The sequence below is a fragment of the Podarcis filfolensis genome, assembly GCF_964270895.1.
Source record: "Podarcis filfolensis genome assembly, chromosome: 8".
In the NCBI taxonomy this organism is placed as follows: domain Eukaryota; kingdom Metazoa; phylum Chordata; class Lepidosauria; order Squamata; family Lacertidae; genus Podarcis; species Podarcis filfolensis.
In genome coordinates this window covers 68596747-68739275 of record NC_139611.1, presented here as the reverse complement: position 1 = coordinate 68739275, position 142529 = coordinate 68596747, and the positions used below count along the sequence as shown (strand labels likewise).

The window sequence follows — 142529 nt, the reverse complement described above, 5'->3', positions numbered from 1 at the left end:
TCTCAAACCCGAAAATATTTACATATATGCACACATTAGGTAAAAGTGTGCATAAAAATGAATATATGTGTAAGAGCAACATACCAAAATGCTTTCTTATTTGTTGCAAAAATGTGCAAGAGTATACAAAAATGTGATTTTTAGGAGTAATCTACACCAAAACACTAGAGGATTGGGGGGGGGGTATTTTAAAAAAATAATAATCACAAGTTGCAGTGGAAATGTGGAGAGCTGAATGTAAGACTGGGGGGGGGGGGAATCATAAACTGAGAGGACTGAAATTGACAGATCCATCCATCTCAAGCAGCAATTTCCATCTGTTGGATTTTAAACATGGAAAACAGATGGCTTGAATGCTAGGAGGTGGGTTTAAAACACACACACACACACACACACACACACACACACACAGCGTCATATTGGCCCTGAGATCCCCATGCAAGGTCTAACTATTAAACACCTGGCTTCACATTCAGTTCTTCTATATTTTAAAAATAAAAATAAGTTCAGGTACATTTCCCAGTTATCAGTGTCCAACCCTTCTGATTGCAATGCATCTCTTTTCATTTTACAGATTGATAAATACTTAACCTGAGGTAAGGAGAACCTTTTTTTCCCAACATTTGCTATTGGCATGCACTAATACTGCATCTTCTAGCACTGCCAGTCACAGCTGACCAATAAGACAGCATAATGAATTTCTATCCAACTATCCTTTCTTCATTGTGACTTGCATGGAAGAGATGCCCTTTTTAGCTCATTTCAAGAAAGCGTTTATTACGCTGCCTCTTCTTGCAGTGAAATACAGCAAGTATGTTGCCATTATATAAATCCGTGTCCAGCCAAATTTAGAATGCTGTGTTCGGTTCCAGTTTCCCCATCTCAAAAACAGTATTGCATAGCTGAAGAAGGTAAACAAAAGGGAGAAGTGAGGTTACAGGGAACCAGGCAGAGGGCCTTCTCGGTAGGGGCGCCCTCCCATCAGATGTCAAGGAAATAAACAACTAACTGACTTTTAGAAGACATCTGAAGGCAGCCCTGTTTAGGGAAGTTTTTTATGTCAGATCTTTTATCATGTTTTTAATATTCTGTTGGGAGCCGCCCAGAGTGGTGGGGGAAACCCAGACAGATGGGCAGAGTATAAATAATAAATTATTATTATTAAATTATTAAAGCAGCTTTTAAAAGAATGATCAGAGGATTAGACCACTTTCCACTCCGTCAACTCTAAAGCACCAATCAGGGCCAGCTTTGGGGGTGGGTGCTCACCCTGGGCACCAAACTGGCAGAGGTGGCAAGCTGAGCTCATTGCTGGTTGAGTGTACTCTTTGCAAAGAGACAGAGTGAAGAAAGTAGGGTATTCAAAACCAGAACCAAAACACACACACAAAAATCATCTACAGCAGGGGTGGGAAAACTGTAGCCCTCCTGATGTTGTTGCCTTCTTACCCTGATCACACCTGGTCAACATAGCCAATGGTCAGGGACGATAATCCAACTTCTCCACTCCTCATCTGCAAGTTGTCTGGATACTAATCTCCAATATGAACTTCAACAGGACAAGGAAAGAACCACAAAGTCCAAATCCTGGACAGGTGATCACCAACGAGGGAGGTGGGGTGGCTTTTTAACTTTTTCTGCTTTCTTGGGTGGTATTATCTCTCTTCTATTTGTTCTAGTGGAAGGGGAAATCAGTAAACCAGTTGCAAGGCTGATCTTCTGGAATGGTGCAGGAGGAAATCCAGAAAAGGTAAATGTCTTGCATCGCCTGGCTCTAAATGTTCCCCTGCTACATCCCCAGAAGCATCAAAGAACAGACAAAAACAAAAATACATTACGGAAATAGTTATCATAAAATAATCTCAGTACTTAAAACTTTGATGCTATGACCTGTTGGCTATGCAAATAAAGTCTATTCTTCTCTACATCTCCAGAAGTAACAATGGCCAAAGGTCAACAGTGGCAGAGCTCTCTGCCAGAAATATAGAAAAGCATCCAAGAAGAGACTTCCCTCTTTGCCCCAGAGATCCACAGCATCATACAGCCCCTAAGACACCCTCCATAAGTGTATATATACTCTCTCTCTCTCTCTCTCTCTCTCTCTCTCTCACACACACACACACACACACACACACACACACACTGTATATATTTAATAGAAAATTTCTGTTTTGTTTTTGTCAAAAATTAGCGGAACATGGGTTGACTGAATTGACATGACCAAGCAGCAATAATGAGATAGAGCTCTAAGAGACCAATTTAAAAATTATTTCCTTTATAATTTTTATTTATTATTTTCAAAGATAAAAATGCAACCACCTTGTCCACATTATGAAGATAAATAATGTAACAAATCCAAAATACCCTCCTGAAGTGATGGGGAATGTTTATTTCATTGCAAAAACAAATTTTGTCAAGGCTGTCAATCTACCTTGCCTAAAATGATAAACAGCAGCTAACTAACACTTCAATATAACTCAGCAGGGAAGGCATGAAAATGGGATAACGTTAAAATAAATTGTAGATGAAAATGTTACTATCTCGGGTGATGGATTTCCTGAAATAAAGAACGCTTCCAAAAACTGATTGCTACAAAACTAAGCAAAAGTACGGTAAAACCTGCAATCGTTCCATCGTCTTGCTTAGTGCAGATGTGGAGACCCTTTGACCCTTCAGATGTTGATGAACTACAACTCCAATCATCCCTGAACATTGACTATGCTTGCCGGGGCCGATGGGAGTTTTAGTTCAGCAGCATCTAACATGCCAAAGCTTTCCCCCACCGCTGCCCTAGTGCAATAACCCCATGCAGAAAGTGAACCTGTAAAGCTTTGGTTTGTGCAAACTGCAGCTGAGTGGCTGAGGAAAAACAGGTTTCAGGAGCTGTCAGTCAGAATGGATTGGCTAGCCTGTGATGCGAGCCTCTCACCCGCCATAACAGATAACCAGTACATTTTGATGCGCTTCAAGTTTGAGGAAGCACCTTCACCACTGACAGCTGTATCTGGAAATGTCAGGAGAGTCCGTAGTGCTGCCCAGACATTTGGGAAGACGCTGTTCAACTTTGGTATCATCTATGTATTGCAGGGCATCTCGTGAGACCAGTAGGGCCTCTCTTTTACACTGCTAGGTTTTGCAATCTGCAGAAGTCACACAACTTGGGAATACTGCAAAAGTGACCGGGGTGAGGTTACTCCCAGTCCAGAGTGCTATTTCACCCAGGGTCAACTCTGGTCACAATCCCACACATACTTTTCTGGGATTTGGGCTTACAGTGGTACCTCGGGTTACATACGCTTCAGGTTACATACGCTTCAGGTTACAGACTCCGCTAACCCAGAAATAGTATCTCGGGTTAAGAACTTTGCTTCAGGATGAGAACAGAAATCGTGCTTCGGCGGCGCGGCAGCAGCAGGAGGCCCCATTAGCTAAAGTGGCGCTTCAGGTTAAAAACAGTTTCAGGTTAAGAACAGACCTCTGGAACGAATTAAGTACTTAACCCAAGGTACCACTGTACTAGAATATATGAAGGTGCTGGATACCAAGTCAAACCACTGGTCAATCAAATCTTTAGTAGGAGTGTAAGACTCTGTGAATTCTGGTTCTCTCAATTTCTATTCCCACCCCCATCTTAAATTCAGTTCTCCACATTTCTGCAGCAATTTGTGATTTTCGCTCCCCCCCCCCCCAAAGAAAACCCTAATGAAGTTTCTTTGGTATTTTAGCACAATTTTTTTCTAATAACCCTTTTTTGTGTGTGCATACATTTTTAAAAGCAATTTCTCCTAATACCATGCATTTCTGTAAGCCATTTTCACTAAACTTTCATTTCCACCCCTACTTTTTACCTAGCATTTCTGTAAGAACTGTTTGGCTCCAGAGCTGCATCGCAAAATTTGTTCCAGTGCAAATTTCGAAGGACAGCTGTGTTTCAGTTCTCCTACTGTTTTGAAAAGTGCAGCTTTGATATATTTGCCTTTCAGCATGAACAGAATCAAATGTCTCTTCCCACCCCCCATCCCCAGTCCCCAATATTGTTGACAATGATCGACAGCAACTCCTCAAGATTTTGGGCAGGGGATATTCCCGGGAATCCCCTACTCCAGGGTTTGAGTCTTGAGACCTTTTGCATGCAAAACATGTGATCTACCACTAACCTGCGGCCCTCCTGCAATGAACTCAGTGGGACTAAGTAGATACATATCAGATGACACTGCAAAGGCTGTAGTGTGTGTGGGGTTTTAGTCCCTCCTCACTTTCTGATGCATTGGGGGGGGTGTATTTTATTCTTATCTCCTGATATTGTCACCTTCCATTCGTGTATCTGATTGATGGTTGATCTACTGTATTATTACTGTTTAAAGTGAAAGAAAGAGTCAGGGTAGTTTGATAGTTAAGAGTGCTAGACTAGGACCTAGCAGAACACAGTTCAAATCCCCCCTCAGCCATAAAAGCTCATTGGGTGACATTGGGCCAGTCGCCATCTACCTCACAGGGCTGTTGTAAGGATAAAATGGAAAGGGGGAGAAACTCCCAACTTGAAGGAAAAGGGGGGATATAAATGTAATACATAGATATATTTATAATATCATGCTTTTACTGTAATTCAGCCTTTCTCAACCTGTGGGTCCCCAGATGTTGTTGAACTACAACTCCCATCACCCCTAGCTAGCAAGGCCAGAGCTCAGGGATGATGGGAGTTGTAGTCCAACATCATCTGGGGACCCACAGGTTGGGAACCGCTGCTGTAATTTAATATATATTTTCACAGCTTTGGGGGTCCTTTTGGCCAAACAACGCCAAATAATAATTAATCATAACAATAATGTATAGATACAACAGGGAGGAAAACAAAACCGAGGTATTATGTAGGTTTATAAGGCTATGGCTAGCCCTCAGACAGCACAGAGAGAATTTTTCCTCCTTCTCTCAACACAACATAGCTCTCAGTCACTCAATTAAGTTAATTGACAACACATTCAGGATTGACAAAAGAGTACTACTTCAGACAGTGAATAATTAACTTACAGCGATGGCATTACGTTAGATGGCTTTTTTAAAGGACCGGACAGATTCGTGGACAGGTCTCTCAAAAAGACTATCCACCTCAACAGTTTATATAGAGCCTCCATATTCACAGGGAGTCTATCTCCAGTGACCAGGTGAAAAGGACAAAGGCCAGGGAGTAGGCACTGGCTCGAAGTCTGCATTGTGAATTCCCATAGGCACTTGACTGGCTGCTGTTGGAAGCAGAAAGCTTGAGCTTCAGAGCCCAGGTCTTTGCCAGGGACTATTAAGAACATGGCATAAGAAGAGCACTGCTGAATCAGACCAAAGGCCTATCTAGTCACCGAATCTAGTTCTCACAGTGGCCAACAGTGTGCTCCTAGAGAATTTGTATGCAACATTCAGCTACTCCTGCAGTTAAATATGGGGCTGGGTTAAGCACGTATAAAGACTTGCAAAGTGTATTTGCATCCCTTTGGTTGATTAAACATCTGGCCTTTAAAAACCCAGGGGAGAGGGTCTCAGTTCTGTAATTAGTTGGCTTAGCTGGGTAAGGCCCTCTGGTGTCACCGAGAATCTAAACGCCATGCTCTAGTTTGGTCACAGTCTTATACTAAAGCTTTAGATCTGTTTAAGGTGCTTAGGAAACTCTAAGCCATTTTATTGGTACAAGCTGTTTAGCTGATCTGGGGGTTTAAGGTTGGCTTAAGCAGCTTAAAACAGCTTCAGCGCTTAGTCGTGATTTTAAAATGCTAAAATGTGGTCGTGGGACCCTCCGGAAGTGGTTGCCATTGTATGAGGGCTACAGCGTCCTTAATGCATAGGTCCCAATAGCAAACTCAAGTCTCCAAACACTGACCCTTCTGTAGCCAAAAATCGCACAAGAGGGGAGTGCCAGAAGATTTGAAAGAATCCCAAGATTTGCAAAAGTAACCCTTCCAAAAGAAACTAAAAACAAAACGGGGGGGGGGGAGATCCTAAAAAAAGCTTGTGGCTAATACTATGTGTCCACTGCAGGGAGGGGAAACAGAAATGGAGTATCCTGGAAAGGGCATCTCTCCTTACCCCAAGTTGGCAAATGTGGTACCCTGTGCAAAATTACGAGCTTGTGTAGGGCAGTAAGGGACTTTGACTGCACAATTATTATTTTCAAGCTTTTAGGATCATTTTTCAGGTGTGCTCCTCTGAAGGGCAGGTATGTCATTTTTTCCCCATACAGTTTTAGAAGGTGCATGGATGGATCTTCTGCGGTGATCAAATGTGGTAGCCGCATCCAGCAGCAGAATTCAGGCACAAAGACAGCATGAGAAATGAGAAATTTGATTTTTACTTTGTGGGTTAACTCCATCATTTGGATATTGCAACCCTGGCAACAAAATGGGTTTCTTTCTTCCCATTCCTTGCTTTATTGCAGTATTTATATAGTGCTTGTCACAAGCTTATCAAAGCAGTGCACAAGTTTGAACGCAAAAATGTGCTCTATGTGGGGTTTCCTTTGTGCTGCCTTGCCTACAAGTTTCAAATGGGAAAAGGAAAGCAAGCTATATCCACGCTTAGATTCCACATTATACTCACGGTGGAAATGAAACAGAGCTTGGATTTAGCAGACCAGATGAGGACCGAAGTAAAGAATTGAACTGGAATGACACAGAGTGGATCCAAAACAGATCGGGCTGCTTCCAAAGGCTACAGAGGCAAAGCAAATCTTGCAGTAACTGCACACTTCTGGCCGGCACTTGTCACATTCCTACCGGAAGCAAGGCAATTTCATTTCACCCATGCCCCACCGCCGCAGTTTTTTATCACTCCTAGTGGCTCTTGCAATAGCGATGAGTAGTCCAAGAAATAATCACACCCAAGCAACAAGGAGCAGGGAATCCAACACTCAATAATTGAAGGCAAAACAAGTTTAGCAAAGCATCTCTAGATAGATCCATATCTCAGGCTGGAGACAGAGGAAGGCAAAAGTCCACCAGAGTCTCCTGCACATGAATATGCATGATTGTGGGAGGGTGGGGATAAAACATTGAAGAAGCCAAGCAGCCTTTAGTAAAGGTAAAGGGACCTCTGACCATTAGGTCCAGTCGCAGATGACTCTGGGGTTGCGGCACTCATCTCGCTTTACTGGCCAAGGGAGCTGGCGTACAGCTTCTGGGTGATGTGGCCAGCATGACTAAGCCGCTTCTGGCAAACCAGAGCAGTGCACAGAAATGCCGTTTACCTTCCCGCCAGAGTGGTACCTATTTATCTACTTGCATTTTGACATGCTTTTGAACTGCTACGTTGGCAGGAGCAGGGACAGAGCAACGGGAGCTCACCCCATCACGGGGATTCGAACTGCCAACCTTCTGATCGACAAGCCCTAGGCTCTGTGGGTTAGACCACAGCGCCACCCACCACCAGCCTTTAACCCAAAGCAATTGCTATTACAGAGGACATGATATTTTCTCACCTCCAACTCTTATCATTAACAAAGTGCAGAGCAGCAGGAGTTTCAAATTTTCATTTCAGGTACCAAAAGAAGTATATCAATATCTAAGAATGATGGAGAAATGACAGGATATTTTTGTGGTGAGAGTTTTCTTTGAAGAGAGTGTGTCTCGCCATGCATGTTACTAGCCCAACACAAATCTACACCAATTGTGCTCTTTAAAAAATAAAGCCTCAGCCTCTAATCCTAAAGTGTCCCCAATCTTTGAGCACCTGGGGGCAACTCTCACTTGCCCAGGCAACCAGAGGAGTGGCAATTTGTAAGCCTAGGAGTGAACCCTGTCAACTCACAAGTATCAATGCCCCTACTGTTCCAGGTACAGTCATAGCGTAGGATGCAGACAGCTGCTGCCCTGCCCTCTCTCTTCCTTGCTTCTAAATAAAATAGGCCATGAGGCCATGCAACCTCATTGGCCCCTGGAAGGAGAAGTCTGAAGGTTGCACAGAATGGAACCACCTGGTTGAAGCTAAGCAAGTGAGAGTATCAGAAAGCACCTGGATACCAAAATACACCACCTTGAGCACCTGGCAGAAAGGTGGGGTATAAATGCAGCTAAAACAAACATCAATATAACCTTTGCAGGCAACTCAGAGAGAAAACATGATGGGCATGCAGGTATAACAAGAGAAATTTGATTTAGGAAAAATATGTATACTGCTACCTTCTAAATTCACACCTTTCAGAATTCCACAGTGCAGTTCTCCAAGTGTATAAAAATGCAGATATGTGTGCATAAAAGTGCATATATTGGAGAAAATAGCACACGGAACTGCATTACATTAGGGGAAACAGCATACAGAATTGCATTATATTAGGGGGAATTGCATAGTAAAAAGTGTGGCTGAATTTGTATGACTTCTTTTAAGAAAATATATTCCAAACTTATATGGGTATGTACCAAACTGAATTTAAGATTGTGTTGGGGGGGCGAATAAAGATTCACCCATACCTAGTGACAAGTACACCAACAAAATCCCTAAGGATCCAACGAAAGCAACATGGAAGAACCCAAGGACTGAAGTAAGAAGATGCCATATACCAGGTCAGCCTATTTATGCATCTAGCCTAGTCCACTTTGACAGATGGTAGCTCTCCAAGGTCTGAGGCAGAGGTCTTTCTCTGTCTCATCACTGGTTACCAGAGCCTTTCTCAAAATTGGAAATACTAGAGCTTGAACATATGACTCTCAACCTGCAAATCATGTGCAGATCTGCCACTGATCTCTTTTCCACCCCTATAGTGTCCATAGGTCATGTTGCCTTTAAAAATCACGGGAGGTCTAACCATATTTGCCTTTTTCAAATGTTTATAAAATAAGACTTGTCTCCCAATATAAGTTTTCAAGGGTTGTGGACAAGTTGGTTGATGGTGTCTCTGCAGCTTCTGCTGAACACCATAGACAGTGGTGGTGAGCAGGCTCTATGCTAATTCTCTAGTGATGGGCAAAGAGAAGTCCATATCATGGACAGTCAAGGTCAACTCAGCGCTTACAAGCATTCCCTCTTCTAGATGCCACACAGTCAACTTTGTCCTCGGACCCTTAGGAGAGGCTTCTTGAAATGCAGAGGGAAAGAGAAGACCCCATCCAGGAGACCAACATTTCCCACTCCCTCCTGTTTTCTGACAGTATTACCCCCTAGGAAAACGGCAATCAATTTTCTGCTGTTTTGCTTGGAATTTCTCCAGTCTTCCAAAGGAGGTCACCACTTATCTCTTTGGGTCTCACTAGTAAGCGTGGATGATGGGAAACTGCAGAGAGAATCTTGTGCTCCTTCCCACCAACCACACTTCCTGGACTGCCTTGAGAACACAAGGTAATGTAGTGTGGTTTCCAACACATTTCAGCTGGGAAGAGATTCCCAGTGCATTCCAATTGCCAGCAGGGCAGAAACTGCCTTCCACCACTGAAAGCAGCAGGGGGTAAGAAAAACTGGGAAACTCTTGGCTACCTCATATTAGCCCCCCACCAACAGCCCGACCACACACAAAAAAGAATTAGAGAAATTTATTCTCCTCCTTTACCCCAATGATTTTCAAAGGAGTTTCGTTTCCTCTTAATGGTTGAAAAGGGTGTTCTTAACAGAGCTTCTACTTCTGCCACCTTCCTTCTGCAAACAGTGCTTAAGATCCAACCCTGTATTACCAGCTTTCTTATTAGACCATCATGATTAGATATTAGATTAATATTATCTGCTCTTTGCAGAGTTAATATCAGTTTCAAAATCTGGGACTTTGGTAGGCAGCCAGTGTTTACAGAACCTAGGAAGATATTCAGACTTCGGAATTAAAAAAGTGTTTCCTTCCCATCACGCTTCTGTTATGTAACACGGTAATAAATACTCAAGATGTACAAAATCACAGCTAGCACTTCCACTCGGCATTGTCAGGGCATGCTTTCACTTTTATGTTAGCGAGTTGCATTCCAACCGAATGAGTTGGAATTTAGTTTCCCACCCCCCACAGTGTCCCCTATAAAAACTGACTTTCCGGGAGATTCCTGAATTGCAGCACCATCCATAACTTTTTCTGTTTTACACATTTGTCCTAACGCACCCCTACCACCCTCAGAAGAAAAAGATTATGGGTAACACTGACAATGGAGCATCCATTTGAAATAGGGGTAGAGAGCTGCTCAGGATTATAATTGGATTATTAATTACACATATTCTACCTTCCTCCAAGGAGCCCAAGGAGAAATACATAAAGTTAAGAGCCAACCAGATGCCCATGAGGAACGTGATGTGAGTGGAACAGCGCTGTTCACACTTGCTTTACCCAGCAATTCAGAGGCATATTGTCTCTGGCAATAGAAATAGAAAACTGGTCCGCTCACCATATTACCCTCCTTTCTCCTAGGAAATGAGCAGAACCTAACTGTTGATAGGGCCATTGTATACATGACCCATACAGAAACTGAGAGGAGGCTGCTTGCAGTGTGATCTAGTGTGAGGAGAAAGGAGAGCCCATCAATTGTCTAAAGGGGCCCGTCCTACCATTCATCAGAGTAAGGAAACAGAAGTGTCTGCTGGAGCAGCATCCAGAATCAGGGATGAACTTTTAATTCTAACCACCCGGAGCAGTTTAGATAGATAAAACTTTATTCGCATTAGCCAATGGCCATAGCAACAGTAAAACATTACAGTATACGCAGAAAAGGAAATTTGATATAAGAGCACAATTTAAAGTCCTGAATCAGCAGTCAGTTAGTGGCCCTCATTCTGACTGCCCCTGCTATGAACCCGGAGCAGTTTTCTTTTGATGGACCAGAACTTAGGCAGTCATGAGCCATTTGACATCACGCGGTCTCTTCTGGCTAAAGGATGTGACACTTGGCATGCAAGGCTTCCAGTTTAGGCTCTCAGGTTTTGTGGAGCAATAAGACACTTGCAGACTTTCTGACCCAGCAGCGCCGTTGCCAGAAGATGACGGTTGTTTTGCCAAACTCGAAGCCACACAAAAGGCAGCTTGTCACTTCGTCAAAGAGTCAGAAAGCAAAATTGCACAACCATGTTCCAAGTTAATGTTTTCCTAATACTTTAGGGAACATGGATGCCTAAGGAGCATCATCAAGCAAAGTCACTGTTATTCTACGAGAGAAAAAAGAAGAAACTGGGGCCCAATCTTCTGCCAGCTGAAATCAATTGCAAAACCACCGTTGTTCGGTGCTAGACAGAACGCAGAGACTTTGGATAGAACTTAGCTCTGTGGTAGAGCACATGCAGAAGATTCCCGCTTTAATCCCTGGCATCACTAGGTAGGACTGGAAAAGATTCCATGTCTGGAATGCTGGAGAGCTGCTGCCAGTCCGTGTTGACAATACTGAACTAGATGGTCTGACTTAGCATAAGGCAGCTTCCTATATTTCTATGTACCTAAGCCTACAATATATTTGAGAAGAAATATTCAGCAATTACACTGAATCACAGGTAAACCTCCCTTAGCTGGAATGCACAATGTGCTGTTTCACCTGTGATTCAGTGTAATCACTGTACACTGAACCACAAGCAAACCTCCACTTTGTTAGGTTAGACCAGGGTTTCCCAAACTCAGGTCGCCAGCTGTTTAGGGAAATAATGGAAACAATAAAGAAACAAGGAGTGGCTACTCACTCAAGGCTGCACAGATTCTTCCATCATGCTACATAATCACAGCGTTATAAACAGCAAAACACAGCATCCTGTGAAGTTTTCATTATTGTTGTTATTTTTGTTTGCTACCAGTTTCTGGCCCTTAAGGATGTTGAGTTAGGTTCACCATATGTGGAGTGTTTTTGTGGAAATTGCAGAAGCTAAAGATGCCACTAGCTTTTAGTGGCAAGGACTTCATAGCTAGATTGTACCTTCCCAGAGCTATTGAAACAAAATAAATTATGTAAAATAAATACAAGCCAATGCACGAATTGTACATGTCACAACAATTTGTGAGACAGAATTTGAGTTACTTTGGAAAGGAATTTATTTGCTTTACTATGGATTACATTTTACATCCTTACAACAAATTCTGTGAGGTGGGTTCAGCAAGGGAGGAGACCAACTGACCCAAGGTCACCCACTTCATTGCTGACTTGGTATTTGAACTTGGGTCTCTCTGGTCCTAGGTCCTCATCAGACACTCTAAGCACTACTACTCCAGCCTTCTGCAAACTGCTGCCCTCCAAATATTTTGGACTACAATTCGCATTAGCACCAGCTGGCTGGTGCTGATGGGAGCTCACAGCAACCAAAATGGTGGCCATGCTCTCACAGTTAAAAGAATGGGAAGCTGGTCTCCCATATTTTGGTTTCAAAGTGTTGGAGGGTATGATACCATTTTACAAACCCCGGGGCATAGCAGTGATAAAATAACACCCATGCATACAAGAGGACGGTGCAGTTACCTTTTGCAGATAACTGAAACTTTGTGGCACCAAGTGTAGCAAAAACAGTGTACTGTCCCCAATTCCATCCTCTCCTGGTGGACCAAGACAGTCCCCTGGAACACTAGGCCAATGGCAAAAGAGCCACCATGTCTTCCATTGCCATGGTAATGATGGGCCTCAGCCAAGTCAGCAGAAGGAACAGCACAGCCATGTTACCATGGCAATGCCAGCCATGTTCCTACAGGAAACTGGAGAGGAGGACAGGAAGTGGGAGGATGCAAGGTTCGTCTGCAGGTATTTAAAGGCGGGCAAGTCAAGATGGAACACAACTCCTATATGGCTCCTGGTGGGCTCTGCAGCACAGAGCTCATATGATACAATACACCTAAAGCACTATTATATATATTTAACAGCCACGGTTTTCCCCAAAGAATCCTGGGAACTGTAGTTAGTTAAAGGTTCCGAGAGTTGTTAGGAGATTCCCAATTTCCCTCGCAGAGCTACAATTCTCAGAGTGGTCTAACAACCAGTCCTCTTTCCTGGGGAGCTCTGGGAACAGGAGCTCTGTGAGGGGAATAGGGGTCTCCTGACAACTTTCAGCACCCTTAACAAATTACAGTTCCCGGGATTCTGTGTGGGAAGCCATGACTCTTTTAAGCGTATGGTGTGGATGGATGGAGAGAGAGAGAGAGAGAGAGAGAGAGAGAGAGAGAGAGAGGAAGAAATGGGTGACTCAACCCCCGCATATCTAGGGGCCGAAACTAAGAAACACAAAGCTGTGACTCAAACATATTAATGTGTGTAGAGCAATTAATTGTCCCATCTTAAGAATGGGGACATACAGTGGTACCTCGGGTTACATATGCTTCAGGTTACACATGCTTCAGGTTACAGACTCCGCTAACCCAGAAATAGTACCTCGGGTTAAGAACTTTGCTTCAGGTAGAGAACAGAAATCGTGCTCTGGCGGTGCGGCGGCAGCAGGAGACCCCATTAGCTAAAGTGGTGCTTCAGGTTAAGAACAGTTTCAGGTTAAGAATGGACCTCCAGAACAAATTAAGTACTTAACCCAAGGTACCACTGTATTCAGTTCCTTTTGGCGAAACTAAGAAGTTATTTTAAAATGATAATATTCCCCTGAAGTAGTACAGTTGTGGTTCAGAATTCAGGCATGGGACTCACTGAACACAGCTGACATCAGAACAATTTCATGGACCTTATTACCTCATGACCTGAATGGTTAGCAACCTGCCCTTCAACTCATGGAATGACAGCAGTAGCAATTACACAACTATTGGCTACAAAAATGCAAGGGGGCAGCTTATCCTGGATGCAGGAGTCCTCCACTTATGCGTTCATAATATGCATATACCATATTTTTCCGTCTATAAGACACCCCCATGTATAAGATGCCCCCTATTTTGGGGACTCAGATTTAAGAAAATGGGGGAAGATGGCCCCGTGTATAAGATGCCCCCTAATTTTTGATATTAATTTTTAGGGGGGGAATCTAGTCTTATACATGGAAAAATACAGTAGTTGCTATCACTGTGGCTAGTAACCATTGTGATGTTGTTGTTGTTTTGCTATGCTATTATGAAACTGTTACTATGCTATTATTTTGCTATGTTGTTATGAAATTGACTTTGTTGTGTTTATTTGAAATACATCCCTGTTTCTTTGTTGCAAGCCGCTTTGAGCATGGTTCTTTAGGGTGGGGGGAGTGGAAAATCGGCACACAAATAAATTATGTAAATGTCCCTGGCCAAAGGTCTGCACCATCCAGTGCACACATTACAATGGATCAGAAAATCTACAAATACCAATAACTGCAGAGGCAGGTTGCATTACAAGAGGTCCAATGGGTTTCATGCTGTATCCAACTCCTTGGGAGGGTTTATGCTCAACAAAAGGAACAAGGCAATCATTTAAACTATGCAATACAAACTTTTTTTAAAGGCATCTTTAATGACACAGGTGCTAACCAACATCAAATGTTTCCCCTGATGAAGACCCAAATGCTAGCAGCCAGACTGTGACCTTCTACCAAATGTGGTTTTACACTCTGTTACTAAGCATGTGATAAATTTGCCTAGATTAGGGATGGGGGAACTTGGTGTCTAACAACACCTGCAAGGCCAAAACTCCCATCAGGCTCAGCCAGAAGGGCCAATGGCAAGGGGTGGCACAACTCGCAGTCCAAAACCTGGAGGGTCACATGATCCACATCCCTGGCCTACTCCTTGTTTACCAAGCGTAATGAACACCTCGGCGGAGACAATAGGCTCAGGTGACTTTTATATGAAGGTTAGGACAACAATAAGCCTATATTTGTTTTGTTAAAAGCGCCTTTGGGGACGTTCGTTTTGCCAGCAGAATACAGTGGTACCTCGGGTTAAGTACTTAATTCATTCCGGAGGTCCGTTCTTAACCTGAATCTGTTCTTAACCTGAAGCACCACTTTAGCTAATGGGGCCTCCTGCTGCCGCCGCACCACCAAAGCACTATTTCTGTTCTCATCCTGAAGCAAAGTTCTTAACCCGAGGTACTATTTCTGGGTTAGCAGAGTCTGTAACCTGAAGCGTCTGTAACCTGAAGTGTATGTAACCAGAGGTACCACTGTATATCCCCTGTCGTTCACAGTCATGTGAATGGTAAACCCCAACAGGAAATGGTTAACTGATTAGAAAAAAAAACAAGCCCCTTTTTCTCTTATATGGAGTTCTCATTAGTCCAATACAGTATAAGGTAGCACTTTGCTTACATTGCATCTGCCTCTCTGTTGTTATGTAATAACTGGGCCAATTACCACCCAACAATCGACTTGCCAGATTGTGCACTCGGGTGCCCTTTTTTTTTTACCTCCAACTGAGAACAGCCCTCTGCAGTCACTGCTGCAATCACAGCTTTGCAGTTCCCTTGAAACCCAGCAGGGAAAAGGAAGGTGGGGGGGGGAGGAATCTCATGCATGGGTAAAGATAGGCAGTCAAGCAGGTACTGCATGAGGTTGGTGGATAAAGGTTGCCATCTCCTTCTGCAGGGCTTTTAGGAGCATCTTCCCACAGGGCAAGATCCTGGAAATCGACCCCCGGTGAATGCAAAGCCCAAATGTCTGAATGCTGCTTAGATGTCTCTTGGATAAGATCATATCCAGCAGCTTTGGTGGTGGGCCAATTGGGGGGGGGGGAGACACAGGGGTCCCCGGACAGAGATAGGGCATGAAGTACAAGAGTCAGAAGCCACCACCGGGTGCAATACACTGAAGCCAAGGCCGCACATCTGCGCTCAGCAACCCAAATACAACCAGCAGGAGGGAAACACTTCCTCTGTGGTCAGTCATTTGCACTCAACTCATGGGGGGCTGCAGGGAGAGGAGTTTACAGCGCCATCCTACCCATGCCTACCCAGAAGTAAACCCCAATGCATTCATTCAGTGAGATTTGCCCCCAGGTAAACCTTAGCCTTCCCCCACCGAACTAGCAGCTGCCCACCCTTCCTGACACCAAGAGACACAACCACATAACTCAGAGACCTCCTTCGGACCCACCAGCAAAATAAACGAAGCCTGGCTACACCAAGCAGAGGAGCAGCGCATCCACAACAAGGCTCCTTGATCAGATAGATCACTGCAGCAGCGGAGGGCAGCAGGCTCCTGGCAACATTTCCCCAACAAGCACAGGGCGAAAGGCACCGCCAGCCTCTCTGCACGCAAGCGGTATGCAAGGGGAAAAACTGCACATATTTGCAAGTGAAGCTGCATAGGGAGGCCTGGTCACTTTGCAACTTGGTGTGCCTCACTTCTCTGCCTCCTTCTCTCTCTCTCCCTCCCCCCCCCCTTTTTTTTTTTTTTTTTGCAAGATCATTCGCCCACCTGAGACTGTTTTTGGCCCTCCTGTGGCCAGCAGGCCTCCTCAAACATTCCCTCAACACACACACACCCCGCTGCCCTCCCCGGCGCACGCTCCAGCCCCCTATAGACCACCGACATCAACACCACCTTTGCGCAGGCCTTCCTGGGCGCAAGGCGCGGAGAGGGTTAACAGCCGCCGATTGACACCGCAAGAGGTTACTTCAGGCACCCAGGCACCAGCCCTGCAAGAGGAGCCACCTCGCAGGCTCAAACCCACCCAGGGGAGACACACACACAAACACACACTTGACAACAGTCCCGAAAGGCAGCGAGGAGCGTCCTGTTAAAATAAATAAATATAAAGGAAGAAAAGCAACCTGACACCTCTTCAGAAGCCCAGGCAAAATGGAATCTGCTGCTGCTGCGGCTGCCTCCCTCCACCAGCGAGGAACAGCGGCTGCGGCAGCAACAGCAATAGTCAAAACACACACAACGGCACGAGGGGGCAGCGAGATAAATGGGCGAAACATCATCGCCTTACCTTGGCTGTCTGGCTGTAAGCAGAGCCCGATCCCCTCCACTTTTGCTATTCTCACGATGCTGGCAATTTCCTGAGAGGCTCTGCAGCCTCGCTCTCCCCTCCTGGAGGAAGCGTTCCGCTGAGCTGCCGGGTAGCTTATTTCCTATTCTTTTTAATAACACCTGTTTCAAAAAGAGGTGGTGGAGGGGGAGAGGGAGGGAGGGAGGGAGGATCGGGGATGGGGATTATTATGTCATATTGCTGGGAGAAGAAGGCGCGCGATGTTTTCCTTCTCCGAGGGAGGAAGGGGGAAGGCAGGTCGTCCCCCCCAACCCTGCCCTGATGGTTTGTAGCTCAGCTTCAAAACAAAATCAATGTGGGAAAGAGAGAGGAGGGAAGGGGGGGAGAGGAGAAGAAGAAGAAGAAGGGGGGGATCACAACACCCTAGGCAAGCTTAATCATGGGAGATCGTGCAGTTTGTGAGCATGCTCCAGCCGGAACCAATCCTCCTCTGTTATTCTTCGGAATAAAAATAATCCACGCTGGAGAAGAAGGAGAAGGAGCCCACGCGGAAGCTTCTTCCTGCCGCCTCTGGACAGCGAGGAATAAATTCCGCCCGGAGAAGCCGCATCACAATCGGAATTGCTGCTTGCTTTCCTTTGCCTCCCCTGCTTCTAAGAGGCAAAACAGCCGAGCTTCTCCGTCTATCTCCGCGGCGGTGGCTTTTTCATTTTTTTTTCTCCTTCCCCCACCCCCCGGCTATCTCTAGGCCTTTTGGAAAGAGGTTTGAACCTTTTAAAGATACAGTACACCGATTAGCCTTTTAAGGGAGGCCGGCGGAGGTGGAGGGTGTCGGGTCTTTTAGTGGAGAGGGAGGGGGGCCTGCCTGGCTGGCTGGCCTAAAATACCCAAGCAAGTGCCACGCCACTCAGCGCCAGAAGCGGGCACCGTGGGTGGCGAGGGGAGGAGCCGGGGAAGCGAATGCGTTACTTTCTCCTTCTTTTGCAGCCGTCTCGAAGACTTTCCACTCAAGTTCTACTTGGAAGTAAGCTCCCTTTGCATTTGATGCAACTTCCTTATTATTATTGAAAACAAAACACCAAACCCTCAGCAGTCGAGCCCTCTGGATATTTATCAATGGAAGTGTACTGTACTTCAAAGCAGAAGGAGGCGACATCCGCTTCCTTGGGAGCAAACCCCGCTCAACTCAATGGGGCTTGGTTCCAAAGTAGGCATGCACACGATTGCCCTGGTGGTAGCGGACTTCCTCCAGTGCAAGGCTCAGGCTACGATGCCTCATTGTGTCCATTTACAAAACAAAAGCAAAAGGCCGATCCCCACGCCTGATCTCTCGGAAGGAAGCCCCGCTGTATTCAAAGGGTCCAATCCAACTTCATGGCGCAACCACGCTGCGCATTGACTGAAGAATAATGTCCATTGAGCAAACTAGTGGGGATTTGCTTATGCATAAGCGCGCATAGAATTGCGCTTGTATCTCTTTTGGCTTGGCCACAGAATTTTTTCATGCTTTTACACGTATTACGCTTAACTATGGGGTAAGTTTTCCTGAACACAGTGGAGCTTGCTTGCGAGTAAATATACATAGCCTTGCACTACAAGGCTGAAATCCTATGCGCATTTACCTGGTAGTTAAGTGCAATGGGGTTTACGATCCGAGTAACCACGCAGAGGATTGCTTCGCAATTGAGTTGCCTTGCAGCAGAGTTCAACGGGGCTTACTCCCTCCAAAGTAACCGTGCATCGGATTGCCGTTTTACTCCTGAGTGAATTCAATAGGACTTTGTATGAGTAGGCATGACTAGGCTTGCGCTGTTTAAGAACTGTATCACCCAGCTGCTGGTGTTATCCTCAGTCGCCTCCTATTGGTATGCGGCCCTACAACACAATCCTGTACGTGTAACAAGAGCCTATACATGTCCACGCAGAAGTAAATCCTAATGCCTTTAATGGAACTTGCTCTCTGCTAAGTGTGCGTAAAATTGCAGCATTAATCGGCACTCACACGAAAAGAACTATACCCACCGCACATTTAATGCCTAGTTTAGAGAACTACACTTCGGGCACCATTAACAAACTACAGTTCCCAATATCCTTCTTTAAGTATGTGGTGTGTACGCAGTCAAAACCAACACACAGGATTACTTCCGTCGTGTCCACACACCCATTTTCATTGTGTGGGGGACAATTAAAATGACCGCTGCTATCCCCACCCACCCACTTGGTTTAGGTTCATTTCTTGTTGCAAACCAACCATCCTACTCAAGGACAACTTACCCTGTCAAAAGGAGGCTGAGGTGCTTTTTGAGGGGATTTCCCCCTTTCTCTTTCCCCCGCCTCTCCAAATTTGGCCACCAGAACCAACATCAGCCGCCACGCCACCCGTCGCGATCCAAACCGATGCGCCAGCTCCGTCCACTTTTTATTGCTAGGATAGTTAGTGGAGCAGCGCGCGCTTTGCGCTCGGATCTCCGCCTCTGTACTGTTCAGCAACCCTAACGACGTCCCGGGAAGAAGCCACGAAGCCCCTGTGCCGCCCGAGGCGCCTTAAGGAACGGACGAAGACCTGAGCTGCTCTCTGGGCACGTGCTCCGACGCCTCCCTAGGGCCGCTCCATCTTTCTCTTCCGGCGCCACACGTCGAGCGGCCGAGCCACCACCGGACTGGACTCACCCCACAAACGCCCAATCTTTCTGGGTAGCTGGGTGGGTGTATCCCTCAATCCCAGGCCTCCCCAGCAATCCTTAGGCTTCGAACCTAGTTTCGAGCCCAAAGCTCAGCCCCAGAAGACAGGGAGGGGATGGGCCCCCGGAGCGCGTGCAGAGTGCATCGGCCACGCCAAAGCTTTCTCGGAGCCCTTCGAGGGGCACTAAGCGGTGGTTTGGGGGACAGCTTTCCAACAGCACCAAAACTCAGCCCTGGAGAGTGACCACATCTAATTGGGGTTGGTGGGCGTCTGCTGAGCCCGTTGACCGCAGTAGGTGGGCGAGAGCGCCATAGAGAACTTGGAGACCTGTTCAGAATCTGTTTTCAAATTCGAGGTAGCTTCCGGGCATGTGCAGAATGCATTATACAGCCGCGGGGAGCGTTTTTTCCAAGGCCATCTTCATAGGAGTTGAGCCCTGGGTGTCCTCTCTCTCTTCTTGCTTCCCTCCTCCCTCCCTCCCTGCTTGCCCGTCTCTCTCTCTCTCTTTCAGCAGGACGAAATTCTCATATTCCGTGTCTCGCTGCTCCGGCGATCGCCAATTGGCTGCGGGATTGCAACCGGAAATGTCAACAGCCTCTGCTCGGCTGGCTACAGCGGCAGCGCGCCTGAGCTCAGCAAAATCTTGGCACCGACGGCTGTCGTTCCTCCTCTTTCCCCTGGGTTCGCGCGCGCCCTCGCTCTCGTCCACCCAGTGCCAGGTCACTGTGTCAATCCAGGCGAGAGAACCTTCATCAAAAAGGGGTTTAGGGTTGGCCAACGCCTCGGGGAGAAAGGGAAAGTGCAACCAAGGCTCTCCCTAACCAGCTCCAGACTCTGGTTGGGAATCTGCTGCTCTGATCGTCCAAGCGAGGAAGGAAGAGAAGAACACAAGGCCGCTGGTCCCCAAGGAAGGAGAGACGTTTCAGTGATAAGATTTCTTACCCGCCCTTTGCTATAAAGGCCCTGGCTGTGAGAAAACATAATATGAACAGTGGGTTTTAATTTTAATTTTTTTAAAAAAGATATTTATTGAAGTTTCACAAAAACATAAGTTTACAAAATGAAAAAAGGTCATATAATAAGAAAAGGATACAAAAAAAAGAACATAGAGAAATACATGAAAAAGAAAAAAGATGAATAAAGATGAATAAAAATACAAAAGACAAAAGACAAATAGCTAAAAAAAGAATTAAAAACAAATCCGTTTTTTGTAACTTTGAACTCATTAGCTTATTTCCTTGGCCTCCTCACACCTCCCCTTTTTATATTCCCATTTAAATAATCAAATCAGCAAATCCTTACCCTCTTTCATTTATCTTAACTCTGTATCTTAACATATTATAACTCTATATTTTCATCCATTATCAATTCATTTTTGCATATTCTTATTAACTTTGTTGCTAATGCCACTTATTTTCAATGCAACATCATTTTAACATTCATTAATTTTACAGTATTTCTGAAGATAGTCTTTAAATTTCTTCCAGTCTTCTTCCACCAACTCTTCTCCCAGGTCTCGGATTCTGCCAGTCATTTCCGCTTCAATGTTCCTCTAGGGGGACACTGTAGCAGTCATTAGAGTTACAATAAAAAATCTTTTCCAACTTTCTTAAGTCCCCTCAAAAAAAAAACAAGCAACAGTTTCAAGTCCAGAGAAGACCTTCAACAAGTATCTCCTTTGCAGAGTTAACCATTAAAAAGTTACAATGTCTATAAATAGTGCAACTCTCAATGCAACAGTTCTAGTGAACCTGGCAGTCCGTTCCCAGGAGTTCAATAATTGTCTCTATTTTTCCCAGAAGAAATAAAGTCACTTTTCCCTCTTCCCCCCCCCTCCACTAACCTGGGGGGGGGGAGTTCTTTCACTTTAATGTTCGGATTTAGAGCTTTAAAAACACCGCTCTCCAGGTCTTAGCTTAGAAGCGTCTTTGCTTTGATCTGTGTACAGAAATGGAAGGCGGACTTCCTGTTTACGCCTTCCGGCTTCAGTGCCAAATTAATCCCTTTTTTCTTCCTTTAGTCCCAATTTCTTAAGCTTCACCTACTCATGGGTAGTTGTTTAGCAGCCGAATTGTCACAGGAAAAAGGTCAGCGCTCTCAGGCAACAGCTGTGCGGCTTCACCCCACGGAAGGAGCAATTGACTCTCAGCACCGTGCCTCCCGTTACACTCCGGAGCCCCTTGCGGGGTTCCTTCGCCAATTTGGGGGGTGCTAAGGGTGCCCGCCGAGTCCCACGTTCACAGGCTTCTCCTGCCTGTGATTTCCAAAAGGGTCTCCGCTTCGCCGTAGCGGACAGACCCCCCTTCCGCGGAGCTTCTCCCTCCAGATCAGAAGGAGGCCGCCATTGCCGTTGGCGCCGCCTCCGGAAGCCTTAATTTTAATTTTTTTGAACTATTGAGCAGTTTATAAATTGTAGAAGTTTTTTATTTAAAAAATACAATGATGATGTTGTTGTTGTTGTTTAGTCGTGTCCGACTCTTCATGACCCCATGGACCAGAGCACGCCAGACACTCCTGTCTTCCACTGCCTCCTGCAGTTTGGTCAAACTCATGCTGGTAGCTTCGACAACACTGTCCAACCATCTCGTCCTCTGTCGTCCCCTTCTCCTTGTGCCCTCCATCTTTCCCAACATCAGGGTCTTTTCTAGGGAGTCTTCTCTTCTCATGAGGTGGCCAAAGTATTGGAGTCTCAGCTTCAGGATCTGTCCTTCCAGTGAGCACTCAGGGCTGATTTCCTTCAGAATAGATAGGTTTGATCTTCTTGCAGTCCATGGGACTCTCAAGAGTCTCCTCCAGCACCATAATTCAAAAGCATCAATTCTTCGGCGATCAGCCTTCTTTATGGTCCAGCTCTCACTTCCATACATCACTACTGGGAAAACCATGGCTATAACTATACGGACCTTTGTTGGCAAGGTGATGTCAGTTTATAAATCATAGAAATGTGGAGTTGGATTGGACCCCCAGGGGTCATCTAGTCCAGCCCCCCCCCCCCAATGTGGGAATCATGGCTAAAGAATCCCTGAAAGATGAGCATCCAACCTCTGTTTAAAAACCTTCAGTGAAGAAGAGTCCACCACCTTTTGATGGAGTTCGTTCCAGTCAAAAAGCTCTTTCTCTTAAAATGCAAAGAATTTTAGAATGATTTAAATCATTTTTTTAAAAAATAACAACAGAGAAGCATACAAGAATAAAAAGCAAAATCATTCCAAATGGAACAGAAGAATATAAACTCAGCAATAGAGGTGGGGGGTCTCACAAAAGAACATAGCTTAAACTATAGCTCAGTCAGTAGAGCATGAGACTCTTAATCTCAGGGTCATCCATGGGTTCAAGACTCACACTGGGCAAAAGTATACCTGCATTGCAGGGGGTTGGAATAGATGACCCTTGTAGTCCCTTCCAGCTCTACGCTTCTCTGATTCTATGAAACTGTGAAAGGCCAGGGTAAAGTGGGGTGTCTTCAGCATAGGCAGAAGCTATGGAATGAAGGTACCGGATGCATCCCTGTGCAGGAGGGAATTCTACACTTTAGGGGCTGCCACAGAGAAAGCCCTTTCATGAGCTATTTTGAGGGTGGCAGAATAGCCAAGAGAGGCCCCTTTGCCAATCTTAACACTTGAGAAGGTCCATAGAGAGGGAGAGTGACTCAGATATTTGAGGTTTAACTTATTTATGCATATGAGCAGGACAAGCAATTGACCTTCCTGGATGAACTGTAATCTCCAGGTTCCCAGGTTCCATTTGGGGTGGGAAGCGATAGGTTTCTTGCCTTGATAGAACCTGAGATATCATAGAATTGTGGAATTATAGATTTGGAAGGGACCACCAGGGTCATCTAGTCCAACGCCCTGCAATGCAGGAATCATTTGCCTAACGTGGGGCTTAAACCCACAACCTTGAGATTCAGAGTCTCATGCTCCATCAACTGAGCTGTGAGACAAAATGTGTAGGCACTGATTGATTGTTTGTTCATGAAAAATCGTTGTCTAAAAAACCCCCTGAAAGAGCTATCCAGGACTTTAAAATATTTAGAGCAGAGGTCAGGAATAGCCTGGATTTTCTCTTTCCTGCCAGACCAGCTTGCTTTTATCAGATTTCACAAAAACACAACAATTTAGGCTATGTCAGACTATCTCTACTCAGGGTGAATCTGCAGGATCTTCTGCCTTGCTGCATGAGACCTTTCACTAAAGATCCCAGGGCTTCAACCTGGAGGCCTCTGCTGCAGAGATGAGGCTTTTATTTGTTTGTTTCCATCTTTTAGGGCAGGAGTGGAGAACCCTTTTTTGGCTCAGCAGGCCAGATCCTTATTGGGTCAACTTTCATAGGCCGAATTTGATGGGTGGGTGAGACCGCCCACCTGTCAATCTATCACCTGACATCACAATGACACTAAGTGACTGGGAACTTGGAAGTTATTACTACCAGTTCTCCAGACTGAACTCAGCTGAGTCTGTAGAGCACGTCACTCTTAATCTCAGGGTCGTGGGTTTGAGCCCCATGTTGGGCAAAAGATTCCTGCATTGCAGGGGGTTGGACTAGATGACCCTCGTGATCCCTTCCAACCCTACAGTTCTATGATTCTATGACCTTTCAATCCCTAAAACCACCCTGAATCTATGGGATACCATATGAACCATCTTCTGGCATCTTCACATTATGAATTAAGGTGATCTTGAATGCATTTGGCCAGTACCTTTTATCTATTTTATGCAACACAAATTTGGCCAGTAGGTACATTTTGAATTTTGAGAGGGGGGCACCAGTCCCAAAATAGCTACCTAGTGGTATGGGATGTCATGATATAAAATTAGAGAGACAGCCATCTTCAACAACCTGATGCTTACCATAGAAAGCCAGCTAAGTCCTGCTGATTGTGGAGATCACACAATATTTATTGTGTGTGCACGCACACACACACACACAGAGAGAGAGAGAGAGAGAGAGAGAGAGAGAGAGAGAGAGAGAGAGAGAGACCGTTGCTGTCTAATAGCAACAGGCAGCATTCCTTAGTACCAGGAAAAATATACAAGGTGGCCACATCATGCAGCGCTCGTGTGACATCACAGGTACGCAGCGCACCGCTGCCCCCAAATATTTGGCCCAAGGCAGTGACTCCGATACAGAGGACTGCACGACAAAGATTTTTCCTGAACACTCTGTACTATTCAGTGTCAGGGTTAAGCCCTTGTGTGCTTAAATCCCTAACAGCCTCACCATCTAGAAAGCTGAAATTTGGTACACTGTATGGACTTTCAGTTTCTTTCAGTTCAGTGGCAGAGCTTCATGCTCCGGCACCAGGGAGCGGAGAGGGGGCGGGGGGGCTGGCGTGCATCCCGGGGGTGTGGTGCGCTCCTGGGGGCGTGGCGCCCAGTGCGAGCGGGGGGGGGACAGCAGCGATGGCACCCCACCAGGATCGCGCTGCCCCCGCACTCCTCTTCCTCTGCCAGTGTCTCATTTTCTCATTTTTTCCACCCCGAGGTTCATATTTCCACATCAGTTTGCAAAGTGTCCTCGTGCAAATGCACTAGCATTTTAGTGCAAATTTCTCCTGGGCTACACATTTTTGTGTGCAATTTTGCATAAGATACACATTTTTGCAAAGCAGTTTCCCCTATATATGACACATTCTGATATATAATCTCATTTATATATGCATCTCTGTGCACACTTTGCCCCAGTTTGTTTGTTTGTTTGTTTGTTTGTTTGTTTGTTTGTTTATTGTACACATTACTTAGCTGTAGAGCTTCGTTCCTAAATTCGGAGAAGTGCACATTTCAAAGGGGAGCTATGTCTTGGTTTGCGTATCCTTTTGGAAACTGAAGATTTGCGAGAGCCACCTTTCATTGTGAGCTGAGTCCCTGCCATCGCTAAGTCCAAGGCACTAGAATGACTGACAAAAGTCTGCAAATGAGATGTGGAAGAGTGCATCTTTCCCTCAGAAGGGCTGAATTATAAAAATAACTCAAAATACCGAGTGCACTTTGACATTGCCGAGAAAGATGAAATAGGGTACATGCGTTGCCCCAGTTATTAGTGAAGTCTGGAAGATGAGACATTTAAAAATATCTAGTAACTAAACCTCCGGACATGACAGTCCAGCAGGAGTCCAGCAAAGAACACAGAAAGCTTCCACACATGCGGGGGTGTGAGACAGAGACAAGTTCCCTTTCTCCTTTAAGCACTTGAATCACCCTTGAGGGGAATTCCAGCATCAGCTGTCAACATGGCGCTATGTTTGCAGGGTGGACAACGTTAAGTTTACTAGGAGTATAGACTAGCACAGATGCCAAATAATATTAATAATAATAATAATCACCAAACTGATTCCACTGGATGACTAAAGGAAGCTTGGGTTGTGTGCATGGTTTATTTTTTTGGAGGTGGTATGTTACCTGTTGCTCACCAGCCCCCTTGCAATACAGTTGACTGAAAAACAGGGCATCAATCTTCCAAATAAATCAATGAGGAAGCTATTGTGGGTGGGTGGAATGCGACTCACTGGTGATGCTAAATATCTCTCCTGAGCTGATGGCTGCTGTTTTGAATTCCTGAGAATGCCTGGAATGATGTCTCATCGTGACAAATTATCTTTCCATGGGATGTTGCGTGTGGGAGAGGGAGAGAGAATGCCGTCAGCATAGGTCATCATTTCCCAGCAGAACGTCCCTTGGAGCGAAACTACATTGTGGTTGGGCCGGCCCACCCATGAGGCAACAGGAGGCAACTGCTTCAGGCAGCAGGATCCACAGGGACAGCAGATATGGCCTTCAAGGAATGCTGTTGCTACTGCAGCAGCGGTAACAACTGTGGTGTGTCATCTGCTTGGCATCCCCCCACATGCTGCCTCCACAATGGCCCCTTGGCAACGAGGGGGAGCTGCTAGTCTCCTCCCACCCTTGTTCCCAATGTAGATCTTTATACCCACCTTGTTCCTGATGTAGATCTTCACTCAAGTCTTCTTTCCTGGTGGGGCGGGGTCCACCATTTTGTGGTTCGCCTCACATGCCAAAATGTCTTGAACCAGCCCTGATCATGGCTTAGCCCATAGAAATACAGTGGTACAGTGGGTTACAGACGCTTCAGGTTACAGACGCTTCAGGTTACAGACTCTGCTAACCCAGAAATAGTACCTCGGGTTAAGAACTTTGCTTCAGGATGAGAACAGAAATCGTGCTCTGGCGGCGTGGCGGCAGCAGGAGGCCCCATTAGCTAAAGTGGTGCTTCAGGTTAAGAACAGTTTCAGGTTAAGAACGGACCTCCAGAACGAATTAAGTTCTTAACCTAAGGTACCACTGTACAGTTGAGAACTTCCAGTCCAGCACTGGCTTGAAGTGTGGGGTTTGGTTTTTGGATTACAGTGGGCCCACAATGGGTTATCATTTAGCAGAACTAATTCTCTCCCTCCAATGTGGGTGCCCTATTAGATGGAGGTAGATGAGCCTTTTCTGGGCATGGTCCCCTGCCTCAGTGAATGCAGTGGCTTGTCTGTAGTCTCCCTTACATTGATGTACCAAGGACCAATCTGCCCACATCCCGTAGGAAGATAGGAAGTTGCCTTATTTTGAGTCAGACCATTGCTCCATCAAACTCAGCACTGTCTACTCTGAATGGCAGCAGCCAGTGGCCTGAGGAGAGTTAGGAGGACCAGACAGAGAAAAATTGAGGGCCACATTTGGCCCCGGTGTCTGAGGCTCCCCACCTCTCCTATACTACCCACACCTCCAGTTTTGTTGGACCTCTTCCTCTGACCATGACCTCCTTGCCTTGGCACAAGGCGTTTACCCCTCACTGCGAATGGAAGAGAAGAATTGAAAAGTCTTCCTCATGGTAAGCTGCTCCTTCCACTACGGAGAAATGACTGCGAGGCATTTGCTGTCACGTGCCATTTGGCCTGAAGGTCTTACAAAACCGAGGCCAGCCATCCTCACCATCCAGCAGCCCTTATTAAAGCCCGCCTGCATTACCTAAGCAGGCTGCAGGCGGGCTTTAATCAGATGACTCTGTCGGGTTAATCAAATTCATGCTGTAATTGACGAAACGGTGGAGACAAATTATAACCGGTGGGTCCGAGACCGAAGGGTATAATGGCATGTTTGCTTTCCTGCAGTAGTGGGGAGACAACACTCACCTGGCCACTGATTGGTTGCTGCTGGTTACCAGGAGGAAGAAGAAGAGGAGTGAGGTAGCAGTGGGTCCGTGTGAGGCAAATGCACCAGCAGGGCATTTCTGGTACCTCACCACCACCTCTCCTTTTCCCCCTGGTAAGTTGCAGCAACACAGCCAAGCAGGGCAGGGGTGGCATGTCCCGTTTTTGCTGCCTAAGGCAAAAAGTGAACTGTGCCGCACTGCAGCCCTGTTGTGCCCTCTGCAACATCTCAAGCGATTTTGGTGAAATCTCACCAGATATTGCAAGCTGGCGCTGCTTCTCCAGGGGCAGGGGCAATGGGGGGCATCCACAGGTGCACTGCCTGTGGGGCTTCCTCCACCCAAGGCAGCTACCTCATCCTACCTTAGAGGCAGACCAGCCCCAGACCAGCTGGTTTTGCTATACTGGAAGCAGACGGTTCAGGGCAGGTTGTATGTACTTATCCTTTACTGGTCAAAGGTAGCACAGAAAGGGCAACTGTATTGTTTTAGCATCCTGCGGGGATAACAAATTGTGCTCCTTGGTGATAACATTTGCTGAGTATATTCAGGGCATAATAAGCATAAGAACGGGGGACAACTGGGAATGGGGCAGTAATAACAGTGATAGTTACAATAGTCATAATATTAATTATATACTTCTTCTGAAAAATAGTCAGATCTGGTATAAAACAGCCTGGTGTAAGGTATTCAGTGTAGGACTGGGCCCTGTTACTACTATATTTTTGTCGCAGTAACTTAGGGTTTGTATGCTTCATAAAAGGTAAAGGTAAAGGACCCCTGACAGTTAGGTCCAGTTGAGAACGACTCTGGGGTTGCGGCGCTCATCTCGCTTTATAGGCCGAGGGAGCTGACGTTTGTTCACAGACAGTTTTTCCAGGTCATGTGGCCAGCTTAACTAAGCCGCTTCTGGCAAAACCAGAGCAGCACATGGAAACACCATTTACCTTCCCTCTGGAGCGGTACCTATATATCTACTTGCACTTTGATGTGCTTTAGAACTGCTAGGTTGTCAGGAGCTGGGACCGAGTGACGGGAGCTCACCCCATTGCAGGAATTTGAACCGCCGACCTTCTGATTGGCAAGCCCTAGGCTCAGTGGTTTAGACCACAGCACCACCTGTGTCCCCATGCTTGGTATTCCAATGCTTTTAAACGAATAGTGGTGTCTCCCAGGAGCCATTTGATTACAACTGCCATCGGAAGAAATTCACCTGATGATGCAGAGTTGCAATCTGGCTTCCTGGCAGAGGTGGGGTTGCCAGTTCAGGAGCATCCTAGACCCTGAGATTTCAGGGCTGAAGCCTAAGACCTAGGGGCAGCCTCTGGTGATGTCACAGGGTGCCCCCCTGGTGACGTCGCAAAGGTAGGCCCTGGTGATTCTGCCTCTGTGCTTCCCCTGCATCACGGAGCCATTAAGATGGTGGTTAACTGAGAGAGGGGAGGGTTTGTGAAAGATGGTGGAGAGTCTATGCAATAATTTGCAGCTGGCTCTTGCCCCCTTGAAGCTTGCAAACTGTGTGCAAAGTCTTCTTAATTAAAAAATAGATAGAGGCACTCTAACCCAGCTGGCGATTCAAGTCACCACCCCTGTCACTACCCTGGAGGTCTGACAGCCCTACTGGTGGCCAGTCATTGCTGTTTACCAAGAAGGAGAAAGATACAAGTGAGGACAAGAGGTGGGTGTGGTGCAATAGCACCGGCAGGAACACCGGATTGGCTCCGCTGGTGTGTCTGCACTGCAGCAGCCTCTCCACCAGTTCTTCCCTTCCAGTTTTGGTATGCAACAGCAGCCCACTTGCTGGGAAGCTAGCGCAGCGGCTCTGCCCCCATCTCTGCTTCTGACTACCATCAGCTGCAGCCTGCATGGCTACCTGCCAGGGGTGGTGGGAACTGTGGTTCAACAACATCTGGAGAACATCATACATCGGATACCCAGCCTATAAAAAAATGGCAGCTCTGCAAAAGGAACCAAACTATGGGAGAGCAAGGCAGACGAGAGGAGGCGAGGTCTTGTCTGTGAAAATGATGAGGAAGTGAGATAGGCTGGCTGGCGGGGGGAGGGGGCACCCTTCTGAATCCAATTACTGGGGCCCTCCAAATTCTGGATCTGGGCCTGTCCAAACAACATGGTTTGCCAAAGGCTACAAAAGGGAAATTTGGCAGCAGTTTCCGTTTTGCTAAGAGCTTGTAATAACGGCAGGATTTGGTACACAAGTCTGTAACGACTCGTGAGTTGTCACAAATGTCTTTAAAAAGAAAAGTCTCATGGGGAAATCTGAAATTTGCCATTGAATTGAATAGTTTATTGAAAACTTTTTTTTGGCATTTATACAAATTACTTTTTAAATACAGTCATGAGAATGGTCTCTCTCTCTCTCTTTTTCCTGGCTGTCAGGAGAAAACATAAGCAGAAAGTCCCACGCAAGTCACCAGAGGAGGCGTCTTAACATTCCCAACGTCCTTTGCTTCCTTTTCACTGAAATTACTCTGTCCACCTGACTTTTGCTCCCCAAAGCCATGAAGTTGACACCATTCAGCAGCCACAAACCTGTCCAGGAGGTGTGAGAGACAGAAAACAGCGAACCTTTCTAACTTGTTGGTTTTGTGGTTAGCGCTCTCCCTGCATAGAAAGCTGCTCTGATGACCTCTCCACTCTGCTGGTTTCCAATTTAAATAAAGTCATGTCTTTTATTAATATTTCTATTTATGACGTTTGTATCTCAACTTTTTCTCCATGGAGCTCAAGGTGGTGTACATAATTCTCTTTCGCCCCATCTTATCCACACAACATCCCTGTGTGTTAGTTGGCTGAGAGATGGTGAGATGGAGAGATGGGAAGTCTGGCCTCCCAAGTCCTAGTCTGAGACTCTAACCACTACACCACACAACGCAGACAACAATGAAGAAATATCTTACAGCTGAATAATCTGAATGATGCGATGGGTATTCTGAAAAGGCATCACTATGAGTGCTCCAATTCAGCAGTGGGGAAACCGAGGGCCACATTTCCTTCTGAGCAACCTTCCAGGGGCCACAGCCTAGTGGTGGAAGAGGCCAAAAGCAAAGGTGAGAGGAGTGGTCCCACTTTGTACAGTAGAAGTCAGAGGTTTCTATGTACACCCATCCTGGCTTCTGAAATGATTCCAGGATATCCCAGGGATGAGTTGGTTCTGGTGCATGAGAGCTTGGCACCAAAAGATGTGCGTCCCGGTTTTCATCAATGTAATTTGGAGGGCATGCCATGGTCAGAAGCAAAAATGCGTGAAGAGTCAGGTGTCAATTTACGCATGTATCCCTTTATAGTCTCCATCCCAGACTTCTGCTTTCGGCACTGCTTGCAGGCTCAGAGCGTGTAGGTGAACAGCTTAGACTAGCAGCAGGTGCATGAGGCAGTGGAGTTCAACAGTGGGGCCCCTGCAGATGTATGGGCGTCAGCAGGTGCTTAACAAAGTTCTGGTGATGCTTCTTATTGCCAGATGTTCTGGGAACTGCAAGAGGGCAGAACATGGTTGCTGTTAGGCCCAGCTTATGAGAACAGGACACTGGACCAGGTTGGCCTATGGATTGATCCTGGGCACTTCTGATGCTCTTTACACTTGTATGTATCCAAGAGGCAGCCAGCTGCTCACTGACAGAGGCAGAAAGCTGGTTTAAGTGGACCTTTGCTCTAAACTGGTAAGATGCGCTCTCACCATTCTGATAATCTGCATGAGAGAACAACAGAGCAAGTGCAGTGACCAAGGGGAGTAGGAGGCAACCACCCACAAAAGCCAACCAAGTAAGGCTTAAGTCAGCAGCCACAATGACTGCGCAGCTAGCATTATCTTCAGATCCTCTTTGCCATCCATTCGTTTGTCATCCAGCCACGGGGCAGGTGAAACATTTCTTGAGCAGTCAACTTTCCTCTCCCACATACACACACACCCCCGTTTTGTGGTGATTGCTGTGTTTTCAAGCCTATCATCACATGCGGTGAGCAAGATGTCTGAGATAAAAAAATAAAACCTTTGATCTTCTAAACCAGGTTCCACTAAGGGGCTGGGCCAGGCGCAGGATTAAAACCCAGATCATGGGTTGATGCAGGGGTGCTAATGAATAAAATATTGAGGGGGGAGGTAAGCCCCATTCCGCATAATTGATCCCATGATTTGGTGCACCCACACCATTTGAATGGCAATGCCCATCAACTTGTGGGGGAGCTGCCCCCTCAAATATTTTATTGGAGGGCTAATAATAATAATAATAATAATAATTTATACCCCACCCATCTGGCTGGGTTTCCCCAGCCACTCTGGACAGCTCCCAATAAAACATCAAACATTAAAAACTTCCCTAAACAGGGCTGCCTTCAGATGTCTTCTAAAACTCAGATAGTTGTTTTTTTCCTTGACATCTGATGGGAGGGCATTCCACAGGGCAGGCGCCACTACTGAAAAGGCCCTCTGACTGGTTCTCTGTAACCTCGCAGGGAGGGAACTGCCAGAAGGCTCTTGGCGCTGGACCTCAGTGTCTGGGCAGAACGATGGGGGTGGAGACGCTCCTTCAGGTATACTGAAGCCAGTGTGGTGTAGTGGTTAAGAGCGGTGGACTCGTAATCTGGTGAACCGGGTTCACGTCTCCTCTCCTCCACATGCAGCTGCTGGGTGACCTTGGGCTAGTCACACTTCTTTGAAGTCTCTCAGTCCCATTCACCTCACAGAGTGTTTGTTGTGGGGGAGGAAGGGGAATGTTAGCCATTTTGAGACTCCTTCAGGTAGTGATAAAGCGGGATATCAAATGCAAACTCTTCTACTGGGCTGAGGCCATTTAGGGATTTAAAGGTCAGCACCAACACTTTGAATTGTGCTCGGAAATGTACTGGGAGCCAATGTATGTCTTTCAGGACTAGTGTTACATGGTCTCAGCGGCCCCTCTGCCCCTAGGAGTTGGCTCCTATGAGCTGATGACATGATCTACGCTTATTTGAGTCTGGGTGGATGGACAGCATCATAAGAACCAAGAGTGTCCCTGCTGGATCCGGCCAAAGACCTGTCTAATTCAGCATCTTCTTAGTGGCCAAAGAGATGCCTATGGGAAACTTGGAAGCAGGGCCTGGGTACAACAGCACTCTCCCCACCTGTGATTCCCAGTCGCTGGTATTCATTGGTGTTCAGTGGTAGAACATAACCATGATGGCTACTGGGGGATATGGAGCTGCCTTTTTGGAGACCATGAATGTTTCAATACTTGAAAGGTATCATAGGTGTCAGAACTACAAACTCATCCCAGCTTTCAACAACCACCCATCATTCCAAAACCCATTAGCACAGAAGATTAAAGGACCTTTTTATCATCCTCGGGCACCTAAGCTGTATGTATCCTCCTTTCAGATATTGAAATTCATGGAACTTTCGCTTACTTTGCTGGGGCTCTGGGATTACAAAGCCACATCCTTACTAATTAATTTTCAAGTGATCTTAATACGTGATCAAAGATGCCTTAATTCCTACTGCATGTTTTGTACGCTGTCAGCGGAATTATAGGACTGTGCGAATTCGCTTGACTCTGTTGCTGCAATGCGTGCATGTAGCAAGAGCCCAGCAGCTAGGCAGGAACAAAGTGTCCTTGCAGTGTTTTAGCAGTCCATGAGGTTTGCACCTCATGACAACAGCCATGACAACAGACATCATTAGATTAATCTGAGAAGACACGTGTTCCAAGGAAATAAGGAATGGCCTTGTTCAGAGGACTGTACTGTCTTTCTGTACCAGGGACGAAGAACCTGTGGATGCTAAACTAGGTGAGCCTAATCCATCCAGGACTTCTTCTTTTCTATTTGTGGGGGCTCATTTACCTTTTGCCCTACGCTTTCTAGGCATAGGTCTGTCTTTAAAGTGCAGAGCTTTTTTTCTTTTGCTCCAGTGCTTTCCCCATGAAAACTCTTTGACACTGAATCAGAACAAACAGCAATTTGGGTCTTCTGCAGGTTGCTCTTTGCTCTGATTAAGCAGTAAAGAGTTGGTTTTCATGGGGAAAGTGTCAGGGCAAAAAAGCAAAAAAGCACTCAAACATGGTGCTTTAAAGCATGGATCTGTGCCTAGAAACGCTGCACAAAAGGAAGTCTGGATGAGCCCTAAGACTTACTCTGATTACTTTCAAGGTGGCTGAGGCCAAACTGCATGGGAGTTCTATCAGCAGATCTTGCTGGAGGTAAATATTGTTCCCCCTCTGATTCCAAAAGTAACCGCCACCAATCATAGCATTGGATTCTCACAGAGCAAGTTCTGGGTCTCTTTCTGACTCTGTTCCACCACTGCCAGTCTGCCATTCTCTTTCCCACTGGGACCCAGAGGACATTGCCTCTAGCCAGGGGAGCGAGGGGGGAAAATACACACTCCTTCCAGAAGGATATACAACCATTAACTCCATTTATTTATTAAATAACACACACAACACACACACACACACACACAAAATCTCTGGGCAGTTTCCTAAGATACCAAATCACTTGTACTTGGCCATCTTTTTAGTTCAGTAAATACCCTTCCTTCAAAGAATCTGCCCAGTTAAGCTCATCTAACCAGTTTGACCTCTTTAAAAAACACTTTTTATAACTAGCTTCATGGGAGGGGAATCCCCGAGAGATCACTCAAACCAACCTCGTTTCATCTCAGTGTGTATAAACACAGCTAATTTTTTTTTTAAAAGCATTTGATTTTGTGCTGCAAACCTTTTCAGACTTACTTGGGTGCAACATTAAACTCTCTGTGACTTACTTCATAATAAACAACTTACATAGGACCAGGCTGCTCCATACGACAACCGCAATAAGAAAATAAAGATCTGTGCCCTGCATTATGCAATATGTCAAGCTCATTCGATCATCCTAATAGCATCATGTGGTCTAAATAAAAATAAAAATCCATGGGTGCACTGCCAGCACACTCTGAAAGTGATTAACTTTGTTTTCAGTGTGGCTGTTAACTGGCTTACACGCATAAATGCAGTACTTGTTGACTGCTCCAGAATTCTTCTTCCATTTCATTTCCAATATATTGCCAAGACAAGATATTTCCTAGGAAAAATGGGAGGATACAGTCCATTAGATAATGGTCTTCAATAATGTCTTTACCATTTATAGGCAGATATTGTGATTCTCAGGAGCAGCAAGCAGCCGAATACTGTCACTTTGGCTCAGAATGGCCCTGATATGCTTTGGCCAGCTATTTCGCTTCTCCTCCAGACAGGGCAGACTCAAGGCATTTTGACACTGAAGGCAAACCCAAAGAAAGGTTGTGAGTAAAGATGTACATCAGAAACAAGAACTACGTTGAGATCTGTTGCCCCTTGGATCTTGTTGCCTTCGGTAGTTGCCTCACGGCTGGACTGCTCCTGCCTCCAGTGGAATATGGGGTTTGTGAAGGGAAGTATAGCACTTGCTTTGCTTGCAGAAGATCCCAGTTTTGATCCACAGGTTCTCCAGCTGAAGGATCTCAGGTTGAAGAGGGTGAGAAAGAGACTTAGGAGAATTGACTGCTGTCAAACAGAGTCTTCACCTAAAGAAGTAGCATCTGCAACGAAATGTTGTGATGTGGATTGCTCCTGTCTATCGTTCCATCCAGCCATGTTCTCTTCTAGGAAACTCCATTCCATTCCTTCTTGCCCTGCTTTTCCATTTCCTCCTCGCAACAGACACTCAGTATTCGTAGCCACTGAGCATGCTCAGTGCTCATTGAGCTGTTCCGGAGATGTTCTTTTTCCTCCTCAAAATCCCTTTGTAACCTCGTGTTCCTCCCAAACATACCAGTACTTCTCCTCTTGCTTCTCAGCCAGCCCATTGTGGCTCTGCAGTCCTGTTGGCACTTACCAGATGAGTTTGCTATTAAAGGGAGCAACAGTCCCATGATCTGACTCAATGTGACATAATATATCTGCATGGAATTAGCTCCTTCTTAAACCACAGAGCCTAGGACTTGCCGATCAGAAGGTCGGCGGTTCAAATCCCCGCAACGGGGTGAGCTCCCGTTGCTCGGTCCCTGCTCCTGCCAACCTAGCAGTTCGAAAGCATGTCAAAGTGCAAGTAGATAAATAGGTACCACTCTGGCGGGAAGGTAAACGGCGTTTCCGTGGACTGCTCTGGTTCGCCAGAAACGGCTTAGTCATGCTGGCCACATGACCCAGAAGCTGTACGCCGGCTCCCTCGGCCAGTAAAGCGAGATGAGCGCCGCAACCCCAGAGTCAGCCACGACTGGACCTAATGGTCAGGGGTCCCTTTACCTTTTTTACCCCCTAATGCATTGAACTTTCTCACTTTAGACCAAGGGTCTGTGCACGTTTTAATTCTCTCTCTCTCTCTCTCTCCCTCCCCAAATAAGTGATGCACAACTCCTAGTGTAGGGAATGCAGGAGTTTAAAAACGACAGCCACACCAACTCAAAAAGTCACCACTGATGTCCTCCATTTGACCTGCCTGGCTCTGTATACTTTGCTCATGCCAAACAAGCATGGACAACATTTCAATTACTCCTATTTCTAAGACAAGGGGTTCTTGAAAGCAGAAAACACTTAGAAAACCATTAAGCCCACTGGAGTCATCAGAAAGTTGTTCAAGGTTGCATGCAGTGGCTGGAATAGACCCCTATCTATTCATTGTATGCCATCATCTATTTAGTGTCTATCTGCATTTGTCAAAGAAAGATGCTCATTACTGCCCATCCTTTCAAAACCAATTTTTGCTGACATCAGTAAGCTAATAAAGAACTGCCTGCCTGGGTCTCTGAGTAGGCAAAGAAGGGGGGGGACCACACATAATAGATTGTTCTTCACTTATGCCACCAATTGGATTAGGAAGATAATTCTGGCTTAATTAATTAACAAATTTGATGCGCCCAGCAAAACAGGCTGCAGTCTCCTAAGCATTGCTCCAGGTCCCAACTGAATCCTTTCAGAAGAGTAACTTGGAGCAGGGATAATCATATGAGTTTATTTGTTTCTGCCATAAGCCGTAACAACATTACAAAACGATGCCCAACATCACACTAACAAACAGCATGAACACACTAACAAATTTAGAGAGGGGGGCGAGAGAGAGAGAGAGAGAGAGAGAGAGAGAGAGAGAGAGACCTCGGGTTACATATGCTTCAGGTTACAGAAGCTTCAGGTTGCAGACTCAGCTAACCCAGAAATAGTACCTCAAGTTAAGAACTTTACCTCAGGATGAGAACAGAAATTGTGCGGCAGCAGTGGGAGGCTCCATTAGCTAAAGTGGTACCTCAGGTTAAGAACAGTTTCAGGTTAAGCATGGACCTCCAGAATGAACTACGTTCTTAACCTGAGGTACCACTACACACACACACACACACACACACACACACACACACACTGGCCCTGTCATTAGGTAGAATGAAACAGGTGCCTTAGGTGGGTTCATTGTAAATAATTCCAAATATCAGTTCCTGGAAATCACATGAGAGGAGAATGCTTTTGTGGCTGGGTCCTGCTTGCCTCCCAAAGGCATCTGGTTGGCCACTGTGAGAACAAGATGCTGGATTAGATGGGCCATTGGCCTGATCCAGCAGGCTCTTATTTGCTTCAGTTTGTTGGTTTGTTAGATTTATAAACCACCCTTCATCAAGAAAACTCAGGATGGTTCGCAAGATAAAACGTGAGATAAATCTACAGATAACTACAACAAAAATCAACAAAGCAATAGCCCCTCCTCCCCCCCCCCCACAAACACATTTAAACGGCTGTAGAATATTAATCAGCCAAAGGCCTGGTTGAAGAGGGACATTTTTGCCAGGTGGCTAAAGAGTCATAACGAAGGTGCCAGGTGAGCGTCCCTGGGGAGAGCATTCCACAAATGGGGAGCCACTGCAGAAAAGGCCCGTACTCGTCTTGCCACCGTCCAGACCTCATGTGAAAGAGGCACACGAAGAAGGGCCTCAGATGAGGAACACAAGAGTCTGGGTTGGTTTATATGGGGAGAGGCGGTCCTTGAGCCATTGAAGGCTTTATAGGTCAAAACCAGCACTTTGAATTGGGCCTGGGAGCTAAGAATCTTCTCATGCTCTCATGTTTTCATTGTGTTTTTCAAAACTGCTATATACATGGAAATGTGCAGTGTTGTTGTTTTAAACATTTCGCGGTTCTCCAGGGTTTGGGGTTGGAGATGCTCCCAGCCTTACCTGGAGATGCCAAGAATCGAACCCAGTGCCTTTTGCATGCAAAGGTGCTCTATTACTGAGCTGTGGGCCTGCCCTCTACGGATCTCTTCTTCCAATGGAATTGTTTAAATAATAAATATTATTATTATTATTAATTTCTACCCCGCCCATCTGGCTGGGTTTCCCCAGCCACTCTGGGCGGCTATTAAAAATAATAATATTAAAAAAAGAGTGTGCATTGCTTTAAAATTCCATTAGTGGCCAATACCAATGATGTCACTGAGTCTGCCTCCTTGAGATTATTGGAAAGGCACTAATCGGCTTCTTACTTTGTCCAGCGACCACATCAGAAGGGGCACGTCGATACATGTTGCTCGATAAACAATTGCACTGGAAGCCTTTTAATTCTCTTAAGCAGCATTGCCACTAGGAGAGACGGACAGGACAGGTCATACTCACCATGTCATGTGATGAGAGCACAGCAGTGGAATCAGCTTCAAGCAGGAAGTTCATAGAATCATAGAGTTGGAAGAGACCACAAGGGCCATCGAGTCCAACTCCCTGCCAAGCAGGAAACACCATCAGAGCACTCCTGACATATGGTTGTCAAGCCTCTGCTTAAAGACCTCCAAAGAAGGAGACTCCACCACACTCCTAGGCAGCAAATTCCACTGTCGAACAGTGTTGTTCGACAACAGAAGTTGCCTGCATCTGAGTGGCAATGGGGCTTTAGAGAGGTACCACTGAATTTAGAGGTGAGCGGGTGGCCCAAGAGATCGATCGATCGCATCCTGTGCTTGCAACCAGGCTGGGACAATACATAGAACCGTGGGCTGCTTGCAACTTAGCAGATTGCAAGTCACACCTGGCCACACCAGCAGAAAGGACAGAGTCGTAAGGCCAAACAGGAGGTCTACAGAAAGAGAGACTTATGATGGGCAGGTCTGTCAACATCTATTTGCTGTCCATGGAGTACATGGAGATTGAACATCTAGAGTGGGCAATCACCTCACGCCCTCCTTTTGAACCTTCCGAGAAATCAGGCGGGCTGAGACTGTTCTGAACTATCCAGCAAGATAATATCTTGCAAAATTGGTTCCTTCCCCAGTACAGAAAGCTACTTTGACTGCTATGCAAAAAGGACCTCAGTTGCCCTGTCTTTTTAGCACACTTTTAGCAAAACATACCATGACTCCTTGTCCTAGGCTGGTGCTACCCTCTAGTGTTCATGAGAGTGATAGCAGCCTTTCTTGCACAGCTGTAGCTCAAATCTGCCTTCTAATAACTATGGCCTTTGAAAAATCCAAATTCATTTTGGGCATTGGTTATGGGCACTGACAAGGAGGTGGAGTCTGAAATCAGGGAAACCCAATGTAACCCTAAAACCATGATACATCAAATGCCCATTGTTATAACAAAAGATATCAGGCCAAATTTGTGCACACAGCACTAAACCACGGTTTAGCATGAAGAGGACAAGTTGTGACACAGCCCTGCCATGATCAGAAGCTTCCACTTATATTTTAGATTAACCACAGTTTAGTGTTACAGCCAAATCCTAATCTTCAACCTGCTTTGCAGAAACAAAGCCAGCTTCTCAAGCAACAGTCCGTAATTGGCTCAGTTCAACAAGCTAATTGGTGGGGAACATTTTTCAGCATTGCTTTCTGGGTACCCTTTCTGAGACCCACATGCTACTGGTGAATGGGACCACAGGCAAAAAGTATTATCAGTGTTCAAGGACAAATTCCAATCAGGCAAAAACACCTGGGATAAGAAAGGTGTGTGGCCTGGGCAGAGTTCCAAGGGTCAGAAAGAGAGATTCAGCTGTCCACATTCAGCCCCCAGGCATGAAGTTCCCGGTCCTGGGGTAGTCTATGAACTGAGAAGCAATGCCACAAACTCTGGTGGCTTGGGCACCTGCACAGGCTGTGCTGAAAGTCTCCAAGGCCAAATGAGACTCAGATGCTGCCCACATGTGCTCTAATGGGAGCGAGAGCATCTCCTGGTCTCCAAGCAAAGACTGGACAGCCATCCTGCATCAAGGCAAGGGATGGTCTCAGCAGGTTACAAGGTCTCCACCAGCCCCGTTACTATGAGCTTCTGGTGTCCTTCACCACACAAAGACATATGGGCTGCCTTTCCCACAAGGTCACATGCCTAGATGCCTTTAATAGAGGAATTGGACAAGTTTGTGGTAGAGGATAAGCCTATCAAAAGCTATTGGGAGCTTTTAATGTTGTTGTATAAGCATTTTTAAGAAGTTTATTGAATTTTCTCCTCTTTGTTATCTGGTGTTAACAGATTTATTTTTTAGCCATTTTGTATTTTATGTGGTTGAGCTGCAATAGATGACACCAACATTAATAATGATGATGATGCTTTCAGAGATCATTTTTGTATGAATGAGATGAATGAGAAGTCAATAACAATGCAGAGAGGGAAGATGTGCTCATGGGTCTCTCAAAATCCTGTATAGGGTTGTTGTTTTTTGTTTGCTTTTGCTGTGATTTGGAGTCAATTTAAAGATGACCGAAATGAAATGTGGATTCTTCCATCCTTGCCATTAATTTGATTCTGAACTGATTTTAGAATGTATTTCAATTAATTGACTGTGATTTTATGTAAATTGTGCTATTTTTACTGTTGTTAGCTGCTCTGAGCCCAGATGTTGATGATGATGATGATGATGATGATGATGATGATGATTGCAAGCCCTGTAGCCAAGAGCAAACAAATGTTCCTTCAACCTCTCGCTACCAAGTTTGGACTACTGATGCCCACCATTTTGCAAAATGTCTCACACATGGAATACTCAACAGAACCTCTCCTCCAATCCCAACCATAGCCATTGTGTGTAAGAGCCAAATCCTAACAATTCAATCTACATTGATGAAATGCCAGCTTTACTTTTTAAGAAGACTCTCTGGGAAAAACCCTGATGTTGGGAAAGATTGAGGACACAAGGAGAAGGGGACGACAGAGGATGAGATGGTTGGACAGTGTTCTTGAAACTACCAAAATGAGTTTGACCAAACAGTGGGAGGCAGTCGAAAACAGGAGTGGCTGGTGTGCTCTGGGTTACGAAGAGTCGGACTAAATGACTAAACAACAACAACAAATCCTACTTCTTCCATGGGAATAGGTGGTATCAAGTCTCATTGGCAGAATTCCAGCGCTGGTATATTTTATGCTCAAGTCTGTTCGTTTATTGAAAACTCCCAAGTTACACAAAGTTGCATATCAAAATAAACAAATTTATCCAAAACAAGGAGGTATTCTTGCAATAAGGCAAATTGGCAAAAGGGTTCCTTTAAACAGAGACATTCAAAGTTATTCTCATGCTGAGCATTCTTTAGAAACATAACTGGTTGGCCATCCTTTAGGGCCTTTTGCAACATGCTTAGAGGTCATCATGAGCAGCAGTAACCTAATCTGTACTGCCCCCCTCCAGCAAAGAAAACCATAATGACATATGTGTCAAGTATCACACGCAAGTGGACCCATTTCCTTTGTTTAACATATTCTTTGAGAAAAAGAAACAGGTGAAGGCACAAGTGTGGCAGATCTGCCTAGATGCTGAAAGAACAAAAAGGGATTGCATGGACAGTTTCGGTGCCCATTCGGACCAGAGCCCACATTTCAAGTAAAGGAATGAAGAGTCTCCTTTGTTAACCCCTTCATCATAGCAAGACACACTTCTTCTTTGCATAGAACCAACTGTGTGGCACCACAGACAGCTTTCAGCTGAAGTCGCGATCTGGAAGCACAATGGGGGCGACCAATGTCCAGACGTACAGGAGAAGCCCAGCCCAGCTGGAAGAAATCTTCACCCAGACTGCAGTCCAAGGGCTGGTCAGCACCTGGTTGTTTGCTTCAGGTCTGAGGAAAGAACACAAGACACAAATCAAGTATCTGGATTAAGGTAAGATTGAAAAATATTGCACCCCGCATCAGCCTTGCCATCACTTGCCAACAATGTCCCATCTCAAGTGCAGATATACATCATGGGTTTCCCTGCCCTCTCAGTTACTGGGTCCTCACAACAACCCTGTGAGGTAGGCTAGTCAAAGAGAATTAGTGACCCATTGTCACACAGTGGGTTTTACAGTGGAGTGGGGATTGGAACCCTGGGTCTTCTCGCTGGCTCTCCAAGAGGTATCTACACAGTTTCCGCTTCCAAGTGTTCAGGCACACATTGCAAATGAAAGTGCTCAGAAGAGGAACGTGTCAGCAGTTCCTTGGACACAGCCCTTAGCTCCCCAGCTGCATGTTCCCAAAAGATCTCTGTTTCTCAGTCTCTCTCACACCAGCTTGAAGAAAAGCAAACACTTTTGCTGGCGGGGAAGAAGGTTTGTGTGCACAGGCTTCAGCAATGGCCACGACGCTTTCTCCAGTTTGCAAACGTGAGCATGGGCTCCAAAACACTGGCAATCCCTGAGTTCTACACACTTGGGACAGTGAGCGATGTGGCCTTCAGCAGGCTGTACATCCTGCCCCCCTCCTCCTGAACGAAGCCCATCGTGGATAGCTCAGATTATTCTTGTATTCTTCCTGTGCACGGTTGAACATTTTTTAAAAATAAAAAATTAAGGCAGCATCTGTGCACAGCTGGACTGCAGCTGCTATCTAGATAGGGAGCTGATGCAATACTGTTTACAAGTTCCCCAAATGCAAAGAACACAACAGCAGCTTTGCAGAAAGCCCAGATCCATCAGACAACTCCTAACACCGAACTCCACCATTGATCTATTTAAGAAGGGATATAAAAATCCAAATTGTTCTTTATCTTCTGGACAACTTTTGCATTCTCTGCCTCTGGTAACATTGCATAAGGTAAAGGTAAAGGGACCCCTGACCTTTAGGGTCCAGTCGTGACCAACTCTGGGGTTGTGGCGCTCATCTCGCTTTATTGGCCGAGGGAGCCGGCATACATCTTCCGGGTCATGTGGCCAGCATGACTAAGCCGTTTCTGGCGAACCAGAACAGCGCACGGAAACGCCGTTTACCTTCCCGCTGGAGCGGTACCTATTTATCTACTTGCACTTTGACGTGCTTTCAAACTGCTAGGTGGGCAGGAGCAGGGACCAAACAACGGGAGCTCACCCCGTCACGGGGATTTGAACCGCCCACCTTCTGATCGACAAGTCCTAGGCTCTGTGGTTTAACCCACAGCACCACCCACGTCCCTAACATTGCATACTAGGCCTTTAAAATGACAATTTAGTTTAGGCCTTTAGAATTAACGTAAATACAGAAGAAGAGCCTGCTGGATCAGGCCAATGGCCCATCTAGTCCAGCATCCTGTTCCCACAATGGCTGCCCATGGGAAACCTGTGAGCAGGACCAGAGCAACACTCCCGTCCTGTGGTTCCCAGAAATGGGGATTCAGAAATATGACTGCCTCCAAACATGCATAATAGCCATTGATAGCTTTCTCCTCCATGAATCTGACCAGCCCTCTTTTAAAGCCATCTGAGTTGGTGGCCAACACTGCCTCCTGTGGGAGTTCCACAGTTTAAGTGTGTGAAGTAGTACTTTCTTCTGCTGCCCTTGCCAGTCCTGGAAGGAGCCTTTTAAAAAGTCCCATATGCTCAGAGATTTTGCGCCTGTTCATTGGGGGATATAGGAAGCCCAGAACACTTGTTCTTTAGATGTCCCTTTTGTGAAGAGGCACGTAGTAAGACCATTGATCCCCTACTGGTGAGGCTCGCTGACCTTCCGGAGAAGCAAAAATTCAACCTTTTCCTGTTAGGCAAAGATCATAAGACAACCCGGATGGTCGCCAGATTCTGTGTACAGATCTGTAGGCACAGACCATCCCACGACTCAAACTAGTTCGTTAAGAAAATCCCCAAACTTGTTTCCATGGGTGACTTGGGGTCATCTCTCTGCGGCAGCTTATCTTAAAGTTTTAATGTCTATATGCTTATCACATTTATAAATTTTAAATTTATTGTTGTACATTGTTTTAATTGTTTGTTTTCGTTCTGGGATTGTACCCCCAAGTGTGTTTTATAAACAGGTCTCTGACCATAATAAATTATCTATCTATCTATCTATCTATCTATCTATCTATCTATTTACTTTCTTCTGCCTTTTATCCATTAGAGGAGAGCCAGGAGCCCCTTCTTTCCCCCATGAAGCACTTGTGGCAAGCTGTGTCTTCGTGCTTTGCTTGATGCCTCATGGTTGCAGTTGCTTCCTACGCCTGTCCTTGCAAATGATCACAGAAAAAACCCTCTCGAGTCAGTTTTCATTCAGAAACTGAGCACTGGAGAGGGTGGAAGGAGGGGGGTTTCGGGAGAGACGTCTGCTGTCACAGACCGGCTTCCACCGTGCCGCCAATCTCACCGAGACAACGAAACGTTCAGAGCGAAGGCACTGCAGAACACACTGGCAGGAGTACAGGTCACGCCTGGTGCGATGGCAGTGAGTCATGGGCTATAAATAGTCAGGTGCTCACAACTGGGGATGGGAGGGGCGCCAGGTATGGGTGTACAGTCAAGCAAGGCAGAGTTTGAAAACTCCAAGCAGGGATTCTGCAGCGAGCGAGCGGGGGGGGCTGTTTCACAATGGCCTCTCCCTGGAGCACATGCATAGGCAACTCTTCCCATCTGCTCCTCTAGACTTCATGGGGGTCACTCTCTCCTTCCTCCTCACCAAAAAAAAAAGTGCTTGATCTTGGAGAACTGATGCTCCATCCTTGTTACCTAGGCAACAGTAGTGGGCAAAGCAGAACACTAGAACTCTCAGAAGAAGAGGAGACCAATTTCTATATACCCCATAAGCCTAGGAAATTCTATCTGTTCCACCTGTGTGTGTGTGTTCATTTCTTTCTCTTTCTTTTACTTTAGGGATGCCCTGCTGAAATTTTGCTTCTTAATTAGATAGGCCTTTGGCAGCTGGGTGGAAATGATGTTGACCCCCAGGCTGCTATGGGGGCAACTGGTATTTTAATGTGTTTCCTTGCAATTTAACTATTCTGAAAACTAGCCTGTTTTCCTTCCTTTGCATTTCATAATCATATTTTTAAAATGTTGAAAGCTTGCCTTGAATCCCAACTTCGGAGAAAGGTAGGCTATAAATACATGAAGTGAAAAAATAAAATAAAAACTATGCCAGCAAAATGTGCACAGGCTGGCAAAACCCAGCCAGCCACATCCTGCATTTCCAAAGGGTCTTCAAAATGCAGTCTCACCTTCAGTGCACCTTCAGTAATCTCAACAGGGAAGGAACCAGACCAGAGAATTAACATGGAATGGTCACTAGAAGCATTCTAGGCCACCTCTTCCTCAGTGTAAGATCTACAATGCAGATCTTGCAACTGTGGTATCCTGACATGATGGCCATCCAGCCTCTGCTTAAGGACCTCCAGCGAAGGAAAGCCCGCCACCTCTCTCAACAGTCTGCTCTCTGTTTCTCATTTTCTGGGGCTGTGCAACCGATCCAGCAGAAACCCAGATATTGAAATGAATCAGTTTCAGCCAGATCAGGTGGAGAAAGCTCTGGGTTGCCCCAGTTTAAAACCCTAATAAAACCTTGGGGTTGGTTCAACATCAATCTGGTGCCCAGATCAAGGTTTGGTCAACCCCCAAATTAGAACAGATCTGAAGTGCCATATTGGGCCTGGATTAGAGGTGGACATGCACGCCCCTGCTATTTTATTATTTATTATATTTTTTTATCAAATTTATACACTGCCTGATTGAAAAAACAACAAACCTCAAAGTGGTTTGCCTAAATGATAAAACAATAAAATTATAAATAAGAAGAACTGACAACTATAATCATTCTAAGACGTTCCAAAAATTAAAAGCGAAAACAAATTAAAACTCACGTCAACTTTCTAACCACCTGGGTAGGGTGGTCTAAACAAAAACGCTTTTAGCAGGTGCTGAAATGAGTACAGTGAAGGCCCGATATCAACAGGCAGGGAGTTCTAAAGTGCCACACTAAACAATGTGCCATACTATTTTCTTCCAGCGTTTCCCCAAAGTCTGCTTTCCTGCAGATTTCCACCCACCAGGCTCTGCTCCTGCCCTTGGGAGCAAACAGAGAACAATTTTGCTCCATCCTCCTGCTCGGGAGTAACAGTTGCACTCACCTGTACCAGTTTGTGAGCGTCATCATGATGTAGAGGGAGGCCAGGAAGAGGCAGATGTGGAAAAAAGTGTAGTTGTACGTCACTCCATCCTCTTCGTTGTCATAAGCCCGGTGCCCCTCACCTTCAAAGCCAGCATTGCCTCCTTCGATCATAGCTGGGCTCTCCTCCGTCAGCATCATCCTGTTCACTTCGACGTGATCCGAGGAGCGGATGCTGTAGGCAAAGCAAGGAGAACATCAGTTGCATGCTCCTTCATCCCTCACAATGTTTTTGGCTTGCCCTGTGACGTCAAGGTGTTGTTTTGAGTGCATATGCATACACCACTATGTGCCTGAAATAATATATATATATTGCCAGCAGGGGGAGACTGGAAGCTAACATAAGCTCAATATACATAATGTACATAAGCAATGACAAACCTAGACAGCATCTTAAAAAGCAGAGACATCACCTTGCCAACAAAGGTCCGTATAGTTCAAGCTATGGTTTTCCCAGTAGTGATGTATGGAAGTGAGAGCTGAACCATAAAGAAGGCTGATCGCCAAAGAATTGATGCTTTTGAATTATGGTGCTGGAGGAGACTCTTGAGAGTCCCATGGACTGCAAGAAGATCAAACCTATCCACTCTTAAGGAAATCAGCCCTGAGTGCTCACTGGAAGGACAGATCCTGAACTGAGGGTCCAATACTTTGGCCACCTCATGAGAAGAGAAGACTCCCTGGAAAAGACCCTGATGTTGGGAAAGATGGAGGGCACAAGGAGAAGGGGACGACAGAGGATGAGATGGTTGGATAGTGTTCTCAAAGCTACGAACATGAGATTGACCAAACTGCGGGAGGCAGTGGAAGGCAGGAGTGCCTAGCGTGCTCTGGTCCATGGGGTCACAAAGAGTCGGACACGACTAAACAACTAAACAACAACACTTTGAGTCTATCATGCCTAGAGATCAGCAAGCGACCAGTTCTGGGTGCTATCCTTTAGGCAGAATATACATAAAGTAGAATAGGCTCAGACAAGCTGATGTGCGAGGTCTGAAGGATTCAGAAGCCTGGGACTCTTAGAAATAAGGATGTGAGCTGAGGATATGCTTGTCAGGCACAGAAGCTCGTTCTAGAGTACTTTCCTCGCTCACAGCTATATAGAGTGGTCTTCCTTCTGCAATTCTTTGTAAGCCCTGAGGTGGAGTAGTCTATGTTTAAACCACAGCAGCTTAGAATCCTGTTCTTGGTCAAGGAATGGCTCTTCCCCAGACTGTGTGGTAGCAAATAAAGTGCTTGGCAGAAATTCTTACTCTTTTTCTCCACTTATATTCTACAGTGGTACCTTGGTTCTCAAATGCCTTAGTTCCCAAACACCGAAAACCCAAAAGTAAGTGTTCCAGTTGTCAGATGTTTTTTGGAAGATGGATGTCCAGTGTGGCTGTCAGCTATTATTTCAGGGGCACCTGCACCAATCAGAAACTGCGCCTTGGTTTTCGAACATTTCGGAAGTCAAATGGACTTCCAGAACGGATTATGTTTGGCGCTTTCTATTTATTTTTTTCCTGTTTATTTTGCGTTTTTGTTTTTGAGGCTTTTTTGGTTAATTTGTTTTTGTGACTGTGTGGAACCCAATTCAGCTACTGATTGATTGATTGATTGATTGATTGTGTGACTGCGGAAATGGATAAAAGCTCCCCATCCAAACAATGACTATCATCAGTGCAGGTAAGAAAATAAATTAATTTTTATTTTTATCATCTACAATACTGTCTTATTTATTTTATAGTACAGTACATTGATTATTGCTTTCACTTTATGGATCAATGGTCTCATTAGAAAGTAAAATTCATGTTAAACTGCTGTTTTAGGGGTTGTTTTTAAAAGTCTGGAACGGATTAATCCGTTTTGCATTACTTTCTATGGGAAAGCGTGCCTTGGTTTTGGAACGCTTCAGTTTTGGAACGGACTTCCGGAATGGATTAAGTTTGAGAACCAAGGTAGCACTGTATTTGAAAACAAAGCAAAAGCTCCAACAGCATCATAAGTCTCCATTGCTCATGTATTAAGATGCCTCATATTAAATCAGTCCTTTGAACCATCTAACTCTCTATTCTCTATACCAGGAGGCCTATGGCAGAGCTGGAGAACCTTAGGCCTCAGGGCAAAACGTGGCCTTCAAGACACCTAATAAGTTAGATGAGTTTGGTTTCTAAATGAATATGGATTCCTACCTTATGAAGAATGTGCAGAGGATGAAGATGACCAATCCCACAATGCTCGGAGCATCCCACCACTGAGTTGGTTGTCCACCAGCAGGAAGGGTGCTGGTGCCATTGCCCTCCATTCGGATCAGAAGGGTTGGGTTGCAGTATTTGTCTGCAAATGAAAAATGGACAAACATCTCAAACAGGTGTGGGGAACCTTGAACTTTGCAGACGTTGCTGAACGGCAGATCAACTTCCTTCCAGACACCCTGCACACAGGAAAAGCACACTCAGAACTTCTCACCCACCTTAAAATAAATCACATATCCTTTCTGGGGAAGTATTCTGCGCCGTCAGGTCTGCAGAGATGAGACTTCTCATCAAACCAAGAACCTGAGAAGACAGATTCTGTGGCCTGCTGTAGAAACAAGGCATTGCCCGGCTCTCCCATATGTCAATAGAAACAACAGGCTGAGCTACAACAAGAGGGCATGTCCTTCAAGCCAAGATAAATATGTCTCCAGGGAAAAGAGGGAACAAAATCCTAAGTTTGAACAGGGAGGTATAAATGATAGAAATGTCATCGTGACACGGAGACAAACTGGCATCAGTTCCATAAAACGCACACAGTGACTGAGATCCAACGTGGAATCGTCTCTAGGGGTTTTTTCTCATGATACTGGGTTGAAGTCTGTCTCATTGCTTTTGCCAAAGCCTCCTTTTAAGGAGGGGAAAGGGGGATACTGGTCCCAGACTTGCAGACACAGTCATCCGATTTCTGCACATGGGGAGAAAACAGCAAGGAAACAAGCTTGTAAGTGGACACTTCCCCCAAGAATAGTGCCACAATAGTTAACTCAGTCAATGTGGTTTTATTAAGAAAACTTAGACCAGGGGGGATAGGGACATACTAATTGAGGGGTACAGAGTACAAATACATCCTTTCAAGTACCAGCGACTGGTGTGGAATGTAAACACTGGGATACAGTTCAACTGAAAGTACAGTGGTACCTTGGTTTGCATACGTTTTGGATTACAAACACGTCAAACCCGGAAGTGCATGTCCTAGTTTGCAACCTTGTTTTGGGATTACAACCCTCTTTTTTTGGGGGGGGGGATTGAACAATTTTTGGGGGGGAAGCCCCATCGGCGAAAGCGCACCTTGGGTTACAACCTGTTTTGGTTTACAAACAGACCTCCAGAACGGATTATGGTTGTAAACCAAGGGTCAGCTAACTAAGGCCCGGGGGCTGGATCCAGCCCAATCGCCTTCTCAATCTGGCCCGCGGATGGTCCAGGAATCAGCGTGTTTTTACATGAATGTGTCCTTTTATTTAAAATGCATCTCTGGGTTATTTGTGGGGCATAGGAATTCGTTCATTTCCCCCCTCAAAATATAGTCCGGGGGCCCCCAAAAGGGCTGAGGGACAGTGGACCAGCCCCCTCCTGAAAAACTCTACTGACCCCTGTTGTAAACCAAGATACCACTGTACTCATGTCAGCACATAAGAAGGCCAGCATCCTGTTCTCATAGTGGACAACCAGATACCCTAATGGGAAACATGCACACGGGATCTGACCACAAGAGCACTCTCCCCTCCTGTGGTTTCCAGAAAGCAGCATTTAGAAGCATGACTGCCTCCGACTGTGGAGGCAGGGCAGAGCCATCATGGCTAGTAGCCATCTGTAGCCCTCTCCTGCATGAATTTGTCCAATCCTTTTTTAAAGCCATCTCAGGTGGCGACTACCACCACCTCCTGTTGGAGCGATTCCATAGTTTAACGACGCACTGAATGAAGAAGTAAGCGCAAGCTTGCACACAAATATGCACGGAAGTGCACACAGGAAAATCAGATCTCTGTTACCCACATGCGCATTTACGGTGGTGTGTACACAACCACAGGCATGCTTAAAGATCAGGCTGAAAAGGAAAGAGCCTTTTCAGTGGTGGCTCCTTAATTAGAGAATGTGCCTAGAACTTAGTTCAATTAGTCTTAGGGCTTTTTTTAAAAAAAGTCCAAGGCTTCCACTGAATTTACAACTGTCTTCTTATAGTGGCTTTCCCTATTTGGTGTTTTCCTTATATTATTGGACTACAAATTCCATCAGCTCTGATCAAAATAACCAGTGGTGATGGGAATTGTAGTCCAGGAAGAGCAGGTTAGGGAAGGCTCTTATATGGCATTCTCATTTTTCTCTGCAAACTCTGTTTTACTATGGTTTTCATTTGCTTGTAAACCCTTTTGGATCTTTTCCTTCCAATGGTTTTTTTCTTAAAAAAAAAAAGCAAACAAAAACCAGGATACACAGTATTAAGAATAAAAGCAAATGAAATAGTTCATGGTTGGGAAAATGCTACTTACTTGGGACATTTGCCAAGGCTGACCAGGTGATGAACATAGTATAGAGTGTAATGATGGAGGCTTGCAGCAGCCCTGAGTGAGGTTGGGCATCCTGTGGAGGAAGAGGAACAGCTCCTGTTAAAAGTACCGAAGAATATTTGGTGCAAAAATCAGGGCTAAACGAGGCACAGTGTTAAACGCTTCTTTGCATTTAACACACAGGGGAGCTGCTGTGGTCTTTAAGATAAAACTGCATCAGCTAGGGATTTTAAAATATAAAGAGAAAAACATAATTTAATTCTTTCCTCCCCTAGCACCCAAGGGTGTGTGTATTTTAAATACTAGCTTTTGGGACAAGGTGGAGCAGAACCTCAGGACTTCGGTAGGGGAAGAAAAGGTTAAATTCCCTGTCCATGATTGTTCTGATCTTTTTAATTAGCACTATGTGCACACCCCAGTTGATACTCTCTATCTGTGTGTGTGTGTGTGTGTGTGTGTGTGTGTGTGTGTTTCAAATGCAGAGACACATCTCAAGTCATGTCTACTTAGGCCAGACATCCCCAAACTCGACCCTCCAGATGTTTTGGGACTACAACTCCCATCATCCCTAGCTAACAGGACCAGTGGTCAGGGATGATGGGAATTGTAATCCTAAAACAGCTGGAGGGCCAAGTTTGGGGGTGCCTTAGGCCCTCAAGACATCAATTATATATATATATATTAAAAAGCTGGGGTTGTCTTATAAACTATTTAGTTTTTCATTGCATTGTGTTGCATCTTTCTGATACACAAGCCACCTAGTGTGAGCTTTGCTCCAAAGGTGGCCCAAGTTAATAGAATTAATGTCAGGAAATGTGGTGTCATGGTTAGAATGCCAGACCAGGACCTGGGAGAGCTCCACAAAGTTCATCAGTGAGTAGCCTTGGATTCTCAATGCAGCATCTTACCTGGACCTTGGGCAGGATGGAAACCACGGACACAATCACACAGAAGATGAGGTTAAGGCTGATGAGCACCTTGTTTTCTGTACAACCGTCTGCCTTTGTGTAATACACATAGAGCAGCACCACCGCAGCGATGGAGACAGCGTAGAAGAGGAACGTGAAGATGAAGAGGGCTGAGAAAAGAAAGCGGGGGAGATGTTGATACACAGCTCACCAGTAAGCCAGGGGACAAGTGGACTTCCACCCACTGTTGGACTAGAACATGGGTAGGCAAACTAAGGCCTGGGGGCCAGGTCTGGCCCAATCGCCTTCTAAATCCAGCCCATGGACGCTCTGGGAATCAGCATGTTTTTACATGAGTAGAATGTGTCCTTTTATTTAAAATGTATCTCTGGGTTATTTGTGGGGCATAGGAATTCATTCATTTCCCTTCCCCCCCAAAAAATATAGTCCGCCCCCCCCACAAGGTCTGAGGGACGGTGGACCGGCCCCCTGCTGAAAAAGTTTGCTGACCCCTGGACTAGAACCTCCATCAGCTGCAGCCGCAGCTGGAGCATGGCTGATGGTCTGGAATAATGGGGAAGTTGTAGTCCAACCACATTTGGAGGGCCACAAATCCCACCCTCCACATTTGAATTTGTTTGTTTGTTTGTTTGTTTGTTTCCCACCCGTCTGGCTGGGTTTCCCCAGCCACCCTGGGCTGCTCCTAACAGAATATTAAGAACACAATAAAACATCAAACATTAAAAACTTCCCTAAATGTCTTCTAAAAGTCAGATAGTTGTTTATTTCCTTGACATCTGATGCGAGAGTGTTCCACAGGGCAGGTGCCACTACCAAGAAGGCCCTCTGCCTGGTTCCCTGTAACCTCATTTCTCACAGGGAGGGAATCACCAGAAGGCTCTTGGTGCTGGATCTCAGTGTCCAGGCTGACCGATGGGGGTGGAGACGCTCCTTCAGGTATATTGGACCAAGGCCGTTTAGGGCTTTAAAGGTCAGCACCAACACTTTGACTTGTGCTCGGAAACGTACTGGGAGCCAATGTAGGTCTTTCAGGACTGGTGCTATATGGTCTTGGTGGCCACTCCCAGTCACCAGTCTAGCTGCCGCATTCTGGATTAATTGTAATTTCCGGGTCACCTTCAAAGGTAGCCCTACATAGAGTGCATTGCAGTAGTCCAAATGGGAGATAACTAGAGCATGCACCACTCTGGCAAGGCAGTCCACGGGCAGGTATGTTCTCAGCCAGCATACCAGATGGAGCTGGTAGACAGCTGCCCTGGACACAGAATTGACCTGTGCCTCCATTATTTTAATTAATGGTCTTCCAATAGTATTGAAGGAATGAGAAGGATGGAGAAGCAAGCCATGTTCTCATCAGGTAAGAGGCTCATCCAATCCTTTCATTTCCCAAAACCTTTCTCCGTTGTGTCTGCTGTTTTTGCAAGTTCTCTTTGAGCCAATACTAACAGCAATATCCAATGCACATCTACTCAGAATTAAGCCCAATGAGTTCAATGGGTGTTTCCAAGTAAGTGTGCATATGGACAGGTGTAGCAGTCATGCACAATCCTCCAGATTGCACCAGACTCCCAACTCCCATCAGCCTCAGTCAGGTTGCCAAAGATGAGGGATGGTAGGAGCTGCAGCAAATGACGTTTTGAGGGCAACAGATTCCCCATCCCTGCAGTAAGAGGGATGCTTCCCAGATGCTCAGAGGAACCAGATTTTAAAACAAAACCATGCTGGTTCCTTGCCCTGATTCAAAGTCTCTCCCCACACAATGGAACAGAGTGGGAGCTTATCTATTTGCATTGCTTTTTAATTTTAAAAAAGTGAGGGGAGGGATAACAAAATGAAGCAGGGGAAAACATGGCACTTACAATAGAAATCAGGATAGGATCTCGTTACACTCAACGTATTTGGGAGGGGTTCTTGGTGGGTCTGATTATATCCTCAGTCCAGTATACCTGAAGGAGCGTCTCCACCCCCATCGTTCTGCCCGGACACTGAGGTCCAGTACCAAGGGCTTTCTGGCGGTTCCCTCGCTGCGAGAAGCCAAGTTGCAGGGAGCCAGGCAGAGGGCCTTCTCAGTAGTGGGACCCGCCCTGTGGAATGCCCTCCCACCAGATGTCAAAGAGAGAGAAAACTACCAGACTTTTAGAAGACATCTGAAGCCAGCCCTGTTTAGAGAAGCTTTTAATGTTTAATAGACTATTGTATTTTAATATTCTGTTGCAAGCCGCCCAGAGTGGCTGGGGAAACCCAGCCAGATGGGCGGGGTATAAATAATAAATAAATTATTATTATTATTATTATTATTATTATTATTATTATTATTATTATACCCACCAAGTTTGATTATAACTAAAAGAAATTATTTGAAAGAGGAGGATCCACAGTGACTAATCAGAACCAATACACACAGTTTATACCCTGCACTGTTTGACATATATTTCTGTTCTTGGAGTGGCTAAGAGAGCAGAAAAATACTAACAGAAAAATATAGCATACTAGGGACCCCTGCATACTTCACTCACCAACCCTTGCCAAATTCACCCCTCCGCTCAGACCAAATCTCAGCTTGCCCACTCCCAGTTCCCTCCTCCTTGCCCTCCAACACTGCTGCGGTGGCCCAGGAGCTCTTGAGAACCCAGTCTGTTCTCATGCTGTAGTTCACAGCGCCATCTGTCAGTGTCTACACAAACTGCAGTATGATGACATCATTAGGAAAATATGAAATAGGAGAGACCCAACATAAAAAAAAATTTACAGACGCGGGTGGCGCTATGGGTTAAACCACAGAGCCTAGGACTTGCCGATCAGAAGGTCGGCGGTTCGAATCCCGCGATGGGGTCAGCTTCCGTTGCTTGGTCCCTGCTCCTGCCAACCTAGCAGTTCAAAAGCACGTCAAAGTGCAAGTAGATAAATAGGTACCGCTCCGGCGGGAAGGTAAACGGCGTTTCCGTGTGCTGCTCTGGTTCGCCAGAAGTGGCTTAGTCATGCTGGCCACATGACCCGGAAACTGTACGCCGGCTCCCTCGGCCAATAAAGCGAGATGAGCGCCGCAACCCCAGAGTCGGCCACGACTGGACCTAATGGTCAGGGGTCCCTTTACCTTTAACATATAAATTTAACACAAAGGGGTGGGGGGTGGAGAACCCAGCAACAGTCTGTTCTTGGAGCCTTCAGTGGTGATACTCGTGGGCACCACAATCTTCTCAGGTGCTCCTCTCGATGCCCACCAAGGAACCCGCTTGTCTGAACCCACACACAGAGCACATCCATTTTACACACATGTAAATAAGTGTTCCATACTGACCTGCATACCAGCATTTCGAGTTGCCATTATCCGCATTGTGCAGCCAAATCTGACTCCAGGAATGTGCAAAGTCAATCAAGAGGATAAGCTGGATGAGGATGAAGAGGAATGAGCCGACTACACCAAAGTAGAACCAAACTTATTTGAGAGAGGAAAAGTATGAAGCAGGGGGCGGGAGAGAAAGAAAGAAATATGAGTTATTGTTTATTATCCACAAGCTGCCGATATGGAGTTTTAAACAGGTATCCTTTGGGGATGTAAAAATTGTATTAGGGTTCCCGTACGTCTGTAATTTCCCGGACATAGCTGGGATTTGTATGTCAGTAGTATAGATTTTGGTGACTTTCCTTAAAAATAGCTCAAAACTGTGAGAACAGGGCGCTGGATGATAGGCCCTTGGCTACATCCAGCAGGGCTCTTATTGTGATCTTACAGCAGGTCTACAGAACCAGAAAAGGATGTTTCGTAATGGATAAAGCCTTGGTGAAGAATTAAGGGAAAGGCTGAGAGACCCATCTGTGGTGGGTCCCAATCTCATGTGTGTGTGTGTGAGAGAGAGAGAAAGAGAGAGAGAGAGAGAGAGAGAGAGAGAGAGAGAGAGAGAGAGAGAGAGAGAGAGAGACAGACAGACAGACAGACCGACAGACCGACAGAACAAGATAGAACCTTGCCTAAGGCCAGAAGTAAGGTTCAAATCCTGAATTTCCTGATCCACAGCTTCTTAACTGATGTGGATGATCCACCCTAGAATCCCTCAAGCCCTTCTAGCAGCTATTATAAGAGTGCAATCACTCATGAAGAGGAAGCAAGGAATCAGTTCTTCCGGTGTTGTTTACTACTCAGAAGGAAATGGAGACTGTGAATACTCTTGCATACCAGCTGTGTGTCATTTGGGATCCAGCAAAGGACTCCTCCCAGTATCCACCATTAATCCTATTCAGAGTAGACCCATTAAAATCAAAGAGCTTGTTAGTTGCATCCATTGATTTTAATGTGTCTGCTCTGAGCCGAATTAATATTGAGCACAACCCACTGTCAGCAATAAGAGCATCACTACCCCAGGTGGTTCGTGGAAGAAAACAATAATAATATTGCAGGACTCATTGCTGAAAGCTCAGAAGCTAAAGAGGATTAGAGAGAGTGCTTTAAAAAACCAAGAATGGAAAGCATCTGTTCCCTTCTATTCACACTGCTTCTAAAGACTCAGCAGGACTCACCTTTGACACAGCTCTGAGCAACTTGCACCAGGCAGCTGAGTTTGCGAGCTGCCTGCCATTTTAATTACCCACAATGCCCCAGATGTAGCATTGCCTGGTGGAAATTAAAATGGTGGATGGCTCAAAGCCACCCAGCAGAGACGGTACAGCTACTACTTCCCATCCAGAGGCACTGGTGTATGAGGGGGACAGGGACAAAGAATGGCTCTGACTACCCTTCTTCTTAGCTTTCATAGGACAGAAAGTATCCAACCCCACCTTATGTAGAGCAGCACACACACAAAAGCTACTGCACATCACAGCCCCTTTGCAAGTCAGGAATGCAAATGCAAGGTTTTGTTTACCAGATGTGAACGGTCCATCAGGAATATAGAAGGCCCCCACTGTAATTCCAATTAGTATCAGGAATTTGAAGAACCAAAACCTGGAGTTGAGAAAAGGAGAAAAGACCATTTTAAAACGAACAAAGGAGTCCTAGAAAGTCCTCTTAAGCAGCGTTTGTTGTGCTCCAACATTATGCCAGGATGGAAACATCTGGAGCAAAGTGCAGCTGCTCAGACGCTAATGAGAGACAGAAGTTCTGGGTATGCAACACAATTTTTCTGTCACTTGCATTAGCCAGCAGTTCACTTCTGAGCTTGATTCCAAGCAGTGGGGTTCACCTTGAAAGCCCTTAGCAATTTGGGACTGGGTGACCTCAAGGACCAACCATACAACCCTGCCCATAATCCAAGATCTGTGTCACAGGTAATCCATGTCCGCTTACTGGTGAAATCTATTGGCGAGCACAAGAGACGGGTCTTCTTAGTAGTGACCCTGCGGCTGTGGTACCTCAGGTTAAGTACTTAATTCGTTCCGGAGGTCCGTTCTTAACCTGAAACTGTTCTTAACCTGAAGCACCGCTTTAGCTAATGGGGCCTCCTGCTGCCGCCGCGTCGCTGGAGCACGCTTTCTGTTCTCATCCTGAAGCAAAGTTCTTAACCCGAGGTAATATTTCTGGGTTAGCAGAGTCTGTAACCTGAAGCGTCTGTAACCTGAAGCGTATGTAACCCGAGGTACCACTGTATTTGACTCCTTCAGTTCTGGCATTCAAAATGGCCTTGATTCTTTTCCCCACAACTGCCTTTTAAAATATACCTTTAAAAACATAACACACATAACCAGGAACACATTCAATAAAAACACAACCTGCAGGAATTGAGAAGAGACATCACAGTAATACCTGCCCTACCAAAACTTTGTACATCTTATGCTTTATATGACTGTGTCTCTCCACAGCAACTCAGTCGTATTTGGAGAGTGTCTTATGACAGCTGACCTTCTTTTATGAAGTCAGTAAAGAAGGGTCACATTTCACAGAAAACACCTATCTCTTCTCACTCTGTGGCTTCTCCTTCAGTAAGCTTTTTTCCTGGAATGCAAGGTCCCAAGCCAGTGCATACCAGTGCTCAATATTTGGTTCTTTCATCTTGTTCCTTAAATTTGGCTATTAACCTGTGCACTGCCACAGGAAACATTATCAGCCCCGTATGCAAAAAAACCAAAAAACAAACCACCTTGGTTCGATATCCCTCATGCATCTATTTTTCTACATCCGCTCAGTGCTTCAAGGGTCTGCACTTGAGGGTCTGCTGTTCTCCATTTCTCTCTGTACATCGCTTTGTGAGGGCTTGGCCACAAAAAGCAAATAATACATTGCAGGAATAAATAAGTAAGCTAAGAGGGTACAGGGGACCATGAGGCTCAAAGAAAAACAGAAGCACTGTAGCTCAGGGGCAGAACATCTGTCTTGCATGCAGAAGGCCCCAGGTTCATTCCCCAGATTCTCCAGGTAGCGTTGGGAGGGAAGCCCTGTCCAAAACCCTGGAGAGCTGCTGCCAGTCAGTGTGGACAATACTGAACCAGATGACCCAATGGTATGACTCAGGACAAGAAGAAGAGAAGAGTTTGGATTGATTATCCTGCTTTATCGCTACCCGAAGGAGTCTCAAAGCGGCTAACATTCTCCTTTCCCTTCCTCCCCCACAACAAACACTCTGTGAGGTGAGTGGGGCTGAGAGACTTCAGAGAAATGTGACTAGCCCAAGGTCACCCAGCAGCTGCATGTGGAGGAGCGGAGACGCGAACCTGGTTCACCATATTATGAGTCTACTGCTCTTAACCACTACACCATGCTGGCTCTTCCTGCGCTCCCCCATTGGAAAACAGAGTTGCTATTTCCAACCAGAAGACAGTAGTCACACCACTCACGATAAGTTGCAGTTGGGAAATATTTAAACATCAGCTGTTGCAGCCTCGGCAATCTTGCTTTAGAAGCCCTAAGAACATTAGAACTCAAAAATTATCCAGAAAAGTTTGAACTTTGTGGGGCGCAGGCAGAGAAACCCTTGTCAAAAGGTAGGGTGCTTTATTTTGAGTGAGGATTTTAAAGCAGGGTTTATTTATATCTTCCTTGGTCCTATTTCAGGAAAGGTATGAAGGCATTTAATATTGGCTAATGCAGAGTTACGTAAGTCTTGGCCTACAGGCTCTGCGTCTGAAGCAGTGCTGCTCTATGATGTATGCAAAGCAGGAAGGAGGAACTAGAACAGCTTTTCCCAACCTTGTGCCTGGCAAATGACGCTGGACTTCAACTCCCATCTGACTCAGCCAGATTGGCCAATGCTCAGGGATGATGGGAGTAGGAGTTCAACAACAGCTGGAGGCCATCAGGCTGGAGTGAAGGCTTAACTAAAAGTTTTTAAGAGTTGGGGGGGCATGTGATGCACAGCAACCTTGCTGAAGGTAACACTGAGGTCCAGCACCGAGGGCCTTCTGGCAGTTCCCTCACTGCGAGAAGCCAACTTACAGGGAACCAGGGCCTTCTCGGTAGTGGCGCCCTCCCTGTGGAACGCCCTCCCACCAGATGTCAAAGAAAACAACAACTACCAGACTTTTAGAAGACATCTGAAGGCAAGCCCTGTTTAGGGAAGCTTTTAATGTTTGATGTATTACAGTATTTTAATATTTTTTTGGAAGCTGCCCAGAGTTGTTGTTGTTGTTGTTGTTGTTGTTGTTGTTGTTGTTGTTGTTGTTGTTATTATTATTATTATTATTATCACATCTGGGTCTGTTCCGTGAGATGGTCGAGAAGTCACCTGCAAAATCTTGCAGCTGTACCATCCTACCTAGAAGTACTCAATGGGACTTAGTTCTGAGTACAGATGAATAAAATCTGCCTGGTGAGTTTCATAGAAGAAAGGCAATTTTTAAAAAAATGGCCCAATGCCCATGGAAAGAAGCTGGGTCAAACTATTCTCATCTGTCATGACCCTCCAAAAATAATAATAATAATGCTAACAATACACAAGTGAAACTGACCTGCTGGTTTTGAACAAACGAAGGTCAACTTCAGAAGACAAAAGCCCTGCCTTTATTTGTTTAATAGATCGGTATCCAGCTTTTTTTAAGGGACGCGGGTGGCGCTGCGGTCTAAACCACAGAGCCTAGGGCTTGCCAATCAGAAGGTAGGTGGTTCGAATCCCCGCAATGAGGGGTGAGCTCCCATTACTCAGTCCCTGCTCCTGCCAACCTAGCAGTTCAAAAGCACGTCAAAGTGCAAGTAGATAAATAGGTACCGCTCCGGCGGGAAGGTAAACGGCATTTCCGTGCGCTGCTCTGGTTCACCAGAAGCGGCTTAGTCATGCTGGCCACATGACCCGGAAGCTGTACACTGGCTCCCTCAGCCTGTAAAGCAAGATGAGTGCCACAATCCCAGTCGTCCGCGACTGAACCTAACAGTCACGGGTCCCTTTACCTTTTTATCTAGCTTTTTGACTAGAGTTCTCAAAGGAGACTGGCAACATACATTTCACTGCTCCATTTAGAATAAATGGCTTTGGCTTTGGCTTTTGGACATTCCCACCATAGTTGCAAATATGTTCCTCACCCATTCTGTATTGAGGCTCTCGGGTCCTTGCTGCTCCTCACGCAGATCATTATCAAGGCAAACAGGAAGAAGAAGGCAGCTGTGGCAAAGCACATGCGGTATACCGATTTGTGACCCAGGAAGGACTTGCAGGCGACTTTGCCGTGGACACCTAAAACTGTATTGCCTTCATCACAGAACCCAGGAATCTGGTAAAAGGTAAACATAAATAATAGGTTTAATCTTGGTACATGCCTAGCAGAACTGCCGCCTTGCAGCAGGAGTACCTGTTTGCCTCCACTTATGCTCTGCTTGTATATTTGGAAATAAAATTATTTATTTTCCCAAAACACTCTACATTTCCAGAACACCCTTTCATCAGAAGGAAACTAAACCACTTAATGTCAGTCTTGGTTCAGTACTTCTAAATCAGGCACAGAGAACCTGTGGCCCTCTAGAAGTTGCCAGACTACAATTCCCATCATGCCAACCATTTTCTGAGCTTCTGCCAAGGCTGGCCCTACTACTACTAGGCAGAGTGAGAGCAGCAGAATCTTGGGATTGAAGCAGAAGTCCCCCCCCCCATTCCCTTTGAACCCCCTAAACTACTCTGCTGTCTCCCATTGCCAGCTCAGTTGGATTCCATGTGTGGAAAGGGCGGGTGCCATTTTTGTCCTTGGCCTCAGGCAACAAAAAATGTCTAGAGCCCTGGCTGGGTCTGATGTGCTGTTGTTGTTGCTGCTGCTGCTGTTATTGTTGCTGTGTATTTTGTGTTCTTGTTCTATATTTTGTTGTTGTAAACTGCCCTGTGACCTTTGGATGAAGAGCAGTATACAAAATGTTGTTGTTGTTGTTTAGTCGTTTAGTCGTGTCCGACTCTTTGTGACCCCATGGACCAGAGCACGCCAGGCACTTCTGTCCTCCACTGCCTCCCGCAGTTTCATCAAACTCATGCTGGTAGCTTCAAGAACACCATCCAACCATCTCATCCTCTGTCGTCTCCTTCTCCTTGTGCCCTCCATCTTTCCCAACATCAGGGTCTTTTCCAGGGAGTCTTCTCTTCTCATGAGGTGGCCAAAGTATTGGACCCTCAGTTCAGGATCTGTCCTTCCAGTGAGCACTCAGGGCTGATTTCCTTCAGAATGGATAGGTTTGATCTTCTTGCAGTCCATGGGACTCTCAAGAGTCTCCTCCAGCAATACAAAATAATAATAATAATAATAATAATAATAATAATAATAATAATAATAATGATGATGATGATGATAATGGCTTCTTATAAAAGAATGAGTGCAAAGATCCTGGCCCTAACAGACCATCTTGGCTGTGAGTCCTGTAATACCTGCTCCCTGCTTTGCTGGACTTTTCCCACCTGGCCTGGGAAGACAGGACCCTGACTTACTCCAGCTACCAAAGCCTTGAGCGTGGTTTTAACTGTGGAAAGGCAGCATGCAAATAAAACGAGAGATGTAGTTTAGCAACATTTGGAGGGGCCGCAAGTTAGCCACCCCGATGAAACACGGTTGCTTACCTTGTAGAGTTCTGCTTCTACTCCGGGGATGATCATGATAATAGACACCAACGTTCCCAGGAACAGGAACAAGGTGAAGCTCAGGCGTGTGATGGTGGAGTTCTTTGTTGAGGGGCAACAGCCACACAAGAGGCAAGGAGCAGAACCACAAAGACATGACACCTGCCAGTGAAAGAACAGCAATGAATATTCACAACAGGGCAAAGATTTATTGTTTATTATTACATTTATACCCCACTTTTTCCTCCAAGGAACTCAAGGCGGCATACATGGTTCTCTTCCTCCCCATTTTTATCCTCACAACAACCCTGTGAGGTAGGTTGGGCTTGAGAGACTGTGACTGCCCCAAGGTAACCCAGCAAATTTCATGGCTGAGTTGAGACTCCCCCACACTGATTCTTTTTCTTTCTTTCTTTCTTTCTCTCTTTCTTTCTCTCTTTCTCTCTCTCTCTCTCTCTCTCTCTCTCTCTCTCTCTCTCACACACACACACACACACACACACACACGAACAAACTGGAGGGTGCCAGAAACATTGAGACAGGAGGCACATAGACCATGGCTGTTGTTGGGAAAGAGGTTATATCTAGTGAGTAACTTCAGATTACTGGTCAGTCAGCTTCAGGTTTCAGAGCAAGATTGTATCTCAGGATACAATGGAAACGTTTGTGACTTGAGAGGGAAAGCAGGTCACTTTTTAGCTTTCCTTTCTTTGTCCTTTTGCTCCTTTGGGACATTTATTGTGTGCCTGTAACTGTTCCTAGACCAAAATGTTCTCTTTTTTTCCCTTTATGAACTACATTTTTTTTCTTTTTAAGTCAACTTCTAATGTCGTTTCATTAAAAACTTTATGGTCTCCCTTAGGTAAAGGTAAAGGTACCCCTGCCCGTACGGGCCAGTCGTGTCCAACTCTAGGGTTGTGCGCCCATCTCACTTAAGAGGCCGGGGGCCAGCGCTGTCCAGAGACACTTCCGGGTCACGTGGCCAGCGTGACAAAGCTGCTCTGGCGAGCCTGCACCAGCACAGCACACAGAAACGCCGTTTACCTTCCCGCTATAAAGCGGTACCTATTTATCTACTTGCACTTAAGGGTGCTTTCGAACTGCTAGGTGGGCAGGAGCTGGGACCGAAAGACGGGAGCTCACCCCGCCGCGGGGATTCGAACCGCTGACCTTCTGATTGGCAAGTCCTAGGCACTGAGGTTTTACCCACAGCGCCACCTGCGTCCCTATGGTCTCCCTTAGTCCACATCAAAAACGCCAAGTCCTACACTATCTTGAGGCGTTCTAGAGGTGACACAAAGGGAGTTTTAGGCCGATAGGTGGAAGGTGGCCTTGTAGAAAAATAAAATCACCTGGCGGTGATCTAAAGGCAAGAGTGGGCGAACAGAAGGGGACATCCAGTGCAGCCAGGAACTCACTTCCCCACATGACACAGGACCCAGGGAATCTGGGGTGCCATAACAACCAGAGTGAGGGGGAAACAAGATGGCAGATCATTGGTTTCTCTTCCAAAACCCCACCCCTGATAGTTAGTAGCATTTGCAGCCTCTGACACAGGACAGGAGGGTATCAGGTTGGCCACCCCTGATGTAGAGATTGTTAAGACTGTTGAGGCTACAATCTGTCCACTCATTCTTTTATGAGAAGCTGTATTCATAGATTTCCTAATAGTGCTCTTACATTCATGGTGTTTGGAGTTAGTTAGTTAGTTAGTTAGTTATTTGGTAGTTAGTTAGTTTTACAGAGTGTGGAAGTAAGTACAGTGGTACCTCGGGTTAAGTACTTAATTCGTTCCGGAAGTCTGTACTTAACCTGAAACTGTTCTTAACCTGAAGCACTTTAGCTAATGGGGCCTCCTGCTGCTGCCACGCCGCCAGAGCACGATTTCTGTTCTCATCCTGGAGCAAAGTTCTTAACCTGAAGCACTATTTCTGGGTTAGCGGAGTCTGTAACCTGAAGCGTATGTAACCCAAGGTACCACTGTAATGGCTTATAACATCGGGTAATATATTTTCCAGCATGGATCTCAGCTCCTTATCTAGGACATTCTGTATAGCAGCTTTCACCCACCTGGTGCTCTCCAGATGTTTTAAATTACAACTCCCATCAGCCCCAACCAGCACTGTTGATTTCTGGGCACTGGCAAAATCAGGTGTCAACTCCAGGGATGCTGTAGGTATGTATTTTTACATCTGCATGCTGTACACATGTGTGTGATTTTTACAACCTTTGGGGTTTTCTGCTTGTGCGTTTTCCCCCTTCCCCAACAAGGCTGCACAACCATCAAATATGGTGTACTAAGGAGAATATGGCATAGCAGTGCCAGATTCCCCCATCTGGCTTATATGCCACTATTATTGCTCCATAAATATATCAAGTTAAATAGTAACTTCCAAAAGATAAGCCATGCAAAACTCCAGTAGTTTTCCACACTGAGTGATCAAGACAGCCAAATTTCCTTCTAAACATGAAAGCAGTGCTCGGAAAAGGACCCTTTTCCTATTATTTCTGGAAAACCTGACCACTTAAATGTGCATACACAATACACCATTCAATGCCAACACCACCAGACAATGCATCTTCCAATTTTACAAAATGTATTTTCCAATATTAAGATTAAAATGTAAACTACAAAATCAGTTACTCTGAATTCTTAGCACTCATTTATTAGTAACCCATAATCTGATCCAAGTTTTGGGGATTTTTCTTCTGGAAACATTCAAAACCAATCAAATGGTTTCTAATGGTTCTTTGTGTGTCCCCCTTCTTCTGTATGGGTGTCCTTTGACCAAAGCTTTCCAAACTATGTGTCGCGACATGTTAGTATATCAGCTGCAGTGTGTAGGTGTGTCGCACCAACATTCCCTGCGCTCCTCCCAGGGCTGCAAAGGAGTTAGTTTAACCTCTAGTTTACAAGCAAAACTGAATTACTGTGTCGCGAAATGATGTAAAACTGAATTACTGTGTCACGAAATGATGCATGCCTAAAAAGTGTGTCAACAACATGAAAAGTTTGGAAAGCTCTGCTTTTGACTGTGCTACTGCCATTATCAAAACTGCTCTGAATATTGTTGAGTTATTGCTTAAAGCAGGGGTCAGCAAACTTTTTCAGCAGAGGGCCGGTCCACTGTCCCTCAGACCTTGTGGGGGGCCGGACTATATTTTTTGGGGGGGGGAAATATGAACGAATTCCTATGCCCCACAAATAACCCAGAGATGCATTTTAAATAAAAGGACACATTCTTCTCATGTAAATTGAGCTGATTCCTGGACCGTCTGCGGGCTGGATTGAGAAGGCTATTGGGCCTGATCTGGCCCCCAGGCCTTAGTTTGCCTACCCGTGGCTTAAAGCCAATGTTGTTAGCCACCTGGACCACACTGCAGAAAAGTGGGGGCATTGATGCTTTTTAATAAAGAAATATTAGAACTTAATAATAATGAGGATTTGAAGTTCACGATGTTGTCATAGGTGGAAGGCAGCTTTCAACTGCAAAGCAGTCATTGCAAAACATTGCCCCGGTTCTATTAACTATTACCCAATCCCAAATGACACATGACAATCCAACATCATGAAAGTTAGACCATTTGTCAGAGTCCGTCCACCCACCTTTTCCTGGGTCGGGTGCTTCCTCAAACACACACACATCATTATTTTCTATTTTCTCTCAAAAACAGCTGGTGCATTCTTGCAAATAGATATTTAATAGTGCAGAAATATAGGGGGCATATGAGGAAAATATACAAGGGACACACCCTCCTTTGTTCAGGAGTTTCAGTGTCTCAGCATAGTTGCTCATTACAGAAACTTCACAGGTTGCTCCACATTTTCAAGCTATTCTGTCATGCATTGCATGACTAAGTCCATGATGCTGTGTAGGTACACAATTACTAAAGAGAAAGCCCCACAGCACCCAGTGGCCCTTCTGAGTAGGCACACGCAGCTGTCCTCAAATATAATACTGTCACAAAAGTGCAGTGCCTGCCTCTCTCTCTGCCAAGCAGTGGCAAGAGTGCATGGGGTCACAGGCACACACACAGGGTCTGTGTCTGTTTGGAGAATGGAAGACACTGCAGAGACTGCTGTGCTTTAAGAAATACGGTTTATTCACCTATTTACACCTTCAGTCTGCATGGAGGGGGTCCAGATCTTATGCCATAGTCATTCCAAGAGGCAGCAGCATAAGCTGCCGGCAGCCAGTCCACTCCAAAGATGGATCTCACCCTCACTTCCTCCTCCTGTCTCCCAGAAAATCTTGCTTCCAAACTCCCTTTTCCTGTCCTCTCAAGCATATACCCCATCACCCTGGTAATATCTCACCCGCCCCCAAAGGATTCCTCTTCTCTACAGCCCATCATTGTTCCCTTAATGGTCCTAGCTTGGCCATGCTAGGTTTGCATAAACCAGCCTAGGAATTTCCTGAATTCCCTGTCTGGCACAGTTCTGCGCTTTAATCCATGTCCCAATTAATCAAAATCCTAACGTTTATTCATTTCACCTACATCTATTACACCACACACACATAGACTTGAAAGTACTACCAATATGTGCCTCCTTACCGGAAAGTGAATTCCAGCAGGAACTTTGTCTATGAAAAGGCTCTGGGTTCAGTTCCAGGCAGTTCCAGGGCAGGGTAGGGAGGGACCCCTATTCTGGACCCTTGAAGAACTGCAACCCATCAGGCTACACCAGCTGTCCCCAACCTGGTGCCCTCCAAATGCTGTTGGACTCCAATGCCAATCAGCCCCAGCTAGGATGCCCAGCAGTCAGGGATGACGAGAGCTGGAGTTCAACAACATCTGGAGAGCAACATGCTGGGCGACCTAATCAAGCTGGATGGAATGATGGCCTGGCTTGCTATAAAGGCAGTTTCTGCTACTCCTACAAGTAAAGATTCAAATAGGCCTTCTCCCAAGTAGCTATAGAATGCAGCCTCAAACATTTTACTTAGAAGTTGCTGCATTCACACAGATAATCTGAACTGGCCAAATATCAGATAGATAGCCACTTGAGATAGGAAGGCCATATTGGGGGGGGGGGGAATGACAACAATTAGTTACACACCACGTTTCATTGGGTTCAATATTTTGGCCTATTTAAACTAACCATTTTTTTCCTCTGGTTTTATCTGTTTGTTTGCTTGTTTCCAATTTGGCTGCTGAATAACACTGGTTCGTTGCTATTCTTCTGCATAAACTGGTCCTATTTAAGTTTTTCACCAAATCAATCAATTCCCTTATCAGCCAAGATTAATTCTGTACAAGGACAGGACAATCATTCAGAAGCAAGGAGCACACTTTGTTTACAGACAAGGCATGTGTATGTCCTAGCGGGCATCAAGAAATGAGGCATACTCTGCTACCCCAAATTGTTAGCAGAAAACTTTTTAACCCTGTTCTGAAGATCTGCTTGCTGGGGAGCTGTTAGATCCATTGTTTAGCTGTTTTTTAAAAAAAGATTGTAAAATGGCAAAAGTTTGCAAACTAATCGGACGAAACTTTTTTTCTTCATGTTGGAACTATGACTATATATTACTGCAGTGTGGGAGAATCTGAGAAGTTTCTTCAAACTTGCGACCAAGGGGAAATGAAGAACAGCTGCTGCCTGTGTTAGGTTCTGAGGGACTTTAATCTTTCCCAGAAAGCCTGTTGATTTTGATTTCAGACAATGAGGGGGCAAAAGCACAGGGAGGTGAACCGAAGTGGCAGCGAAGGCGATACAAGGTGGAAGAAAGTGAGCAGACCAAAGGGGAATGTGAGAGGGAGGCAGAAAGGCAACACCAGCAGGTGAGAAGAAAGAAAGGGTTGAAATGTTTGAGGCGGTAAGGAGAAGGTGGGAAAAGGCATGAGAAGAGAGAAAGAGGCAACATACCGGTAGCTGTTGGCAGAAAGGATTGTGGGAAAAAGTGAGAAAGTGGCAGCAGAGAGAGTGTAGAGCAGACAGAAGGTGAAAGGCGAGAGGAGAAAAATCAAAGGCAAGAGAGGTGATGGAGGACAAAAAGCGAAAGAAGGTAGGAGGGGGGGAAGGCAGTTGCTGGTGACACAGAAAGAACAGAGGCTGTGAAAGTTGTGGAAAGGGTTAGATGAGGCAGTCCAAGTTGTTTTGCCACTGCAGGCAACACTCCCCACCACCCCAGAGCAGATCTGGGGGCTCCCCCCATGCAGTCATGCCCACACTGCACCAGCCCCACCCCTGAGGCTACACCCTCACCTGTGGCTGCAGCTATGTTGCCACCCTGGAATAATGGTGAGGGTGCAGTGGTGAGGACAAGGGTGCTGTGGCAGCAGCAGAAGTGGCATGGGCAAAGCCGCCACAGGGCTAGCAGCAGCACCATGGTAGGGGCAGGATGGGTGTTGGACCTGCCTCCCAAGGCAAATGGCTCCGCCTTGCGACGTAAAGGATTCCATGCTATCAAAACACAAGCACCAGTGGTGATGCTGACTTCCCCTCTTCCTCAACAGCAACCACAAGCTTCGTTGGAGAGAAGAAGCAAAAAACCCACCGAGAATCAAAAGAGGACGCAGCTACTAAAAGGGCTCAACAATACAGGAAACACTGGTTCATTTGTATTGGGGGAGTGGGAATAGTATGCTGGCATGTGATAGGTGGTGAAATGCCGTCACGCAGTAAATCAAAAGTGAAGATATGGAAGTGGGCTCCAAGTTCCTGGTTGGGAGTTTCAGGTGGGTCTTAGGTCTAGATGAGCTGAAGACCACTAGTGTGCACCAACTGGCAGTAGATCTCCAGGATTTCCGACAGTTTTTTTTCTGCCAGAACCATAGCTGTCAACTTACAGATTTGAAAATAAGGGACCAGCAGCCTCGAAAATAAGGGATCAGCAGCCAAAATAAGGGATTTTGCGAGCACAGGTAAGTTCAACTTCTGAGCCCCTCCGAGCCAAAGGCAGAAAGCCCAGCCAGCAGCCAAACAAAGCCTCAAGCAGTGGTTCCCACAGCGCAGCAACCCGGCAAAGGGGCTGCAGCAAGGAAAACCACCGTCACCTCTCCGCTGGGAAGCGCTGAGCAAAGGCGGGTCCCCAGGCAATGCAGCCAATTTGATCGGCACAAGGCATGCAAGCTCCACCCCCCAGTCGTTCTTAGACTCCTTACTGGGTGAGCAACGCATCCAAGCAACAGAGTTGGAGCCTCCCTCCTCCCTGGCCGGCAGGGAGGGAGGGAGAGGAGCTGCTTCCTTTGAAACCCTGGAAATTTAAGGGACATCATCAATAAGGGACAGCAGTGGGACACAGCGCTAGGATAAAGGACTTTCCCGCCAAATAAGGGACAGTTGACAGCTATGGCCAGAACCAGCTGCAGATGTTGGGGATTGAACCTGGGACCTTCTGCATGCAAAGCATATGCTCTACCACTAAGCTACTATTGTCCTTCCCCACTTGCAACATCCTTAATCTATATCCAGCCCACCACATCATGTTTTTCATTGCCGTTCCCTGCTTTGGGAACACTTTTTATCAAAAGGATGCTTGGAAATTTCTCCCCCAAAAAAGAGAAAATAAAAATTACAGGTACCACTAAAGAGATGGATTTTCTACATTTTTTATTCTAGATTGTGGGTAAATTTAAGCATGCAACAAACTTGGTTGGCTTCAAAGGAAAATTTCTGTGGCCACCAGGCTAATCTTCCTCAACATGTAATCAGCATCAATCACAAGCTTGTTTCTGAAGCTACAAAAGTTGCTGTTTGTTAATGAAAAATTAAATGATAATAGCAGCAGTAGCCATTGTGTACATGGGGCCTAACAGAGTGGCATGGGCAACATAGAAAAAACTCCGCTCCCTAAGAACTTACAACCTAGGACACATAAGCCAGCCTCTACTGCATGTATACATGCACCCAAAGAACTACAAAAATGCAATAGGTTTCACACTGCAATTACTGTCACTACCAATAAAATCTGATCCATGTAGTTCCAAGGACCACCAGTAGTTGATGAGCTTCATTCAGGTGGTCCATATCAAGTGCATGGATTTGTGGCAGAATACAGGAGACTGCAACATCCATCACACAATCCATCGTATAAATTTTGCATTGTATTTTTATTGCTGCTTTCATTTCTTGTATTGCACTTCATTGTATTGCAATTCAGACTGTAATACACAACACATAAGAAATAAAAGCAACAATAAATATCCATTTTTTAAAAAATCATACAGCATTTAACACAGGGAATTAAGTGGTCTGCCAAGACCCTCAGCAATTTCCAAGTGGGCCATGGAGAAGAAAGAATGAGAACTACCTGTTCTGATTTTAACAAGATCAGATTCCTGGCAACAGTAAAATTTCTTCAGTTCGGGAAGAACGTCAACTTTTTTTGAGTGACTTGTGAGTTAAATGCTTCTCAAATACTGATGCTAAAAGCACAATCCTGTATATGTCTACTCAAAAGTAGGTGCACTGAATTCAATTAGGCATAACTCCACATAAGTAGGGAGGCATTGTTGTTCTTGGTTGTTGTTCTTGGTTGTTACTATGTTATGTATTTTTGTGTTTTTATATTGTAAACCACCCTTGATCCTCAGACGAAGAGTACACAATTTTAATTAATTAATTAATTATAATAATAATAATAATAATAATAATAATAATAATGTATAGAATTGCAGTCCAAATGTGCAAACACACACAAGCAACCCTGTCTAATTGCTATATTATGCATTATTGCTCCCTCCCAGCAACACCCCCGGTTTTACCTTCCTGGGCGTGGGTGGGTCAAAACAAAACAGCAACATTGCAGGCAGCTGTGTGTGCACACAGAAACTGCATTACCAGAGATCAATTATTACATAAATGTTGTTCCTGGAGGAGGAAGCTATCCATCCTTGGAGAGTGCAAGATGCAAAACCTTTCACATGCACCAATCTTTCAGACTTGCATTTAAACCCCTAACTGCAACAAGGGAGCAAAAAGATTTTTAATTATCATCCATGTCATTATTCTCCTCCTCTCTTTAGAGTGCAGGTGGAGGACCTACAGCCTTCCAAATGTTGGCGGACTCCATCTGCCATCAGCCCAAGACAGGAGAAGGGCTACATCTCTAGAGCAAAGAAGCTGCCCAGGTTCCAGAAGGTCCCAGGTTCAATTTCCCCAGCATCTCTTAGTACACTTTGGAACATCTCTCTGCCTGAAACCCTGGACAGTCTCTGCCAGTCAGTGTAGCCAATACTAAGCTAGATGGTTTGACTCGGTGTAAGGTGCTTGCTATGTCCCAATGGCCAAAGATAATGGGAGTTCTAGTCCAGAAAGCACACAGAGGGACAGCTTTCGATGGACCTGATGCAGAAAGATCCCAAAATGGTTTAAGGTGGATCTCAGCTCTTAAAGCTTGAAGACTTTACTTCAAAATCCACACCACTCATATGGATAAAGGAAACATTATTTGTTTGTTTGATTGTATGTTTGTTTACTTGTATGTATGTCTGTTTTCTCATAAATGTATTTTAATTTTTTTTTAAAAAAAGGAAACAAACAACTTCCTTTCAATCTGATCGCATGTTCTCTTTCTGCACATTTATTTTACAGCATTGACAACATGCCACCCCATAACATAATGCCGCTTACAGAAAATAATTCTAAGAACAAATTCATATACGCAACAACACAGAGAACCATAACATCAAAAGCAACATAAGTGTCTGTCTGTCTTCTTTTTTAAAAAAGCAAACACAAGAATAAGAAAGACAGGAAACTGGTGGTATGGACTACGGATGTGCAACTACTCGCAGTAGTCAAGCCACAACTTGTGTGTGGTTCTTCAGCTATCAGGTGAGGAACATAAGGAGACCATTGGATCCTGCCAGTGACCCATCAAGTCCAGCATCCTGTTCTCAACCAGATGCCTATGGGAAACCTCCAATCAGGATTTGAAAACAAGACCACTCTCCCCTCCTGTGGTTTTAGTATTCAGAAGTATTACTGCCTTCAACTGTGAAGGCAGAGCATAGACATTGTGGCTAGCAACCATCAATAATAGCCTTCTCCACAAATTTGTCCAGTCCTCTTTGAATGCCATCTAGGTTGGTAGCCATTGCTGCCTTCAGGGTCGCTGGAAGAAATTAAACTTCGTGCCACAATCCTAACCCCCATTTACCCGGCAGTAAGACTCACTGAATTCAACAGGACTTCTGTCCGAGGAAACATGCTTAGGAGTGGCTGTGATCCTCTCACTGCTTGCTCTTGAGCAAGCCCCACTGAATTCTAGAGTTTACTCCCAGCCAGAGAGGCATATGTTTATTTCTGATGCCTGCTAAAAACATGATAGTTTAGACCAGCTTGCGCAGATGCTTAGAAAGTTGGGGCAATTTTAATCTCTTTTAGCATTTTAACTTTTGTGAGCTTTTAAGTGCAACTGTACATTTTTCCTCGATTCCCTTGTTTTACTTGTTCGTAAACCGCTTTGGGGGTTTTCTTTTCTTTCTTTTCCCAACCAAACGGTGCACAATTTTTATGAAATAAACGAACAGGATTGCATTGCTTGAGTATGCCCAGGATTTCAAAAGACCTGCCGGTCCTTTGAGCAAACGCTTTCCAAGAGGAAGTAAAGACAGGAGCGTGATCGTCAGTCTGTAAACGGCAGAGTTTATGATTCTCATCAGAATAATAAATAGAATGACAAGAAATATATACTATAAAATCCACAATTTGGGGAGTGGGGACGGAAGAGGCAGGCAATGCGTAAAAGGGAGAGCGATTCTTTTTTAAAAAGGCGAACAAAGAAAGGCTTGCCCAGTTGAGACGCTGAACAAAATGGGACTTGTGTCTCCGAAGAAAAGCAGAGCTGGGCTGTCAACCCCCAATCCGGCTGCGGCTCAGCCCTTATTCCACTAAAAGCAGCCATCGAAGCAGAAATAAGAGGCGAAGGCACGCCTGACCCAACCCAAGAGCCCAGAGAACGATTAGTTCCGCCACCCCACCCCTCTAAGAATTTTCTTCTTCTTCTTCTTATAAATCTATATATTTAAAGAAGTTGCAAAAGGCACTCACGCAGCTCAGCAAAGAGCAGACCCCGAGACACGCTCCCATGACGCCGCTGGCCCCCGAAACGCAACTCCGTCCGGCTCAGATCCCAACAAAGTTGCCTCCTCGGCTCGACCTCCCCGCACTACCTGCCGAAGCCGCTCGGGGTTCCTCGGCACGTTCCGGCTCTTGCCCACCTCTTCGGCTCTTTCCGCCCACGCTCGGGAACGCCTGGCCGTAGCCGCGCCCCCTCCCTCCCTCCCTCTTGAGTCGGCGGGGCGGGGCTTGGCAGTCGCCGAGCGCACCTGGGACGCGCCAGACGCCGGGCTGCAGGAGGAGCCTCGCAGTCGCGGCAGGTGCGTCGAAGCGCCGGGGCGGACGGGGAAGAGGCTGCCGGCCTTTGGAGCAGCAGCGCTGCGCTGCGTCGCGCACGGGGTGATTCCTCACAATGCTCGGAATAGGGATCTGCCCAGCCCTGCAGGAGCAGCTGGCCCCACTCAGCTGGGGTGGTGATGTCATTGCTGTCGCCTTGGGGCCGAGGTGGCTGGATCCGTATGACGTAATCTTGCAAGGTGTGCCGCTTGGCCCCCTGCAGCGCGGTAAGCGCCCAGCCACGTGCAGCCCAGCAGCCGACACCCGGCGAGGTCTTTTCCTTATTCCTTCTAGGGCTGACCCCTTGATTCAAGAAGTCCACCTTGACGACGCTGCATCGATGGAATTTATTTTATTGCATGGTTATCTTTAGAACTGGTATAGATAAAGTCTCTGTATAGACACACACATATTTTTAATAACCGAAGAACATAGGAACCGTATGGGTGTGGGCATCAAATAAAGAAATTAAAAATACTTAACTGAGAGTCGAAATTGTAGAAAGATTATTAACAGGATTTTCTTGGGGTCAAAAGAAAGCAATTTAAAACAACTGTTGTTGAGACATTTCATGCTGAATCTGGACGATGACAGGTGGGTGTTCTGCCCCACCCCACCCCCACCCCGCAATATGAATCCCAGCTGTGCCCATGGCATGCCATTCATTCATCCAGCTCAGCATTGCCGACACTGGCTGGCAGAGGCTTTCTGGGGTTTCAGGCAGAGGACATACCCAGCCCCACCTGCAGATGCAGAAGACTGAATCTAGGAGCTGATACCTTACTATTAAGCCACAACCCTTCCTGCACAGACATGAATAAAATCTGCATATGGGAAGAGAGAAAAGTTTCAAAGAGAACAGCATGCTTCCTTTGGTTTTGAATAATGCCCACGTAAGTTGAGGGTGCAGGTATTTGTTCAAAAGTACATGGTACCTTGGTTACATACGCTTCAGGTTACAGACTCCGCTAACCCAGAAATAGTACCTCGGGTTAAGAACTTTGCTTCAGGATGAGAACAGAAATCGTGCTCCGGCGGCACAGTGGCGGCAGGAGGCCCCATTAGCTAAAGTGGTGCTTCAAGTTAAGAACAGTTTCAGGTTAAGAACGGACCTCCGGAACGAATTAAGTACTTAACCCGAGGTACCACTGTACCACTTCTTCTTATGTGGCACTTCTCCTCTCTGCAGTTTTTTATAAATATGTTTCCTCCCTCTTTTTTAACCCTTTCAGAAAACTCTAAAAGCCCAGCTAACAGGAGGCACGTTGTCAGTTGATCAGTACGCTGATCTGGAGGCCGTATTTGAGGTCCTCTCCAAGCCTGTGGTTTTGTATCCATAGGATGAGATTCTGGAGAGAGGGAGGGAGATAAGTGATCAATCCAGTCTCTAGCCAAGTGTTAAGTATCCCTTTGCATGAGTACAGGGGATGGTTGCCACAGAAATTACACGCTAGAGGTGCTCCAGGAAGATGGGCTAAAGGGGGCAGGAAGTAGAGAACAATAGACTGTGGTCAGTCTTGTCCTGAACTGGGAAGAGACCAAGAAGCATGACTTGCTTTCTGTGCTGGATCCAAAGATATGGCTTACAGTGGGGAGGAAGACCGCTGGGAGAGTTGATGCCGTGAGCCCTTCCATCTTCTGTTCAGGCTGTATATGGCATGGAGAACACAGCTAGAGCAAAGTTTTATACTCCTCGAATATCACTAGACCTCATGGACATCCAAGGGAGCTGAACGCTGGAAGATGCAGGGCAGATAAAATCAAGTACCTTCTGCAGAGCATAGTTAAATGATGGCACTCACTCCCACGGGGAGCAGTGATGGCCACCAACTTGGATAACTTTAAAAGAGCACTAGACAATTCAATGAGGATAAGACTATCAATGGCTACTTGCTGCTATGGCCATATTCCACCTCCACTAAGAGGCAGTATGATGCTTAATACCAGTTGCTGAGAATCACAGGTGGGCAGAGTGCTGTTGAGCTCAGGCAGTGGCGGAGCTTCATGCTTTGGCACCAAGGGGCGGAGAGCAGGAGGGGGCATGGCTGTCGTGAATGAACGCATATGAATGAATTTTATTATTACAGTCACAGACCAGTTCCAGCTCACTTACAATATCAGGAAAATCGTAAAACACAACAGGAATACATTGAATTGCAATTGGGTATAACAGAGACAATACAGATATAGCAGTTAAAAATATATATAAAATCTTGATCACTAAAATATAACCTAAAATTGTCATTTAAAACCTTAATCATTTTGCTAGTACAGCTTATTCCCTAAGTTTTATGGCAGTCACACGGAATTTGGCCACCCTGAGCGTGATCTCTGGATCCTTGTCCTTTAGCAGGAGTTTTAGACATTGAAGTTCAGACCCATTTGGAGATTTCTGTGGCTGGCGTGTGTCCCGGGGGGGGGGTGTCCTGGGGGCGTGGCAGGCTGCCTGTGGGGGCGTGACGCCCAGCACAGGCAGGGGGCAGCCATGATGGCACCCCATCAGGATTGTGCTGCCGGGGCGGTGTACTCTCCCCGCCCCCCTCTTCCTCCGCCAGTGAGCTCAGGCCCTCCTTATGTGCTTCCCATAGGTTGTCCACCGTGAGAACAGGATGCTGGAATAGGTGGACCATTGGCCTGATCCAGCAGGCTGTTTTTATGTTTTCATGTTCTCAGCGGATAGCTCAGTTGCTTAGAGCATGGTGCTGATAATGCCAAGGTTGCAGGTTCGATACCCATATGGGACAGCTGCATATTCCTGCATTACAGTGGTACCTCTAGTCGCAGACACGATCTGTTCCAGGGTGCTGTTCGCAACATGAAAAGCCGCAACATGAAGCAAACGCAACAAGAGGTATGACTGTATAGGGAGTTGGACCAGGTGATCCTCAGCATCCCTCCCCACTCTACAATCTATGATCCATGTTGATCTTCCATAACACAGCATGGAGGAGGATAGGCAGGAGACTAGGATTGGTTGGCTCTGCCCGTCATTGGCTCTGACTCCACCTACTGTTGACCTCTTTGCCTTCTGCCCTACCAGCCACAATAGGCACCAACCCCCACTGCACTACGCTGGTTGCAGAGCCATGGGATTAGGCGCTTATGGTACCTTTTATTGCATCCCCCCTCCCCCACCCAGTGTGTTGTAATAAAGAGGAAGGCTTACAGCATTGAACTGGAATAGATCTGGCAGTAACCAAATGAAAGGCAGAATCTCAGGCCGGGTAGGCCGAGAGAGAAAAGTGAGAGTTTAAGTCAATGCGAGATGTAAAACAAAAGCATAGAAAAGGGATGCCATTGACTCTGATGGTGGTCCTCATCTCGCCTCCTGCACAGAGTTCTTTCCCCGCCGCCACCTCCCATCACGTCCCAAAGGGAGATTGTTCCAGTGTTGATCCAACACAGCCCCCAAACAGCCAAGCTGCTAAGTGAATTCTGCTTAGCTGCTGGGGTCTATATTTAGATCCCTGTGAAAGGGGTTAGCGAGTTGCCTGGAGCCAGCAGAGCATCTAAGGATGTCAGTGTAACAGCAGTTAGGGATGAAAAATAACCAGGAGCTTTAAGTAAATCCTTTGGACTGAGCAGGGCTGGGGGGAGGGAGCAGGAGAGAGAGTGAAAGCAGCCTCTGATTACAGATGGGAACTTCGCTGGAGCTTCGCCTGCGAATTGGCACCTCCTCTGTGCTGGAAAAGAGGGCAGCGCGCCACATAATTTCATGGCTAGATCTGTGGGTGGTGGGTGCTGGCAGATGGGGGGATGGACGTTTTGCAGAAAGAGAGCTCCAGCAAGCCCCCATCCTGTCACCCCGCTCAGTTTGCACAGTTTAGATCAGATTTTATATGGCTTTTGCCTGGTTTTATCCACGTTGTATGGCTGACTTTGATGCTGACTGCTTAGAGATAATTGTGATTAAGTGGCATGTGCATTGCCTAAATAAATAAAACAGCTGAAAGTGCTAAGATTGGCTGGTACTGCCTGTCGTTGGCTCTGACTTCCCCTACTGTTGGTCTTTCTGCCTTTTGCCCTATGAGTCCCAAAGGGCACCAACCACAACTGCTCAAACTGAACCCCACTATTGCAGTCATCGAGAAAAAAAGAATGCTCTCCAGGTCTTAGGCTGCTCCCTGTGATTACCAGTGGGAGAGCTACTGTGATCTAGCCTTCAGGCATGGACTACAGAGACCTAGGTTCAGATTCCCATTTGGCACCAAAGGTCACTATATGTCTGGCCTGTGTGTCACAGAGCTGTCAGGCAAAGAATGCCCAGAGTGAGGAATTAACTATTCATTGACAAAAGTACACTTGTGTAAGTTACGGAAAGGCATGTCCACCAATCCAATGTCCCTCAGCTGCCCATAGATGAGAACTTGATGAGGCAGTTGCTGCAACAGAGAGGCCCTGCCCCTGACCTCAGCTTATGTATCTCCCCCACCCAGGCTACACACGAGTAGGTGAAGACACTGTCTGTGTGTAACCTGCTTCTGCTCCTCTCTCTTCCATCCTTGCTTGGTCCTGGGAGGCAGGGGCAGAAGGAGGAGGTGTGAAAGCCCTTGACCCTACACCAGCCTGACCTCTCTCTCTGTCTCTCCTCCTGTGCCTGTTCTCTCCAGCCCTGCAGCTTCTCCTGCCTCTGACTCTCATCTCCTTGCAGTAACAGATCACTGATCCCTTCTTCTTCCAAGACAGTCTTCAACCCCATTTCTCTCAGTGCCCACACATCAGTATCCAGCCACCACTGCTCACTGTCCAGTCAGTCCCTGACACTATCCTTCCATCTTAGCTTAGCCTACTTAACAGGGTTGTTGTGAGAAGACCATGCGCAGATGGTACCATGCATGCCACCTTGAGTTAATCATAGAATTGTAGAGTTGGAAGGGGCCTCCAGAGTCACCTAAGTCCAATCCCCTGTAATGCAGGAAACTCAGCTAAAGCATCCATGACAGATGGCCATCCAACCTCTGCCTAAAAACCTGCAATGATATTTTTAGGAAAGTCGGGAAGAGTAGTAAGAAATGGCACTGCCATCAGATTCCAGGGATGGAGAAGGATTAAATCCTATTTGGAAAAGTGAATCCATTGGGATGCATCTGAAGTTGTGTTTGTTTTCTGTTTTTAATGTTCTCATTTTTATAATAATTAAAATACATGCCACAGCTCCTACCACTGTCAATACTATATATAGCTGGTGTGAACTAACACTTAAAAATGCAAGAACAGAGAGACCAAGGAAAGAAATAGCACAATTCCACCACCAAAGCAACAGACCAGGCTTGGGACCACATGGCCCTCTAGGTCATGTTGCACTACAACTCCTATCATCCCTGGCTGCTGATTAGGTTGGCTGGGACTGATGGGAATTGGAGTCATCTGGAGTGCCACAGCTTCCCTACTCCTGCAATAGACCAAAAGACTAACAAGCTGAGAAGTACTACAACAGATAAACCTCCATCATGCTCAAGCTGCATTGACATCCAGTATTTTAAAAAATGGTATTTTCTTAATGCAGGGAACCTTATATCCAGTACCAGAAATGGCCCTCCAGGCCTTTCAATCTGACCCTCAGGACTCTCTGCAGACTGTGCCTTTTCTCCTACCAGCCCTGATCCACAGCCTCCTCCAGTTCTTTAGTCTGGCTGGCACATGCCCTGGAACTATACAAATGTGTGTTGGGATATGTGTGCAGAAGCCTCTAATTCTAAATGGCTGGACTCCTGAACAAAGATAAGGGGCACATCTGCCCCCCCCCACAGGCATGTGGCCCTTGGAAGGTTGCCCACAAAGGATTTCAGCCCTCGGGCTGAATCTTGAACAGCAGCCATTTCAATACAGGGCCTTGCAAGATCACCTTCTAAGGAACATCAACCTCAACAAGCCTGACCAGAGGCAAGCATTAGATGATGGCGTTTCTACCACACAGGATAGGGCCTTTCTGTTGTTGGCACTAGGAAAGGCTTTTAACTGTGAAAAGGAACAGCCTAAAAGTGTACCCTGAAGAGATGGGGCTATAGGACCAGCTATGTACTCCTTTTATTTCAGCTTAGATCTTGCTGGAACAATGCCTTTTCTGACCATTGTCTCTCTCTGGCCTCACACTAGCATCCTGGCTGGACAGCTCTTAATAGCCTTGTCCTGGAGATTGCACCTAGTCCTGCTGGACAGCTCCACTGCCTCCACCATTCTCACCCAGTTCCAGCGTTGGTCCACTTAACAGTTACTTTGTACCAGTGTAGGGTCCTGCATTCCTCAGGATTCCTTATTAGTGTTCTGCTCCAAGCAGCTAGAAGACTGAAGATCCTGGGCAAGACATGGCACAGCCAGGACTGACCATTCCACATGACGCACAAACCGAAGCTATTTTAGAATGTTGCTTCAGCAACATGTAACCTCAGGCTGAGCCTCAAATAAGGCTGCAGCTCAGTCTGGGTGATTTGCTCGACCACCTACTGGAAGAAACTCTTCTGGTTGAAAAGGCTTAGCCTGTTTCAGCAGCCATGGACTCTGGCAGTGCAAAGAAGAGCATTTAGTCAGAAAACCACAAGAGATGAACTATCTTTTTGTCCCCTTTAAGACTTTTCCTACTTTAGTACTAGGTCTTCATTTGGTTGTCTGGGGGCCATAAAGAGATACACACACAAATGCAAACAATCATCTAAGATGGATTGCATCCCAGTTTTAGGGTTTTCTCTCTCTCTTCTCATAAAACAACCCCTACAAAAACCTAAATACAACAAAATGACAATGAGGAGAGAGAAAAAGGGGGGGCAAAGTGGGTCCTGTCTTGACTATGACAGAGTCTGGAGGAAGCAAGGTAGAGCGCCCAGCAGGGACAATGGACCAACAAGCAGAGACAGAGTAGCAACTGGTCAAGAACCAGACTCTGGAAACAAGAGTGGTCAGAGACAGCTTCAGAACCCTGGACAGGTCCCATGAAAGAAACAACTTTGTCCAACAAGAGCTGGGTTCTTGCATTCTTCCCCAGCTTGGTTACCTTTCCCAGGCTCTGCCCTATTGCTGAAGAATGCAGATACTTGAAGGGGTAGTCCTCTGGCTTGACTCTTGCCACATCTCTGCTAAGTCTTCAGTTGTGCACAGACTCAGTAGCACAGGAGGCCCTTGGGATCCTTGTGGAGGCGTCTCCAGTTCAGAAGGTCCCTAGCTGCTGGACAGGGTCTAGATTCAGATTTACACTTGCTGCCCTGGGGCCCTGAGACCTTGAGCCTTAGAGTGAAAACCAGGGCTGCCATTTGATAGACGAATGCAGCTGTAGGCGGAGGTGAAATAGGGAGCAGTTGGGTGGGCAGAGCTGCAAGCCAGCCTGCAGCCCTCAGGTGTATTGGGAGTTGATGTGCCATCAACTAGCGTGGGAGAAAGCTTCAAGTGGCTACCAGTTAGCTAAGTTCAAACTGTACTGGTGTACAAAGCCCTATACAGCTTTGGAACGGGATACCTAAAAGATGATCTCACTCATTATACACTCATTATACACTCAACCAATCACTGTGCTCTGCTGGAAAGGGCCTCCTGCAGATACCATCTCATCAGGAGGTCCATTCCATATGATGTAGGAATCAGCACTTTCGCACAGTGGCACTTACCCCTTAGAACACCTCCCCAATACACATCAGACAGCCCTGCTCACACTGCACAGTTAAAGCAGCATCATACCAGTTTAAGTAGGCATGGCTTCTCCCAAAGACTTATAGGAGCTCTAGTTTGTTAAGTGTGCTGAGACTTGTTAGGGGACTCCCACATTCTGTTCCCACAGCTAAAATATTCAGAGTGGCATAACAATCAATCACTCTTCCCAGGAAACTCTGCAAATTGTAGCTCTGTGGGGGGAATAGGGGCCTCCTAACAACTCTCAGCAGGGACGCAGATGGCACTGTGGGTTAAACCACAGAGCCTAGGACTTGCTGATCAGAAGGTCAGTGGTTCGAATCCCCACAACGGGGTGAGCTCCTGTTGCTTGATCCCTGCTCCTGCCAACCTAGCAGTTCGAAAGCACATCAAAGTGCAAGTAGATAAATAGGTACCGCTCCGGCGGGAAGGTAAACGGCGTTTCCGTGTGCTGCTCTGATTCGCCAGAAGCAGCTTAGTCATGTTGGCCACATGACCCAGAAGCTGTACGCCGGCTCCCTCGGCCAATAAAGCAAGATGAGCACCGCAAACCCGAGTCGTCCGCGACTGGACTGAATGGTCAGGGGTCCCTTTACCTTTTTAATGACTCTCAGCAGCCTTAACAAACTACAGCTCCCATAAGTCTTTGGGGGAAGTCGTGACTGTTAATAATATTATTATTTATACCCTGCCCATCTGGCTGGGTTTCCCCAGCCACTCTGGGCAGCTTACGGCAGATCTAAAAACATAATAACTTTGGCTGCTCCCATTGGAAGGAGCAAACATGCACAGCAGTAGATTTGCCATCCAGCTTCTCTGTGAAAATAACTGGGAAATAGTGATGATGATGATGATGAAGATGGTGATGAAGATGGTGATAATATCTCTTCATCCTTCCCTGCACTGTTGGGCATTGGACTAGATGACCCACAGGGTACTTTCCAACTCTACAAATTTATGATTCTGTGATTTTCTACTTCAATCCCTGAGCAACAGGTCATCAAATTTGTTGTTGTTCTTACTAGTACTACTACCACCATTATTTGAACAAAAATCTACAGACACAGCAGCCCTCCCCAGCAATAAAGACAGTAACGAAAGCTTAAGGGGCAACAAATCGTTGCTAACAACCAACCACAAACACCATCATAGCCTGTCAAAAGCCTTGGAAAAGAGGTATGGCTGCTGCCATTGGGTTAAAAAAAAACTGCCAGAGACAAGCTAATCCACATCCCTGGCAGCTCCAAAATAGCCATGTGTAGAAAGGCAGGCACCAAGTGTTGTGCCAGCTGGGAGGCAGGAAAGCAGGAGGAAGGCAGAATGGGGGGGGGGACAGAGAGAGGGGATTTATACAGGGTGTGTGGGAGAAGCAGAAGCCCTGCTTTCCCTGCTCCTAAACAGTGCAGAAGAGAAAGGAAATGGACCACTGCTAGGCCTGGTTAGCCAGGGGGGAAAGCTGAAATGTATCCAGGTCTCCCCCTTCAAAGCAGTTGGTAGATCCGGCAGGCAAATCAGGCAGCTAGCAGTCTGCTGATACCCAGAGCATCGTGAGAGCGGTTCAGCCAAGGAGAGAGAGAGAGAGACGGAGAGATGCTTTTGTTGGCCATGGAGACTGTCTGGGCACAGTGAAACCCCTTTCCACAGGCAGATTCTGTTCTCACCCCAATCTCACCGGAGACCACCACAGCGGCAGAACCGGCTCTCCATTTCTTAGCAGTCCATCTGGTAAGCGTGCCTGGCTGCTTTGTGCCCTTGATGTGGAGGTGGCTGGATGGTTTGTGGAGGAAAAGAGAAAAAGGGAGGGATCTGGGAAGGAATGGCGGGAGGTGTTACAGGTGGCTTACGATGGGTTCTACTATTCTGGATGTATATATGGATCAGTGCATTATTTATCCATCCAGATAGCTAGTGTAAGTTCCTTGGGGGTTAAAGAAGAAGAAGAGTGTGTGTGTGTGTGTGTGTGTGTGTGGGGAGAGAGAGAGAGAGAGAGAGAGAGAGAGAGAGAGAGAGAGAGAGAGAGAATTGGCTTCCATGGCCAACTATGGATGTGCAATGCAAAGAAAATAAACTTTCTAAAAAGCAAAAAATTCTTCACTTGTCATTTTCATCTTTGAAGCCATGTGTGCATTAGCAGGGTTTTTGTGTGTGACAAATACTCCAAGTGGAATGACTGACATTCTCATTGTGGTGGTGGTGATAAAAGGAGGAGCCCATCTGAAACCTCGCCAAGCATACGAGCAGATGGCTCTTTACTATAGTTGTCGTCTATTTGCACAAGTCACATAGTGGAGTCACAGTGGTTATGGATTGCGATATCGGCTTGGCGAGTTTGGGGTGTGTTGGTGAAGCAATCGGAGAGCCTTCCCTACATATGTATTTGGTAGAGAAACATGTCTTCCCAGGTGCTTTGATTGCGCGAAGCCTCGGAAACTGGCTTCTGAAGGTCTCCTGTGATTAGATGCTTCCTTGCAACATCAGGCTGGAAAGTTGAGGTGAGCAAAGAGAGGGGATTGTGGTATCAGAGCTGAAGATGGAATTGGGTGGCATAATTTTGACACAAAGTCCCTGCTATTTTCCAGCATTCATATAAATGGAAAAGACCATCGTCCGGTGGAAGAACATCTGCTTTGCATGCATTCGGTCCCAGGTGCAGTCACTGGCAATTCCAGGTAGGGCTGGAACCCCACCTGAAATCCTGGAGAACTGCTTCCAGTCAATGGAGGCAATGCTAAGCAATGGTCTGACTCTGTACAATGTTCCTGAACAGGCAACTGCACCAAGCAATAGCATCATCTCATTTTAATCCTATTTCACACACACTGTCTTTCTCAGTACCTCATTTAGGCTCATGTGATCCAGTACCCAGATCCACCCACTGGCTGGCATCAGAATCCCACGTTTCACAAACCCAGTTGCCCATCAGTGTCCTACATCTGCCCAAATGAAGTCCCACAAACTTTATTCTCCCTCTCTCTATCTCCAGCTTTTCAGCCTGAAATTTTCCAGAGCAAACCCTAGTTTCAACAGTGGGAACTAGCACAGGGGGGAGCCAATGTGGTTTCTATGGGCGCCCATACACCCAGAGAGGCCTTTCATGGTGCCCACAGGGCCACCTCTCCCCGCTGAAATTGGTAGCCAATAGAATAGGGAGTGGGAGCGGTGTGTGTTTGGTTGAGGTGTGTATATGGTGCACAGAAGATAGGAACATAGGGATGTGCTTTACACTGAGTCGGACCACTGGTCCATCTAACTCGGCACTCTCTATAGCAACTAACAGCGACTCTTCAGGGTTTAAGGCAGAGGTCTCTCCCAATCCTACCTGGAGATGCTGTGGATCGAACCTTATACCTTCTGCATGCAAAGCAGATGCTCTACCACTGAACCACAGCTCGCATGTTGACTATAGTTTGTCTGCTTTGCAAATTTGCCCATGGGTCCTAAAAGGATAGCAACTCCTGGTCTAGCAGCATCTCTGTGCTGCATGCTGTGAAAAGGAATTCTTCTCCTCCCGTGCTACTAATCCTCATTAAACCAAGAGAGCCAATTAAACAAGCCACCACTGAATTTATGATCGCTCTACTTTGGAGCACAGATAAGATTTCTAGCTTCTCCTTCATGACATGTTAGCTTTCCAAATTCAGGGCGGTGAGCTACTTCCAAAAATGTAGTTCCTCAATATGTTTCTGAGGTGTATAAATCGCATAGTAGGTTGACCATCGTGTGTGTGTGTGTGCATGTGTCCCGTTGTTTCAACAGTGGAAAATAGGTGCAGTCTTGTAGCACATATATCCAGGTAAATGTTTGTGTGGGCGCACACATACATATCTTTGTATATAGATAAAAACGTAATGCGGTCATCACGCTGCAGTTTGTGCATCTGCCAAAAGGTGCCCAAACCAACTGCAACATGGTGGCAGGCAGGCATGTGAAGAAGCAGTGCAGGTGGAGAGTGGTTTGGTTAGGTGCAAAGGAAAGAGGGGGTGGCCAGGTGCAGTTGGCAAAGGAGTCAACAGGTAGGTAGGATTGGCAAGTAAAGCAAGCAGGGGGAGCAGCTGTGTGTGTGTGTGTGTGTGCGCACACACACACACACATGCGTGCATTCAGTCAGCATTCAGTGACCCCATTTGTGGGGTGGTGGGAGGTTTGTCCTCTTTGATTTCCTTTCTCTAAGGATTTTTTTTTTGTCCTTCTGAAAACCTTGGGTTTCCCCCAAGCCTGTTGATATGTAATTTTGTGGGTGTGGATGGTGCTGTTTTGGCTACACAAGTCATGCTGGTTTGGGCTGATGGGAGTTTTCTAAACCATTGCAGGGGGGGAGCATCAGACTGGGGAAAGCTGGTATGTAGAATATTTGGATCTGTTTATACTTGTTCTGATAACAGCTGTAGGTCAAAACACATGCAGCAACATTTGCTGCCTGGACATGCAATTATGGGGAGAGGGAGGCTGAAAGGAAAGCACTACATTGGCAATTGTATTGCTACTGGCAAATGTAAGCATCAGTGGGGTGTAGTGGTTGGAGCACTTGGCTAGAACCTGGGAGACCAGGGTTCAAATTCACATTCCACAGTGAAGCTCACTGGGCCACTTTGGACCAGTCACAGAAGAAGAAGAAGAAGAAGAAGAAGGGGAGTAGTAGTAGTAGTAGTTTGGATTTTATATCCCGCTTTATCACTACCCGAAGGAGTCTCAAAGCGGCTAACATTCTCCTTTCCCTTCCTCCCCCACAACAAACACTCTGTGAGGTGAGCGAGGCTGAGAGACTTCAGAGAAGTGTGACTGGCCCAAGGTCACCCAGCAGCTGCAGGTGGAGGAGCAGAGACGCGAACCCGGTTCACCAGATTACGAGTCTATCGCTCTTAACCACTACACCACACTGGCTCTCAGCCTAACCTAACACAGTTGCTGGAGGTGCGGGGAGAGAAATGGGGAGGGGCAGAGACATGCATGCCACCTTGAGCTGCCTGGAAGAAAAGTAGGCTTTGCGCCAAATTTGGTGGAAATGCACACCAAATCAGGCCAAATAATGATCACTCAGACTTAGGTTGCTCTACCAGGAGAGATCTGGTGTTGTCAGAGAGGAAGGAGAGACATGTAGCTCCAGGGATGCAGCAAACCCCAGCAGGATTTAATCCTCCCCTCACCAACTGGTTTGGGTAGGTTGCAATCCTGCTGTTTCCAGGGTGCTGCTTCTCCAGTAGGTTCCTCAGTGGCAGGAAGAAAACCCCAGAAGGATTAAAATGCTTCTGACTACAGGAAATTCCTTCACAAGTTAGGGATGCGGGTGGCGCTGTGGTCTAAACCACTGAGACGTTTGGTTTTGACGATCGGTAGGTCAGTGGTTCGAATCTGTATGATGGGGTGAGCTCCCGTTGCTCTGTCCCATCTCCTGGCAACCTAGCAGTTTGAAAGCACACCAGTGCAAGTAGATAAATAGGTACCACTGCGGTGGGAAGGTAAACGGCACTTCCATGCGCTCTGGCACTCATCACGGTGTCCCGTTGCACCACAAGTGGTTTAGTCATGCTGGCCACATGACCCAGAAAGCTGTCTGTGGACAAATGCTGGCTCCCTTGGCCTGAAAGTGAGATGAGCGCCGCAACCCCATAGTCTCCTTTGCCTGGACGTAACTGTCCAGGGGTCCTTTGCCCTTTTTTTACCTTTACTCCTTCACAAGGGAAAGGCATTTGCAAAGCAGCACCCAGCAGGACTGAACCCTCCTGCTTGCAGGGTGGTTCAGGGGAAGAGAAAAACAGTGCCTCCTTCTCCCATGTCAGCAGGGGGAGGGGAGCCCCAGGCCTTGCTTTCTGTTTATAGCAGGGGTGGGGAATCTGTGGTTTTCCAGATAATGTTGGACTCCAACTCCCATCATCCCTGACCATTGTCCATGCTGGCTGGGGCTAATGGGAGTTAGAGTCCAACAACACATGGAGGAACACAGGCTCCCCCATGCCTATTTATTTATTTAGGCAATGCATGTGCAACGTAATCACAATTGTCTCTTAAGTGGTGTCCATCAAACTCAACAATACAGTAAAGATAAAATTGGTTATAATTATAAAATCATAGTTTATTCTTTTAGAAATTTGAGGCATCGGGGCTGAAACATGAAGAATTCTCAGATATAGATATAGATATCATATATATATATATATATATATATATATATATATATATATATATGCACTTTGTGTGTGTGTGTATATATAAAATTATGGCATTCTCAACCCCAGAAAAGGCAAAATAGAGAAAAAGTAAATCTAGTAAGAATAACAATAACAGGAGCCATCCTTTGCAAACAGGCTCAGTGGGAGCATATGCTACATGGCCTTTTTAAAGCTTAAATTGGCTCTAAGAGCTGAGTCACATACGCCTGGATACCAGTGGAACTTTTGTCACCTTGATTAGTCAATATTTTGACAGTTCTCACGTTTGGCTGAGAGTTATCTCCTCCATTAGAAAGCCTTGTGTTTGAGGTGCAAATTTCAACAGTGGCAACTCATCTGTGATGGCTCATTTGCTCGCCATGAAACGTAATGAGTGTGTGTGCTGACCTTAAGAGTCAGAAAGTACATGGGATTCCTCCAGTTTTACAGAGTGCACTCCAGTTCATGAGTCCAATGGTTTGGGGGAGAAAAGCTGAATGGTCATCTTTTTTATGGGGGGGGAGGTGTCACTGTTTCACCAGGGTGAGCATTTCCAGCCAAGAGGCTTACTAGAGAACAATGTTGTAGAGCAAGCTCATGATGTGTGGTTGCTATGGAAGATCAGAAGAGCATGCTGGGTAATTTTGGTCAGGTGGCTCCATTTATCCTGTTCTGCTGAGGCTTGGGGCCCACAAGAGAAATGGTGGTGATGGATCCCAGGTCAGCTCAAGTCAGGGGCACATCAACAATCAGCTAATAAAGTGCTTTTCAACCAGTGTGCCATGGCACCCTGGGGTGCCTTGAATGGTGGTCAGGGGTGCCGCGGGCAACACTGGCCTCTGTCCCTCTTTCTTTCCCTCCCTCCTCTGGTGTCTTCTTGTGTCTCTGCCTCCCAAAGTCTTGCACAGCTATTTATTGCAGCATCCATAGCTATAAGCCCCACAGGTGAATAGCGCCTCTGGGAAGCACCTTTCTTTGGGGCCGGGGGCAGGCTGAGGGAACACTCCACAAGGGAGGGTGTATGAAAAGGGGTGAGGGGCTGCTAACTCTGCAGGCAAGAGGTGACATAACTGGGCTCCTGAGCCCCACAGGGGTGCAGCAGAAACTCCATGTACAGCAGAATGGCTTGGCTCCTGAACAAATCAGCTCCCGAAAGCCACAAACCCGGAAGTGGGTGTTCCAGTTTGCAAATGTTTTTCGGAAGCCGAACATCTGATGCAGCTTCTGCGACTTCCGATTGAGTGTTGGAAGCTCCTGCAGCCAATTAGAAGCCGCGCCTTGGTTTTCGAACGGTTTCAGGAGTCGAATGGACTCCCAGAACGGATTAAGTTAGAGAACCAAGGTACCACTGTAGTTAGTCAAGGGAGCCATCGGCTCAAAAAGGTTGAAAACCTCTGAGCTAATGGAACGTGCTTAGTTTTGCCATGGCCTGAGGTGCCATCTCATGCCGAAGATTGTGCTTCAACGAAGGGCTTTAACTTTGCCCATTAACTTTGGGAGGAGGGTGCCCAGTACCCACAAATATAATATTGTGGGTGCCAGGCTCCAGTGGCCTGATGACTGTGGTAACACAGATGTGAGCTTTTCCCTGATGGATCCAGTGTTGTGGAATGCCCTCCCTGCTGAAATACGAGCAGCGCCATCAGTATTGGCATTCTGCTGGCTCCTCAAGACACACCTCTGGGCAAGCAGTCCCCTGAAGTGAACTTGTGTTTTTATTGTTTTAACTGTTTCTTAATTTTTTAAATCATTATTCTTTTTAACTTTTTGCTTATCATATATTTTATTTATTAAAGAGGTTTCAATGTTGTTGTGTATTTTTATTATGGATCAGAGTTGTGAACGGCTTAGAAACCATTTTATCTTCCGCATAGGACTTAATTGAAAATAATCCAAAAGCTCTAAGAACAATAAAATAAAATCAACATACTCTAAAACAATAAAAACCACCCACACAGACTCTCAAAACAGTTATATCATATATCAAATTGATATTCCGTAAATGACTGGGTTACACCTCAGGGGGAAATTCCCTAAACAAAACTGTTTTCAGGCTGCACCTGACCATCATCACACTAGGCACCTGTCTGATTTCAGCTGGCAATTGATTCCAGAGAGCTGGAGCTGCAACACTAAAAGCCCAGTTTCTGGTGCAGGCTAAGCACACCTCTGGGGCATTTGTTACTCTCAGCAGTGCTCCATTTGAGGAGTGCAGCTGCTGAGAAGGGATATAGCAGGAAAGGACCTTATATGCTAAAAGCAAAACCTTGACTTGTGCCTGCTGGCATCTTGGCAGCCAGATCAGCTCCTTCAGCAGAGGCGTCACACAATATCAACGGTGTGCCTTAGTCAACAATCTGCTGCGTTCTGCAACAGCTCTTTGTTGAAGGGTTTTATGCAGACAGTAAAGGTCCAACTCTTAGGGGTGCTAGCAGTTCGAAAGCATGTCAAAGTGCAAGTAGATAAATAGGTACCGCTCCGGCGGGAAAGTAAACGGCATTTCCGTGCGCTGCTCTGGTTCACCAGAAGTGGCTTAGTCATGCTGGCCACATGACCCGGAAGCTGTACGCCGGCTCCCTCGGCCAATAAAGCGAGATGAGCGCCGCAACCCCAAAGTCGGTCACAACTGGACCTAATGGTCAGGGGTCCCTTTACCTTTACCTAGCACAAGTGTGGGGAACCTTTGGCCATCCAGATGTTGCCAAACTGCAACTCCCATCATCCCTTGCCATTGGCCATGCTGGCTGGGCCTGATGGAACTTGCAGCTCAGGAACATCTGCAGGGCCAAAAGGTTCCCCTGCAGTAGGCAATTGCAACCCACATGCCGGGAAGTTAGCACTGCAGCTCTACTGCCCCAGCAAGCTAGGTAAAGATAAAGGACCCCTGGAGAGTAAGTCCAGCCAAAGGCAACTATAGGGTTGTGGCACTCATCTTGCTTTCAGGCCGAGGGAGCAAGCGTTTGTCCACGGACGCCTTTCCGGGTCATGTGGCCAGAATGACTAAACCGCTTCCAGAGCGCACTGAAACGCCATTTACCTTCCAGATAGACAAAGGGTCTGCCCTGGAATAAGTCAGTTCCCTGTGTTCCTTTCTGGGGGTGGCAGCTTTCAAACTCCCTGCCTTTCGGACCCAATTGGGATGAGTTTTCCCATTAACAGGAGCGGATCTCCGGAGCAATGAAATGCTGGTGGTGCCATTTAGATCTGCATAGCAGGGGATCTAGCTCACTTAAGCTTTTTCTTCTACGTATCTCGTAGGCATGCCAACAGGGGCCCTTGCCTAACTCGGAACTTCCTGTGTGTCGTTTCAGGGGAAGTATGACTGAGGTGGAGCCTGTGTTAGATTTTGCATCATCTGGGCGCACTGGTCGAAGGAACGCGTTGCCGGACATTTTGGGCTCACCGTCCGGTGTCACTCCCACTGACTTGCCTATGAAACTGGCGGAAATGTCTCTAAACTCAGGTAGATATCAGCCCTATTCTCTAACGCTTCCCATGTCAGTGGTAGCTTTGGCCAATGGATCTGGTCCTAACATCCTTCCTCTGTTATACTGGACCTGTTGGTTTGAATGGCCCTAGTACACCCAAAACCTGTTAGAATTCCTGCTCCATGATTGAAGTCATGGGATTGTTGTCTATCACATGATGGTATATGTTTTGACTCCACAGAGTGGAGTGACGAAGACAGAATGTTTGTGTTATTGTGTTCCGTGAAGAGGGACTATTGTCCTTTGTTCTTTCTCTTTGCTGTCTGATGCTAGAGAGAGAGGGAGCCATGTTGCACTGCTCTGTGTGTGTTTATATGTAAATAAAGTAGATTAGCCAAAATGCTGAGTTGCTGAGGTCTGTTATACAAGCTGCGAAGACTCTGTGGATCCCTAAGTGTGCCGATGTCTGTTGGCATCGGTCGCTGTGATGTTCAGGCAGAAAAAAGCTTTTGAAGCTCCTGAACGATCGACCAGGAAAGAGATAACATGCCAGTCGGGCATGTGTCTCTGCCATGGTCCTACTCGAGTGTAGGATGAACTCCTGACAAAACCTACTCAGTAATGAGATTGCCGAACCTGCAACTTCTTGCATGCAAATGAAACAGCTTGTGCAAGGACATAAAAATAGCCTGCTGGATCAGGGCAGTGGCTTATCAGGTCCAGCATCCTGATCTCACAGTGCCCAACCAGATGCCTGAGGGAAACCAGTGAGCAGAACATGAGCACACGAGCCCTCTCTCCTTGCATGGTTTCCAGCAGCTGTTATTCAAAAGCATTGAGGCCTACAACTGCGGAGGCAGGGCATAAATATCATGGGTAGTAGCTATTGCTAGTCCCTTCCTTCATGAATTTGTCTAATCCTGTTTTAACGCCATCCAAGTTGGTGGTCATCTGTCAAGGCTCTGCCAAGGCTTCGGGAAAGCTATTCCTCCTCCGGTTACAGCAAGAGTAGAGAAAACAAGGAGAGTCCTTTTTAATGAGTTTTATTCCATCCTAATAGGGAGAGACATGGGACGTGGGTGGCGCTGTGGGTTAAACCGCAGAGCCTAGGACTTGCCGATCAGAAGGTTGGCGGTTCGAATCCCCGTGACGGGGTGAGCTCCCATTCCTCGGTCCCTGCTCCTGCCAACCTAGCAATTCAAAAGCACGTCAAAGTGCAAGTAGATAAATAGGTACTGCTCCGGCGGGAAGGTAAATGGCGTTTTCGTGCGCTGCTCTCGTTCGCCAGAAGCAACTTAGTCATGCTGGCCACGTGACCTGGAAGCTGTACGCTGGCTCCCTCGGCCAAGAAAGCGAGATGAGCGTCGCAACCCCAGAGTCGGCCACAACTGGACCTAATGGTCAGGGGTCCCTTTAACTTTACCTAATAGGGAGAGACAAAAGAAAGCAACAAGCCTTAACAATGGTTGCTCCAAACTGGGCTCCTCCTCCCTCCTTCCTATCAACAGCCCCTTCCCTTACAGTGGCCACTCGTGGTCAAATGCCTTTGAGTCCTTTGTTCCTTACTCCTAATGAATGTCGTGTTCTGGGAGAAGGGGGATCAGAAATACTTTCCAGTGACAACATGTCAGCTGGCTGCCCTGCCCCAGTCCTTCCCCCCTCTCCTTCTTCTAACACTGCCCAACCCTTTTGTTCGCCTATCTCTGAGTTGGGACTTCCCTCAGACTTCTCAAACTCCTGCTGTAAATCAAAGCTACATTTCTCTTCTCCCTCAGCGTCAGAAGAAGGGGGCGGGTGATCTCCACCATTCCTCCTCTCTCTCACCTTCTTGAGTCCCATCCCTGACATCATCATTGCCTCCTGGGAGAGCAAATTCCATAGTTTGACTATGTACAGTATGAAGAAGTACTTTCGTTTATTTGTCCTAAATCTTCCAGCATCCTAAACCTAGTGTCCTAGACCTTACCATCAAGCTACAGCCTTATTCTCCACAGAGATTAATTATGTAATTAAAAATCTGTTTCCACTGCAGGAGATGGTGAGATGCATAATACAGGTTTTAGCAGGAGCCAAATTGCAGCAGAATAGAAACATCACAGGCCGAGATGGAACCTTGTTCCCTCCTTGCATCTTTCATTGAAATGCACATTTTTTCTGGCTGCTCCTTCGCTCATCTTGTCTCTTTGCTTGACCCTCTCCCCACCTCCCCTCCCCAATCCCAGACAGGTCTCAAGAAATGCAGTCGCCAGCCACAGAGGTGCCCCCACCAGTACCTCAAAGCCCAGAGCTGAAAGATACCTCTTAACCCCTCCTCATGGAGGCATCAGAAGCCACATAGGACATGGAAGGACTTCCCGGTATCAGAAGAGGTTTGCCTGGAGTTGTGTGTGTGTTTGTGTGGGATGACCCAGCAAGGCTGTCTTACATCTCTCGGCATGGACTGACAGAGGAAGACTGGAGGGATTCCACAGCAATCTGTTTTACAAAGATGACGGCAGAACCTTGAAGGGACCATTTTCTTCTGTGGGACTTGAGGGGAGCGAAAGAAGAGGAAATGGAGGGTCTGTTGAAATGCGTAGAGAGCCTAGGAAGCTGCCTTGTATCAACACAGACTATTGGCTCTATCCAGCTCAGTATTGTCAACACTGATTGGCAGCAGCTGTCCAGGATTTTTGGATGAGCATATTTGTCAGCTGTATCTGGAGATGCTGAGGGTTAAATCTGTGACCTTTGACATGCAAAGCATGTTCTCTGACCCTGAGATAGTCCCCCCTTCCCTAACTGTACACTTGCTATCCCTTAGAGGATCCTGAAGGTTATTAAAGGATCCAAGTTGTTATTTCCTTCTTCTTCTTCAGAGAGTGCATTCTTCACTGTGATGTTTGGGGAAACGACTTATTTATTTGGGATTGGGGATTTGGTGTTGTCGTTTTTTCACCAACAGATCCAGTATTCTTTTTCACACACAAAGGGGCAAAATGTGAGATCAGCTTATCCACCATCCCGGTTGATCCCCCACCAAGAGTGCAATTATGTCCTGTATACTTAGGAAATTTCGGTGGTTTGAGGAACAAAATTGCTCCAACCTCTCAAAAAAGGAAAGAAACATAATGGCACTACCAACCTGGTCTTCAAGAAGATGAATTTGGAATTCAAAACATTAAGATGGCAAAACGTCTTGTTGCATCTTAGTAACTACTTGGTTCACGGGCATATATGGGTTGGTGTCTGTGTAGAATTTGATGTTGAGCTCATTCTGAAAATATCAGAAGGAAGGGAATATTACAGGGAAGGACTCAAGTTTCAAGTCCTCATGGTTGTGAAGCAATGCTCACGTTATAGAAATGACAGAAGGGTCTCACCATCTTCCCTTAGATGACAAACACACACACACCAGCTACTATATTTTGGAAGGTCACAGGGTGGCATTCTGCTAAAATTTGGAGGTGATTATCAGGGTGTGTGACTTCTGTTAGGTGTTCCCTCTCCCTTTTCCTCTATCCTTTGAGTGCTGGAGCAAAGACAGGCTTTAAAAATGTCCAGGCAACGCCTGAGAAACTATTACAATTGCAGGAGGGAGGGTCAGAAAGATTTCCAGTTGTATACATATTTAAAGCACAAAGTCCATATGGTCCTGATTATGATATAGCTGTCATCCCAGTAATTGACAGGTAATTACCCTGCCTCCCATTGCATCAGAACAATGGCTTAAACACAAAGGAGTGGAAACATAGACAAAGGATAGAATGGAAATATAGAATGGAAATATAGACAAAGGCTGCCCCCCCCCAAAAGACCTCTTCCTGTTCCCAAAATCCACCACATTGATGAGCTTTCATGCCCACACACCTCTGTTAAGAACATTGGACTGGTTTCCTCCGGGGCAAAGATTATGCAAAAATTCAGAGATGGAACGGACATGTTGTAGAAAAGTGGGTTGCCCCAGTTTCTAGAGTTATAAAGCACTTGTGTTTAGTGAGGATCTGTTCGTGCTAATACTGCTCATTAAACTTCCACCATTCCAACAACTGTCTGGTATTACTTTCTGGTTTTAATTCCAAAATGTAGCTCAGACCAGAGGTTTTTTAGCTATTCTGCTCTGTGCGTTAGTACCCTAGGGAGGCAGGTCTGCACCCAGCATCTGACAGCTCCTTGGTGGGTGACATGGTAAACGCCATAGAAGTGTCAGAGATAGACTCCAATGGCCCTGGAAAAGGATGTGGGGCTGGAGAGGGAGGCATGGCTCTCCCTTAGGATCCTCAGTATCAAGCTCTCCAACCCTCCCTCTACATCTCCAACAGACCATCTACCTGTATCATCCAGCCATGAGAGAAGCACGAACAATCAAGCATCAAAGCCTATGGCCCAAAATGAACTACAGCTTACTAGATAGAAATGCAAGAATGCATTTGCTTTTATTTAGTTAAGAATTGGGGTACCTCAGGCCCAGGGGTCAAACTAGCCTTCCAGGCCTCTTGGGACTCTCCCTAGGCCACCTGCCCAGGCACAGCCTTTAAGGGAGGATGGAGGGTGATGTGGCCAGATTGCCAAGACAAAGCAGAGTTCCTGTGTTTCTGATATATATATAATTTTATATATATATAAAATTAGTTTTTTAACATACCATTTTCAACAGTAATTAATCATACTTTTTATTAAATTAATAATACTTACTTAATAATAATACTTAAATTAATAATACATACTTACATCTTATTAATTTTTTTGACTTCCATCAGTCCTGTCCGAAAATTTTCCAATCTAATCTCTTAGTATGCATTTCTTACTTTCCCTATTACATTTAAAACTCATTACCAATATCTCTATCTTTTTCTACTTTGTAACATTTCGTATATTTCTCCCTACAAAACTTCTTGTAGTCCTACTAGCGTAATTTGTTGGCTACAATTGCTCTTCAACTAGTTCATATATTTCTTCCAATCTTCTGTAAATCTCTGGTCCCGCAGGTTTCAAATCCTTCCTGTCATTTTGTCCAATTCTGCATAGTCCATTAATTTCGCCTGCCATTCTCAGAGTCCCTGTGTTTCTCAGACTTAGCCATCAAGCCTGCAGGAATAGTTCTACAGAGTCATAGTGTCGTTCATGGGCCAGGAGTCAGCTTCACCAGCTGAACAGCAGCCTGAAGGGAAAGGAGGCTGGGACCAGCTAGTTCTTGTCAGTGCCTTCACATCCTTGGAGGCTGATCAGCTGCAGATGGAGCCACTCCTTCTTCTCCCCCCACCTTCAGGCTGCTGTTCGGCAGGTGAAGCTGACTCCTGGCCCATGACACATACTGATTCCCATGGAACGGTTGTCACTCAGTGGTGGAGCATCTGTTTCGCGTGGTCCTTGGTCTAACCCCTGCCACCTACAGATAGGACTGGGAGAGACTGCTGTCTGAAATTAGATTACACCAAGCTGGGTGTATGAGAGGCTTGTCTCAGAATAAAGCATTTTACTAGGCTTCCATTGGTTTCAACGGATGAGCTGCAGTACCTTTTCTGGACGTGACGAGGGTGGCGCTGCAGCACAAGACATTGGAGATTAGTAGCTGCTTTCAACTGCAGCTGCTTTCAACATGTGGCTCCCACTCACCAAACCAGTACAGTGGTACCTTGGGTTACAGACCCTTCAGGTTACATACGCTTCAGGTTACAGACTCTGCTAACCCAGAAATAGTGCTTCAGGTTAAGAACTTTGCTTCAGGATAAGAACAGAAATCGGGCTCCGGCGGCGCGGCGGCAGCAGGAGGCCCCATTAGCTAAAGTGGTGCTTCAGGTTAAGAACAGTTTCAGGTTAAGAACGGACCTCCGGAACGAATTAAGTACTTAACCCGAGGTACCACTGCAATAGTCTCCAGGTGTAGTTGGACTCCAACTCCCATCAGCCCCAGACAGCATGATCAACATAATCAGCAGTCTCTCCTACCACCCATAGCCAAGGTTTGGGCCAATTCCAACCCTGGCGATCAATGGGATGACAGATGTCGCAGCCAGATCGCCCTCACATCCAGGTTTGGGCCAATTCCAAACCACCTTGGTCAAGCAATGTCCAAGAGGACAATGTGCTGAGCAAGGAAATACCGTATTTTTTGCTCTATAAGACTCACTTTTTCCCCTCCTAAAAAGTAAGGGGAAATGTGTGTGCGTCTTATGGAGCGAATGCAGGCTGCGCAGCTATCCCAGAAGCCAGAACAGCAAGAGGGATTGCTGCTTTCACTGCGCAGCGATCCTTCTTGCTGTTCTGGCTTCTGAGATTCAGAATATTTTTTTTCTTGTTTTCCTCCACCAAAAACTAGGTGCGTCTTGTGGTCTGGTGCGTCTTTTAGAGCGAAAAATACGGTAGTTTGGGCAGTAGTACAAATGCCCTTTGACTTTCTTCCAGTGCCCCCATTACCTTGTTAGCAGCCACTTCAACTGCGGTTCAAGCTGGTCATGTTGTGTAACTATTTTGTTCAAGTGGGCAGGGGTGTTAAAAAGTAACTATGCCAGAAGAGGCAGAAGAAAGCTCTGCACAAACCAGAATTTGCAGAGTGAGCTTCGCTATGGAACACAACGGCATCGGAACCTGTTGAACACCAGCCTACACAATTAGCAGCCCTATACAAATTGCTAAGAGTGAATTCAGTTCCTCAAGGAGGAATCCTTATGTAGCCCAAACTCATGAACAAGGGATAATGGAGGAGGGGTATAAGATAAATAAGGGGAAGTGCGTTCAGTGGTCACAGAATGCTGGCTGGCTGTTGGAGGAAGAGGAATGGAAAATCTGGGGAGGGGAGAACAGAATAGAATATGGAATAAGATATGGCTGGCTGTCACCCTGAAAAGCAGCACTTCGTGCTGCAACATTGTGTTGCGGGTCTCAGTTTTTATAGACTGGCAGAGAGTGCTTGCCACTACCTGGGGTAGTTAAAGAAAACCAAAAAAAAAAATCTGATTTTTCAATGGGTAGTATGATTTGTGAGTTTTGGCCCACCATGCCAAAAAGTGGGTGAAATCATGCCAAAGCCATGATTTGGTCTTGATTCAAAAATGGCTCCTGGCATCCAAACTACGATAAAGCGGCTGTTCCTACTTCAGGAACTCTTGGACAAACCTATGCCAAAAAATGGTTGAAGTCATGCCTAAGTGATGTTTTGGTCTGCCATCTTGATTCAAAATGGCACCCGCCTTCCAAATGTCAACAGAGACTGCTGCCCCCACCTCAGGAACCCTCGTGCCAAGTTTGACGAAAATATATCGAGGACCCATAGGGAACAGAGGTGGACAGACAGACAGACAGACACACCTCTTGCCAAAATATATAGCAGATGGGCATTGCGGCTGGTTGCAAGGTCCAAATCTAACACAGGCAGACAAGAATTTAAAAGGTCAGTGGTAGATGACATGGGCACAACTAGGCCTCCAAACCTGGAGAAGCAATTATATAGTGCCTGCAAAGTCTCTCCTGCAGGGAGTGGGGAACTTTTTTGAACCTGAAGGCCACGTTCACTCATGAACAATCTTCCAGGGGCCACACAACAGTAGCAGGCAGCACCAGAGGTAACAGTGGGTGCAGCAATGGGTTTTCCTCTCATTTGGTACAGCAGGCCACACCAAAGCTGCGGATTTCTAAACACCCCCACCTCTCCACCATCCATCATGCCATGCAAGAGACATTATTCCAGTGCTAGGACACAATCCGGCAGGACAGAAGCACTTGAGGACACTGGCAGAACAACCCCTACCAGCACTTGGAGCGTGCCCCACCAACACCCAAGATCACCCAAGCTTTTGGGGGGAGATCGTGAGCACCCTGGTCAGTGTCTCCTGTGCCCTGCAGCCTCGGTGCTGCCCAGCGTACCCCCGCCCCTGCCATCCTACCCTACTGCTTGTGGAGAAAAGTGAGGTGTGTGGCCTAAGGAGAGTCCCCAAGGCCAGATATGCAAGACACATGGTGTCAGGAGTGCATGCAGGAGCCAGGCTCTGTGACTAGTAGGGCTTTGCAGGACTGGGGCCTTCCTAAGTTTGTTCTGGAGAGGCAAGGCACGGCCGCACAGGTGAGGCCACTTGGTAACTCGCTGCACCTGGTGGCAAGAGCTGGGAAGGGATACAAGGTCAGCATTTCCCTTTGGCTCTTTGCCACAGCAACTCATTTCCTGCCTTGCTGCATTTGGCTCCTTGCTTCCTGATCCTCAGAACTCATCTTCTTGACTCCTTGCTTCTTGACTCTCAGACCCTTGGCTTCTGGACTCTCACTCCTGCTCCCACCCCGTCATCTTTCCCCCTGTCCTGATGTCCTCAGATGGGACTTCGATCGCCCGTAGACCGGACCGTGACACATGGCCTCTAAACCTTGGGTTCCCCAACTCTATTGGTTATCCAGGTCACCTGGTTGCTGTGGCAGTCACCTCAAGCAGTGCAACAGTGCTGGGGACAGATGAGAGGGGTGGCAGATCAAGAAGAAGAGGGGTGTCCTCATGCACCTTTGCCACTTCTCCTTTGGCTGTGAATGCAGCACTATGAGGAACTTGTTGCTGCCCTCCTGGGCAGGGCTCTGAGGCCGGCGGCCCCCCAAGGCTGTCTTCAGTCACCTCAGGTCATGGGTTCCCCACAGAGGCCAACACAGGCCAGTGGCAGAGTGCACAGCCCCCAGCCACTGCTCTTCCTGTTTGTCACCCTTGGCCACTGGCTTGGGTGTGCCATTCTCCGCTCAGAGTTCTTACTGCTTCTCATGAAGCATCCTCATTGAAAGACCTAAATTGACTCCTAGTACATTTCTGAGCACAATTCAAGGTGTTGGTGTTGACCTTTAAAGCCCTAAATGGCCTCGGCCCAGTATACCTGAAGGAGCATCTCCACCCCCATCATTCAGCCTGGACACTGAGGTCCAGCGCCAAGGGCCTTCTGGCAATTCCCTCACTGCGAGAAGCAAAGCTACAGGGAACCAGGCAGAGGGCCTTCTCAGTAGTGGCACCCACCCTGTAGAACGCCCTCCCATCAGATGTCAAAGAGATAAACAACTACCTGACATTTAGAAGACATCTGAAGGCAGCTCTGTTCAGGGAAGTTTTTAATGTGTGACATTTTAATGTATTTTTAATCTTAGTTGGAAGCCGCCTAGAGTGGCTGGGGAAACCCAGCCAGATGGGCGGGGTACAAATAATAAATTATTATTATTACATATCCTTAACAAACTACAATTCCCAGGGTGGGTGCACTATTTTCTGATTTGCCTCAGGTGGCAAAATGTCTTGGGCCAGTCCTGTCTCTGGTGGATTGCAGAAGTTGCAAAACTCTAAGCATGAGCTTGAGAAAGCTGACATTATTGAATGTAACACAGACCACATTCCATGCAATACTTAGCCCCCTAACACAACTCAGATTTCAGTATCAAAGTCAGATCCAGGAGCCGTTATTGCTGCTCTTAGTGCTGAGTCAGGTGACTACAGGCCCAAGGTGAACAGGGTGGGCAGTGCTTTCGGGAGCCATGTTGCTCTTCAGCTACTAGACAGCATGGCTTGTGCAGGAATCGGTAGCAATATGGACTGAGGCCACCTGGCGTCTCTTTCCACCAGTGGGCCAGGAGCCAGCACTGGGAAAGCAGCCTTTGGCAGGGTCAGCGGGACAGAGTGACCTTGCTGGGAAAGGAACATGCCCTAAATAGTCTGGTGGCATTGCAGAAACCCGTTGAATAAATAATCACAGTCACTCTTCTGTCCGAAAGAAGATTGTCGCATCAGAGACTACCTTCATGGCAACAATTAGTTTCCCACAGTCCGACCAATCCAAAGCTTGTTCATGGGATCCGTATGTGCACATCAGAGTCCCTATGTGCACAAGCAATAACTCTGAATCAAGGCTGTGTCTGTTGCTCCTGCACCTTTAAGAATTGTGTAGATAAGGGGATTTTAGCAGTTGTAGCTATTAAAGGCACAGGAGCTCTGTGCTCTTTTGCTTCCAGCCAGCCGAGTGGGGAGAGGCATCAAGCTAAACACAGTAGAGAGAGCAGTGTTCATCTAGAATTGGCAGATTAGCCGGAGGTTAAATTTTGCTGCTTTAGCCGCGTGTGCCAGTTCCCAACACAGAATGAAACCCTGCCCAGCAGCTATCATCATGCCCCATGTATTAGACTGATGGCCTCACAGGCCTAATTTGACTCCCAGTGGACCAGAGGTTTCACATCCATAATCTAGGCCGAGCACCCCCAAACTCGGCCCTCCAGATGTTTTGGGACTACAACTCCCATCATCCCTAGCTAGCAGGACCAGTGGTCAGGGATGATGGGAATTGTAGTCCCAAAAATATCTGAAGGGCCAAGTTTGGGGATGCCTGGCCTAGGCTATCCTCCTAGTGGTGCAGCAATAAATCTGCTAGCACATTTGCAAAGCTAAACAGGGTCTGGTATGGTTTCAAATTGTATGGGGGACTTCTTGTTGAGATTCCCGCATTGCAGGGGGTTCGACGAGATGACCCTGGGGGTTCCTTCCAATTCTGCAATTCTATGAGATGGATCTAGAAACAGAATACAAAGCTCTTCTATAGTTCTACACAATCCTTCTTTGTTTTTTTACATTAGTTCCCACCACCACCAACACCGAAACATGTGGCATTTAATGATGTTTTATGATGCTTCTGCCTGCCCTTGGCTTTTACTGTTGTTTGTTCCTTTTATAACCATTGCTGTTTTCATTGTGCTTTGCTTCATTTTCTTGGAAGCAGGAATGCTGCATGAATGGCAGAGCACTAAAAAGGTAAAAGGTAAAGGACTCCCGGATGGTTGAGTTCCGGCAAAGGCGACTATAGGGTGTGGCGCTCATCTCGCTTCAGGCTGAGGGATCCGGCGTTTGCCTACAGACAGCTTTCTGGGTCGTGTGGCCAGCATGACTAAACTGCTTGTGGCACAATGGAACACCATGACAGAAACCAGAGCGCACGGAAACACCGTTTACCTTCCTGCTGCAGTGGTACCTACTTATCTACTTGCACTGGCATGCTTTTGAACTGCTAGGTTGGCAGGAGCTGGGACAGAGCAACGGGAGCTCACTCCGTCATGGGGATTCAAACCACCAACCTTCTGATCAGCAAGCACAAGAGGCTCAGTGCTTTAGACCACAGCACCACCTGCTAGCAGTACCCTATCGGTGGTGCTGTGGTTGCTGGGATGGCGCAAGGCAATGGTCATGGCAGCTCCGTGTTGGCCATGACCTCACTGCTGCCTTGCCTCATCCCCATTCTGGGGAATGCAGTGCCACCACCAGTCCACCCCTCTCATGCCCTGTGGCTGGTTGATATGGACCACATTGAAGCCTATGAGGAAATGCTGAGTGGGTGTCAATATTTTAAATCAGGGGTGGCTAACCTTTTTATGCCCAAGGGGGTTCACTTTGCAGAAATGGGGGGGGAGTGAGTGGGATTTTGCAGCCCCGTGTATATTAATTAAAATGATTGAACTTAAATTATAATTAATGGCTGCTATTAATTCAACTAAATTTTGGGGAGGTCTTGGGAGACCTTAATATGGCTGTGTGTTGTGGGGAGAGGAGGAGGCCCATGGGTCAGGGGTTTTACTATCCCTGTTTTAAATGATGCCTCCTTAAGTATTTCAGTCAAAACTCTCTTAAAGAGACTCAGGAGGACAGAAGGGAGATGCAAATAGGGACATTTTCACGGAACAGCAGCTCTTTTAGGGACCTCAAATTCAGTACAGTTGTGGTTTTTTTGGAGGGTGAGATTGCCACGACTGGCTCCCCATCCCTTTAACACAATGCATTATCTAAAAACCCAGAGCTGATGGGAACATGTGGAGGGCACCAGCTTGGCAAAGGCTGTTCTCATGAATGTAGCCCCAACCCCTATCAACTTGAATGTCTGAAAAACGCCTATCTGCAGGCCTTTAATCCACTGCTGTGTTGCAAAGGCTATGGCAGAAGAAACACAGAATCACAGAATTGTAGAGTTGGGAGGGACCCCAATGGTCATCTAGTCCAACCCCCTGCAATGCAGGACTCCACCTTTGGGTGGGTGGGCTCAAACCACCAACTTTCTGGTTAAGAGCCAGATGCACTGACCCATCAAGAGGTGAGAGTCAGGGAGTGGGGCTTGGGGATTTCAACAAGGGCCCACCTACCTCCTTGCAAATATCACTTGAGCACTGCTTGCAGCACCTTCAGAAAACAAAGCCGACAAGTTGATTGTGGCATGCTCTTTCACAGATCAGAGGCACGAAGTGCTGTCCTCAGTTGACCAGAATATGTCTATATTTACACACGGGTAAGCGGTGAAGGAATGTTGATAGTGGGGTCAAGAACCAACAACATGCAAAGGGAGAGAGCCAGCATGCTGCGAGTTCCAATCCCCACCCAGCCATGACCCTCGTTCAGGCCACAGGAACGCAGGAAGCCGCGTCAGATCAAGGGTCCATCTAGCTCAACATTGTCTACACTGACTGGCAGCAGCTCTCCAGGTTTCAGACTGGGGGTGTCTCTCAGCTCCACCTGGCAGAAGGTCCACCTGACCTTCTGTGTGCAAACCAGACGTTCTGCCATTGAGCTGCAGCCCTTCCCTGTTTGCTGAGTATAATTGGTTGGTCCGTGCTATGAATTCCACCCGAAGACAGTGACAGTCCAGAAACGCCCTCCGACTGCCATGCTGCGTACTCACCTACCTGGGAGTAAGCCACATTTGATTCAGAGGGGCTGGCTTCTGAGTAGATATATCTAAGCCGGTGCTGTTAGCAGGACAGTCCCTCTCCCGCTCTCAAACACACACATACACGCAGCGCACCCTACTTCACAGGGTTGTTGTGAAAATAAAATTGGACGGAGAACAGTGTATACTGCAGCTCCTCATACAAAAGTGCTAGAGATTAGCCTATCATACAAGAGGCACCTGCTGAAATTCCCTCTTCTTACCCCAATTAAGGTGGAGCAGCCTCATCCCCTTTTGCATTTGGCCTGCCTAGCAGGAAAGATGGCATAAATTTACAATACAACGACAATTATAGCAATAGTAATTAAAGAGGAAGCACAGATCCCAACGCTGCAGTGGCCACTTCTATTTTATCGTATCAGTCTGGGCACAACCCCTGTCCCTTCTAAACCCAGTGATAAGCCACAGCAAAGTCTGCCAAGGACCGTGTCTGTGGGGGGGGGGGCTGGGATGGCCGAGAGGCTACACCAGTTGAATCCCAGCCTGTCTTGTCGAGACGCTACACCAGTCGAATCCCAGCCTGTCTTGCAGCAGCACCACCAAAAGCGGCTCCACCCGGCAGGCGTTCCTAAAGGCTTCGAAAGCGCTCGGTAGCTCGTTCGGGCTGCTCCAATCTCCCGGCTTGTCGCTTACGAGGGGTGGGGGTGCGGGGTATGACGGACAGCCCATCACTTGCTCTTTCCCACCCATGTGATCAGAAGCAAGAGCTATTTAAGGGAGGCCGGCGGCCGCGCCTGGAAAATATATATATATAAATATAAAGAGCGCCAAGCTAGCTAGCAAGCGCGCTGCGTGAAAGCCTCTCTCTTCGCTGCACAAACATTCCCGGCAAGGCTCGCCATGGCTGAAGCTTTCGCAGGCGTCTGGAACCTGGTCGACAGCTGCAATTTCGACGATTACATGAAAGCTATCGGTAAGAGCAGGGATACTATTTTTCCTCCCGTTTTGGGGGGGTGGGGTAGGGGAGAGACTGCCTAGGAGGAGAGCGCACAACCTTGCAGGCTGCTGGCGCTGCAGCCCCGAGAAGCCAGCGGGGTTTTTCCTTCCACCATCAATCACTCGCCCGCCCGGGAGGCTGAAACGTTATCGGTGCATCTTGGAATGCGCTCGGCTTGGGCAGCTCGCTCGGTGCGGTGCCCTTTGGTAACGCCGAGCGCCGGCGAGCTGGGGCGTTTTCTCCTCCGCGGCCATCTGGAAATCGCTTGGAGAAGTTGAGCCGCCAGCCACGTGGGCGGAGGGCCGGCATTTCATTCAAACCTTGCCGTTTGTAGTACTGAAGGAGCTCCGCGGCGGATTAGGCTGCTGGGAGAATCCTTCCCTCTTAATCCCTTCTGGGTTTAATTCGGATCCTTGCCGTGGCTGCAAGTGGCGCGTAGGGTAGCTCGGGTATATTGCATTCTGCTGCCCCCAGCCCCACCCCCGGAGGTGCAGAAAGCAGAATCTCCGCGTCACAGCATAATCCCAGGTCTACCGGGGAGGAGACCTATTGAATTCAATGGGGCTTACGCCCAGGTAACGGTAGCTAGCGGTGGTTAGGGATTACAGCCATCCATTTGTTATAGCAAAACGCAGCAAAGAGCCTTGGGGCGCCTTAATAGCGAACGCGCATACTAGGTGGCGTGGGCTTTGCTGGATTTGCAGGAGAGAGGAAAACGCCACGTGTGGAAAGGGTTGCGGACGCGCGTCTGCCGCTGCAGCGAGCCAAGAAAACGGATCTAGCTGCCCAATCGTGAATCTCGAGTATGATGTATTATCTCTCGTGCATGGTGCTTAGCCTAGAACTAAGCTTAATGGCGCTTGCTTCCGAGTAGGTGCACAAAAGGTCTTGCGGTTAAGAGGCGCCCGGAGGCACCGGGCGAGGTCAGAGCGGTGAACCAAGTTTGGGGAAGAGGGCGGGGAAAGCCTGCTGCGCTTTGGGCGCATCTTCCATTTGCGCTAGGCCACGCCGCCTCCGCCCAGGGCGCTCCTCTCTCCGTCTGCGGGGCGATTGGTTTACGCTGGTTGGAATGGGGCCAGACCCCGCCCGCTTGGCTCCTGCAGCGCCTTGGCAGATCTGCCCGCCCGAGATTTATTCCTCCTCTTACTCTTAGGCCACAAGATGGAAAGGGTGGGATTTAAACCTATCTTAGCCTGTCCTATGCAAAGCAAATGACTCAGTGACTTACTCGGGAGTAAGTCCCATCATAAGTAAGGCTTGCTCCGAAGTAAATGCAGGTAGAATCACTGCATAACTGATGGAGAGTTGAGCTGACTTATTTTCTTTTGTTTCATGTTCGTTAGGGTTTGAACATTACATTTATATGGCAACTTTCCTCCCAGGAGCTCAAGCTGTCCTAAATGGTTCCTTTTCCTTCCCATTTTATCTTCACAACAACCCTGTGAAGTAGGCTGTGCCTTGAGTGACTGGCCCCAGGTCACCCAGTGAATTTATGGCCAAGTCGGGATTCAAACCCTGGTCTCCCAGGTCTTAGCCTGATATTCTAGCCACTACACCACACTGGCTCTCTTAATATGTTCCGCATTTTATTCTCTCGCTTTTATATGTGAGCCCTGAGCAGCCCTATACACCCCCTCATTGTAATCCACGGCCCTACGCTTTATGGGAAGGGCATGCCTCATTTGTGCTAGCTTCTACCATTGTCATTAGTTAGGGGTCAGAGCCCTCCAGGGCTTTGTAATGCATATGTACCTAAGTGCATGAGCATTTGCACTAAAGCACCATGCAGTGCTCAGCCTGCCATTTTGCACAAAGCTTGAGGTATACTTGGAGCTGCTTATCTGACTTTACCTCTTCCCCCTTCAGATTTCTCCCTATTTCTGCAAACTTGGGTAGTGAGCAGTGGTGTAGCGTGGGGGGTGCAGGGGGGGCTGGCCACACCGGGCGCAACATCTGGGGGTTAGGGCAAATCCACGGGTTAGGGGGCGCAAATCGACGGGTTAGGGGGCGCAAATTACTTGCCTTGCCCCGGGTGCTGACAACCCACGCTATGCCACTGGTAGTGAGTGCTGCTGGACTGGTACCACAAAAACCCCAAAACAAAACCCACTTAAGACACAAGCAGGAGGTATCAGCATATGTGGAGAGAATCCTGAAGGGGAACCCCTCCCCCCCCAAAGGCTCCATGAGTACTGAGGGAAAAATAAGAGTGAAAAAATTCAAAGAGTTTGGGCATATTGTATATAATGAATGAAAAAAGATATTCAAATTCCCATTCTCAAAGAAGGCCAGAGGCCTTTTTATTAGGGATTATGTCAACTGAAATCAAGATAGAAGTAAGACCACTTTTTATGTACGCAACATCTGCTGCTAGGATTCTGGTCGCAATGAATTGGAAGAGTGAAATCACACCTACAAAGTCAGAATGGCAGGTAGAAATGACAGAATACACATCCAATTGGCAATAATGATGGGGAGAGTTAGAGGGTACTCAGTGCAGAAGGTGAATAAAGAATGGATAGTATTTAAAGAATATTTGAAAATCTATTATAATAGCAAAAACCTCATGGCAGACCTTAAATGATTCTTGTAATGTATAGACAACAAACGAAAGAATATTTCTCTGAAGGAAATTAGGGAAACAAAGTATAATATGATACTGTGTAAAAAATAATATATGAGATTTAGTTTTTTGAATACAATTGGAAGTTTAATATCTTTCTTACTTTCCTTTATTTTCTTTTTCTTGTGTAGTGTTTGTGCATAAATTGTAACATGGCAAATTGTTGGGTAAATATGTTTTGAATGTTTAATAAAGATTTTTTTTAAAAAAGAAGTGTAGGAGGACAGCTCAAAAAGAGAAAAGGGAAAATGGGAGGAGAGTGGAATTATCTGCTTAGAGAGAATATTGGGTGGCTGGAACCTTGGGACAAGAGCACTTCTATTAGGAGGGGGAGTATGCTGCAACACTTTGTTGCAGAGCCCACTTCTATTACTCCTTTAAATTCAAAAAACAAACATCTTTCAGATTGATGGGATATGAGGCTATGGCAGGGTTAAAGAATACAGCAAGTGAAATAGACTCTTCCACAGAGCTACGGCATGAAGAGGCTCAGGTGGTGTTTTGTGGTTTGATGACTGGGGTGTTTATTATGTGCCTTTTTTCAGCTGGAAAATGTTGGAAGCTGTGATGCTCTGTGGAATCTTCTTGTGTGCTTCTTGGGACTGGAAAAAGTTGCTGGGAGGTTGTCTAAAAGCGGCAAATCAGTACAGAACAGGCGGGGCCTAATTTCTGGTGGCATGATAAATATGCTGATTAAAAATTTAAAATATCAAAAATTTGGAAGAAATTGCAGATGAGGGCAAAGTACCTTTTGGCCCTGTACACTCTTTGGCCAGGAAATTGGAAGATGAGATTAGGTTCACATGACGCCATATGTTTAAAATACTATGCTACCACTTCAAACAGTTGTGGCTTCAGGGTGCGCTGAGAGTTGTTAGGCAACTACTATTCCCCTCAGAGCCATATTTTTCAGAGTTGTCTGGGAAGAGGGATTGATTGTTAATTGTAGCTCTGGGAGGAGAATGGAACCCTTAACAAAAACCCCAGGATTCTCTGAGGAAAGACAGAAGTGCTGCAAGTCCTATAACAGTGTTTTAAGGAATGTGGCCAAGTTTCTACCTTAATGAGAAATTGGGCAGAATCCTGCCTGCATGCTTTCTGTTGTATCTCTCAATAAGTAAAGGAGTTAGAGACTTGCTTATTTTCTGTGTGTGAGAGAGAGGGGGGTGGAATATTCCAGGGAAGGTCAGTTCCCATGGTGCTTATCTTCCTTCTTGGAATACTAGCATACCTTATTGCACTCTGGGCAAGATTATTTTCCTCCTCCAAGGACACTCGAAGGCCCCAGTAGACATTGTGACATGTTTGGAGGAACTAAGGGCATTTATTTAACTGGCAATAGAAATCCAGGATCTCAGCAAATGCTTTCAACATTGTCTGCTAACTGGAATCCTTTTTACTGTATTTTTTGCTCTATAAGACTCACTTTTTCCCCTCCTAAAAAGTAAGGGGAAATGTGTGTGCGTCTTATGGAGCGAATGCAGGCTGCGCAGCTATCCCAGAAGCCAGAACAGCAAGAGGGATTGCTGCTTTCACTGTGCAGCAATCCCTCTTGCTGTTCTGGCTTCTGAGATTCAGAATATTTTTTTTCTTGTTTTCCTCCTCCAAAAACTAGGTGCATCTTGTGGTCTGGTGCGTCTTATAGAACAAAAAATACGGTAACTGGAGACCCCAGCAGTTGGGGTTTTCTACAAGAAAAGCAGCATGTTCTCCATCCCTGAGCTTCTGACCCTTCTTTTAATCATAGGAACCTACAACATAATCTTGTAACAGGTCACACCATTGGCCTATCTTGCTCAGTATTCTCTATATTTAGGGGTGGCGAAACCCAGGACCAGGAGCCAAATCCTTCTGTACAAAGATAAAATCTGTATTTGTTGCTTTGGCTGCTTTTGCCTCTGGCCCCACCCGCCATGTTGTGCTGTCCTTGGAAGACTGCCCAGAAGAGGATGTTGAATTGTAAAATTGGAAGTGACCGCAAGGGTTCATCTAGTCCAGCCCCCTGAAATGTAGGAATCTTTTGCCCTACATGGGTCTTGAACCCACAGCTCTGAGGTTAAGAGTCTCATGCTCTGCAGACTGAGCTTGAGCTGGAAAGTTTCCCAGCCCTTGCTCTGCCTTGACTAGATACCAGACAAGTTGCGCATGCTTGGCTGTACCTGAGGATGATGGGGACTTCAAACCTGGTACCTTTTGCATGCAAATCAGATGCTCCATCACTGAGCTTACGGTCCTTTTCCCAATCACAGAGGATGTGGAAGAGATCTCAGTTTTAAAAGCAGAACTGACCTGGGGAACAGAAAGGAAAAACTCGCCCGCTCTGAAATTTTCTGACAGTTCTCACCTTTGGGAGATATGGAGGTGAGGTCCACCACCTACCCCATCTTCAAAGTAACCCTCTTAAAATTGTATCTATTAGGCCACCTTTTCTTCAAGGGGCTCCCCATTTTAGCCTCCCAGCACCCCCGTGAGGTGTGCAAGTCTTGGTGAATGCCACTGGTCCAAGGTCATGCAGTAAGCCTTAAGGCAGAATAGGATTTGAACCTGGGTCTGCTCCAGACCTAGTCTGACACACTATACACTACGCAACACACTAGTTACGGATCTTGGGGGGGCGGGGAATGTAAGGCTTGCTGGTCATAGGGTGCAATGTGTATGGAAGACTGGGCTCTCTGGTGGGAGCACAATGAAGCTGTTCCTTTCCATTGCAGTTGCCAGCAAGGGTACGAATCCAATCAGATTAGCAGCTAAATGAGGAGAGGTCCACCCCCAAAGGAATGCAAATGGTAAGAGTCTTGCCACACTGCTAAATCCTGCCTGGAGAGCTCTCATTTGCAGCTTATCATATACAAACATGTGGGTCTCTTAGGAGTCATCTCCTCTACATGGCTGAATGCCAGAAAGAACACTCCCTACAAGGTCTGGTGATGGAGGCCTGATTTCTCTATCTCAGTAAGTCAAGAAGGACTCGCTTGCTCCACCTTCAGTGCAACTGATTTAATTTTGATGAATAAGCCTTTGTTCCTTTTGGTGGTGTGGCTGGGTGTTGGGTTATTGTGTTCTGTTGTGTGTGTGTGTTTAACCGAGCAGTTTTGTGAGCAGCTCTCTCAAGAAGGTATGGGGGAACCTTGGGCCCTCCAGATGTTGCATCAACCCTAGTGAGCATAGCTAATGGCCCACAATGATGGGAGTTGTGGTTCAGCAACATCTGGAAGGTCAAAGATTCCCACACCTCCACCTTCTTTTTAATCCTTCATTAGCTTTCTTCTGTTTTAACAAATCTGCTTTTCATACCAGCATCCCATCAATGCTGTGGTTATTATGGCACACTGACTTCCAAGCGTCTAGGCTGCTAATTCCCACCCCCTTTAACCTCTCCTTTTCCTGCAGGCGTGGGCTTTGCCACGAGGCAGATGGCAAACCTGACCAAACCCACCACCATTATTGAGGTTGACGGCAACAAGATCACCCTCAAGACCCAGAGCACTTTCAAGAGCACGGAGATCAAATTCACAATAGGAGAAGAATTTGATGAGACGACCGCAGATGACAGACATGTCAAGGTAGAGTTCTGGCTGTCAAGATTGTGATTGCAACCCTTGCTAGGTCCCATCAGGAGCTACAAAAGGGTTAGACAAGAATACAGAAGATGTTTTATAGCCGATCAGACTGATTTGTCTATTTAGCCCATGACTGTCTAGTTTAACTGGCCATGTTGTCAGCTGCTGGCAGTCCAGGCTGGTCTATTTAGGGCAAATGGGGCACTACCACACCACCCTGGGTCTGGCCTCAGCCAGCCCTCACCTGCTTGCCTTCTTACTTGCATCCAGTTCAAAGGGGTAGCACTGTTTGCTTTCTTCCTGCTCCTTAGTCCCTTAGTCCTTAGTTGCCCTTGTATAGCTCAGCAGGAAGAATTGTGCTGATGAGTACTTTTACTATGTAAATAACTTTGTCTCTCTTTTTTATTTTGATTTCTTTGTTTCTTATCTTTGTTACTTCTTTATTACTTTATAAATTTTCTATTTTATATAATTTTTCTCTTTTTTTACCTGTTAAGAGATAGTACATAATGTTTGTATAGACATGCAAATCGTTTAATCAATAGAGAATTGATAGTTAAAAAAAATAAAATAAAACTCAGCAGGGGATGGGGCAAAACCAGAATTAATTGATTCTGCTTGTCATTGACTCTGCCTTCCACCCTACCATTCCAAATGAACACCAGCCACCACTGCCTGCTGCCTGATCCTTGTCTCTCGAGATGCCAGGACGGAACCAAATCAGTGGAAATTAAGTCTCACACTGGCCACGATGCCTATGTCCTGCCTCCACTTGGTTGGGAATCACCAGTGGGGAGAATTTCTGTTGTGATGCTGTCCTGCTTGCAGGCTTCCCATGAGCACCTGGTTGCCCACTCTGAGAACAGGGTGCTGGGCAAGCTGGACCTTTGGCCTGATCTCGTAGGGCTTTCCTTCTGCTCTTAACTTGAGGAGAAATGCCGAGATGCTGCAGAAACATAAAGTGATGAGGAGGGCCTGGGAGAGAGAATGCAGATGGTCAGGAAATAGGAACATTTGGCCCTCCACTTGTTGCTAAACTACAGCTTCTGTCAACCCCACCCAGCATGACCAAAAGCCAGGAATAATGGAAGTTGTAGTTCAGCAACCTCTGCAGGACCAAAGGTTCCTTACACTTGGAGTAGGTAGCAGTGTGCTCAATTCTACAGGACAGCCTCTCCTGGTATGCCCCACAGAGGACCTTAAGGTCCACAAATGACAACATTTTGGAGGTCCAGGTTGCAAGGTGGTTAGATTGGTCTCAACCAGGGCCAGGGCCTTTTCGGTACTGGCTCCGACTTGGTGGAATGCTCTGTCACAAGAGACTAGGGCCCTGCGGGACTTGACATCTTTCCACAGAGCCTGCAAGACAGAGCTGTTCCGCCTGGCCTTTGGTTTGGACTCAGTCTGACCCTTATGTTTCCCTCCCCTTATGGTTTTGATCTATGGGCTACTTTTAAAATGAGGCTGCATTTTAAATTGCATTTTAACCTGTATTTTAAATTGGTGGGTTTTTTTTTCTATTTTGTTTTTACTGTAATTTTACTGGTGTTAGCCTCCCTGAGCCCGGCTCTGGCTGGGGAGGGTGGGGTATAAATAAAATTTATTATTATTAATTGTCATTAATCAGCTTGATCTGTTTCACTATGAAGACTCTGCTTTATGGTCCATACGGAAAGGGCTTTGTTTGGGAGTAGCCCGGGGTACCTGACCCCTTGGTCATTTGTGCTGCCACCCCCCAAGCTCTTCTACTCCTTCTCCCCCTTATTTTCAACCTTTGCTTGCAGAGCTGCAGGGCTTCCTGCAAAGTGCAAAACTGGCAAGATCCCATTCACCCAGTCTCTTAACTTGGCTAGAAGTCTTCTCTACATTCATTCAAATTTGTGACATGGGCTTGTGGCCAGAGTCCTTTAGGTACCTAGTCACACCCCTGTCATTGCATCTGACCAGACCAGAGCTTACCTGTTTTTCTATAAGCGTTGGGTTTTTCTGTAGGTGTTAGCAGTGCTTTTTTTAGGAGATACTCAAGAGTACACAGTACCGGCAGCTCTTTTTGTTGTTGTAAAAAGTGTGGCACTTACTGAAACAACTTCAGTAAAAAAAGTACAGTGGTACCTCGCATTAAGTACTTAATTCGTTCCGGAGGTCCATACTTAACCTGAAACTGTTCTTAACCTGAAGCACCACTTTAGCTAATGGGGCCTCCTGCTGCCACCACGCCACCGGAGCACAATTTCTGTTCTCATCCTGAAGCAAAGTTCTTAACCCGAGGTACTATTTCTGGGTTAGCGGAGTCTGTAACCTGAAGCGTATGTAACCTGAAGCATATGTAACCCAAGGTACCACTGTACTTACTGAGTGTTAGGTTATTCTGGTCTCGGAGCAGAGTTAGATTTGATATCGATTTGGAACAAGTGGAACCTGTAACAAAAGCAGGGCAGGTGCATGCTTACTCTAGAGCAGGCCATGCTGAACTCAGCAAGTCTTATTTTTGAGTAAACCAGCACAGGTTTGCACTGATAAAGAACCTTAAGTTTGTATACTGGATTCCTATTCATCGAAGTGGTTTTCTCTTACCTGTTATCAGATCCTGAACAAACCAATTCCGTTGCTGTGACGTTGATATTTATTGTCTGTCAAAAGAAGCTGTGCTACTGGTTTCTACCCTCAAATGACACAGCCTGCAGCTCCGAAGCCTTGCCGCGGGTGGGTGGGGTTTAAAATAAAAAAGTAGCTTAGAGCGTATTAAAACAATTCTTCTTTTCAATAATCACATAGCCATGACTCATTGCAGGATCTCTGTTACTGGTGAAAGCAGCTTGTGATGATGCCACAACATATTTTGAAAACTAGAGTTGTGAGCTGAAACTGATTTTAATTGAGGGGTTGAGTTTGAAAGGCCCACGAGCTTGTTTTTTAGATCCATTTTTGCCCTGGTATGTTAAAGTGATGGGGAAAGAGGGCTTTTTGTTCCAAGTGGTGAAAATAAATTCTTCCAGTGCTTTTCCTTATTCTCAAAAAGGTGCTTGTATTGCTGGTGTGCAGTTTCAGTTACCCTTGCTTAAAGGAAAAAGCCAAAAGACTTAATTGACTAAAAATATTGTTTTAAGTGGTGTAGAGACACTTGTCAAGCAAAACATAATGGATGGGGGGGCAATGGAAATATCTCATTTGCATTCCATAGGAAGCAAGCATGTGTGAATTACTGGCAAGCTGCATGTTTGACCTTCGAAGCAAATGATTTTGGCTGGCAGGCAGCCAGAGGACAAGATGTTAAAACAACATGTATGGCCTGCGAGAGGTTCTGCTTTAGAGCTTCACAGGAGTGGCAGGGCACTCTGCACAGATGACCTGAGCCTGAAGGTTAACAATAGGATAGGCTTACAGCAGCTGGCAGCCTCACTGGCTCCCACGTGGGGCACATATAAGGGTGGGGGATATGACTCAGTTCACATTTAAAGGGGAACTTGCCTAACTTAAACCTTCTGAAACAATATGAGAACTGAAAGGCCCAGTCATCCTTCAAAATCCACACTTATCTGAAGGAGCGTCTCCACCCCCATCATACTGCCCAGACACTGAGGTCCAGTGCTGAGGGCCTTCTGGCAGTTTCCTCACTGTGAGATGCCAAGTTACAGGGAACCAGGCAGAGGGTCTAATTGGTGGTGGCACCCACCCTTTGGAACGCCCTCCCACCAGATGTCAAAGAGAAAAACAACTACCAGACTTTTAGAAGACATCTGAAGGCAGCCCTGTTTAGGGAAGCTTTTAATGTTTAACAGACTGTTGTATTTTAATATTTTATTGAAAGCCACCCAGAGTGGCTGGGGAAACCCAGCCAGATGGGCAGGGTATAAATATTATTATTATTATTATTATTATTATTATTATTATTATTATTATTATTATTTTGCATTGTGGTTCTTTGGCCAAATAATAGATACAAATATGTGGAGCATTGTTAGGAGACTCCTGTTCTTCATCAGAGCTACACTTTCCAAGATTTCCTGGGGAAAATGATTAAACCACTCTAGAAATTGCGGCTCTGGGACAGGAATAGGGGCTTCCTAACAACTCTCAGCATCCTTAACAAAGCTCCCAGGATTTTTTGGAGGAAGCCATGGCTGTTTAAAGTGGGATGATACTGCCTTAAATCCATAGTGCAGATGGGGCCTTGCTTACAACCCACCCAAGGGATGAAACTGTCTGTCCACCTTCCTCCTCTGTAGTCTCTCTGTGTTGCGCTTGTGGAACTCAGAATTCTTTTCTGTTACAAACCACAATTCTGCGGCTCTCTAATGAGCTTGATTTGATTTCTTTCAGTCCCTTGTGACACTAGACGGAGGGAAGCTCCTTCATGTGCAGAAATGGGATGGGAAGGAGACCTCTCTAGTCCGAGAACTGAAGGACGGAAAGTTGATTTTGGTAAGACAAAGTACGCTGCTCTTTACCTGTGGCCTACATGGGCAAGTTAAAAATTTGAAGAGAAAACTGCAAGGGAAGGAAATCACTCCTGGAAACTATTTAACCTGCCTCCAACCCCACCCCACCCCTGGTCACATGAAAATGTGCCTGGAAAAAAACAAGCAAGTAACTCTTTGGCTGCCTCTGCAATTTAATGGTTGGTTGGCTATATCAATTAGAAACATTTTGATCAACCACAAGAGGTGCCCACTTAATCAGGCTGCAGGGTTGTTCTTAGTTTTTCAAATTTGTGCTTTAGACAAGTACATACAGTCATTGTCGGTGGAGGCACTGCCCCACCCTGGAAACCCTTGTGCTAAGTTTGGCAATGATATCGCAAGAGCCAAACCTATGCAAAAAATGTCAAACTAAAGTCGCATCCTGGTCCGCCATCTTGATTCAAGATGGTGTCACCAATATGGTGACAAAGTCTTCTGCACCCAGCTTGGAAAGCCTTGTGCCATGTTTGGCAATGATATTTCAAGAGGCAGACAAACCTATGGAGAATAGACAGTCAAACCTCTTTCCAAAATACACAGTAGATATTAGCCCACCCTTGTGGTTTTGTAAGTAATGCCCCAAGACTAAGTCATTATACAGTCTATAACAGGCCTCCTGGGGGGTCACAGGGTTTCTGGGCTTAAGACTTGCTTACCTTTTCTTCTCTTTCAGACTCTGACGATGGGCACCGTGGTCTGTACCCGTACCTATCAAAAAGTGGAATAAGAGCCTGCACCTGTTCTCTTGCCAAGTCATCCAATGCCAAACTTGTTGCCAAATTGCCTTTGTGATTCCCTTCCTCCCCACAAGTGTTTTTTGTATAGTTGTTGAACCTTTTTGAATCTGTTCAGTATGCAACTTGAACTCTCTCACCCCTGATCTTTGGGGTTTTCTTTTCTTTCATTGCTTTTTTTAAAAAAAAATACTGAAGAAGTGGGCGAGGCAGAAACAAGCTATGTGGAAGTAATAAACTGAAATAGTTGTGTAATGGTGTCTGGCTGAGTCTCTGTCTGCTTGCCCTTGATGACATAACTGGGATTATGACTAATAAATCATTCCATTTGTGTGTGGGGGGGGAGCTTTTCAGCCCAGGGGCCACATTCCTTCACAAGCAACCTTTAGGGGGAGCCATGTGGTAGTGATGAGCTGGGCCAGAGGCACAGACTCCTAATAGTAGGGTGCTTTCCAGCAGCAACATTTCTACACACACAACTCACACAATGCAAACAAAGAGACATTGTCATAGTTGAACACTGCAGGAGGGGTGGAGCCAGGTCTGGTGAGGGGTGTGGCTTATGGAGAATCCCAAGGGCTAAACAGATACAGTGGTACCTCAGGTTACAGACGCTTCAGGTTACAGACTCCGCTAACCCAGAAACAGTACCTCCGGTTAAGAACTTTGCTTCAGGATGAGAACAGAAATTGTGCGATGGCAGCAGCAGGAGGCCCCATTAGCTAAAGTGGTGCTTCAGGTTAAGAACAGTTTCAGGTTAAGAACGGACCTCCAGAACAAATTAAGTTCTTAACCCGAGGTACCACTGTAGATCTGGAATGTCACAGCTTGATCCCAAGGTTCCCCACCCCTGGTTCATTTTACTGAAAATGTATTCCTCCTCCTCTGCCAACCATCAAAATGGATGTTAAAGGTGGTTAAGCAAATCAGAGCCCTAGCATTATCTGGGATAATTAAATTAATTGGTATGATTACAGGTACTCGCTGTTACTATAGCCTCACCCTTGCCTGCTGGCCGGATGGCAATTGTGTTACAGAGCTGCAGAATCAGTCCTGCGGTTCAAGCATGTTGCATACAGACTAAACCTTGACAGTCTATTGTTTTACAAAGCCAAACTGATTTGTCAGATTAGTATCGTATTATGGAGCCGCAGGACCTAAAGGTGTCTCGCATTGTGGCGTCTTAAGACCCAGCTTTTGGATTGACTGTTTGTGGTGACATTTTTGCTGGCCAGGTTAAAATTGAGTGTAAGGGAATATGGACCAATTAATCCCCTCACCCAGAAGACCAAAGTTAAGAATGAGGCTCTTCTAAAAAAAAGCAGAAACTTTGTTTACACTTGATGGTTTACCACTGCAAGGTGCAACACTTTGTTTCAAGCAGATACAGAGATACTGTATTAAATATCTGAATGCAACACTTTCAACCTGTCACTGGACAGAGAATTTTTTTCTTTGTAGGATGGCTGTTCTTCTATAAAACCTTCTAGCTCCTTCCTATGATCTCAGCCTTCCCCCTCAGGTAGACTGAACCTTGTCTGCCCACTTACAGATGTGCTATCAGCTTCCTCTAGCAGATAAACCCTGTGAGACTTAAGATAGCCGGAGACCCTTTCTGCCTATACAAAGTCCCTGACTCCATACCTAGGTCCCTGTCTAACCCACATACAATCTCTGCCTGTTTGCTGTTGGACACTCCCCGTCCCTATTTGATGGTTAATTTCCCTCTCTGATTAGCTGATCTTTATGCCAGCACACACTGGTTGCTGGGTCACAAGGCAGATCTGAGGCCTGTCTGTCACACTCTCCTTCAAGCAATTTGATATGGAAGCTCTCTTGGCTGAACCATGCAAGTCATTATCCAAGCTTCAGACAAAGCAAAGATGAGTTTCAGTGACTTTAAAATAGGAGGGCGGAGGGCATTTTCCTGGTTTTTCTCTTCAGTTGAGGTAACCTGATCTAAACAGGTTTGTCTGGAGTTGTGGTGCCTAATATTAAAGTTTCCTAATGCGTGTGGTTTTCATTTAAAAATCTGTTGTGTGATTTCCACTTTCCCCCCCACTTCTTTGGCTAGTCAAACATATTCTGACATTATTTTACATGTTATGCTTTGAGAAATACAGTGGTACCTCGGGTTAAGTACTTAATTCGCTCCGGAGGTCAGTTCTTAACCTGAAACTGTTCTTAACCTGAAGCACCACTTTAGCTAATGGGGCCTCCTGCTGCTGCCGCGCCGCCTTAGCACACTTTCTGTTCTCATCCTGAAGCAAAGTTCTTAACCTGAAGCACTATTTCTGGGTTAGTGGAGTCTGTAACCTGAAGCGTATGTAATCTGAGGTACCACTGTACAGGCAACAAAGACATGAGGATGCTGTTTGCAAGACGTAGTTTATGTTGCTTACAATATTTGGTTTCAGGATCTCTTAGAATCGGAATTACCAATCATTTGGGGGACAATAGGTCCATATTTGAGAAAGGTCTGTGGGTGCCGGTCACAAAATGACTTCCAATAGTGTCTTTGTTCAACATAAAAAATACACAAAGTACAATATAGTGAGATCATATAGACATTTATTGAAAGAAAACCAGCTCACTATGACGGAATGCACTGTTGTGGTACTGAAGGCTACAAACTAATGCCTTGGTGCAGGGACATCTGAACATGTATTAAAAATCCTTAAATGGTTTTTTCCCATTTATATTGGCTGGGAGCACAACAGCACAGCGAAGTGAGCAAAGGCTCAGAAATCAGAAGGAAAAGAAACCCAGATTTCTAATTACTAGAGTCCCAATTTTTAGAAAGTAGTAACCGGAACATCCACAAATTAAAATATAAACATTGCAGACTAGAGAATCGTAACTAAACCTAGAATAATGTCAACTCAACCTCATCCATGTGGAGTATACATACTGCTTTAAAACACACCAGCTGTGGTCTTACATTGGAGATTATGCTGCAGTCCATAAGATCTATGCCTTGCAGCAGGTGTTACTACTGAAGGATGCCAGTAAAGAATCAGAACCCAGCTGTTTCGGACACTGAAGATGCTGACCAAAAAGTAAAATCTATTTGCATATCAATGAACTTATCATTGAGAATCAAGTATGATGCTATTTCCCCTTTTTAAAAGCACGTGTCTAGTAGATGGTTTTAGCTGTTACTTTCTAAAAGCACCCATCTCAGACATGTTTGCAGCTGGCATGGAACACGCATTTCAGGACTGGCCAGGAAGTATGTCTGGGATTGAATCCAGCTTCTTGAAAATCCTAGGTTTTTTTAAACGGGTTTTTCAAAACTTATTATTAAATGATTTACTGTGAATTTCCATTCTGTCAGTGATGGAGAAGTGGTCAGGAATGTGTTAACTCATGTGCTCCTTTGAAAGGCAGGGCTTAAAAATCTTCCGATCATCACTTAAGGAGTCTGCAAAACTCCTTAAGAAACTCTTGACAGCCCTTTAGAACAACCTCATGCTCAGAGGGCGGGGCAGAGAAAGAGAATAAGAGGCATTGTATAATGCCATAATTAATTAACAATTAACTGGTGTTGATCTTTGAGAATGCATCTGGCCAGTACAGTACAGTGTCTAACAGTACATTTTTTTAGGTAATTTCAAAGTGATGCTGCTTACCTTTAAAGCCCTACACAGCTAGGGACCCATGGAAACCTGAAGCCACAGCTGTTCCCATGTCACCCTGCTCATGCACTGTCATTTTTGGAGGCTGTCCTCTGGTTGCCACCACCAGAAGTCAGTGGCAGACTGGCCACCTTATCGGTGCCCATTTGGTTATCTTTCAATGCCAGAACACCACCTTATTCATTCAAACTTTTTAGCTTTACTACTACTACTACCACCACCATCACTACCATTATACTGCTGGTGGGCTGGATAGTTCAGATCCTCCATCAATTCTTCCCATGCAAACTTGCTTAAGAAGCATGAGTGAAGAGCAAAATTCTTTTTTAAAAAGCAAGCAGCCTACAAGACAGGTCAAAGACTAATTGCAGGCAATTGAGAACCAACTGGCATTCTCCAGCAACAAAGCACTGGGTGAGAACAACTGTTTCCCCTTCACTAAAACGAAGTGGACCTGGTTTGCACATCATATCAAACCAGCCTTCTCCCATTTACTACCCTGCAATTGCTCTGGACTACAGCTCCCACAACCTAGCCATGCACTGCTACCCTGGCTTGGGCTGTTGGGAGTTGTAGCACCTGGAAACCACCAAGGTTGGAGGGCTGCATTAAACCATAGTTAAAATAAGCTATCATTTAATATATATGAGTAGCATGCTAGAGCACACTAACAGTTTGATACTTTACTCCTTACCAGCAGGGAAAGATTCCAGAATTTTGTTTGTGTTGCCTAAACCCAGGCTTGTGCTTATGGGGAAACAGACCACAGGTTCACACCAGGTCATGACAAGCCTAACTGGCTTCCCTCCAAGCAGGAGAGGAGCAAAGCACCTATGATTTCAGCAGCATCAACCCAGAGACTGCTTGTCCACATTTAATTACATTTTCCTTTAGCCAGTTTAATGTGATGTGCAAACCAGGCCAGTACAATGCCTGATTTATTGTCATTAGGAAAGGCAGTGAGGTGTATGATGTTCACAAGCAGTGAATCATCCCTGGAATAAGAGCTCTCATTCTACTTGCCTGACATTGTGTGGTTAGCAAAGCAACTGAAGCAGCCTCATAGCAGAGGATTTTGGCAGAGACTTCCTAGTTAGTTCATAGTGACACACCCAGCATGGGAAAGTGTTTTCCCTTGTCATGGTTTTGACGGAAGCACTTACGCAGAACATGGAAGGGCTCTTGCACTCTTTCTGAAAGAACCGATGACTAGGTGGTAGTCTAAAATAAACACCACAAACAATATAGTAACCCCAGTGAAACTAAGCTGTGCTAGGTCACTGTCTCAAAGGAAGACCATGTTACCTTCAGCTGCATTATGACAGAACCACAGATAAGTGTAATAAACAAACAAGATGACCATAGATTGCTGTTTAATAGACAACGGAAGCAAGCCTGGGAAAATAGCCACGCCCTAAAGACTATTTTGTATCCAACAGAAAGACTACTTCCTTTCTATTACCCAGCTGTTCCATTGGCCAAAATGTAACAGAAAGGGATCACACCTTGGGAGGGAAAAAAGGCTTTATTTCAGAGTTTAAGTGGCTAGCAATATAAGCACAAAGCTTGTCTTCACATTTTGATTTGTGCTTTTGCAACCCCTAGGGATACTCAGTTAATGATTTTTTTTCTTCCTCCAGTACTGCAGTATGAATGGGGCAAAAATGCAGTGGAATGACCGGTGCAGAACAAATCGACCCGCCAAGATGATGAGTCCACTGCTCTTTCTGCTGGTGTGCAGAGAATGACTGGCGAGATGCTGAATCAACACACAGCTGCCACCCTGGCTAAGGAAGCTGCACTGATTGCCAGTGCCATGCATGCTTCATAGAGATGGCTCTGGGTTGTTCCAAAGGAACTGCCTGGCACAAGGCCCAGAAGAAAAAGGAGCTACAGAAGGAGAAGCGTTTCACATAAATGAGGGCAACATCTGTGGCAAGGAACACCCAACTGCAGCTGGCTTCTTCCATGTAGAGAAAAGTGGCAGTCCTTGTGGAAAAAATTCGTAGGAAAACAATGTTGCTTTTCAAAGGAGGAATCCCCTTTTGTTATAATGCAAGTTGCACTAGCTCAACTATTTTTTTCTCCAGCAGATTATAGGAGCCCAGAGGGTGCACACTGTGTCAGCACAACCTACAGCCTTGGATCCACTTCTCAGTCCTTGTGCTTCTTCTTATGATGCTTCTTCTTTTTTCGCTTTTGGGATGCACTAGCTTTTTCAGTCCGTTTTGCTTTCTTCCTTGATGGCTGAACATCACCAGCATCTGACTCACCACTGTCAGAATCCCCCAGTTCGGAAGTAGTTTTGCTCTTGTGTTTCTTTTTTCTCTTTTTTTCCTGTTAGAGAGAATACATTAGTGTGCGTAAGCTTTTCTGTTGGAGGGTATTAGGAAATGATTCCCTAAAAGCCGGTTCACATGTAATACTAAGAAGAACTATGGCTTAGCGCTAGCTAGCAAACGGGCAGGTTCCTTAAGGGAGATTGGAGCCGTTGCGCTTTTCACCCAGTACTGATGCTGAGTAGCTAAACCTGCATGTTTGCTAATACGTGCCAAACTATTATTTGGCTTAATGTTAAAAGCAAACTGGCCCTACTACTCACTGATCCAAGCTGCATTTTGCAGCAACAGTATTTGCAAAAACTGAACAGAAACCTAAAAAGAAGTCAGATACAGAGCTCCTAACCCTTCTTAATATGGTAAAGCAGCATCAGTTGTCAAAATACAAAGTGCTAAGATGAAAAAGGGGCAGCATTTATTTATTACCGAGATTTATATCCCACCTTTTTATAAAATATCCAAGGCAGGATAAGAATACAGAAACTATAAGAATAAAATCGAGGAAAAAGTGAAGGTACAACAGTGCTGTAACTATGGCGGAGCTGGCCGGGTTTTTGCCCCGGTTGACGCCTTCAGAGGAGCGTCACTGACGCTCCCAGCCTGTGTGACTTGGGTCACATAAAGCCTAGTTTTGCCCCTGGATAAGAAAATTAAACATCCTAAGCACAGAGCACCAAATATTTTTTACTCTTTAAGTATGTTTAGATAGGCCTTTGGGGGGGAAAGAGCTTTAAAAAAAGTGCAAAGGCCCGCTCCCTATAGACACTGGGATTCAAATGGACTTACTTTTATGTACAAGATTGCTGACATCATTGTAACTGGCAGCTTGCTGAGCTTGTTCTCAATGAATGTGGCAACAGAACTGTTACCTGTACTCAATCCTGTCAGCCAATCTTTTACCTTTTTTCTCTTCTTCACAAAATCTTCAGATTTATGTGCCTTCTTTTCTTCTTCTGGAGGGATTTCTTCTTCCTCTGGAATCAGAGTATACTTGGTCCCTCCTGGCTGCACAAAGCAATCTTTTGCAAAATGACCTTCAACACAATGTTTAAAAAAATTAAAAAAACTAAAACAAACTTTGTTGGTTACCACTTCTCCACCCCTACCGTGTTTTCTACTACCTTAAAGTAACACAACAGTATTCATCTTTTCTAGCTACAGAAAGTTTTGCCATTATGGCCTGTAGTTCCTGAAACTGCAAGAGGCCATTCCCTGTATCCTGTCTTTGAAGGCTGCAAAGCAAGCTTGTGTTGGCTATACTGGAGCAGGAGGTAAGAGTTCTACCTACAGCATGTCTGGGAATTGCTGATTTCCACATGCACTCATGCTGGTATTTGTGACTGAAGACTTTATTACTTTTATACACACATAAATACGTAATTTTATTTGTATGCCACCTTTCCACCATTCAAACCATGCTCAAGGCAGCTTACAACATAAAAACCACCATAAAAAACAATTAACAAAAATAGCCACAGACAACAATTATTAAAAATACAAACCAAACTGAAAAATTTCCAAATAAATCACAACAAAACCTAAAGTATACAAAGAACCAATGGCAACAACTCTCCCCCAAACAAAACACCCCAGCCCTTTGGCATAAGGTATATTTGCATAAGATATATTTGCAAGTATAATTTATACAAATAGGGATGTTGTTGCCAAGTTTGATGGATGAGCAGACTTGACTACCCCAAAACTCAGTTAAAAAGAAGTGGTCCAGTTCTCACTTGTGCTGTAAAAACACCCCCTAAAGCTCCTGGCTTCAGCTGAATTAGGATTAAGCTTCACAATTAAGTTTGAAGATGTTGTGAACAATATTTCAAAATTTCGCTGCCCTTGCTGCATTATTATTAAACAAACAATTATCCCACCCTTTGGCAAAAAAAGTGCACCCCACCCCTTTCTACCTTCCCAACAGCCCTGTGAGATAGATTAGGTTGAGATACAGTAGCTGGACCATGGCCACCAAGCGAGAGATACAGGGATGAGTTATTATTTGAACCCCAGTAACTCAGTTAGAAAGAAGTGGCCCAGTTCTCACTTGTGCTGTAAAAACACAAAGGTAAGACCCAATATCTTAAAGATTATGGCAGCATGACACAAATGTTTAAAATAAATAAATAAATAAATAAATAAATAAATAAATAAATAAATAGGAATTTGACCTCAACATACCTGGACAGCCACACTTTTTGCAAACTGTGTTTAAGACTGCTTCTAGAGTGATCTTCTGGCTGGTGTAGTCTTTGAATGAGCCTTTCTTCCGTGCATCTTGACTGTGTGCAGACGTAAAAGATTTTAGTCACAGACAAAACCATTTGTTTTGAGGTGTAATCCTAGTTCAGGTGAAGCCAGGAGCTTTACGTCAGAAATTAAGTCAGACATTTTTAAACATGGCCTGCAGCTTGGGGGGAGGACCAATCAATATGTCTTCCAGGGGACCCACATAAATCAATGCGGACAGGGTACTCTCCCCAGCCAATTGGAACAAGCAGGATTCATACAACAATAGCACCCTGTGCAAGGCACATCCTTGCTCCCTGCCTTTTGCTTCTCATGTGGTCTATTTTGAAGCAATTGGGAATAGCAGGTCTCCTTTTCTTTGTGTGTGGCTTTTTGACAGAGGGGAGCTTATTGCTATCCGACTTTGGGGGGCGGGGTTCTGTAGTCTTTGGGAAGAGGAGATATCTCAGGGCAGATGCAGATTACCTTCCAGAATACACGAAAAAAGATAGTTCTGCCCTGGCAACAGAGGCTCTGCTCCAGCAAACTATACACCATTTAATTTTAAATTATTTTTCCTAGGACTAGAATGAAAGCAAGGTAAGCTAATCAGACATCAACTTGCGGTAGCTGAACCAATGAAAGTTCTGCGGCTGCCCCTGTGTCTTCATTGGTCCAACATCCCCAAGGCAGAATCTGAATGGCTCTCCTCACTGTCACTCTTGTCCTGGGGGAAATCAATAAAAAGGATTCCAACTTGATGGAATCTTGGCTGCTGTCACAGTGCAACCACCACATCCTGTCCTGCTGGCTGTTGCTTGGTCTCTCAGGTCATTTGGAGCCACCTGGGCTGCAAAGTCACAGATATGCACCCAGAAATTTGGCCCTAGCAGCACCATTGCCCATTGGGATACAGCAAGAATGGGGGAAACCATGGCCTCTTGATATTGTTGGAATATAACTTCCATCATCCCTGACCACTGGTCATGCTATTAGAGTGGGGTGGGAGTTACAGTCCAACATCTGGAGGGCCACACATCCTGGGGATAAAGGGGAAAATGAAAGAATAAAAAAAGTCCATACCCCCACATAAGTGCAACATATTTTGCTTACTCGAGGGTCACATTGTTGGGGTCCAGGTCCTTTCCAGTTCCTTGATTAACAACTTTCATCGAAAGAGACAATTTTAACTTCTCATCTGTCTTCTGAAAGACAAGGAAATCTTCTCTTGAATTTCTTTTTGGTCTGACCTCAAGGAACAAATCAATCGGGGTTCATGATGCGGAACATTCTACACAGAAGGGAAAACACCCCGACCAAAGAGTCATCACAGCTAGTACTGCATCTCCTGTTTTCCCACCGGGCCTCTCATCATTAATTCAACGTTAACATAAACGCAACATCAGCCATTTACAGGACTGTGGGGTACTTTCTTCAAAGTAAAAAGTTGATCAGTGTGTACTTCTTTCTTAACAAAATCCTTCATATAATTTGTTGAAGTGCAAAATCCTATTTTACAATCACCTCAGAAATGGAACAGTAATGTTTACCTCTTTCCCTATAAGTTTCACCCACACTTTTTCTCCCACATCCACCAACTCTGAGGGTTGGTCCACCCTGCAGTTTGACATGTGGCTTTTGTGTACAAGGCCTAAGAAGAAGTATGATGGAGAAAAAAAAGTTTGTTAAGTACTGTTCTTTGACAGATGAAATGAACAGAAATGTCTTAAGAATCGTAATAGGTTAACATTGTATTTTGATTTCTAATCTTTTACAATAATAATAATAATAATAATAATAATAATAATAATAATAATAATTTATTTATACCCCGCCCTCCCCAGCCAAGGCCGGGCTCAGAGCGGCTATAAAAACCAAAACACCATTTAATACAACTGATAAGAGATCCAAACCTTGTTTCCTTGTTCCTGGAATTTTAATGAATGCTCCATATTCTGTCACAGAAGCAACCTGTAAAGAAAATAATTATTGGTCAAAAAGGGTTGGCATTCTATTTCCCTATAGTAACTTTTCATCTAATCCAGTATTGTCTACTGTGACACTGGCTGACCAGAGTTTCAGGAAGAGGTTTTTCTCATCAATGGCTATCTGACCTCTTTACCTAGACATGGCAGGAACTGAACTTGGGATGTCTATGTGCAGGTATGGCCCCTCCCCATCTCATTCCATGTTGTACATTTCAAAAGCAGTCTACTATTTAGACTGCAATTCGATGCATTCTTATCTTAATACAAGTCTCACTGAAGTCAGTGGGGCTTACTTCCAAGCAGAGATACCTTATAATTTATAACTCATAGTGCAAACCTGGGTATCAAACCAAAAATAGCTACTGAGACATTTGAAACCTGAATACTTGCTCTCAATGAAGCCTGCCAAAATCCAACCTTTGTATTTATGCACCAGGCCGGCAGTAATGAGCGACAATGAGATTGCATGCAAGGCAACTACATGGAATTCTGTGTGCATGTGTGCAGACTAGCAGAGGAGGAAAAGAGCACTGTGTTTCATCTCTGAAATCAGAATAGTAACTAAGCAAGCTTTTGAAGAATGGAAGGCCCCACCTCCATAACCATCATAGGAATGCAGCAAGCTGCTGCAGGAAGGATTGAGCTCTCAATTCCTCTTCTGTCAGACCCCAGCAGGGTACCAAAACATTTTACAGGGTATAAACATATGGGCTCATTTACAAGGCTGCAAAAGGAACAATTCCCTATTTCAGATATATCCTATCCAAGTCTATGGATTTTTTCAGGAGTAAAAAGATAACATGACTGCGCTGTTAAGAGGAATAATAAGACTATTCATTCTTATTTACTCAGACATAAGTTACTTGTTCAGGCTTGCAGCTTTTTTACTACTTTCTCTTTTTTCCAGTTGCCAAATTATACAGCAGAAAGCTTTCCAAAACTGATATAAGCACATATGTAAAACATATAAATTCATGTAGAAAAGCGAAAAGGAAAATTGCAAAATCTGATATATAAGGTCACTTATTTAAATAAGTTCATGACAAAAGTACCTTCTCCTCTTATATCTGCATGCATTTATCTATCATTTTTACTATCCTTATTTTCATTATTAGTAATAATAATCTCTCTTCCCCAAAGTCAATTTAATCATGTGTATGGTTATATCATATCTCAATATTTAACAATCAATTTCAATAATATTTGCCTATATTAAATAGCATTTATTTTTCTGCCAGGAACATATAGCTTTTCATTATGGTATTATATTTTGCTCAAAAGCACATGATGCTTCATTATTTCATTTGCTTTTTCATTCTAGTAAGCTATAAAAAAGTTCAACTTTTCAATAACATTATTATCCTGCTGTCCCATCTCCCTTACTTTAATGATATTAGTTAATTTAACTATTTGGGTAATGTTTAATTAGCCAGTCGTGCTATTTGGGGGTCTTCTGCTTTTACCATGTTTCTGCTAGTCATTTGGGCTACAGTTGATAGATGAATGATAACTTTCTGACTTTCTTGCACATCTAATCCTTTAATATACACAAATAATGCTAAACATGGGTCATTTGATATTCTTACTTTTTTCAAGCATTTGTTCTGAATATATTTTAAATCTGGGCTGTGTCCATAAGACAATTTAAATAGTTCAATCTGATGCAGACACAAATATTTCAAAGCTCATTACATTCTGAAAAGTAACAGTTTTAGCACATACCTCTCCTTGGAAAATATCATAGAGTTCTGGAATTACTTCCATTGCCTTAAATTATGAGAAGTTCCCACAAATCTCCTGGCCAGATTTTTCGTTATGCCTTGGAAGCATAAATCTCTTTCACTGAAATGCAATCAAAAACACTCATATACTAATTTCCAAATTATTTAGGCACTACCCAGATGTTTTAAAGTGCTTCTCCTTCAGTCATTATTAGTGGCACCCTAGTACAGTGGTACCTTGGTTTAAGAACAGCTTAGTTTATGAACAACTTGGATTAAGAATGCTGCAAACCCAGAAGTAGGTGTTTGGGTTTGTGAACTTTGCCTTGGAAGCAGAACATGTTCCGCTTCCTGTTGAGTCTGTTCCATTTGTAAATTGAGTCCCCTGCTGCTATGGGAAAGCACGCCTTGGTTTAAGAAGGCTTTGGTTTAAGAACAGATTTCTGGAACGGGTTAAGTTTGTAAACCAAGGTACCACTGTACCTAAAATGCTCAATAATTCACAAAATCCCAAATTTAACCATGTGGAAACCCTGTTCCTTTTATATTCTGAGCACAATTCAAAGTCTAAATGGCCTCAGCCCAGAAGGAGCGTCTCCACCCCCATCGCTCAGCCCTGAGGTCCTTCTCCGAGGGTCTTCTGCTGGTTCCCTCACTGCAAAAAGTGAAGTTACAGGGAACCAGGCAGGGGGAGACTTCTTGGTAGTGGTGCCCTCCCTTCAGCTGTCAAGGAGATAAAAGAATTATTCAACTTTTAGAAGACATCTGAAGGCAGCCTGTATCAGGAGGTTTTTAATGCTTGGTGTTTGCATTATGTTTTCAGACATGCTGTAAGCCGCCCAGAGTGATTGGGGAAACCCAGCCAGATGGGAGGGTTATAAATAATAAAGTTACTATTACACACTGCGGTCCTTAGTTACATTCTTTGTGCGGTTTGAAATGCATCTTCACTACCCCTAGAATTCAAACGCTGAATGTTTACAAATACAGTGGTAGCTCAGGTTAAGTACTTAATTCATTCTGGAGATCTGTTCTTAACCTGAAACTGTTCTTAACCTGAAGCACCACTTTAGCTAATGGGGTCTCCTGCTGCTGCTGCGCCACCGGAGACAGATTTCTGTTCTCATCCTGAAGCAAAGTTCTTAACCCGAGGTAATAATTCTGGGTTAGCGGAGTCTGTAACCTGAAGCGTATGTAACCTGAGGTACCACTGTACTTGTCAGCTAATAATAATAATAATTTTTGTAGCTGTTCTGTAATGGGAGGGAAACCTTCCATTCCCAGACGTTCCTCCTGCGTGGTGTCATTATAAGAAATGTTTATTAGGAGAGATTGCCTCAAGTGATTATTGTTGAATGGTCTTGTATGGGTGGATACTGTGAACTATCACTTTCTCCTCAATGGTTTGGGGATCCCAGAGACCATGTAAATAACTCGCCGGATTTGAGCAGGAATCTCGACTCCAAGGAAAAAATGATCCGAGTTCTTTTATTTTGGAAGGCCTCCCCCTCCACCTCCACACAGTTACCTGCGTGCAATGCCCACTGAAGCCAGTGGGGCCTACTCGGGAGTAGGCCTACGTGGAGTGAAGGCCCGAACCCTCCCTCTTCCATCCCCGCAGCCCTTCCTCCCTCTCCTCCTCCTCCCACCGACTTACCACCTTAGGGAGAGAACGAAAATCCCCACAGCAACCGCCGCCTCCTTTACCCGTCCCGCTCCGCCTCTCCTCCTCTCCAGCCGCCGGCCTCCCACCAATCGGCGAGCGGCATAAACGCGAGGTCTAACGTCTGCGAGGGCTCCACCAATCAGGGCCAGGCTCCGTGCTGAAGCGGCGCGAGAGCAGCCGCGAGAAGGAAGGATAGCGTCCTCGAATGAGACGTCGCGGAGGGGGCGGGGCCTTTTGTAGGGAGCCGCCAATCGGAGCGGGGAGGCGTCGGTTTCCCCTCAGTTTGACGCGCCTCTGAGGCCTTGAGGGGACTCGAGACCGTTTTCGACGAAGTCGTGGGAGACACGATGATCGACCCGCAGAAACGGAAAGCGCCCGGCCCGGATATGGCTCTGGTAGCGGCGGCGTCCGGGGCTAAGAAGCCGCGCCACGAGCTTATCTTGGGGCCGGGGCCTGGCGCTGGGCAGCCGCCCCCGGGCGCCTTGTTGCAGGCGGTGAGTCCCCTGAGGAGCGGAGGCCGCGCACCCGACCTCTCTCTTTTAATATGCATTATTACATCGCCATTATAGCGAGTGAGGCTTTAAAGCGGCGGCGCGGAACCCCGAGGCCGCTTAAATGCTGTGGGACTACAACTCCCAGCAACCCTTGGCTGCGTAGCCCACGGTTAGGGATGACGGGAGATGCGGTGCAACCTCTGGACGGCCTCGCGATTCCCTGCCCGTTTGTTTGTTGCGTTTATATCGCGTTTTTTCCCTTCAGCACTCTAACCACTACGCCACCCAGAAGTAGTCCAGGTGCACATGGTATATAGTCCACATTTCTCAACCTGGGGGGTCGCCAGGTGTGCTTGGACTACAAGTCCCATAATCCCTGGCTAGAGGGACCAGTGGTCCAGGAATGATGGTAGTTGTGGTCCAGCAACGTCTGGCGGTGTTATAGTCCCAACACTGAAAGGCTGTTACAGTCCAACATACCAACGGCTGCACCGCACTAGTCTCAGAAACACTGTGTGTGTGTGTGTGTGTGTGTGTGTGTGTGTGTGTGTGTGTGTGCATAGAGAGAGAGGGGGAGAACTAATGGGGAGTCTTGAGGGGCTAGCATTCTGAAAAGAGGAGAAGACTAAGCAGTGGAGGTAGTTGTTAAAGGGAAAGGTCCATTCTGTTACATGAACCTACATCGTTTTGAATGAGTGGTGAAAATAGCTTTTCATTGCCATCGTTGTGGTCCTGTAGCTGTGCTTAGTGTTTAGAGTAACAGATATAGAAGCTGTCTTACGCTGAGTCTAGAGTCAGACCATGGGTTCCTCCAGCTCAGTATTTTAATAGCACATATGGCTGCAAGGATGACCATTGAGCACCCAGTGACTATAATTAGTTTGCATTAGTTACTGATTTTTTATTTCACCTGGGTGATCAGTTGGACCAGCTTTCCCCAACACACTCCTGGGTTTTTTTAATTAAACATTTTTATTGGTGTTTTGGACATTCTAACAAATATATAACATCCCACCCCCATAACAGGTGTCAGGATGTACATTAACATAAATAATTATTATTACTCAGTACAAGATATCCAAATGGAGAGCCTGTAATGTCCCAACTCAAAACTTGAATTATCAATCACAAAGAGGCATTCCAGAGAAGAATGTAGTGCAAGCAATACTGTTCAGGACAGCCATGTCTTCAAAGATGCTTTATCTTTAAGGACAGTTTTATTTATATATTGAATAAATGACCACCATGTTATATAAAATTTATTCAGTTTTTTCTGTTCTTTTCATAATTTATAAGTTATTTTCTCAGTGGTAGCCAGTTGCCAGTCATTTTTATACCATAAATCCAGGGATAATCCTTGCAAGGCCCTCCAGTGTTACACTACAATTCCCTTCAGCCCCAACTAGCATGCTCAGTGGTTAGCATTGAAGAGTGCTATAGTCATCTGAACGGAACAAGGTTAGGGTATTTTACTGCACTTGTTGAAGCTGTAAGTGGTTTGTGTTAAATTGTCATGTTTTTGGGCTGGTGGAAGTGCTTGCCTTTGCCACAAGACATTAGATCAGGGATGAAGAGCCAGTTGCCTTCCAGATGATGTCGGACTATAATTCTTATCATCCCTGATCATTGGCCATGTTGTCTGAGGCTGTTAGGGTCCAACATCTTGTGTGCTACAGGTTCCTCATCACTGGTTTATGAGTAATAGTCTTCTTTTCAGCATTCGGATGCAGACTCTCTTATAGCTTGTTGAGTATTCTGCATTTTTTCATATTTCAGGGCCCCCCAAGATGTTCATCTCTCCAGGCACCTATAATGTTGCTTTCAGGGCATGAAGGAGAAGTATACTGTTGTAAGTTTCATCCTAATGGAGCCACCTTAGCATCAGCTGGATTCGACAGGTTGATATGTAAGTCTACGTTATGAACTTCTAAATACAATTTGTTTGCTTAAAATTAATTGGGTTAGTTGTGTGTGTGTGCTTTTTTTTAAGAAAAAGCATACAGCATATTAAATTAACTAAGCACACATAACAGTAAATCAACCAAAGTGTACTAATTTAATTAATTAAAAGTAAACTTATATATGACTAATACCAAAGTTTTAATGGTGTATGTGCTGGGTCACCAGCATGGTGCTTGTGAGTGCAATGGAGTCCCACACTTCACTCTCCTCATATTTGCATTGAACGAAACCTTCTATTGTAGCCAGTAGTCTTACCCCTGCCTAATTGCAACTAGGGAGAAGTGATATTGGGATCATGACTGGGAAGGTCAGGGTCAATCCTTCTCCCCCAGCTGTGACACCTTTCCCCCAAATTGCTGCTTGATAAATAGGTTTTAGAAAAAGCTTACAATTGGCTCCATGATAGTGGTGGTGTATGGCTGTTCTTAGTTGGTGGAGCAATTTGTCTGGTTAATTCTGATAACAAATAAGACTGCAGCATGCTAGCTAGTTATGTGACCCCCCAAGCATGGGGGGAAGTGGGAGTTATTGTTTTGTTTTGTTTTTATTATGTATCTTGTGTTTTTATGCTGTGAACCGTCTTGAGATCTATGAATGAAGGGCAGTATGCAGATTTAATTAATAATAATAATAATAAAATAGTGGTGGGGAATCTTCCTGGAGATTGCAGCTGGGGATGGAAGGTTAACTCTTGCCTCCCCAGCTGGACTCGCCAGGAAGTCTACACACCCTTCACTAATTAGGGCATTTTAAAGTCTAATTGCTGGCTGGGGGGCGGGGAGTGATGACACGTGTGTGTGTGGTTGTCTGCTGTGCATGGTGCCAATGACAGTTTTTTTGATGCCCACAGGAAATAAAGGTTGATGACTCTGGCTGAGTAGAAGTCGCCACAATGGGCATCTTAAGAGATATTATCCGCTAGAAAAGCCATCCATAGTTTTATAAGGAAAAGTAATTAATTATAGATGCTTTAATGAAAGGTCCGTAATCAGTTACAGGTTGCAACCCTAGTTTAAATTAATATTAGCAATACTTGACCCAGTTTACATGTTATGCTAAACAATGGTTTGCCATGGTTGCTCAAACAGCCCCTGGTTTGTTTCTCCTCTAATTCTAGTGGGAGCAACAATCACAATCCCTACCTCAGTTAAGTTGAACCAGGAATCCTGGGAAGTGAAACAAACCATGATGTTCACATAGGATGCAACAGTAAGCCAGATGAGAGCATCTGTTCTTTTCATCTGTTACTCAGTAGGATGGTAGCCTTTTTAAAAACACATAGGCCACATTGTACTAGTTTGCTAGTATCTAGCAAGGTTTACTTGTGAACTCAAAAGTACACACATAGTGTGAAGATCAACATTTTAAATTGAAAAGAATCTGATCTTACATTCATGATGACCCACGGACATTTTGGTGTGCCTACATACTGCAATACAGTTTCTTTGAAGTGATTGTGAATGTTTTCTCTCACTGCCTTTGTTAGGTATAGAAGAGTTTTCCCCAGGTAAAAATTGATACTCTTTTCTTAAAAACACCCACCACCCACCATCTGTTTCTGGAAGTTATACCTACTTGAAGGCTTCCATTGCTGCTTACAAAGCATTAGATCTGAAAAGTGCATCTGATTCATTAAGAGGATTTATCACTTGGAAATGCCAACATGACTTCAGTATTTAATCTTGATCTTGCATTGATTCTAGTGTTATGGAACGTGTATGGGGACTGTGATAATTATGCCACTCTGAAAGGACATAGCGGAGCAGTTATGGAACTACATTATAACACTGATGGCAGGTTAGTACATATATAATTCTTGTTGTGGATATTTTTATCTGCTGTTTAATTGATTAGCAATGACTTTTTGTCATTTGGAGTATATTACTGAAGCTTGGGTACTTATATTTTGCTGCTTGTTGGTTCTAGTCACTTGGTGATTTTCTTTTTAATATGTCAAAATATTTCAGAACAAATTCTGAAAGCATGTGCAAGAAATGAACTTCCTGTGGGTTATATCCAGCTAAGTTCTATTTGGAGGAGGTTCACTGAAATTAATGAACCTTATTTAGTCATGTGTGTTAACTTCAGTGGGTCTACTGTGAGTAGGATGGGCACTGAATACAACCCTATGATTTGAGGGGGGGGGGGGAATTGGATAGGAATGCCGGCAGGTAATCACCGTCACATTGCAGCCATTTAGTCCATTCCATTATTCCCTGCTGCTTTTCCTGATTTCTGCCAAACAGATCCTGGAGCAACATGCCAGTAGTAGTAAAAGCCTTTGGGGACTGGAGTGGCGCATGGCTGCCTGGCAGAACAATGTTATTCATGATAGCAATTCACTTACATCTAGGGATTTGTACAAGATTTTGTAACTTACACACCACCTATTTTTACAGTTACTGATTTTTGTCTATTTTTTTTGTAAGCAGCTCTGAGAGCATTTTTAGCTAAAGAGCAACAGTAAAAATGTTTCAATTAAACAAAGATTCTGCGGTAGTTGTATATAGTGGAACCTCAGTTTTCGAGTGTCTCGGAAGCCAAATGTTTCGGAACGCCAAAAACCTGGAAGTAAATGCTTCTGTTTTCAAACGTGCCTCGGAAGTCGAATGGCTTCCACTGCTTGCTTTTCAATTTTCTCAATTGGACTGAGGCTTCTGTAGTGAGTTCTTGGTTTTCAGACGTTTCGGAACTCGAACGGTCTTCTGGAATGGATTACATTCGCGAACTGAGGTTCCATTGTACTGTATATTTGGAAACGCTTTGGGATAACTGGATTTTGTCACTAAGCAGTGACCAAAAGAGTATGTTTGCCTTCCCTCTTCCCCTGCATCAGAAGGCTGGCATTCTGGGCAAAATGCTTGACAGCTAGTAGTAGGTGTCTTTTGCTTTTTGCGGTCACTTCTAACTGTCCTTTACCTAAGGGCCATTTTTTTGAATGTTGAATACCTTTTAATACATGTGAAATGCTGCTTTTCAGCACTTCATCAGCTTTGCATTTTCTCCTAGCATGCTATTCTCTGCCTCCACCGATAAAACTGTAGCAGTGTGGGATAGTGAGACAGGAGAGAGGGTGAAAAGACTCAAAGGTCACACATCATTTGTGAACTCCTGTTACCCAGCAAGACGTGGACCTCAGCTGGTCTGTACAGGCAGTGATGACGGGACAGTAAAGGTTAGTATGGATAATTGTCGTCTTGCAATGTAAATAGTAAATATTAGTATGAGTTTATGTGATCAATAAGCAGTTGTCTTTTTAGGTGCTGCTTGCTGAGTAAAGAGTTCTGTTAAAGAGGTACATTCTTTTTGGATATGGAGTTGTTATTTTCTTTCCACCAATATCAACATGTCAAATGTGAACCTGGCTCCAGCTTCTGTGAAAACCTACACTTGTAGACTTATCATTTTGAAGATACTCATTCTTAATGTGAGCATGATAATCGCACCAATCTATGCTCTGGAAACCTCAAGTCTGGACTATTACAATGTGCTTTATGTGGGCCTTCTCTTGGAGACTGTTCAGAAGCTGCAACTGGTGCACAGACCAAGGTGCTGGTGGGCACGACGGACAGGACATAAGTTCTTAAATAGCTTTTTACAGTTGCCATTGTGCTTCTGAGCCCAATTCTAGGTGCCGCCATTTACAAAGCCCTAAAAGACTTGGCTCCCAAATATATGAAGGACCACCTCCTCCCATGTAGACTTTTTTAAAGATCTGCAGAGAAGGCCCTGCTCTCAGTTTTGACACTATGTGAAGTTCATGGGGCAGCAGTGTGTGAGAGAGTCTTTTCTGTGTAGACTCCCAGTTCGTTGAATGCCATCCCCTCGCAGGGACAGCTGCCCTTGTCAGTAAGTACTTTTTAATGTTGAATCAGGGTGCACCTTTTGTGCACAGGACTTCAGGATTATGAGACCTTTCATGGCTTAGTTGTATTGAGCTATTTTTGGACCCTGTGGTGAAGGGTGGGTTATGAATGTCTATCTTGTTTGCTTTCGCTTCCAGTTATGGGACATCAGGAAAAAAGCTGCTGTTCAAACATTTCAAAATACCTATCAGGTGTTAGCAGTGACCTTCAATGATACCAGTGATCAGATAATATCTGGAGGCATAGACAATGATATCAAGGTAAGCTGTTTGTTGAACTGAACCTTCCATAGATTCCATATTTGTAACTTGGACAAAGGGCATATCTACACTTGAAAAATAAACTAGTTTCAAACGAGTTTTAATTTTTGCATTGCCCCAGACCCTTCTCTCTCCTTGGAACACTTAGCCACCTCCAGAAGGAGCAAGTAAGAAACAGAACAACAGTGGTAGCTTCTAGTTCTCTCAGGTGGTGGGAGTAAGGTTCTACTGTGAAGACGAATAGGCAGTCCCAGCTTTCCCTGTGCCAGGAAGATGGCACACAGTGAGACCTAAAAGGCCTTGTATCAGAAACAGGAGACCCATTTGTTATGGGCTATCCCTTCCCTTTAAAAGGGCAATTGGTCAACAGATGCTGGGATTTCTGTCTTTCAAGACTTGGCATAGGTTATTTGTCTTACAAGGACACTGGAAGTCTAAGAGACTATATCACAAATAAATAAATCTCCATGCATTTGTTTGGACTCTGCTCATTTTGCAACTTCACTTGAAAGCTTCAACAGCCCTATATAGAGCTAACTACTTTAAAGACCTCTATGTATATGTGACACACCATATATCTGCTCATATATCCTTAAAGGTATGGGACCTTCGTCAGAACAAGCTAACTTACACAATGAGAGGACATGCTGATTCTGTCACAGGTCTCAGTCTGAGTTCAGAAGGCTCTTACTTGCTTTCCAATGCCATGGACAATACAGGTAACTGTTTCTGTTGGAAAATAGCATTAAGGAACATATAACCAAGCATACTACTCCTAGTCTTTACTAGTTTGCGGCCAGTATGTCAGAACTTGGAAATGTCTCCTAAAATGCACCAAGACTTTGGGTAGTTGCCAAAACTGTAAGTGAAGTGTGATGCAATTTATTATTGCCAGAAGCCTGCTTTTTGTCCCATTAGAGCTACCAGGGCACACTGCTACAATGATAGAAGAAGCCACAATTGGCAGATTCTCTTGTCAAAATGCAGACTTGACACTGTCTTCCTTTAACTGTCATCTCTGGACAAGCTTCTGTAGGACTTTTGTTTCTCTCCCGCATTCATCATAGCATATCATTTTCCTGATCTTAACTTGGGGTTGGAGAACCTGCAGCCCTTCAGATGCTGTCACCATGGTCAATGGTCAGAAGTTGTGAGAGTTTAAACACCTGGAGGTTCCGTACCTCTCCATTAAGCACCACAGGGGTTTTTTTAGTTGCTTCTCTGATTAACAAATTCTTTGATGATCCATCTCTACTACTTTTTTCCTCAATCCACCTACCATTCCTTCATGTCCTCCTTTCTTGGTCCATCCTTCAGATTCCTTGTCTCTGGCTTGCCTGACCCTTAGGTTCCCTACACCCTGGCACAACATCCTCAGCCCAACTCTGTGAAATGACAATCTCAGTCAAATTGAAGTTTTCCCCCTTCCCTCACGATAAGCTAGAATGCAAAAATGTTCCCTCTGTTCCCTGCGCAGCTGAATGTTCCCTGCCACTACACCAGTTCAGTCAATCAACATTGAAGGCTTCACTGTGTGTGTGAAGTTGTGTGTGTGAAGTTGTAGTCATGTCACCATCTAGAGACTGCTTGTCAGTGGCTGAAACCATGCCCTAGCTAGCTATACCTGAATTCTGTCTGCAGTTGTGGTTGCTGCCATCTCAAAAAGGTTGTTACAGGTCTGGGAAAGTTGGGGGGGGGAGAGTAACCCAAAATGATTGAGTGCGCTGCTCTGGTTCGCCAGAAGCGGCTTAGTCGTGCTGGCCACATGACGCGGAAGCTGTACGCCGCCTCCCTTGGCCAATAAAGCGAGATGAGTGCCACAACCCCAGAGTTGTCCACAACTGGACCTAATGGTCAGGGGTCCCTTTACCTAAATACTACCAACGGCTATACGGACCCTGCATGTTCAAAAACATCGTGCTGCTGTGTGCTTGTTGTCCTCCTTCCCTGTTTTTGCCCTTCCCAGAGGCATCTGTCTAGCTAGTGTGGGAAACAAAATACTGAACTAGATGGCTCTCTGGTCAGATCGAGCAGATCAGTTCTTATGTCTTTAAACCTATCAGCTTACTTACCATCAAATCTGCAATATTGTGGGATAATACTCAACTTGTTACTACAGTTCTAAACTGCTTGTATGGGCTCTGTTCTAGTTCGTATCTGGGATGTTCGGCCCTTTGCCCCTAAAGAGAGATGTGTAAAGATCCTCCAAGGGAATGTACATAATTTTGAGAAGGTGAGTTCTGTTCTGGCTGAAATGCTCCTTGTTTATGGATGGCAGCTAAGAATTAATTCATAAGTAAATGGCTTTTAAAATTTCAGATTGCCACAAACCTCTTAACAAGGTCTGTGCTCAAGATTAATGTGTGAGAAGAAATTCCAATTAAAGCCGCTGCAACAAGATTTTTTTTAACCCCCAAGTGCAGCTGTAATGGCCTATAAATTTTAGTATCTTGACATTCACAATCTATTTCACATAAGATAACAAGATACTGTGTATTTCTGGCAATAAAGTACAATATATATCTGCAGACTAAGCTTCCAAAGGCAAGCCATTATTACTGCAGTGGTGTTAATGTCTTAAAGCATTGGCTTTTTATTTCAAAAAGAATCAGGGAAATGAAGGTATGCCTGGAATTGTGCTACTAAGTTTTCTTGTTCTTTAGAATCTCCTGCGATGCTCCTGGTCACCAGATGGAAGTAAAATAGCTGCTGGATCTGCAGACAGGTAAAGCCCTCTATTTTAATCTGAAAACCAGTGCTCTAGGTACCAAGCTGCATGGGACTTTAACACTCACACTCTCCATTGTGCTTGGAGACAGACTGGTATCGCCTTATAGGTGTATTGCAGTAGCACGTTACTACTTGAAAGGAATGTAATCTGTTCTTTAGCCTGGGATAGCTCAGTTGGTAGAACATGAGACTCTTAATCTTGTGTGCTCAAGCCCCATGTTGGGCAAAAGATTCCTACATTGCAGGGGGTCGAACTAACTCACTCTCGTGGTCCTTTCCAACTCTATGACACTGTGGTCTAGGTTGTGAGAAGAACATAAAGTCACGGAAAGCAGCATTCTAAACCCTAGAAGGTATCTGGTTGCACTCAGTGTGTTCCATGTAGAATAATTAGTGGGTATTTGACTGGGAGTGTGTGCGTGTTTGAAGGGGGCTTCTCTGCTTCATCAGTTTGAAAACACGGTTCTAGAGACCTGCTCAACACTACGTTTTGATTGGCTAAGTAATCTAGATATCTAATCAAACTGTTCTTCTGAGACTTGTTCATCTCTAGGAAAGAAAGCTTAATAGCAGAATCTCTTCTATTAGTCATAATGAACTGGGGGGGGGCATGAAAGGGGTGAAAAGTACTTGGCTTTAACACTCTAGTCCCGTAAGAGAGCAGCATCCCAGTTCAAGCAGTGCTCTCTTGAAAATATATGCGGTGTATGTTCTTTTGATGTACATTGCGACATTTCCTAACTCAAGGACACCTTGGCCTGCTCAGTCCAGCCAGTTGCTTTGCGATCATGCTTTCCTTCCCTACCTCCTGTGCAAATGTTGGTGCCAGAGCAAGTGAGACAGCTTTCTAAATATAGTACATTAACTGCTGGTTAACTTATTTCAGTCCATGTTGATGGATTGGTGATGAGCAGTGGCTTATGTATCTGGTGATCTTGTAAAGGGGAAAGAAGGGGGGTGTATCCGGAAGGTAGTAATTATGGTAGGAGGGGTATGCTGCTCTTTTGTGTTGCTTACAATATGTTGCTGAGGGCACCCTTACGACTTAATAAAGGGTATGAATTCCAGCTACAAACAGGACAGGTCTCCGTCTTGTTTTCTGGTGAAAGTCAGAACTACTGAAAAACTGGTCTTTCAGCATCACTAATATTCAGCATGTATCATAATGCAAGTTGTAGTAAAATCCTTGAATTTTGAGCATTAGTTCCTGTCTTATGGGGTGTTACAAAATTTCTTTCCCTGTTTTGTGATATGCTTAAAAGCTGGGCTTTTCTTTGGAGACTCACTGATGGCACTAAGCAAGCGCATTAAATACTTCTGTGTTCCGTTGCCATGTGCATCAAAGTTGACACAACCAAAGCAAGATGAGAGGGAACAGTGCAGTCACATTGGAAAATACTTAATGGATTTGATGAATCAGACCATAACAAGGTCATAATTCAGTTCAGAATGGCAACTTCTTAAAGTTGGGGGCACTGAATTTTAGAAAGTTTCGGTTATCAGGCTTTCTGCAGCATAAGTCTCTCATCTCCAGTCCCCGTACTGCAAGGTTCAAATGATGAAAGAACTGAAAGGCAGTGAAACATTTTTGAGGCAGTAGCTATTTAACCAGTTTTTAATACCCAATAGCTTTGAGAGCTTAACTGGCTGAAGTCACAGAAGGAATCTGAGTGCAGGGTGTTAGGATTAGCACTGAAGAGTCAACTTGTTAAATCTTGCGTCTTGAGCTTCCCATGCATATCAACATAAGGTTTCTGAAGGAGTAACTGTGTTCATCTGCTGCAGCAAACACAAACAAGTCTTGTGACATCTGTATTTCTAGGTCAAATAGCAGCCAGTGCATGGCTACTTGGAAGTAACCCCCTCTGGGTTCAATGTATCTTGCTTCTAACTAACTGTGCATAGGATTGTGACCAAAGTCCTTATCTAGGACTGCTCAGCCATCGCCTTAGTGAGCCATTTAAGTTTGGTTCATATGTCACTCACAGAGTAGTATTCCTCACTTCTTGTCACTTAAAAAGCCCATTATTGTCTTCCAGAGTACCTATATTCTGTTTGAAATTGCTCACCCCTTTTGGAGAAGACCTATTCTCATTTGAGTACACTCAAACCATATCTTACAACATACTTGGATGGGAAACAAAAATATTCCACATCATGAGCGTTTTGTGTCTGTTGCCAGAATGTAATAGAAAATATAATGCATCATATTTATTGTGCAAAGATCCGAGGGGCAGATTTTCATAAAGCATTATTAGCAAATTACTGGAATTTTTCAGATGCTCAGAAAAACACCTTGTGACTAGAGATGCTTTTGTAAGTTACAGGACAGCATTGTTTGCTAAAGCAGCAGATGATCAGAAATGAAGTTCTGAAAGATTTGACATTGCATTTTAGTGAACTTTTGTGAACTGTAAATTGCAACTTTCCATTGCAAATGAAAAGACGTGTTTGCCTATAGTCTTAAGGTTCGAGGCTGTCAAATGCAGCAGCACATAGTTTTTGTGGAAGATTAAGTACTGAAGACAAATAATGAAGCTGAATGCACACCAGTTAAAAATAAGTTACAGGCTTACTGTAAACAGACTGACTTCAGATATTAGAAATAAGCAGTGTTACTTTATCCACAGTACTGAGTCAGACAGTGATGCAATATTAGTTTTTTACAGAAATATATATCCCATGATATCACTAAAGCAAGCAAGCAAGCTGGTTTTTCAAATTATGCAGTAGTTTTGCTTCATGAGTCATGAAATGAGTAACAGTCTTCAGCTTGTAGATCATTAAGTGAATACATCTGTTCACCTGAACGTGCAATGCTACATTCAGACTCAGTGACTTGCATCTCCAAATTCAAGATATCTATCAATTAGCTAGGTTTTCTTTTACTAACTTAAAACCAGCAGCGGGTGGTGTCAAACTAAGGTCATGAAGGCAACAGGTTTTCTTTCTACAGTAATATGACAGGCTGATACCAGATCCAGGTACAGCAAAAGGGCTTCCTGGGTAGTCTCTAGTAAACACAGCCGCTCATAGCTATAAGAGATCTTGAAATATTGAGTAACTGGGTCAAAACAGAGTTGCTCTTTTATTTTTAGTTCATTCCATTGGGAGGCTCTTACTCATGTTTCTTCTCATTACAGGTTTGTTTATGTGTGGGATACGACCTCCAGAAGAATTCTCTACAAGCTGCCAGGCCATGCTGGTTCAATAAATGAAGTGGCTTTTCATCCAGAGGAGCCAATTAGTAAGTTCTCTTTGAATTGCCAGGAAGCCTGGAAGTGGGTGCTTTTAATTAAGGAACATGACTTCTGTGAATTCATGATCGTAAAGAGAATCTGTTAGCCAGCACAGAGAGTCTCTTTCTTTCCCTCCCTGCCCTGTTCTTTTGGATTGTCTTGGTATAGTAATTCTACAAAACACGAACAGAAATATAACATACTTTGGGGGGGGGGGGATTTAGTTGAACTCCAGTAGGTTGGATCTGTCCTCTCCAGAGAACTTTCAGCCCCTCAACGGGGTGACATAAATTTTAAGGTGGGAGCAGGCAAACATCAAGCTGGAAGAGATCTACTTTTTCTTTCTCATGCTTGACCTCAGAATTTGTTACTGGTGCCATAATAGTGCTGTGTGGCCCTTCAAATGTTGTTGGGCTGCAACTCCAATTATTCCTGACCATTGTCCATGCTGCCTGGGGCCAATGGGAGTTTGAGCTCAACAGCGCAAGGAGGGCCACAGACTTCTCATCCCTTCTCTGTTTCGTTGATGAAAGAGATTCTTGAGAGGCTGCACCCTCTTGTGGCTACTTTCTAGTATTGACAGTTTCTAGCATTTTGTTTTGCAGAGGAAGTCATAACATTGCTACTGTTAGAGAAAACACATTAGAATTATTAATGTAGCTGCCTGAGATTTAGTAGGAGATGAAAGACGCAAACTCTGCATTTTAGAAAAATTAGGCCATTCTGGTCGGAGCATACACGTTGAGGCATGTGTGTGAGAGTCAATTTAGTTATCAAGCAATACTGGAAATACAAGAGGGGTGGAATAAGATGCTAAAAACTGATCCTTCACATTTTCTTCAAATGTGTTTGTATTTCTTCCCATCAGTACTTTCTGCATCTAGTGACAAAAGGCTGTATATGGGGGAGATCCAGTGAGGAAGAGAGCCAGCACCGTTGTCATCTTGGATGTGTGGAACTGGATTGCTTCTGGCCAAGTTAGATCTTTCTGCACAAAGTCTTGGAAGATGAAGAGAGTTTAGAAAATGCCGTTTCGTGTACAGAGTTAAATATTAACCACCTGTGTTTTAGAGGATCCCTCCTTGAATTCTTGACCATGTTATGCAGAATATTGAAAAGGCTTCTGGTTTCGAAACATTAAGATTTTTGAGATGGACATACAGATTTCTTATTTTTCCCTGCACAATGTGCTTTCGGCTTATTATTGAAATCATTTGACACTTGTAAAATGTGGAACGTTTAATATTTCATGTCTCCCTCCAGGTTTGCTTGTCATTTTTATACAGAAAATAAATAGAATACTTTGCAAAAACTGTGTGTCGATGGAATTTATTGCTATGTATACTTTTTGCCATTATTCAGCAGTGTTTAAGCTACATAGAAGCGGGGCGGAGGGCAGGGGGGAGAGAACATCACACAAAGGGCAAAAAAGAAAAGAAAATGGACAACTAAATAAGCAATAGTGTAAAATTTAATCTCACAGGTGGCAATGATGCCCCACAGATTATATTCTACTTTCTTTTAATAATGTTCCACTATTGTACTGGGATAATGGTGAAATAATAATACTAATACT

General features: G+C 45.5%; 6 protein-coding genes and 1 long non-coding RNA gene across 14 annotated transcripts in view; 4 read left to right on the top strand and 3 right to left on the bottom strand.

The window, feature by feature from the left end:
• The window catches only part of HIVEP3 (HIVEP zinc finger 3), a 240192-nt gene extending 222537 nt beyond the window's left edge, over window positions 1-17655 (bottom strand). For 5 of the 6 annotated variants that reach the window (XM_083626698.1, XM_083626700.1, XM_083626696.1 and 2 more), the window contains exon 1: window positions 16748-17655. The gene's annotated coding sequence lies outside the window, so the exon portion shown is untranslated. The remainder of the gene's footprint in view (window positions 1-16747) is intronic. The other variant, XM_083626701.1, reaches the window with a different exon arrangement.
• LOC310769214 lies at window positions 16772-20392 on the top strand. Its single transcript, XR_014551534.1, has 3 exons — window positions 16772-16877; window positions 17735-17771; window positions 19177-20392. It is a non-coding gene; the product is annotated as an uncharacterized lncRNA (long non-coding RNA).
• A 20522-nt stretch (window positions 20393-40914) lies between these two features.
• Window positions 40915-72455, bottom strand: SERINC2 (serine incorporator 2). The gene is made up of 10 exons (XM_083627547.1): window positions 72283-72455; window positions 61284-61445; window positions 59774-59961; window positions 56190-56269; window positions 54629-54766; window positions 51310-51479; window positions 50384-50474; window positions 48048-48192; window positions 45836-46048; window positions 40915-41610 (listed from the first exon to the last, which is right to left on the bottom strand). Exons 1-10 carry the CDS (start codon window positions 72319-72321, stop codon window positions 41472-41474), a joined length of 1365 nt encoding a protein of 454 aa, XP_083483673.1. The 5' UTR covers window positions 72322-72455; the 3' UTR covers window positions 40915-41471.
• Window positions 72456-72544: 89 nt separating this feature from the next.
• LOC310769125 (cAMP-dependent protein kinase inhibitor alpha-like) lies at window positions 72545-93081 on the top strand. Its single transcript, XM_083628246.1, has 3 exons — window positions 72545-72611; window positions 89702-89853; window positions 92041-93081. The coding sequence occupies exons 2-3, from the start codon at window positions 89709-89711 to the stop codon at window positions 92121-92123; spliced, it is 228 nt and encodes a 75-aa protein (XP_083484372.1). The 5' UTR covers window positions 72545-72611; window positions 89702-89708; the 3' UTR covers window positions 92124-93081.
• Window positions 93082-103204: 10123 nt separating this feature from the next.
• FABP3 (fatty acid binding protein 3) lies at window positions 103205-115076 on the top strand. The gene is made up of 4 exons (XM_083628208.1): window positions 103205-103420; window positions 109458-109630; window positions 113948-114049; window positions 114761-115076. The coding sequence occupies exons 1-4, from the start codon at window positions 103348-103350 to the stop codon at window positions 114812-114814; spliced, it is 402 nt and encodes a 133-aa protein (XP_083484334.1). The 5' UTR covers window positions 103205-103347; the 3' UTR covers window positions 114815-115076.
• A 4889-nt stretch (window positions 115077-119965) lies between these two features.
• Window positions 119966-128553, bottom strand: ZCCHC17 (zinc finger CCHC-type containing 17). Of its 3 annotated transcripts, none has more exons than XM_083627891.1 (8): window positions 128394-128553; window positions 126738-126857; window positions 124941-124998; window positions 124578-124678; window positions 124141-124232; window positions 122980-123080; window positions 121585-121832; window positions 119966-120796 (listed from the first exon to the last, which is right to left on the bottom strand). In XM_083627891.1, the coding sequence occupies exons 2-8, from the start codon at window positions 126777-126779 to the stop codon at window positions 120614-120616; spliced, it is 825 nt and encodes a 274-aa protein (XP_083484017.1). In that variant the 5' UTR covers window positions 126780-126857; window positions 128394-128553; the 3' UTR covers window positions 119966-120613. The 3 variants fall into 3 exon arrangements, with proteins under 3 accessions (XP_083484017.1, XP_083484019.1, XP_083484018.1); XM_083627893.1 differs by having other exon boundaries at window positions 121699-121832; XM_083627892.1 differs by lacking the exon at window positions 128394-128553 and adding an exon at window positions 128265-128318.
• Window positions 128554-128576: 23 nt separating this feature from the next.
• Window positions 128577-142265, top strand: SNRNP40 (small nuclear ribonucleoprotein U5 subunit 40). Its single transcript, XM_083627723.1, has 10 exons — window positions 128577-128896; window positions 130673-130802; window positions 132562-132655; window positions 133868-134033; window positions 134862-134984; window positions 135583-135703; window positions 137135-137217; window positions 137648-137709; window positions 140858-140961; window positions 141822-142265. Exons 1-10 carry the CDS (start codon window positions 128750-128752, stop codon window positions 141869-141871), a joined length of 1080 nt encoding a protein of 359 aa, XP_083483849.1. The 5' UTR covers window positions 128577-128749; the 3' UTR covers window positions 141872-142265.
• Window positions 142266-142529: the final 264 nt, after the last annotated feature.

What these genes read in the sequence shown, in the direction of transcription:
- FABP3 (XM_083628208.1), top strand. Translation starts at nt 103,348, where the DNA reads ATGGCTGAAGCTTTCGCAGGCGTCTGGAACCTGGTCGACAGCTGCAAT. An exon ending in CAGATGACAGACATGTCAAG is followed by an intron (nt 109,631 to 113,947) that starts GTAGAGTTCTGG and finishes GATTTCTTTCAG; the next exon opens with TCCCTTGTGACACTAGACGG. An exon ending in AGGACGGAAAGTTGATTTTG is followed by an intron (nt 114,050 to 114,760) that starts GTAAGACAAAGT and finishes CTTCTCTTTCAG; the next exon opens with ACTCTGACGATGGGCACCGT.
- SNRNP40 (XM_083627723.1), top strand. Translation starts at nt 128,750, where the DNA reads ATGATCGACCCGCAGAAACGGAAAGCGCCCGGCCCGGATATGGCTCTG. An exon ending in GCATAGACAATGATATCAAG is followed by an intron (nt 134,985 to 135,582) that starts GTAAGCTGTTTG and finishes ATATCCTTAAAG; the next exon opens with GTATGGGACCTTCGTCAGAA. An exon ending in GCTGCTGGATCTGCAGACAG is followed by an intron (nt 137,710 to 140,857) that starts GTAAAGCCCTCT and finishes TTCTCATTACAG; the next exon opens with GTTTGTTTATGTGTGGGATA.
- ZCCHC17 (XM_083627891.1), bottom strand. Translation starts at nt 126,779, where the DNA reads ATGGAAGTAATTCCAGAACTCTATGATATTTTCCAAGGAGAG. An exon ending in TCCAGGAACAAGGAAACAAG is followed by an intron (nt 124,679 to 124,940) that starts GTTTGGATCTCT and finishes ACTTCTTCTTAG; the next exon opens with GCCTTGTACACAAAAGCCAC. An exon ending in CCCAACAATGTGACCCTCGA is followed by an intron (nt 123,081 to 124,140) that starts GTAAGCAAAATA and finishes GTCTGCACACAG; the next exon opens with TCAAGATGCACGGAAGAAAG.
- SERINC2 (XM_083627547.1), bottom strand. Translation starts at nt 72,321, where the DNA reads ATGGGAGCGTGTCTCGGGGTCTGCTCTTTGCTGAGCTGC. An exon ending in TAGAAGCAGAACTCTACAAG is followed by an intron (nt 59,962 to 61,283) that starts GTAAGCAACCGT and finishes ACCTTTTACCAG; the next exon opens with ATTCCTGGGTTCTGTGATGA. An exon ending in CTCGAAATGCTGGTATGCAG is followed by an intron (nt 51,480 to 54,628) that starts GTCAGTATGGAA and finishes TTCTTTTCTCAG; the next exon opens with CCCTCTTCATCTTCACGTTC.
- LOC310769125 (XM_083628246.1), top strand. Translation starts at nt 89,709, where the DNA reads ATGACTGAGGTGGAGCCTGTGTTAGATTTTGCATCATCTGGGCGCACT. An exon ending in GGAAATGTCTCTAAACTCAG is followed by an intron (nt 89,854 to 92,040) that starts GTAGATATCAGC and finishes CCCCAATCCCAG; the next exon opens with ACAGGTCTCAAGAAATGCAG.